The 144,179-nt window shown below is 42.3% G+C and overlaps 4 protein-coding genes across 4 annotated transcripts in view; 1 reads left to right on the top strand and 3 right to left on the bottom strand.

Annotated features, from left to right (window-relative positions):
- The window catches only part of kif4 (kinesin family member 4), a 12,139-nt gene extending 654 nt beyond the window's left edge, over positions 1 to 11,485 (bottom strand). Inside the window, exons 1-31 of the mRNA XM_034550259.1 lie at positions 11,258 to 11,485; positions 10,252 to 10,391; positions 9,962 to 10,076; positions 9,475 to 9,665; positions 9,260 to 9,349; positions 8,910 to 9,076; positions 8,310 to 8,404; positions 8,034 to 8,153; positions 7,488 to 7,663; positions 7,266 to 7,327; positions 6,907 to 7,039; positions 6,652 to 6,710; positions 6,442 to 6,547; positions 6,254 to 6,349; positions 5,777 to 5,956; positions 5,076 to 5,179; positions 4,775 to 4,919; positions 4,239 to 4,349; positions 4,029 to 4,112; positions 3,823 to 3,924; positions 3,549 to 3,704; positions 3,331 to 3,428; positions 3,001 to 3,130; positions 2,717 to 2,887; positions 2,497 to 2,616; positions 2,301 to 2,378; positions 1,700 to 1,801; positions 1,255 to 1,422; positions 859 to 984; positions 368 to 484; positions 1 to 243 (exon numbers count right to left, since the gene is read on the bottom strand). The exon at positions 1 to 243 is cut by the window's left edge and continues 654 nt beyond it. Coding sequence (XP_034406150.1) covers positions 40 to 243; positions 368 to 484; positions 859 to 984; positions 1,255 to 1,422; positions 1,700 to 1,801; positions 2,301 to 2,378; positions 2,497 to 2,616; positions 2,717 to 2,887; positions 3,001 to 3,130; positions 3,331 to 3,428; positions 3,549 to 3,704; positions 3,823 to 3,924; positions 4,029 to 4,112; positions 4,239 to 4,349; positions 4,775 to 4,919; positions 5,076 to 5,179; positions 5,777 to 5,956; positions 6,254 to 6,349; positions 6,442 to 6,547; positions 6,652 to 6,710; positions 6,907 to 7,039; positions 7,266 to 7,327; positions 7,488 to 7,663; positions 8,034 to 8,153; positions 8,310 to 8,404; positions 8,910 to 9,076; positions 9,260 to 9,349; positions 9,475 to 9,665; positions 9,962 to 10,076; positions 10,252 to 10,374 — 3,729 coding nt within the window. The 5' untranslated portion in view covers positions 10,375 to 10,391; positions 11,258 to 11,485 and the 3' untranslated portion in view covers positions 1 to 39. The remainder of the gene's footprint in view (positions 244 to 367; positions 485 to 858; positions 985 to 1,254; positions 1,423 to 1,699; positions 1,802 to 2,300; positions 2,379 to 2,496; positions 2,617 to 2,716; positions 2,888 to 3,000; positions 3,131 to 3,330; positions 3,429 to 3,548; positions 3,705 to 3,822; positions 3,925 to 4,028; positions 4,113 to 4,238; positions 4,350 to 4,774; positions 4,920 to 5,075; positions 5,180 to 5,776; positions 5,957 to 6,253; positions 6,350 to 6,441; positions 6,548 to 6,651; positions 6,711 to 6,906; positions 7,040 to 7,265; positions 7,328 to 7,487; positions 7,664 to 8,033; positions 8,154 to 8,309; positions 8,405 to 8,909; positions 9,077 to 9,259; positions 9,350 to 9,474; positions 9,666 to 9,961; positions 10,077 to 10,251; positions 10,392 to 11,257) is intronic.
- A 3,985-nt stretch (positions 11,486 to 15,470) lies between these two features.
- Positions 15,471 to 29,462, top strand: ammecr1 (AMMECR nuclear protein 1). The gene is made up of 6 exons (XM_034549374.1): positions 15,471 to 17,112; positions 22,116 to 22,226; positions 23,388 to 23,502; positions 23,772 to 23,862; positions 23,994 to 24,090; positions 24,921 to 29,462. The coding sequence occupies exons 1-6, from the start codon at positions 16,634 to 16,636 to the stop codon at positions 25,033 to 25,035; spliced, it is 1,008 nt and encodes a 335-aa protein (XP_034405265.1). The 5' UTR covers positions 15,471 to 16,633; the 3' UTR covers positions 25,036 to 29,462.
- A 3,582-nt stretch (positions 29,463 to 33,044) lies between these two features.
- Positions 33,045 to 47,171, bottom strand: LOC117742453 (transmembrane protein 164). The gene is made up of 6 exons (XM_034549829.1): positions 46,734 to 47,171; positions 40,071 to 40,120; positions 38,339 to 38,405; positions 37,047 to 37,125; positions 36,615 to 36,715; positions 33,045 to 35,668 (listed from the first exon to the last, which is right to left on the bottom strand). The coding sequence occupies exons 1-6, from the start codon at positions 47,169 to 47,171 to the stop codon at positions 35,462 to 35,464; spliced, it is 942 nt and encodes a 313-aa protein (XP_034405720.1). The 3' UTR covers positions 33,045 to 35,461.
- Positions 47,172 to 64,059: 16,888 nt separating this feature from the next.
- gabra3 (gamma-aminobutyric acid type A receptor subunit alpha3) lies at positions 64,060 to 137,396 on the bottom strand. The gene is made up of 11 exons (XM_034550101.1): positions 137,357 to 137,396; positions 113,450 to 113,556; positions 96,865 to 96,986; positions 93,684 to 93,751; positions 80,804 to 81,024; positions 75,646 to 75,728; positions 75,055 to 75,198; positions 72,800 to 72,952; positions 70,255 to 70,460; positions 64,524 to 64,562; positions 64,060 to 64,380 (listed from the first exon to the last, which is right to left on the bottom strand). The coding sequence occupies exons 2-11, from the start codon at positions 113,533 to 113,535 to the stop codon at positions 64,060 to 64,062; spliced, it is 1,443 nt and encodes a 480-aa protein (XP_034405992.1). The 5' UTR covers positions 113,536 to 113,556; positions 137,357 to 137,396.
- Between the last annotated feature and the right edge of the window lie 6,783 nt (positions 137,397 to 144,179).

Genomic DNA, 144,179 nt, shown 5'->3' with positions numbered 1-144,179 from the left:
TTTAAACATACATATGGACACCTACGGTAAAAAGCAGGACTAAGATTCCTCTTTGATTGGAGTGCATCCGGAGAAAAAGCTGTTCTGAAAACTGGTCAGGAGTCTTTTCTTCTTCCTGAGGAAGCTGATTGTTGTTCTGTCCTTCTCATCGTCATCCTCCTCTTCCTCCTCTGGCAAGATCGGTTTCCTGACCAACTTCAGGTCAGCAGTGGCATGCCCCAAGTCTCCGATGTCTTTTAGCGCCTGAAATAGTGCACATTAGTAAACCATTAGTCTGTACTGATTACACCCTGGAACGTTCCCGTGGCAACAAGCATTACAGACAAGATACTAATATATAAATATTCTTCAGAAGGAGCCGGCTCACCTTCTTCGTGGGTGTACAGGACGGCGGCTTAAAGAACGTGGTGTTGTCCGGGCTGTCGAAGGCGGGATCTTCAAGACACGCCGAGTCTCTGGAGGCGCTTTCCGTCTGACTCGCATCCTGAAAGGAATAAAAAGTCAAAATAATTAGGACATTGCGTATGGTTCTTTATTGTATCGTCATAAAAGCCTCCAATAACTTCAGGGTACTCAAGTCAAAACTGTCTAGAAAGAAGAAGCTGATGTAATAAATTACACATTAGTCTGTTCAACTAGTACTACGTTATTACAGTTTATTAATGATTCATTTCTAATGACGGCAACATATCTAATATTTCTACTCTGGTGATGAAATAAATTAGTAATTACAAATAGTCCAATAATAACGTTGGTTTTGAGGGTTATTCTCATGCGTGCCTGACAAAACTATGACATGTCAAAAAGTCTGTGCCACACACACACACACACACACACACACACACGTAGATGACTTACCTCAGCAAGTACCTGGTTATCCATATTTCGACATTTCTCGTGATCACACTGGCAGTTCTCCCCGCACGTCATCTTTCCTTTGCGGCATCGGCACTGCTTGTTGCCGCAGCGACCTTTACACGCACACTAGAGAGAGAAATCATGAACATCTCTTTGCAACATAAGTAAACAAACTATCTTGATCCTCAAAATACAAATAAAGACGTTTACAGCTCGGCACCGGAGGAAATGTGTGCTTTTTAATAACTTATCGAGTGCGTGTTGAGTATGGAGAAATGAGAAGACATTTCATTAGCAGGCTGATTTAATATCCGGGACATAATTTGTTCTTACCCTTCATGATCTGTCTGTTGACAGACGGCGCCTACGCACACACAATCCTAATCTCAGGCTTACCCCGGTTGCTTTTGGTTTCTTTGAGGTCCTGCGTATCTTTTCAGGTTTCTTAGGGCACCACTCGGCCGGTTCCCCCTCATTCTCGTCCTCGCTGGGAGACATCAGCTCTTCGATGTCGATCGTCGTATCCAGCGGCGCTTTAGCTGTGGTGAAGCGCTTTGCTTTAGGCTGGTTGGGCCGAAACACCAAGAAAGTTAAAACACACTTTGGACTTTAAAATGAATATCCCTAAAGCTCTCAGAATTTCACATCTCATCTTCTTGAAAAGAAAAGAGATTTTCCACAGAATAATTCACATTAGGCGCTCTTTCAGTTAAACTCTGGTCCTGACTAAATCATGTTCAAAGACTATGACATTGGAAATAATAATCAGCCCACATCCTTTAGAAACCGAAGTAACCTTGTATGAAAACAACAAACAGGAAGGTAGAATATGTGCAATTACTTTTGGAGGAACATAATCATACGAGTCATTCAGGCTCTTATCATTGTTGGTCGTCGGCGCAAGGACTTTCTTTCCACTTGTCAGGCGGAGCAATGAGAGTTTCTGTGGAGGAAAGAACATGGTTGTATTTGAGGTACACACACACGCGCACGCACACTGTGCCGCTCCACGGTTCGCGTTTCTTGCCCGAAGCCGTGCTCGATGTAATTCAGTTATGGCTGTTGCAAATGATTTGTCATCTGATCTTTACAATCAACTGAAAGTCAGTTTATTTTCAACAGCTGACCTGAAGTCAGTTCACTCATCAGTGTGGTAGACGCCATTGCAGTGGTTCTCAACCTTTTTCAGTGTTATATAAGTACCCCTTGACCAGTGCAAAGCATTGTTGGTTGAAAAGATGCAATACACAGCACTGTGCTATTAGTGTCTCATTTAATATAGAAGATATACAATTCAGTTGTATATCTTTATTATTATATTATTTATTAAATAAGGATTGTGAGTACCTTCACATGCCCACATTTGAAAACCACTGCATGTTATTAATCTCATATAAGTAACCTTTACATTAAACAAGATTGGACTAAATTATAAAGCGTACCTCTCTATATTGCTCATTCTGCTCCACCAGCGTCTGGTTCTGCTCACTTAATTCTTGGAGCTTTTCAAGCTCTTCTTCCTGAAATGATGTGACAAATAACCACTATTAACTTTTTTGTTTCTCCTACAAAACGAGGGAAAGAAATGTAGTCAAATTGTTGATTGAACACTTTTCTTTTTAGCTGGTTGAGACAAACCTGAAATTTGAGGCGCTGGAGAAGTTCCTTCTCCTTTGAACTCTCCTCGTCCTTCTGCTTCGCCTCATCGGACTTCTCACATATGGGATTGCTCTGTAGCTGATTAAGGAGGTAATGGACCTGTAAAAAAAAAGAAAGAAAGAAAAAAAGCTTTTAAAGAAAAGAACATAGGTCTTTAAAGAGATATGCCCATTGGTATCCTAGTAAACGTGATGCACACCTTCTCCTGATGCCCCTGCTCTAGTTCCACCAGCTGCTGCTGGTGCTCCATGTCCATGGTGGACATCACGTTTCTTTCATCATTCAACATCTTCTTTAAATCTTGTACATTCCCCGCCTCCTGTTTGAGCTCGCTCTCCAGCTTTCCACTGGCTGTTTTCGCAGACACCAGCTAAATAAAAAAAAAGGGAAATATTTATTTTTGGAAACACAAACAGCAACAAATGAATGGACGTTTACTAATTTAACAGCTGTGAAATTAAAAAGGTGAGAGCATTTGCTGACCTCGGACATGAGGACCTTGACGGCATACTTGGCATCGACTATGCTTGGGATGCTGTCGAGGCGCTGTTTCAAACGCCCCTCGCCGTCAGCCACAAGAACTTTCTGCTGAAGGTCGGCTATCTGGGCATTCCTGTTGGGATACAAATCACTCTTCAAATCTTAACAATTCCTGCAACCAGGTACAAAATCAGTTCAGCGTTTCCTGTCGATACTTCGGTTGAAATCCTGCGAGCGCATTTAATGCTGTGTAGATGAGGAGCACCTATTAGAAAGTAGAGATTTTCGTTCAAGCAGTTCAATGCAGTGGCTGCGTCGCCTTGTCGGACTCACCTGAGGCCGATCTCCGTCTCCAGGTTCTCCACCTGTTTGGTCAAAGGCGTCTCCAGCGCCCCCTGGGTCTCCAGCTCGGAGATGATCAGTGTCCGACGCTGCACGGAAGGACACCACGGAGAAAAGGATTGATTCTTCTACTTCGCTGCTGCACTGGATGTCTCAATTATTCTCAAACGAAATGCTGGTGCGTGCTCAACCGTAAACAATTTACTCACCCTTATTTTGGCGGCAGGTCGGTCCCCTGCCTCGATCTGCTGTTTGAGGTGGTGGATGTCCTGAGCCAAGACCTTCCTGTCCTCCAGCAGATCGTTGAGGTGGCGCCGGGCCTCCTCTGTGCTCACCATCACCTCCACTTCATTAAGAAGCCATGTCTGATCACATAAAGGCAATCACAGAGTTACTCGAGCAACATCCTCGTCGTCTAATCTGGATCCCTTTGGGTTATACATTTACACAATAATACTGTTCCCTCGAACCAAGTTGTACTACCTTCAGTCTCGCAGCAGTTCCCTCCATTCCTCTGTTGCGTTTATCCGATGCCTCGCTTCGCTTCTGTAGCGCATCTTTCAACCGCTTGTTTGCAGCTGCAGCCTGTGGGGGGGGAAAATGATTTCCAGTTACATTTAATTCTAAAGGGTCAGACATTTTCTGCATAGTCAAACTGGCGAGAAAGACAACAGACCAGGAGGCCTCACCTCCTCAGTTTTACGACGCAAAACATTGGCTTGTTTCTGGAAATCCCGCTCAAGTTTAAGCAACTCATACTGGCGTTTACGATCCTGTGAAACAGATTCAACAAATAAAACGCTGAGGTTTATGAAACCAAGTAATACAAGATTTAGCAGCAAGATATAATGATTTGAGGAAAATGTTGATTAAAGAAAATGCGCTGGAACTCGACGCACCTTCTCCTTCAGCTGCAGCACCTCTCGGTCCTTCTTGCTCTTCCAGTTTCTGAATTTCTCAGAGTCGTCCCTCATCTGCCTCATCAGCTGTGTCCGCTGGCTCTTCATGGACTGTGGGAACAAAGAGTTACTGTGCTTCGATTTGGCAACTAAAAATCAGCAATGCTCTTTGCCAACTCAGTTGCCATGATGAAGCCAAGTGGCATTAGTAGAATATTTTTCACATTTCATTTTACCGCCTCACGATGTTCTAGATACTCAAATTATTGCATCCAAGTACAACGATATATTGTCATTGCTATTTGGTTTAAATGTTACATTAACAAAAAAAAACTAAGTGCATTTTTGTATTATTGAAATGGCTTTTCGACCCAAGAATGGTCTACTTAGTTCTAACATCTCAGTAACAATATCTTTGGTATGAGCACAATCATACAGATATTAGAGAAGCATCCATCGAGAAAGGTTTACACTTCACGTACACAATGCGCCCTTCCCTATCAAAGGAACTACGTGTAAAGAAAAACACTGGGCACCTGTATCTCGTGCATGAGGTTGCCAACTTTCTTAACGGAGGACTCCTTGAGTTTCAGCAGTTTGGACTGCTCAAGAAGCTTCTTCTTCATGTCCACCAGCTGGCACTCGAGCTCCTGCAGTCTCTTCCTCCGCTGCTCACTCAGCCTGAAAGAAGGTGATGCACGTCAGATGAAGCAGCAAGTAAAAAAAGTGAAGGCTGGTACTGATGGTACTGTATTTTTTTGGTCAAAACAAAATCAGTAATACTTTTACCAAATTATGAAGCTACAGACACCAAAAACTAAATCAAAGTGTTCATACTTAGCCTGGTTAGAGTCTTTCTTTACAGACTGAAGTTCCAAAACGAGACCCTCTTTCTCCTTCAGCAGAGAGTCCACCGCGGTTTGGAGAGACTGTACATTTTTCTGTAAGACATTGTGTCAAGAAGATTAAAAACCTCTATTTCAGAACCAATAAAAAAAATATATGTCTCATTGTTAGTATAATCAAAGATAAAGTGCTTTAAACTAATTACAACTCTCATGGGAACCCAGCCCCACAGGTTATACCTTGGGTGTCGCACTTCACCGCTTATTCTGACTAATGCGTGGTACAGCATCACGCGGTGAAATCAAATGTGTAGTTTGCAGTGCTAACTGTACATTCATCTCTGTTTAAATATGAGTCAGGAAAAAATTTTCCCTCTAAAAAGATCACGTCACCACAGCCAAGGATGCTCGAGCTTTTATTTCATGGTAACTTTAAAAAACATTATAATAAGCAGAATCCTCAGGGTGTCCCAGCTCTTCCGCTGACATCTGATACCATAGCACCCCTTAACATTCATAATAAAAAGCGTTGGTATTTGACGTCCAACTGGTTTACTGAAATTGCTGTTTTTAATGTGCTTCAGTGTTTCCCCTGCTCTTCGTCTCTCTCCTCTGCACCATAACTGCATCGCAAAATTAATGACTTAATAACACAAAATGCATCAAATTAAATTAAATTGAGAGAGTGCCTACCTGCTGCTCCGATTGCATCGGCTCCAACTGGGTGTCATTCTGGCACATTTTCCTCACAAAAGCTTCCTTCAAGCTCAACACTTTGTTAAGCTCGATCAGTTCCTTGGAGAGCTGAGCCTGTCGCAGTGCATGATGGGTAGTCCCCTCTGGGAAGTCCTTCCCAACAATGCCGGTGACATCCTGTTTAATGTGTTAGAAGTGGGAAACATCTTAATATACATCCATTTCAGAGATAAAGTAAAAAGCTAAACAGACAGACTTTATTATTTAAACAATAAGTGTGTTCAAGGATAGAAATGCCTTACTACGGTAAATTTCATAAATAAAAAAACACATGATCATTATCCGTACATTTACAAAATGTGCACGTTCAGAGTAATGGGAAGGACAGCACTGCAGAGTTCTTAATTTTGTAAAGTATATTTGATATGAATCAACATTCAATGCGAACACCAATGAACAAAAGCGTCAACGTACTGCGTCGTCATTTTTACTGCCATTGCCGGACAGCTCCGGTCCATCCTCTCCTGCAGCCATAGCGTCGATGGAGGCGGTGATGCCATCACTCTCATTCTTAGGGAAAACAATAAATAGTAAACCATATTATTCAGTATTACAAACGTTCAATCAACGATGCTGGATTCATAATGAGATGATTTCTGTACCTTGAGCTCTAAGACGATGTCTTGCAGGTTCCTCATCACCTCAATGTTCTCCTTCAACTCCTGGTCCTCCAGTGTCTCCAACACCTTCTCGAGATCCACAGTACAGCTGAAATAACGGTTAATAAAGAGCGCGGCTCAATATGATCATTGTGGAATTGGTCAACAACAAAAAAATCATCATAAAAACCAACCAAAGCCTTATAAACTCACGCTGCATGGTCCCTCAGTTGCTCCATTCTGCTTTGTAGTTTCTCATTTGTATGCTCCGTCTATAGAATTAAGCAAACGCAATGTGAGAAACGTGATGCATGACATTGCAAAACGGTGAAATGTGAGAGAAACGTTAAAGATAAACCACAGACTAGAAATTTTTTTTTCCTTTTTATTATTATACATTATATATATATTTTTTTTAACAGCGACTTTGGATGAAGTATTAGGAAATGTTGGTGCAGTGTTGCTCACCATAATTATCTTCTCAAACATGAAGGCAGTCTGTCCCACTGCCTCGCTCAGCTCCCGGCTTAGTTTATTGTTCTCTTCCTGCAGCGTGCGATTCCTTTCCAACAGCTTAGTCACCTTTACCGTTGACTCTGGTCTGGGACAGAGGAGGGGGGGGGGGGTGACCTCATCACACCTTTCACTCAGTGAGGAAGAGAAGACCGAATGCAAATGATCCTGCAGCATCGTTATTATTCCCCCTTCAGCTCCTTGGAAAGGCCATTAGTCAGCCCCCCCCCAAACTGGGCTTTGCTGTGGGTGATACTTTCTCTGGGTGCATTCATCGCACATCCTGGTTTATTGGAAAAATTGTTATGTCTTACCCAGAGAGCACTGGAGCGACTCCTCCACGGGCATGAAGTAACATCACCTGCAGCTCCTGAACCTAAACAAGTAAATAAATCAAGACATTTATAAAATGTATGGTGTGTATCATTTATTTATTAATTATCATCACCACTGTTTGTCCTATCAATCTTCTACAAAGAATTTGAACTTGTAAACAAGTAACTGAAGTGCATTTAACTTCAGTTATCTCACAGTACCTGTTGTTTTAAGCGGTTTGTTTCTGCAACTCTTGGGTCAACGTTGACGACAGGTTTGTTTTTAATCTTGCGAGCTCGGTCAGCGTAGCGCAGCGTGTTGATGGTTTCTTCCATGTTCGAGTCTGCAGGACTGATGCATGCGATCATCAACGTGTGACTATTGCCTCCCAGAGAGTCTGATGACAAACAAGAAAGCAATTCACCAAAGTGCTGAGTAAAATCATTCTGCCGTCATTTACCCTGTTGAATCGTTGGTAATTTGAACAAGCTGATGGTTTTTATGTGTATTAACCAGTAATTGTGTCATATTTGCCTGAGATAAATACAAAAGCAAAGTTATACACAGATCCCGTTCAGCATTTACCAACATTACACGTTGCCAGTAAACAAAGCCATCAGTAAAGCAGAGTGAAAGACTTTCCACGAGACAATAAAAGCCAAGAGAAGCAGCCTTGATTTGCTCGTGCTTGAAGGTCCAGAAAGGAAAGATGGCATCGGAGAATAATGACCACCGAGTACCTTTTGAACATGTAAACCAAAGCTTACCTTGTAGCAGGCGGGTGAGCTTGGAGTCTCTGTAAGGAACAAAGCTACTTTTCTTGCTTTCATCCCCCAAGGCACTGATCACATTACCCAAAGACAAAAGGCCACGATTGATGCTGATGCCTGAAGAGGAAAATGAGCAGCATCAAAAACAGAAACGCTGTTATTAAGGTCACTTTGGCAAAAACAAAAGAGCCAACACAGAGATACCACACTACACCATATAGCTTTGGGAGAACCATACATTGAGAGTTGACAACTTTTAGATATTTAGTTTACCTTCTTTTAAACGATCTCCCTCCGCTTTGGTTTTCTTTTGCCTTTCTGAACCAGCCAGATCCACTAGGTGCAATTTTGAAACAACCGAGTCGGCTCTGCAAATACAAGATTACACAAATATTCAAACAATCCTTCCCCACCATTCCAGTTTAAAATAATGTATTTGTACTTCACCCTAATAACATCAAACCCTTCCTCTGGGCTTCACTATTTAATGAGGAAGAGGACAGAAAACATAAGCTGGTTCCAATAAATCAAAATCTGATAATAGAACAAAAAAGACTTTATAAAGAATGAATGCAACATTAAAATATTAGGTCTAGAATAAAGTAACAGCCCAAATAGAATATTTACAGAGAATGTATATGTAGTGTTGATCCATATACCTTCCAATAAATCAGACACCCTGTATTTTTGAGAGAGAGCTTTACAATTTTAGGTTCCTCGTCAAAGCGATCCAGATGTCCCTTTCTACTTCTCTCATCACTAAATATATACATGTGAATCAAAAGTGATCCACCTAAAGCTATGCAGATGTATTCGATTGTTTAACCGAATGCATTACAATGCGATTGTGTGAGAAGACACCACCACACTGACTTGTCTGTCCCCCTGCGCTGCTCCAGCGTGATGGTGAAGATGGCATGCGAGCGCGAGGAAGCAGCGTTCATCGCCGTGGAGGCCACGGTGCGAGCTGAATTTCCAACCTCCAGACAACCCACCATCTCTTGGGCAGTGGACACCTGCCTCTCAGTTAAACCCACAATCTGGGGAACAGGATATTTTCAGGTGAAACGAAAGCTTACACACCATTATTATTCTACACGACTATACTGATTTAAAAAGGTGTCACCAAGGAATAGAATGGGGTTTATCTTTCCATCTATTCTTAGCTTCAAAGAATTGTGACAGTATGTGCATTCATTCTTGTAAACATGTCAGTCACTTACCTTAATGCCTTCTTTAGGGTCTTCCCTGATGCAGAGGCCTGCTTTATCTTTAGATGGACACAGCAAGTCCAATATATCTTCATTATAGATCTACAATTGAAAAGGAAAAAGGCATGTGTAAATTACTTAAAGAAAAAAGTATCTGCTGAAAGCCAAAGAACCCAATACATTTCTAAAAGACATGAAAACAAAGTGTAAACAACATTTCCACCAACCTCCAGGTAAGATACTGCCAGACAGAATTCACAGGCTGTCCTCTTATCCTTCTCCTCAAAGATCCTTCTGATAACTCGTGGAATAACTCCGACTGAAGGATCATTTTCTTGAGCTGATGTGTATGTACCTCCCATGGAGAAGGTCTTCCCTGATCCCGTCTGCCCGTATGCAAGAACTGTGGCATGGTAGCCTACAAAATAGACAAATTAGTGAGAATGAAAAAATTATTAAAAAGAAATACGAAAAATAAATAAATATCTCTATACCTATCTAAAAAAAAAACTTTACATTTTTTAATTATGTTTTTCATTTGTGTGCCGCCTATGGTCAGGCAAGTCCCCACTGAAGTGTCCGAGTAAAACCACAAATTATATGCTCCACAATCGGTTATGTTACGGGGGTAAAAACAAGAAGATAATTTTCTCCCTGAATTCAATGAATCGTTGTGTTGAAAAAAAAGAAAAAAAGAAAGAAGGTACGAATTACCTTTGAAAAGTCCACACAACAAGGGGGACACAGTTGAATTGAAGACCTCTTCTTGTTCAGCAGTGGGATCGAATACATAATCATAAGTGAACGCCTTCTCTGTGCCAACGATCACCTGAAAACAAGAATTTGGTTATTGTTACAGACAACATAGTGTAGATTCATGGCCCTTAAAGAAAAGAAAACACTGTATATACACACACACACATATGGCTATAATAGAGGTGGTTCTAAACATTACACTGAAACACACTGAAAAACGATATGTCCCTAAGATGTTGAGCACAGACCTGCGGCTGTCCAGGCACAAAAGTCAGACAGCACTGACAGCCCTCGTTGTTTTCTTTAGGGACCAACGGGCGGCACCGCAAGGCGACCCTCACTGGGATCCCCTTATCATCCTCATTCGTCATGATGCAAATCAATATACCTAGGAATAAAAGAAACAGAAACGGTTATCATGAAACCAAGCAATGGCTGTCCGGTCATGTGACGGAAAATATTGAAACGTCCTTCCTTGTCAATTTCGTGACACCACCCAAATTTAACAGTGTCAAGACGGACTGCAATGGCAGATGTGGAGATACTGTAGAAATGAATTGCAGAAAAGATCTAAATGACAATAGTTGCTACTGACCTCATTTGTAAAGACACCGAAACCTGATATGCTTAAAAGTTATAAACCACTATGTTGAATGATACTGTCATGAACTTACTACACTATAGCTGAAAAGTTAAGTGATACATGCATATGTACATTACTTAACATTGCCTTACAATAACAAGAATCACCAGGAAGAACATTGCACAGACAACACACTGAATAAAAAAACAATGTATTGTGTGCTTCAGTGGTTGCAATTAGTTAGGGCAAGGTTAACTGACAAATAACCACACTGGACAGGATTTTCCAATAAATAACGACGCCTAAAGACCATCCTCCGTTCAGACAGATCAAAACCGAGCTGTGTAATAAGCAGGAGTTGTTATGGAAATGTACTTTTACTCAATCGTATCCAAAAGCCCCTTAGCGAACTGTTAACTGTCACGTTAATGTACCTCACGTTACCGTTGAGGGGAAACAAGCTACCAGCTAACTAAATAGTTAGTGGCCGTTAAAGTGCTTGTTTATTGAATTTAAAACAGGGCCGGTGGGCAAATGAAGTCTTCAACCCCGCTGACATGTTGTGGTAAAGTTTAGTTTGTCGTCGGTCCGCCGTTACCGTTAACCTAGCTAGGCTAGCGTTAACGTTAGTTACGAGCGACACGACGACTTCAACGTTGACGTAACGTTACCTTCACGTCTCCTCCAGGGCCGAAGTTTAGATATCACACAAACTGCATTCAGTGGTTCTAGTTGACAAAGTTCAGCATTAATACAAAACACTTCGTGCGAGTTTCGGCCGACTTGATGGAGTGCGGTCCTTCGCCCGTCCAAGTGCTTTGAGACGGGTGTTGATACTGCCCGCCACTTTCAAACACAGGCTCCTCCTCCTCCTTCTTCTTCTACTGGTGGTTTTATTGCAGCGTCAACGCAACTGCGCAGCGTTACTGCCCTCAACAGGAAAAAAGAAAAAAACACACTATTTGTACAATACTGCAACAAAGATTAACATATAAAAAAATCCTGGTTTAATCTTTCACCTTGATTATTTTTACTATACAGTACACACATGCATTCAGCTTCTAATGTCTTTATTTGTCACCCATTTCCCTTCACGGTTGTTGAACCTGTGTCTTCTCAGAGAGATTCCTGTTTTTTGTGTTGGCGCATTCAGTCAACTGATAGAAAGGAGGGTGGTTTTAGAATAAAAATCATGGAGATTTTGAGCACCAAAAACTCAAAAGGGTTCGGTTAATTCCGACTGTGGAAATAAATAATCTTGTCTTAAATGATTCAGCATTCACATGTTTGTAACAATTAGCGGAGCACATATCAGATTACTGATTCAGCCGTGAGAATGATAACATTTAAATGCATTCTATTAATCAAGTGGACTAAATGAATACCCAAGTTTGCAGGGTTAACATACGTCACTGAAGCCTCTGACTTCAAGGCAGGAGGTGAATCAGTGACTGTATTTTCTACTGCTAAATTCAGAGGATCATGATTGCAATTCAAAATTAGGGTGTGGACCGAGAGAACAAGCGTCAACACATTGTGCAAGAACCAGCATGCATGGGACCCAGTAATTGTGTATAAGATAGACATGCTATGATAAGAAAAAAAAGGCTCAGGAGAGGGTTTTTTATTCGAATAATTGCTTGAAGAGGAGGACAATACGGCAGAAGGGAAGCCGATGAGATGAGTGTTCAGCCCGCTGATGGAAAATAGGGAGTGACTCTCCGTTCTGGATGAAAGAGAAAGGCCATTACGCTGAGAGCCAGAGGGAATGACAACATCTGAGTCCAGATAAAGTGATAAGGGTATCTGCAGAGAAGAGAGAGCTACAGCAGGCAATACACTGCCAGAAGACAGAGCACGGACTTGTGTCACATTTCTGTGCTGCTGATAAGCTGCGTTAGTTGTTTCCAGAAAATCCACCAAAAGATGATTTTCACAATGCTGCGTCACACAAATGGTTCTTCATCCACTGTTTGCTTTAAACCACACATCAGAGGATTCATTAAATGTATGAGATAACGGCGCATCGCGGCGCTCTTGTATATAATCCATGACTTTTATCAACCATGTCACCGCAGGGAGCTGCGACAACATTGATAAAGCTTATCCTCTCCGACAGAGATGTCCAATTCAGCCTCCACCCTTCCTGTGACAGGTGCTGCCCCCCCACACACACACACACACACACACAAACAACAACGTCACGTTTTCACGGTATGGACAGATTATGGGAGTTTACATTTTGACATGTCTTGTTGCAAATTCAAAATGTCTTTTGATGCTGGTTGCTGGCTTGAATATCTATCATACAGATTATTTATTGAAACTGCAGAGGTCATATTATTACACACGGTAGAGGGGGAATTCACAAGGCCTTGAAACTCCAGTAAATGGAGAGATTTTCTGCTGAAATATTATTATGCAGTAAATGATTATCCCAGCAGGAGACTGGAGAAGTAATCATTGGGTCATTGAAATCGATATATAGTACAGCCAGTATGTGCCACATGGAAGTAAAACATCAATTATATTCCTCCTGCACCTCTGAAGTTTTACTGAACATCCTGTTTATTTGAATCATCATGAGTATCCCTCTGTCTTCAGCTAGACTCAGAGGCCAGTGAGTCCTGTTGTTACGGGAAATTTCACCACAAGGCCCAATAGCAACATGCAAGATTATCTCTGCTCCCATAGAACGGAAAGCGAATGAATGGAACAAACCTCATAAATGATTGTGCATGTGGGCACTTTTTCCTAAATGGAAGATTAAAATGACAAGAATAATGCGCTCTCAGCTGAGCCTATTTGGATCATAAAGTCCCCTTGACCTTGAACGGCAGTGCCCCCTCAGATGCTGTAGCTGGAATGGAGGAAGAGCAGCCTGCTCCCCTCTTTCCTGTTGTACTTTCAAAAGACACTCTGCACGGGGTGGATCACATTGCAATCACCCATGCCTGAAATCCAATGAGTGCATGAGTGCTGTTTTAAAGAGAATTCACTCTGCTCAGCTGCACTAAGCCATGTGTACATACCAGCGTCACGGTCCACTAAGCTAAACGCTGTATGATGGGGTTCCATTAACTGTGGGAAATGTAATGTAAAAGAACCGCAATTTATGTAAAGTAGCTTGAATAATTAAGTCTGCTGAGTATCAGCTAATTTATCAGCGAATTTAAGTATTTTTGGTGTCCAACTTAGTGACTTAGAAGTCTGCATTGCTCAATTACCACATCAGAGCTAATACAGTAAATCGACGTGCCTACTTTTCAGTGCTGAATGTGACCACAAAGCTATCGTATTGTTTTGCTTCACGTCACGTTTGAATATAAATGGGAAAGACGTGACGCAAGGATTTCCAAGGGCTTTGCTGTCATTTGTCCGGAAGAGCAAATGCCTCATTTGCAACACAAATGTAATGACAATTTGTCTAAAACCAGTAAATCCAATCCATCAATTATTACATCAGTTGTCTGTATAGATTTACATGTTTTCTTGATTCTACAAACAGGAAACATCCAGGGAAGTCAATCATGCAGGAGAATGATAGTTGCTTCAGCTAAATATAGCCAACTATGTATGTACTTTAGTCTGCCCAAGGAGGCCTGTTACCCTGCAGATGCTCAGTCAATATCCACAAGAGCTAACCATAATTATCGGTACATTTTAAAACAGGCCTGAAGCCTCACGCTGAGTCAGCCATGAGGCTCATGGGAGGGGAGTCTGGGTTGCTGTTTACAGCTCTGGCCTATGATAAACTCAACCATGCACTTGACATTAAGTGGGAATAAAGTTAAAGCAAATGGACACTGAAGGAACATAAACATATGATTAACATTAAGCACAAGCACTAGTTTGGCTCTGCAAAATTGCAGTTTGATTGCCTCTGGTTCTGTTATGAGAATCAACACCACACATGAAGCAAAAAACAGGCTTCTCTCAGCATTACCATACCCACCAGGTCGTCTTGTCAGTGGGGTTTTAAAGGCTGAGCCACAGGGAGCAACTTCCTCTGACCTCATTTAGTCAGAGAGGTTGGAATTCTGAGGATTGTTTGGACACTAGATACACTGTCTTGGTTTAATTTGTGTTCCTCCAAAGTACGCAGCACCTAAGCCTTAAAATCAATTTGCCCCATGAACCTCGAGGAAGGATGAGTTATGATCAAATGTACTTCTCCTGACAAATGTCTCATTAATTCAAAAACCACTGGCAAATGAACTTGTGCCTTGAATCCTTAGAACAGGATGAACGTGTTTCTGTGGAAGTCGTGCTTCTAACCTCACTCAACTTAAGCGTCGGGATAACTGTTTACTGTTCTTAGTGAGGAAAACACACCCTGAGGGGAGTTTTACAATTTCAATGTCTGATGACTGATGATTTTACGCATCATCATGAGTCAGGGAAACGGTCATCATCCGCTGATACATGTATTATTCACTGACAGATAACTGATTTGTTGATACATTTATTTCAGACTAGAGGAAAGGCTGCAGCATGAAGGAGGGGGGTGGGGGTGGGGGATTTGAGAATGATTACAGTTGTCATATTAATGTACTGTTTCGGGGTGCCAAGAAAGCTGTGTCTATGAGACCCAGAATTTATACCGGCTGCACTGAAAACAGGCCAATTTAATATGTACAAGAGTCGATGCAGTCCATCCAGAATGAACCCAAAATGACAAATTACTTTAACAGGAACAATTTAAAAAGAAAGTGCCTTAGTCTGTAACCTGTATTTGAACCCAGAGAGACTCGTATAAAAGGAATTGATACATCTTCTTACTGAAATGAAAACCAATCCCCTTTACAGGACTAACGTAGATAATCTAAAAGAATAGGCCCAGAGCAGCCTGCGTGCCTTTAACAGCTCGGGGATTCTGACACCTCCCCGTGCACGCGTATGGACGTCGGGAGCGCGCGTGCTAACACGGCACCGTACATTTCTTCTAAATTGCACATTTGATACCCCAGAAGCTACGCAGGATGTGTAGCAACCGGGCGCAACGCACTTTCTGAATCCGCTTCCGGCGTACCGACGACACCGACGCCTGTGCCCACAGACTGATCACAGGGTTTCTCCCCGTACAGCGCTGAATGGTAGCAGCTGAGAGGCGGGTGCGGAGCGAGGGTTGCCAAACCCGCAGGATTTCTCACGGCTCGCGGACTAGAATGCTCTTCTATATGTATCCCCATGAACGGATGACAACCTCCAAAAAAAACCAACACTGACAACTTTCAGTTCTACATTTGACGCGGAGCTAGCTGGCTTTGAGATTTTTATTTAATTTAATTTTTTTTGTAAACCAGGTCCAAGAACAGGCATCATGCAGGTGCAAACTGTGGGCTAACGTTACTGAAATGACTCGCTCGGCGCTGACGCGTTTCATTGTGCCACACAGCCCCGCATTGTCAGATGCCATTTTACTCTCCGTTATCCCAGCGCCTGGGACTCCAACACACTGGGCCTGTTGTGCAATTAGAAGTTCGTGAGGCAAACAAGCTGATGCAATGAGAAGCTACGCTGCCCAAGACATTGTGCGCAATTTGTGCTGAAGCTTATGGGTCCTGCGTACTCCAGCTCCCGGCTTCCACTTGGAGAGGCGTGCGGCTGGGCTACAGCGCACTGGCTGTCGGCTTCACATCTGGACCGCCCGACTACTGTCTTCTGCGGCCTGTTCCGACTGTGCACTCCCTGAACTTGTATGTATAAGAGAGACTGACGGCGATCGCCTCGGATGGTGTCGTGCTAGGGGGAAAGGGGTGCGTATTTGGCTGGGACTTGACGCTATCGGTGATCGACTGGAATACCGTAGCTGACTACCCAAGGAAAACACGCTTATCCAGCAAGTTATGGATTTTGCGTAGCAAAGTCACGTATCGTTAAAGCTAACGCTAGGGTGACATTGCAGTCTTCTCACCACATCGGTTATTTCGTCGTCCGACAAAAAAAAGAGTGAAAGTGGACTATTGTCCATCATACGTATCCGCGCAGTGGGATTTCTACGTCTAGTCGGCGTTCCCCCCCCCACCCTTCCCGCGGTGACGGTTATGGGTCGGAAGCGGTGTGTCGGTGCAGATTGTTCCAAGATGGCGGCCGGGTGCTGCGGGGTGAAGAAGCAGAAACTGTCGGGATCGCCCGGGTCGGGGGGTCCCGGCGGGGTGGGGGCGGGAAGCGGGATGGCAGGAACCGGACACTGTGGCTCGGAGTTGGGGATTGGCTCCTCAGCCACCGTTGCAGCAGCGGCGAACGTGAGCAGAGCCAACGGCCTGGGGGGACCCGGGGGTAACGTTAGCAGCAGCGGTAGTAGTAGTAGTGGTAGCAGCGGCACAAACGCTCTGTCCCCGTCCCCGGCCGGTTACTCTTCATCCGGCCTCTCCCCGAATCTCAGCTCGGGACCGGGTTCGGGAAGTGGAGGCAGAAAAATGGTCGTCTCAGCGGAGATGTGCTGCTTCTGTTTTGACGTGCTTTATTGCCATCTGTACGGATACCAACCTCCGAGAACACCCAGGTTTACAAACGATCCCTAGTGAGTATTTTGGTCTTTTGTTGTTTTGTTGCATGTCAAAGCTGCTTGCTGTAATCTCTAAAAGAGTGTATTTTGTGGCACAGTTGACGGGATTGCCTCCGGATGCCGCTTTGGCGTTCGGGGCAAGAACTGTCACACCGAAATAACATTTTACTTATAATGAATTTGACGTGAAACGCTCGCGATCATAGCTTAATTTGGCCAAGTTGGAATGTGGGGCCCTGTCGAACAGACTGTCGGCACTGGCCCGCAGCGGGACTGTCCCAACGTTACAATGAATGATATATATATATGACATTACGATGCTCTGGGGCCGAAGTGAACAACTCTGGTGTACTTTAACATGTTTTTGTCGCCCAGGTTACTTGGCGAAAAAAAACCCATTTGGCGGTTTGTTTGTCCAACTCTGAAAACCCAGTTAGCTAACGTTAAGCCTGTTTGCCGCTAATGTTAGCTCCACTAGCGAGCCACTAACACTTAAGCTAAAAGAAACGAGGAACGAGACAGATAACAAACACCGTTTTTGGTTTCACTGAAGCGGTTTTGCTCGTTAAGACATGACACTTAAACCACTAAAATGCCAAACATCAAAAGTTAACGTAATAATTCTTAATATTTTCTGTTGCCCTCAATGAACTCTGGATTGCCACATACCTGGGCTTAGCTTTGTTAGCTACAAGCTACATTAGCGTAGCAACGGAGCACCGATGGGTTTGCGATAACGTTAATTAATTCATTTAAAAGTATATGTCTTCAAAGTCTCTCTGGCATCACGGGCAGATAACCGGCCATACTACCCGCGCGGCTGCCAGCCGGTTTGGTATCAGTGTGGTGTCGAATGAAGAGACGCTAACGTGAACCGAGTTTAGCGCAAACCAACAAAGAAAATGTGGCTCTTGCTAAGTAATAAGCAGTCCTAAGCATTCCCTCTGCCCACTGTTTACCGAAAGGACCAACTTCACTGTTAAATCTAACAAAAAAAACGTATAGTGTTTAATAATTTTAAGCATTCACTGATAGTTTTTTCGTGTGTGTTATGAACAAATTAACATTAAGATGAATACATGTATGTTTCCTGCGCCCTCCACTGAAACATGTTGACCCCACCTTAGGAGATTGTTGTAATGTGATAGCAAATTACTTTGCGGGCGTTTTTACTTTCATTATGAGCGACTGAAGGGATCGCAACTAAAGTTCACTAATCCCGTGTATTGACCTGAAATGGGGGGGGGGGGGGAAGACACTTTGATTTGACACACACGTTTAAATACACCAGTACAATCTAAACAGTTAAAGGAGTTCCTTTTACTGTGTTTTTAAATGTGTCTTTATACTGGCATGTAAGGCATGTAAGTGAGGCACTATTTCACTTCACCATGCGGACCTTAAAGGGTAATGTTTCATACATTTCAGATGCTTATGATGGGTTGGGAACGGTGTGTATTTATGGAAAGGGTTCCAACACTCCTTAGGGGGTTTGCAGGTAATCATGATCTATTATGGGCAACAATCCCTCATACACACTCTATGGAGGTACTATAACCATCTCAGAAAACGCTAAAGTTTTACAATAACATTATTATCTCAATGATCCTTACAGGATTGAAAACATTTCTTTATATATAACTGACATATGTTAGTTTACATGTTAATGGTCAATTATCTACCAAACCAGCTGTGAGCTTTTAAAATGATGACGAAAAAAAAAAAAGTGCAGCCATAAATCTCTGTCATTTGTTCAATAACAAAGATAAGGAAATGTACACAGTCTGATAATGTACACAGTCTGATAACCTTCTTGCTTACCCTTTGAGGTATCTTCATAAACTATCACACTAACATCTCTATCTTGAAGTCACCTCAGCAAATTCCAGGCAAATGTCTTTACAAATTCAAATATGAGAACCCGTCAATACTGAGAATGATGTGGAAACACCGAACCATGAATTGACATGTCCAAGACAGACTGGATTAAGCTCCACTGCACCGTAGCCGTCACAATATAGAAACCAAGGTCTAAAGCCAGCTGTGACTAAGAATGTAGTAGGCAATGTCAAAATTCCCATAAGTTTGAGAAACTCTCAAATTCTGGTCTGGTGTCCTCAACATGTCCTTCACTTGGGGGCTTTGTCAGATTGAATTATTGAAACGCTCAGAACAACCACAACAGTTGACACAGACACAGTGCCCTGCAAAGTTAGCCTGTGAATAATTCAGGGCCTCAAATCAGGAACATTTTGTGATCTTTTTAGGAGCTCTAGCTTCTTCTAAACAGGCTCTTTATTTTAAATCATAATGGTAAACCCATCGCAATTGTGTATCACCTTGAGCAGTGTTTATGTGTTTCAAGGAGCACCAACACAGCAGACATTTTAAAACTTTTTGCTTCGAGAAGACCAACGGACCACGCTAGCCAGCTAGCGCTGCTGCAGGTACGTTGGCATATCTAGTCAGCAAATTTAGCTAGCTTATTTTGTGACTGGTTGTATAGCTTAATAAGGCAAATGTAGTATCTTGTGGCTTAGTATTAATTGATATCTATATCATGTTATGTTTGCTAACATATAGATATAGTGAGATACTTACATTGTGTAGCTTTAGTAAGCTAAACAAAGTTAAAGATTTCAATTCAAAAGCTAAACTATTAAGCAATCATGCTATCTTGTTAATGCATGTTATTTTGTCCATTGTGCTACCAATTGGTGAACACTAGCAATCTTCCCTTTTTCTACTTCGACTGTTGCCTCTGTTGGCACCCCCCTTTTGACGACAACACCAGAAGACGCCAACCTTTCCTTACTGGGGAGAGGGGGAAATGTCCCAGGAAAGGTATAATGAAGCCACAGCACAGTTACCATGCACAGGTTTTCTGAGGAGCTGCTGGGTGAAACTCCTGTAAGACAAAGTCTACAGCGGTGTCCATTAGACACGGCATCGTTTTTCATGAGACTATTTGCACCGATGGCCTGCCTGTAGCTGTAATTTTTTTTTCCTTTGTAATTTTCTTTTTTTTTTTATTACTGGAACTTTGAGTCAGCAATCGAAATTTTGTTTTTGTAAAACAGTTGTTTCAAATGTGAAGAAGCTAAAAATAAAATTTAAAATATGTTCAAAGAGAAAATGTCTCATGTATGTTTCTTTTTGTAAAATTGGACTTTCACAGCCTTTTTTTTAACAGTATAGGAGTTCTAGCTCAAGATTTAATGGATAAAACCCAAAACATAATATAGGAGCCATCGTTACAGTTGAAATATTAGTTCTGGTATTGAAAATGTCTTCACGAGGGAAACACTCTTAAGCTCCTTTCTTCCCCCCTTTTCTCCTTTCTCTTTACAAGGTTTCATTTTCATTAATAAAGGAAGAGGGAGAGAAACGGATGTCACCAAGTAGCTGTATCAGTAGTCCCACCTACAAAAAACGCAGATGCTCCGTATTGGTCCATTGAGAGAAAAAATAGAGAGATTCAAACACGTAATGCCAATATCTCTGCGCTTGTCATGCGTGTCTTAATTTGGAAGAAAACACTTGCGTCCGTTAAATAATCTGTTCACAATTCATTACCAAAGAAGCAATCGGTGACTCAAGTAATTATGGTGAAATATGAGGGGGCGCCATGCTGAATTTAAGTTTAACTGATGCTTTCTAAATCAGACTCATTTTTAACGGGATGGGGGAGAAGAGTGGAGCCCTGCAGTGATGTGTGAAGCCAAGTTTACACTACACGACTTTCAAAGTCGTCCCGATTGCTTTTCTGTCCACACAACTTGCTGCTCTGTAATCTAGAAGTCATTGTAGGTTTCACACTACATGACTGAGCACGCAACACACACTTCAAGATCCTCCATCTTGAGTCCCAGATGAGGTCTCCAAACTACATTTTTCTTGACATTGTATGCAATACGTGAGACGAGCGCAGCGTAGTTATTATCCATATATAGATCAGACGGTAACAACTTTGGTCCACATTGCGTATGTAAAACATGCGTCGCGTGTCTTAGCCTCTCATTGGCTCTAGCTCCTTGACGGACTCTGGCAGATCCAGATATTTATGCTGGATATGTGGAAGGTGTCTGTGATGCACCGGCGATCCTCTCGGCTCACATCTTTCAACACTTCACACGTGATGTGCGAGTGCCCAGGAAGACCGGTTTGCCTCTGATCTGGGGCTTTCATCCCACAGCAAGTGGAAAAAGTCGTGTAGTGTGAACGAGGAATTACTTGGCATCAGAGAAAAAGACCTTCGTTGGGCAAGTGTCAGTGAATCAGTGGGATTAACTTTCCGCAGTGAAGATCAAAATGAGATCTTCCGTTTACTGTTGAGCCAGTCGGAGTCACAGTGGATCTCAAGCATCTTGTCAACACATCACAAAATACATTATCATTTGTAGTGTTGTGGCAGAAAGTACACTGAAACATAAAAAGACCCTGTCGGTTGCATTGAAGCAGGACTGTTATAATGGGTAAAACTGCATTTGCTCCACCAGACATGTATGCAATGAACATTACTCGTGCAAAAACCCAAACTAGATACCTTCGACCTGTTATCATCGTATGCTCTGCGGTTGGGTTCTGTTATGCTTTATCTATTGGGTTATTCATTGTCATTAACTCCTTTTTTTGTTGATGGAAACAAGTGATGCATTGTTATATCTGATCATGTAAATAAATGATTAACGTGATCAATATGCAATGCTAATTTAGATGCTTGTGTAGACGCAGGGTAGAAAGTGACTGTTGTAAGAAAAAAAAAAAGGTTATCAAGTCATGGGTGGACAGATGGCCCAACTCGATGAACAAAAGCCTCCAGTCTTTGATTTAAAGCTGATCTATCACTGTGTAGAAGACAATTGTGCATATCCTACCAAATTGTGAACAGCAGCTGTGACATCAGAATGAACCGATACGTGCTACTAACCAACTTTTGTATCCTACAGGAATGTACAAAGGATGTGCACATTATTAATAGTTCAATTGCTTAAACATGGTCCCTTGTTGTTTTTCAGCCCGCTGTTTGTCACATGGAAAATAGGCAGAGACAAGCGGTTGAGGGGTTGTATAGGTACATTTTCTGCCATGAATCTGCACTCAGGACTCAGGGAGTACACCCTTACCAGGTAAGAAACAATGCAAAGTCCCTTTTTTATGTTTCAAAGCTGTAGACAATTGCTGCAACAGTACCAAAGTGAAGTAGTCGTAGATTAACAACAAGCATATTAGATTCTAGACCCCCTAACAAGGGTGACTTTGTACCAATAGTAGTAGTAAATAACCCCCATAACTGATAGTTTGCCTGTGCATGAGTGCAACAAACCCCACAATTTCTGTTTCTTATAGTATTTACTTTTGTTCTGTTTCATTCATGTAGCTCGCTGTGTGGAGCGCGTATCTCCATTGATCCCAGGTCCTGGGGCTTCAAAAACATATTCAAAAGTTATTAATGTCTTTTAAAGTAGGTTTTGCCATTAACCGTTGAAATATTTATTTAGACAAATGGATACAGTTTACTGTATATGTGTCAGCCCTTTAATCTGTTAAAAAACTCATGTGATGTAGAAGATGCCAACAATAATTTAGTCTCCATGACCTGGCACTCATGAGATCAAAAGGACAGACAGTGACCCAAATGAAATGTATCGACAACTCGACTAACTGTAATGTATGGACTGTTGTAATTCTGTTTTTTAATTCAAAAAGTGTAACGCTGTGATAATAAAGAGCCCTTGTGTAGTTGTATTTGGGAAGTCCAGACGAACACAGAGACACGGGTTAAACCCACATTGGTGGTTCATCCGGCTGGTGGGTTAAACGCCGGTTGGGCACTGCTTGGCTTTGGCGGTCAAGTGTTTCAATTATAAATCTACTTACTGATATTCACACGAATGAGCGAAAATGAGTGTCTTCAGTGTACACACGGCCATATCGGTAAATGCCTGGTGTCGAATTGCTCCACCGGCGTTTTTGACCTGAGGGCAGACACAGCTGACGTGTCGAATGCATGTAAACACACAGTCTCCTACTGGTGCTGTGTACAAATATACACATTACAGGCACAGCTGCTGCCAGCTCAACAGCCATGGTCAGAGTCCATGCTTGGAACACGCTGGCCTCTATATATCCATAGGTCAATCTATAGTGGAGAAAAGCCATTGGTGATCCATCGTCACATTTACCCTCCAGTATTAAAATAATGAAAAAAAGGTTATGAGTGCATTGCATGTTCAAACCGTTGGACCGCTTATGTAATGGTGCTTTCTTTGTGCTTGTTATGCCTGCAGTGCCCTTAAAGACAGCCGCTTCCCCCCTATGACAAGGGATGAGCTGCCTCGACTCTTCTGCTCAGTGTCTCTTCTCACCAACTTTGAAGACGTTGGTGATTACCTTGACTGGGAGGTAAGACACATGGTTTGTAAAAAAAGAAAAGAAAAAAAAAAGGTCTTTCTGCAATTAATACACAATAATTCCTCTGAATTTTGAGGTTCATTTTCTTCCCATTTAAAGCTAAGGCTAAATTAAATGCCTATCATGCTGTGACCTATTTGATCATTGCGTTTGGTCGCAAAAACAGTAGTCCGTCGGATTGAAGCTTGTTCTTTTTACAACTTTGTTTGACAGAGCAGTGTGTGGGGTTAACAATACACTGTTTCCTCCTTGAATTCTAGGTGGGTGTTCACGGTATTAGGATAGAGTTTTTCAATGAAAAAGGATCAAAGCGCACCGCCACCTACCTACCAGAGGTTGCAAAGGAGCAAGGTAAGCTCTATTTGTGCGCCCTAACATTTCAGCCTCATCTGCTTTTTGAAAAGACGGTGTATGTTGTGCCTGATATCGCTTTTTAGGAATGTGTAAAGATATTTCAAGTCTTTAATTTTGTTTTTACAAAGGTTGGGACCACATTCAAACCATAGATTCCTTACTACGAAAGGGAGGTTACAAAGCTCCCATCACAAACGACTTCAGGAAGACCATTAAGTTAACCAGGTAAGACTGCACTCATTGTGTTCCCCTATTGTGTCACTGACGTCCACTTTGTTTTCCACATACATTCATTTAGATCCATGTCTCCGAAAATACGTTGGGTAATGTCCTAACATTTTACCTGAGGGGACCAACGTCATAAGGGTTTTGCCAGACAATCAGAATTGATTGAACTGAACATAAGACTATATATTATATCCTTTTCCCCCTTAAAGGGGAACACCATAGATTTTACACATCAAAGTCTTGGGGATTAGTACAGCATATGTGAAATGCTAAGCAATTTAAGGCTTTTTATGGCTCCAGAGGCAGCCGTGTGAAATCTGATTTAAATTGCCTTAAGTGATGTCACTTGAGGCTCGGTGGGGGCTAAAGAAAAGTTTGAAAATGAAAGAAATTGTGTGGTTGCAAAGTTGGAAAGAAGTGAGCTTACCAGACCCCTGTAGCCCGCAAGACTAACTCATCCAAATCTCCATACGAACTGTGTACGGTTGAGTTGCACTATGGGTAATGTAGGAGCTGGGTTTTGACAAGGAAGAAGAATGCATGGAATTAAAAAGACGATACCTGTGCTGCATCAATTTGCTACTGTCCAATGTGAGACCCAACGATGCTGAATGTATGCAGTACTGATAAGGAGAAGAAAGGAAAAAATAATAAAGCTTCGAGAAATTTGTTGTTTTGACCGAGATGTCCTCACCCCAGTGTTGTCTGGTCAACGGGGTCCCAGCAGGTCCTGCATTTCGGTGCGGACCAAGGCTGATCCCAGCCGATCCTAGCTCCTAACATCAAGGTCAGCAAGCTTTCACCAACGCATCTTGTCTCATCCCCAGGTACCGTAGCGAGAAGATGACAATGGGTTATGCAGAGTACATCGCCCACCGCCAGCACCATCACTACCAGAATGGCATTGGGCACCCTCTACCACCCTACAACCATTATTCCTGACAGCGAGCCGCATGACCAATCATTGGACCTCTCCGCGGACCTTTTCCCAGGAGAGCCAGCCCCCTCCTGGTCTAGCTATTTCTACTACTGTACCATTTTATGATGATAGTTTCCGTTGCCATGCTGGCTGTCTCCCAGACGTTGACATGGCAACGGGTGGCAACAAAGCATCATTTGATGATGGTCTGTGGTTAAGTTTTTGCAGCATATGTATACCAATATCTATAACCCCCCATATCCAATAATACTTTTGAAAATTAAACAACTACTAGATTCTTTTCAGCAAACCTAATCAGGTGTTTGATTCTGTGGATGGAAGGAAGTCTTTTTTTCCGGTGGATTAGTCTCTCGCTTATATTGTTTAGGCTTTGCTACAATTTTACATTATCTAAAAAAAAAAAAGAAAAGAAAAAAATCTTATTTTTTCCGTTTCTTTAACTTACTATCCAGACACGTGTGCCATGTAGCAAGGCAACTGCAGTTCTCAAAGGCTGTGTCTCTATTCTGACTCCCCAAAAATACAAACAAACAAAAAACAAAACAACAGATTGACTGTTGAGCCTTGTAAACTCTTGTAGTGTTGTAGTTGGAACTATATATCGGGATCTGTATACTCCAAAGTCTAGATGGTAGGATTGTGATGCCCTTTGCTGGTAGTGTGTATTGTTTGAGGTCACAATCGTGTGTGTGCGTGTGTATTTCTGTGTGGATATAGATATTGGTCTGCCACAAGATGGGAACCAGTTCAGTAAATTGGATCTTGCCGAGAGATCCCCCACAGATATCTTTTGAAAATCCCCTGTTAGTATTTGTTGTGTTTTATGGTGGAACCAGTTACACACATAACTGAGTTTGTTTGGCTAGAGCTTTCAGCCACGTTCCCCTCTTTTTAATTTTTTTTCTTAACGTTTTTGAAATGTAAGATAATTTGCGGAGGAAGCCATTTTGTCTGAGGATAATCACTTCTTGGCAGAGGATTTCTTATTGTAAAATGGGCTACAAGTGGGTCTGATTGCCCCACATTGAACAGGGGGAGCAGGCACCACGACAGGTCCCAAGAAAAAAAGAGGAAAAAAAATGTGCATGAGCAGTGCTTTCATTTGAATTGACTGTCTGTGTTGGTTTCTGAGTTTACTGGCATGTGACAGGGCCATGCGATAACTACTTAAAGCCATATTCTCTTTTTATCCCACACTTTGTAAGAGTAATCTGTTGTTTGGCTTGAAGTGTTTTGCATTGGGCACCACGTAGTGGGTCACCTCTAGTATGTAGGGTCTTCAATCTCTCACCAGCCAGCCTCCGGCGAGGCGGCATCACTGAATACTAGTCAAACCCGGCGGTTTCAGTCGGATCGCCCCGTGTCGTAATCGTTTTGTCTTGCCTCTTCAGATTATAGCTAACCATTTGTCACTCGTTCACAGAGTGTGATGCGTTCATAGGGAGGGCTGTAATGAACACGTTTTTGTCATTTTGGGAATGCATGCCATTGTGCTCGTCAGATTCTGAAGCGGTTGCATCGAGTTGATTTTAGTTGCTGAAGCCGCACCGCCGCTTCTTCTCCCTCCAACACTTTGCTGTTCAGCGAGATACCCGTTGGTGTGTGCGTGTGTGTGTGTGTCCACGGCGTTTAGATTTGCAAGCCTGTTTGGCAGCACGGCGAAACGCAGTCAAGTGAGTTTGAGTTCGCTGTGCGGGGCCCGGCGGCTTGCAGTTAAAGTCTACAAATAAAAAGCCAGGGCTTTGTTGGGACTCAAGAAGCCATTTCTCACCCAACACTTACTTGTTGTGAGTCACATCCACACACACTCTCTCTCTCTCTCTCTCTCTCTCTCTCACTCACTCACTCACTCACTCACTCACACACACACACACACACACACACACACACACACACACACACACACACACACACACACTAGGCTAGTTGGATCACCGCGGTCCGCCTGCTTTGGGTTCGGCTTTAGTTCCACTGGCTGGGAGGATTTAAGAGGTTCTGTCCGTAACATCTTTCTTCGTAACAGCCTTTACTAACTGACAGGTTATTTTTCTTTATGCAAAAATGTCAAGGGCTTTTGGCACTCCATCCACAGTAACCCGAAATGACCCAGATTTAAGTTGTGTTGCCTTAAATGAATGATCTAGTAGGTGATGGACCGATAGATGACGCTCCGGCTGCTCCTCTGTCCCGTGGTACGCTCGCCACCCCCACCCCCCACATCTTCACACCACAGTGTAGGAAAGGGCCTCAGATGTCGTTTTGTCACTCGAACGCTAATCCCTTCGTGGACATACGGGGGCTCCTGTATGCCTGCGGTCCCCTCTTTTTCCTTCACGTCTTACCCAGCTGCTGGTCCTCAATTCTTTCATTTTTGAAAGCCCCACATGAACACATTCTCTTAAAAACAATGTTGGGCACTGTGGTGTCGTAACCCCTAAATGTTTAAAACCGGCGGGCAGGCGGCTTCGCGCCTCGTCAAATGTAAAGCCCGACAGAGGAGCAGAGAGGCGTTCATTTCCTGGTCCATTCAACACAGCACAGCCTGAATTCTTCTGCTGCAAAACCAAATTGACCATGCTCTTTTACATATATGTCTTTGTATACACATGCAATGTATTTAGTTGCATGTATGTATGAGTATGAGACCTATGGTTTTATCCATGATATGCTTGATCTATGGCTTAGACGCTCTTATTAACCATGAAGAGATTTAAAAGACAAATATGGTGCTATCGGACCTCATATTGGGGTGGTCATGCGGACTCATTGATCATATCATCCATAAAGATGCCGCATGTAAGATTTTCTCCTTGGTGTGTCGCTGTGACTTGAGTTATGACGGCACATTTGTATTACAGAAGGATGTGACTGTCACTGATACAAGCAGTAGCCCCCGAGCATCTTCGCTTTTCATTAACCAATGCGGGCGACTTTGGGATCAATTCCCTATGGGAAAAAACAGACTGATATTATAACACTCATAACGAAGAAAGACAAGGTCCCTGCAGCAAACACCTCAGAGGGGCTCTGGAAATGTACTGTCAATGGTCGTCATTGCATTTTTAACAGGGCCACATTTTTGAGAAAATCCTACATGTGTTACCTTTTACTATCCTTGATATATGCAGATCTGTTCAACAGGTGTTTTTTTTTCTTTTTTTTCTCCTTGTTTTTGTTTTCCTACCAGTGCAAGTCAACACCCGTGCAGGTTTGAAAGGACACGAAGTCACACGTAGCCTCCCACCCCTCGATCGCACCCCACACTGTGGCCCCACCTCACGGCCGGGTCGGTCAACGTGTGCCGCGTGCCGTTCACTAGATAGCGGCGGCAGTAGTGACCGGTGCCTCTCCGGGAAGATTGGATGCTGCTTTTGCAGAAGCACGTCCTCCGGTTTCCTTTAGCTGCTCAATCGTTCCGACCTCTGTAAAGACAAAGTTTGACTTGTTGACTAGCGAACGGTCCTGGAACTACGTTGAAGGTGAGCATCTCCTTTTAACGGGTCGCAGAGCTAATGTTTTACGTAGAACACGCAGAAAATAGTCCTGCTCCTGTACTGAATTTAACTGTTTAAAGCATTGATACCTCATGGGATATTGTGGAGCGACATTTGTAGTTTGTTGTAGCAGATTGAGTTTTGGTTCCATACCAGGGTGAGAGTTCAGCCTCAGCATTCCTTGTGTGGTCATTCTCATATTTCGTGGAATGCTCAAGCTTACCTTCGTATGTTTGACTGAACCAAAGATGCCAGCGGCCGTGCCCAAATGCTGCTCTTCAGGCCTGGCTTCCTGTCCTTTCAAAAGACACCCCTGCAAATGACAAATGTTTTTTTTTCTCTTTTTTGTGTATGTGTGTGTGTGTGTGTGTGTGTGTGTGTGTGTGTGTGCGCGCGCGATTTCTCAATTGTCTTGACTTATTGAGCAACCCAATTTTTCAATGAATTTTCATTGGAGTCTATCTCTGAAGCCGTACATGGCATCAATGATGGTTAAAAAGATGGTTGCAAATTGTGGTTACAGTACTTGTTTTGTTTATTGTTATTATTATTATTATTGAGTAGAATTATTATTATTACTATAATTTACAAAAATGAAAATCCCATGGTGTGCCTCCTAGCTTTATGGGTTTATAAATGTTTTTTCCCTAAAGACCAGCAGTTATACTTTGTATAAAAGATGGATTCCTTATTTTTTATGCCATTAAAGATGAAAAAGCCTGTTTTCGTTACTCTGGACCCAGTAGCTGCACTGGTATACAATCGCACTGATAGATGAATAAAAAAAGAATAGATGAATTATTAATAATAATAATAATGACAAATGAAATTAGAACTACAATAAACTTGTGTTTGAAGCTTTTATAAAAAATAAAAGAAAGTAAAAAAATAAAATGACTGTTTTTGTACATCAAAATAAATTCTTTTCAAAAGAATATTTTGGATCTAGTTTCAAAATGATTTTACTGGTTTTCTATGTTCAGAAATTTTGAGACACTTGACTTCTAAGATGTGTCGCTGTACAAAATTACTTTTTTCTGTTGCAGTGGCCTGATGGGCTGGGAGGGTTGCCTGGTGTAACTCCTCATACCAATTTTAATTTCTTTTCCTTTTGATTTTTGGATCTTTTTCTTTCTTTAACTTGAAAAATGGTTGATGGAATAATATAAACTGGGAATTTCAAATCCATCCCCTGTAGAGCTTAGACCCTTTCTCCTTTCCTATTGAATTGCTGTTAGTGTGACAATATTTGAAATGGGAATTTATTAAGATAGTATGAAAAAAACTAAAATAATCACACACAAAAAAAAGTAGAAAAAAAAGATGTAAGCAAAAAAACAAACAAGTGTTGGGAGGGTTGAAAGAATATATATATATATATATATATATATATATATATATATATATATATATATATATATATATATATATATGGGTTATCTGAGTAAGCAATGGCTGTGAAGATAATGTAGTTTTAAACATTGTTATTACCTTTTTAAATCATTTATTTAATAAAAAATCAACTGAAAAGAGAACACATGTCTGTTTTCTTTCAACACACGCCTACAGATATACCTACAGTATTTCTGTATTTAAAACAATTTGAACCTATGATGCGAGCGGGTCACCTTTTTAGATCCATAATTTTGAACACCAAATCAATGTGTTCCGTTGATTAGTGATTCGTGGAATATGTAATTTGGTTAGTTACAGTTCACACTTCCTTTTTTCATGCTCAGATCCTGGGGGCCTTGTTCAGCTTGTTAGCGGTCGATGCTGAATCACGTGATCACAGCGGGGCGGGGCCTGATCGGGTCCGCGTGGACCGGCAGCCTCTTTTCATAGAGATGGTTTCTTTAGTGGAAAATAGTTCCAATGGAAACTTATGGGGTCAGATCAGTCTCAATAATTGCAAATGCACACAGAGAGACTTACAAATGCAAACACAAAGATTTACAGATGCGCACAGAACAATTTACAAATATGTTTGATTTACAAATGCACACAGAAGGATTTACAAATAAATTAGACTCACAAATGCACGCAGAACGACGTGTCTGTGTTTATTTATTTGTCAATCGCACTGCATTTGTTTGTGGATTGCTTCACATGTGTGTGCGGATTTATGAGACTCCCCTGCCGTGGCTAGATTCGCAAATGCATTTTTTTTTAAAAACGGACCTATCTGTAGCCAATCAGATGTCGCCCTCATTTTCAACCAATCACATGAGCGTCATTCGCTTTATTTGCGCCTTAGAGGGGGCGTGGCTATATATATATATATATATATATATATATATATATATACATATATATATATATATACATATATACATATATATATATATACATATATATATATGTATATATATATGTGTATATATATATATATGTGTATATATATATATATATATATATATATGTGTATATATATATAGCCGTATATATATATATATATATGTATACATATATATATATATATATGTATATGTATATATATATATGTGTATATATATATATATATATATATATATATATATATATATATATATATATGTGTATGTATATATATATATATATATATATATATATATATATATATATGTGTATGTATATATATATATATATATATATATATATATATTTATACATATATATATGTATATATTTATACATAACATCACAGCTCGGTGACTTTCACCGACGACGTCTGAATGACAGCGGGCGAACTTTTCGCTTCGCTCTATTCGCGTCATTCGTGCCGCGCCAAGATTTTCTACAAGATTTACAAGATTAAACCGAATTTTCAATGACTTACAACTCCCTTGTTGTCATGGCTTACAACAATGGGGGTGGGGGAGTGTAAATTTGCGGATCTAGCCACCGCAGGAGTCTCATAAATCCGCACACACGTGAAGAATCCACAAACAAATGCAGTGCGATTGACAAATAAATAAACAGACACGTCGTTCTGCGTGCATTTGTGAGTCTAATTTATTTGTAAATCCTTCTGTGTGCATTTGTAAATCAAACATATTTGTAAATTGTTTTGTGCGCATTTGTAAGTCTCTTTGTGCATTTGCAATTATTGAGACTGATCTGACCCCATAGAAACTTTAAATTCAACATTATTTTACAAACCCGGTGCATAAACTGAACAACGGTAGTTTGACCTTTTCACGAGGAAGACCATGCGATGTGATCGAAAGCTCTGCTACCAAATGGAGCTCGAAGGGGAAGGGGAGTTCAGTGGAAACGGGCTGTTACAGTGACCTCACGCTGTCCCGTCCTATGGGCGTGGTCAAACCAACTCCCATCAGCCCCAGCTGCGCTTCGTGTTCATTCGCTAATGAGCTAATTGCTAGCTAGCTAAACCAATATGGCGTCACCGGCCTGCATTGTGAGCGTGTTCGCGTTTAGCTCCAGCTGTTTCGTCAATGCCAAGTTTTAAAATATATGTGGAAATGACTCTTTATTGTCGCACTACTGGATAGACAACTGTTGGGAGATTTAGAGTAATAACCAGTAAAACAAATGGGTACAAGCCAGTCGTTGCAATCTTGTTATGAATTACATTTGGCATCTATTGTGTCAAATCAATTTTTGTGAGTGCGTCATCTCTCTAAATGTAACATTTTAGAATATATTTTCGCTTTTTAGATTTTCATACTGCTTCTCGGACCGTTTTTACTTTTCATACTTTAAGATAAGATAAGATAAGATAATCCTTTATTAGTCCCTCAGTGGGGAAATTACAGCTGCTGTCCAGTTATGTCCATGTGGAGCTGAGGCTGCAAGAAGGGAGAAGGATCCCATGCCTGCTCGGCCGGCCTCTGCTCAGCACCAAGTCAGGAGAAGTCTGAAAATACATCGCTGCCGGTTACATGATATTCAGGGCTCGGCGCTCAGAGATTGTTGACTGGTTCAGACTGCTTGCCTGCATGAAACCATACCTGCAACCACACCAGATCAAAATCCAGCCCCTGCCCAGATCTTTTCATTTGTGCTACAACATGTCAGCTTGATCATTTCCATGACCTGCTGTTGCCCGAAGCAGCGGTTTGCATCTGCGTTCACACCCGTCTCGAATAACAATGGAACCGTGTGAGGTCAAGTTCCTTTTTTTCACGCCTCATGTTTCCTCTCATCTACCACAACCGCTTTAGGAGAAGAGCAGCATCTTTGAACTCATTTCCAGTCCTAATCCTCCCTCACCTTGAGACCTCTTTGCGGCCGCTGTGGTGGTTTTAGATCGACCGTGTTTGGGGCTCCGGGGCCTCTGTGCAAACGGTCTGCAGCTCACGTCAGTCAACACGCTGCTTTTAAACAGAATCCGTCTGGCCTCAGAGGACAGTGTGTCCAAACACACATGGCGAAAGCTGGACAGCAACTATGCTTCAGTTTAGTTATGTGGTGCGCGGACAGAGGACATGCGCGCGCGTGTGTGTGTGGAAAAATACATCTTGAACGTGGTTAGATTTAAAAAAAGAAAAAAGTTAAACATCCACAATGAGAACTTTGGTTAACTGAAAACACTTTTATTGTCAATACAGCACATACACTGGAACCAATAGAAATACAAAAGTTTGTTTTATCCCTTTTTAAAAAAGATTTACAGTAAAATACAGTATATGCTGCAGTAATACACACTTTAAATGATATATACCATGACCTAAATATTCCAATTGCCAATGCTGGTTAATACTTAATTTCGAGTGGGTTGTCAATCAGTGACCCCAAAGTGACCTCATGCAGATCATCCGATGCACTTCGTAGTTCTTTTTGGATACTAAACTGAGCCCGTGACTCGCCGTCACAGTCATTGTGGTGGATTGAATTCAGGATGCCTTGTAAGATCAAGCAACAAATTCAAGTCAAGCCCAGATACATATTTTGTCAAGATCCTCTCCATCTTGGCAAATGTCACATTCATCTCGACGACTGAAGTTTATACCCAACTAAATATGTTCCAATATCAAAATAACAGACAAAAACACGACTTCCCTTGGCAGAGTTAAAAAAGAAAAAGAAAAGAATGACACCCCAGTGTAGATCCGTGAAACGTACTACATCCTCGTGTCCCCTGATTATCTCAACTGGAATGATCCGAACAGGCCGAGACAGAAACGCACAGGAAGCCGCTATAAAATTGCTTTCATACCCTGAACATGTGTGAGGTCAAAGGGGAACAGGGGGACGCCATAAATACCGTTGTATTTTCAGTCATGACAGACATGACAAATAAAAAAGCTCTCAGACTATAAACAGGCGATAACTTTTACAACAGCTCGCACATTCACAATCCGTTTCAAAACGCACTTGAGACAAAAATGGCAGCTTTACCCACAAACATTTGACTGAGTATAACTACTACGTACAGAACTAAAAGTGTAACAACTGCAGATCAGTATCGACATTTGGGTGTCTCCTTTTTCCCCGTCTTTAAAACTTTACATTTACAAAAAGGCAGCTGGATAAGTCTTTCCTAAATTGACTTAAGTTGTTTCTGTAAATTGTATAAAACATAAGGAAAAGAAGAAAAGAGGCTAAATCCGCCCAACTCCACAATGCTAACCACCAGCCTTAAAAGCTCCCCCCGCCCCGCATATGTGTGCAATGCACGCACAGCGGGTACAATAAGTATTGAACACGTCCCCATTCTGCTCAGTTAATATATTTCTAAAGGAGCTACTGACATGCCTGGTAACGTTGGTAACGACAGCTTCAAGTCAAACTAGTCCCATGATGCATTGCTCAGGTGGGAGTTCTTTCCATAGATTTTTCTATTGGATTCAAGTCAGGTGGTTGGCGGGGCCATTGCAGCAGCTTTATGTTCTTTCTCTGAAACCAGCCAAGAGTTTCCTTGGCTGTGTTTGTTTCATCTTCATCATCATGGCAGCAGATTTGTTATCAAGAATGTCTCGCCACATTTTTACATTCAGCCTTACGGTCCCACCTCCAAACTCCACTGGCCTGGTGTTTTTGGGGTGCTGTGCAGTACCATTTGACCTCCACACATGGTGTGTATAATGGCATCCAAAGAGTTCCGTTGTGGTCTAGATGTTCTGCAGCTAACTTTAACACGCTTTTCCTTCCACAGTGGTGTCTTGGTGGTGAGCGTGCATACGGGCCACGTGTTGAGCGCATTACTTATTGTTTTCTTTGAAACAATTGTACCTGCTACTTCCAGGTCTTTCTGAAGCGCTCCACAAGTGCTCCTTGGCTCTTGGACGACTCTTCTGATAATTCGTCAGAAATCTGGTCGTTGACGGTTTACGGTGAAATTATTTTCTTTCCACTTCTGGATTGTGGCCGCAACAACGCTCACTGGAACATTCAGAAATCCTTCTGTATCCAATGCCATCAGTATGTCTTGCAACAATAAATTTGAATCCAATAGAAAATCTATGGAAAGAACTAAAGATTAGAGTTCATAGAAGATTTAAAGAATGGGCCAAAATCACACCTGAGCAATGCATCATGTAACTAGTTTCTTCGTACAGGACGTTACCAACAAAAGGCTTTGGTACCAAGTATTACATTATATATAGTATACATTTCAGTCAGCGTGTTCAATACTTTCCCCTGTGTTATTCCATTTCATTACACGTAACTTCATTTCATAACGTATTTGTTTGGCTTTGTATTTATGGATTATTCGGGTTGTTACCGACATCCGGTGAACATTTGCTGAGCAAAATGGTGACGTGTTCAATACTTATTTCACCCGCTGTACGTCTGCAGTCAAATAATGACGAGTCACCGGCCCCTCGAATGTGCACTTCTTTCAGGAAAACAGATGATAAGTCTGAAAAGATGCAATAAAATGTTGTTTTTATAAAAAGGTAATAATAAAAAAAATAATCAAAAGATTCTCCATAAGAGCAGGCATTAAGAATGAAAGGCTAGGTCTGTGCGGCGTCCTCGTGGACCTTCAGTCGACTTTCTTGCTGCGCGGTCGGAGCACGTCCAGCATGCAGCGGCATGCCGAGCCCGTGTGCTGCGAGAGGAGCGTGAGGACCTTCCCGTGGACGAGGGTCAGCAGGGTCTGGTGGCCCGTCGCCCACACCCGGTACCAGGGCCCGTAGAAGGGGTCGGACACGGCCGGGCACAGCATGTTGTTCAGGTTGACCTCCGTCGCCTGGAAGGGGAACGGACAAAGACAGGCTGAGCGAGAGGAAGCCTTAATGCAACGCTAATGGGAATAATAAGTCAAGCCCGGTTGGATAATGAGGTTCTGAGAAATTGACATGGTGGATTTCATCATTGATTTCTGCTCCAACTATCATAACATGTAGTTCATGGCCTGTAAAGCCTCCACAGCTCATTATCGGACTGCATAGTTTGCTTTGAATGCTGATCAAATTTATTCGGACTTCTATGGATTTTCCGTGGGTTTCATCATAGTTTGATATCTGCAGAGGGCGGAGGAAAACAAATGAAAATGCAAACCACTGCAGTAAATACTGCCGCTGTGATGCTGTTCTGCTGTTCTGATTTAGAGTTTGGTCTCCGCTGACATGATAGCGAAGATCTGTGTGTACTACCACAAATGCTTTTGCAATCAGGCAGACACGTTTTGGTGTCTGGTGTTTAGACATAACCAGCCGCAGAAATTAGTTATTTTAATTTTTATTCTGTTTGAGTTGTTAGCAATGGTCAACAAAGAGTAATTTTGTAGGTGAAGTCGGTTTATGTTTATCCTTGTATACAGAAGTATAAATGAGACTACCTGTTTAAATTAAGTCTATGCAAATTAATATGCAAGCACGTGTGTCTGTATGTATATGTGCACATGCACATTAATGAATGTATATGTATTTATACGTCTAATCATGTGTATGCATCAACAATATTAACTATTTACTTTAATATTGTCAGATGGATAATATCACCTTTTCATAATGCGCTTCTACCATTTATTGAAGCTCAACTGTATTGCATTATATTTCAATGTGTACCTGTTGAATGTCTATGTTTGAAGAAATGATGATGACATTATCGGTCTTCCTACACATGTAACGAGGCTGCTACATGCACTGTGCACTGAAGTACCACGTAACGGCCAGCAGAGGGCTCAATCTTACCAAGCCGAGGACCTGCAAGAAGAGGAAGTGGTAGAGGAACAGGATGCCGGTGGAGAGCAGCGCCCACCACATGTCCCCCAGAGGCTCAGGCTTGTACACACCTGCAGAGAGAAGCGGCTCGTGAGACACGTCTCGCCACATAAAACTGTTCACTTCCCCTTGCAGCAGCAGGTGGAACGGCCTGCAGCCGCAGCACAGGATGTGTAGTCAAACAGGCTTTTCCCGTTTCCCCACCGCTGGCATTTGCTAAGAGCACGACCGGGGTTAAGACATTTAATGTGCACCGATTAGTCAGCTCAACTTGAATAATGAAGAACACCCAGCATGCAGAAGTTTGATGAGGTAAACAAAGAAAGGGAACCCATCTGGTGTCGGTTGGCAGGTGAGTGCTATTTCACCCTGGGTGTCATGTGGGTGGAGAGCAACACCTACCTCCTTTTCTGAAAAGGTAAAGCGGCACCAGGTACAGCATGGAGTGCTGGATGTAGTAGATCTCCTTCTCAAACGGAAGCTGAGGAGAGAACAAACAATTTAGACTTTTTTTTTTTTTTTTTAAACCTACATTAGTCTGATACTTCATTCATTCTTTGCCCCCTTGTAGCAGTGCTGCTTGGATGTTGTCGTTTAGTTTGAGTTTTTTGACGCGGAGATACAGAGGTATCTGAACATTTGAGGAGGGATATTTGCTGATAGTCTGTAGACCTAAAATTCAAGCAGACACTTCTGAACAGGACCCTGATGTACTGACCTCAGACCAGCATTAATAACCGGAGCTGGCTGTAGTCGGAACGGTGGTCTGTTTGCATGAGCTGCTTTGAAAAGACTCCGACAGCAGAAGAGGCGAAGCCAGGGATGTTTGGACTCACTGTAGTCCATTATTAGTTGTTAGTCATTAGGGGGCGGGACAAAAGTACAGTGCTTAAAGTACAGCTGGGATCAGCACCTCAGCCTCAGAAGAAGATGATGAGAACGTGAACAATGTGAATCACAAAATGAAAACAGGAAGTGATTCCTCTACACAGACCTGAGATACCTGGACATATTATTCATGGTATAATGAATAAAATTAATTATTCAGATATTTATTTTCCACAATTAGGTCAATCTGAATTGTATTCAATCAGTAAACATATTTAATAGTTCTCTGTAAATGTGTACATATTGAAAACTTTCATAAAAAGGGCTCCACCATTACACACCTCCACTGTTGTGTGAAGGCTTACTTCCCTTTCCTTGACAGGGAAATGGAGTGATGGCAGAAAAGCTTTGCTTTGGTTGTTCTGGAGAACTTCACAGTGATCACGTGAGAACTGGACAAAGTTCTAACTGTCAACAAGTGGTTTAATTCATTTAAAGTTTGTGCGCTGCCTCTGGCATCTGGTCCTCGTCTGCAGCCCTTCAAGCAGCCAGTGTTGCCGGATCTGAACTGATTCCACTAACATTTCTGACACAAAACCCCCCAAAAAGCAGCTTTCAAATCATTAATGAAGTCCGTACTTTCTGACACAATTTATTGTTCAGATTCCGGCTCCAGCAGAGGAACTACACTCTGTTAAACGTTCATATGAACATATGAGGAGGAAAAACTATTTCATAAAGCAGTCATGCTGAACATGACCTGCTAAGTAATAAAACAAAAAATGAAATATATGAATTATCAGCAAGACGCCTATCCGTGCCAACTCCAGATCAGAGCAGAGGACTTCCCAGTCCTGTTTACTCACCAGTCTAGTGTTGACTACTGGGAACATCAAAGCCAGTAACGCACCGTTCAGCATATGGACCTGCAGCCTGTAAACACACAGGGGGAGATAAAGAAACAACAACAACATAATAATCAAAAAGCTTTGATAAACGTCCTCCATCACTTCTGCCCGAGGAACCATTTTAACGACAATTTCCACGTTGCACAGGTTGGTGCATCATTGACATATCAGTGTGGACTAGAGCTGATATCAGCGCAGGGGAACAGCTGGAGGACGGCGTGGATTACGTTCCGTGTTGCTGAAAGCCAATCAGAGTGCTCCCTGATGCCGTTAGTGGCAGCTGTCTCTCAGTCTTTGGCAGGGCCCGGTTCTGGTGGGAGTGTTGACTGTGAGAAGTCGGGTCAATCAGTGTGTGTACGCAGTCGGTTGTAGGGACGCGTGGTTTGATTGGCCTCCTCGCATTTCTTTTAACCAACAATTATTCCAAAGAGCCACAACCCACCGGGAGCTTACGGGGCCGACGCTGTGTGTCAAACCAGCCGGAGGAACGCTTGTGACAGCCGAGGTCACCGGGAAAACAGCGGCGCTGTCGGAATGTCAGTTCCAGTGAGTCCGACCGTCACTCTCGGGGCCTTCGGACCTTTCAGGGAAGACGAGCCGCTTCACTCCGATTACAAGTCACCAGGATTATTGATCATGGACAACCTTGTTTTAAAAAGGACTTGTCCATAAAGAAGCTTTGGTATGGTTCTAGACCGTTATGTGTTAAAATAGGGATTTATCTTGACCACGACACAATCGTTATTACACTATGATTACTGCCGTTTCAGCCTCCCTCTGAAAGTCGGTCCCATTTACTGTCACCGCTTCAGGTTCTGCTGAAATCAAACCTAATATTCATTCTACTTGTAGCCAGTGGTTCTTCTCCTGTAGCCGTTGATGGTATTTACATGATGCATGTGGCTCCTTATGAAGTTGGTTTTATTGTTACTGCCGTGATTAAAACCAGAGTTTGTGAACAGACGCACTAGTTGCTCTTCTGTTGGATTTCTGCTCAAGGAGTGGTTGCTCCCGTATTAAACCACCCTTGCCGTTGCTAAGGTAACCACAGTTGTTCATATTGGGTTTTTTTTCATAGGTTCACGCTACAAATACGATGCACTTTGCATTTTTCTTCTCCAGGTGCAGATAAAATGCCATGTTTGCACAAACTACAATTGCTAATCTCCTGAACCAGCATAGAAGCCATGACGGTATTCCTCATGGGAAAAACGCCCGGTGAGCCGATACCGTCTTCATATTCATCCATCAGGTCAAGATGTTCTTTCTTTCCTCTTTCTGAATTGGACTTACCGAAGCATTTTGCTCTCCAAAGACGAAAGTCTCGTTGAAAGTTGCTTCACGAAGCTCCCAATTGAATTTGTTTTAGTGGCCTACTTCGTGGTCATTTCAGGTGAAACTCGGTTGCAGCGCCTCCATAAAACGCATTGCAGCTGCTCGCCGTGCGACTCCCATGAGCCAACGTAACACAAAGTATATTTGTATATTGTATTTATTTCACAGTAAATCAGACTGTGTTCCCACTGGCAAAAACACAGTCATGAATAATTAACTGCCCGGACCAGAGCTGTTGTGGAGAGGAGAAGACCATGAACCCCAACAAGGCCATTACAATGAAACTGTAATGACAATCAACGGCCATACGATCTCACATCAAAGACGATCATGAGCCAGGTGCGAATATACTCACCGAAATACAACCATTGCTGTTTTACATGGCGGGCAGGCCAGCAGGAAGATCTGTAGAGGAAAGCAGAGAAAGAGAGAGAGAGACACACATTATCACATTAAACTCAGTCATTGTGGAACAGCTTGAACGCTCAAAAGAGCTTCGAGCATTCGGTGCTGTAAGTAAAGAAAATGAACAAATTGCTTTAACAAGTTTTTATTAATATAATAAGAGCAGGAGGCTTGAGCAGAGCACCCCACTGGCGACTGCAGAGAGCCTCTTGCTTCCAAGGAGGAAAGAAGGCAGAGTTCAGATGGGACCCAGGAAGTTGGTCAAACAGTTATGGCGACTTGAATGCATTCAAATAAAAATCAACCGATCGAAGAAACTGCGATTACTTGTGGCTTTGAAGGGAGAATAGATAACGGCTCCAGTCAGATTCATGTTTTTAGGTGGCTAAATTACATTTTGCTGCCGGTACTTCCGTCTGTTTCTTCAAACTGGGACCATCATCTCATACCCGGACTGTACCTCATACATCCCACGTCCCAACAATGCAAACAATCCCTTTAATGTATTTTATTGCCAGATTCCAATCAGGGCTGTCGATTGAAACAGTCTACAACTCATTGCTTGTGGAAAATAATACATTTCTGTTAAGGACAGCATGGCCATGAACATTTATGAATCCTGCACTGATGCTGCCGGGGTCCACAGCTGTGACTCCGCCCACTCCCACCGAGTTCAGGTTGAGTCTGTCTGATATCGGGAAAGGGCCGAGGCATTTTGGTGAGGCTTTGGGAACTTTATGGGAATAACTAACACATTCAAACCACATGACGGCTGCTGATATTTAATTTAACATTTGTATATATATTTGAGAACAAAGGGCGGTTTCTTTTTCCTTAATTTCCTCTTTCAAAAAGCATTCATATCATCAACATTGTTGGCTTTCTAATCGAAAAAGAATGCAGGCTACAATGTGGATCGTCATCCTCGTCATACATCTCATCTATCTCAGCGGCTGTGCTGTTGGGGGCCTGGAGGAAACTGCACACACCATCTGACACAAGAAAGAGTTGGTCTGCTGGAAACAGAATTACAAGAAAGCAATTTAGTTGAGATCGGTTGTACAACTACCCACTGGCCAAGGGATCGTATGTCTCATTGATTGATCTGCAGCACGCCTATCAACTCATATTAACCTGCGCCGGGAACTGAAGTGAAGTTGGTTTTGCAGACACCATCTGTTACGAACAGAAGCTCGTGGCACGAGGCCGGATTCATTAGATGAATAATCAGCCACGTGAAAATACATGTAGTTTTTGCAGAGATTAAGCATTTTTTCCCCCCCATACACATCATAAATATTCACATGTCATTTCATCTTGTGAGAAACACTTATTAGGATTAATAGGTGTTCTTTAAATGTTCATACTTATTTCACAGGAATTAAACAAGACAGGTGCGCATACTGGGTCCTTGCAAACTCCCAAAGAGGACGGTTATTGTCACCCACTATTGTTTACTCTGTGTGTGTGTGTGTGTGTGTGCTGCCTGTGGTAAAACGGTAAAATGTCAGAGGCATCAAACCAATTACAAACCGCCCCCTCACATGGAACCTCAATGTTATAACTTACAAAAATGTGTAAAAAATATAAATGATCAATTTATGAAATAATTTAATTAAAGCAAGTGTAGTTTTTATTCCTATGGAGTTACGACTTTTCTCTTCCAGCTGCGACAACGCACCAGCTGGGAGACGCACCGTTTCAAATGATGACCATAACAGGACATCGAAAAGGCCCGGGAAGTGGTGTGAGTGGTGCAGGGTGTGTGTGTGTGTGTGTGTGTGTGTGTGTGTGTGTGTGACAGTTGCAAAGTGCATACAATGAACAAAAGAGAACAGAGGAGGAACTAATGTGCCACATAACCAGAGGTGGGAAGTAACAGAGCCTGACTTTTAGAGGCTGGGAGCACCGGGTCCAGGAGTTACCAAAAAGGCACTGATGACTGACCAGAGAACACATTATTGTGAATTATAAGAACAGGAAACAACAACAACAGCTTGTATTGGATTCTCTCTCTTTTTTTTCTTTTTTTTTTTACTGCAGTATAGGAATACCCTTGTTCAAAAGTCTGGGTTTTTTCTTCCCATAATGGCATTTTAATCGCATGGCCACTTTGACTTTGTTCAGCTAAATAAATAAAAGCAGATGTTGAGTCGGTGTTTAGATTCAGGACCACTTTGATGTTGTGTGAACTTGCTCAACCTGGTAGCCGTTAGAGCCAGATAGCTGCAGAGCATGCCACGTAACACCCCGCCTGCATGGCGGGGTGTTTACGTGGCCTTTGTTAAATATTTATTTACATGTACTTTGTGTATGACAGCAATGCAACGCCGTGACATGATCTCTGCTGCAGTTTCCCCGTACACAAGGAAATGGAAGTTGTGCAAAATAATGAGCAAGTTGTTTCCGTCAATAAAAAGAGTTGTCTGTTGTCCCTGACTAACTAACATTCCTTCATGAAATTGGTCAAATTCGTTTTGAGACTATGCCAAATCTAAGTCTCAACCCAAAACTGGGAAAGCCAATTGGATTTAATCCGATTCAAAAGGCCACGTCAGTCTAGAAGAAGGGTTAAACCCCGTCTGTGATGCTGTCCCAACAATCATAACCTGATTCATAGGTGAGAGGCACTCGCAGTTTACACTCATAGTTTAACTGCCAAGCGGGGCAAAGCTGTGGTACGTGTTGGTACAAAGCGAGAGCCTCAGTCCTTTAATGCTTCCTGTTGTGTGCGTTTAGACTCACCGTTGCCAAACACAACGAGTCTGCTCCATTCTGAACACATTTAACCTTCACTTTAAAATCAGCAACAAATTAAAAGGTCTAAAAAACTAAAATTGTGACTTTGTAAGTAATTATGTGTTAATCAGGTTTGTGGTCTTCCCTCTCTTAGAAATGCCATCGACAAATGTGAAAGTGGTTCTTGTTTCTACAGTACCATTCATGTGATTATCCTTTTTGTTTGTTTGTTTGTTGAACAGTACAAATACAGGTATATATATATATATATATATATATATATATATATATATATATATATATATATATATATATATATATATATATATATATATATATATATATATATAGTAATAAGTAAACGACTCACCACCGAGTCACCGTTTCAAGGATCAGACAAATTCTTCAGTATTTTTTGCAGCAAGCTTCTGCAGCTCCAAAAGACTGAAAGTATTTTAACATATAGTGCAAATATAAGACCATTTAAATTGAACAAAAACATTTCCTGCAGTGTTGCGGAACTATTTTAAAGTAGAAGCTCAGCTGTGACTGGATCTTTTTCAAGAAGAAATAAAAAACAACTCTTAAAAAAAAGATACTGTGACAGCGTGTGTGTTGCACAGCGCGGTACTTCAAATGGACAAGAAGACAAGACAAAGCACAAAGTCTTCATGTCCATTGCTGCAGTGTGCTAACTAGCAGCATTTTAAACTCCGTTCCAACACATTCGCTGAACACATTCCAACAGCTGCTGCTGAACTGCCTGGAGGGATGAGTTATTTCTTTTCCTGGAACCTGAAGCAGTATTCATCATCAGCCCACCTCGAATCTATCGTTGTTTATATGATCAGTCACACTGGAGCCCTGGCGAGATCTACAAGGGGGAAGAAAGTTCACGTGTCTGGTTTAAAATAAACTTCCAGCCGAGGTGGAGAACCCTGCTGGAGCCCTGACATCACCACGTTACACGACTTTCATGTCGGACCTCAAAACAGGGTTCTTAGCATCTTGTTGTACGAGTCCAGTGTCCACCAAAATAGTTTGCAAAGCAAGTCGAGTCTGAACTGAAACTGAATCAAACCCACACAAAGCAACGCTAAGCCCACCGTGTCTCAAATCGGCGACTTTGATTTGTTTGTTTGTGGACCCCCGGTCAAATCCAGTCAGCAACCAGACCAACGACTGTCGGCGTGGCAACGTGACTGCTCCAGTTTCACGTGGAGGAAAAACACAACAGACATCGCAGTTGTCAGACGTGTGAGGCATCAACTCATCGCGCATCAGACACTGAACTCGCCAACCCAAAGTGTGAGATTCCTTCCCATTCAATATTCATATCTTTAGCAGTAGCACACTGTGGAAGTATTTTGTAATAATATTGACACTACTGAACGTGTAGAATTGAGCCAATGCTGATGAAGCGACGCAGACAAGTGGTTATATTCTCAACACTCGGGTGGAGTACATGCCTTGATTACTCAAGGACTGTGGTTGTGACGACCCCTCCCTTCCACTAGGGGTCTGGGTCCTGTTTCCTTGTTTTGTCTTTCTGGCTGTTCATCAACTGGTGAGCCACACCTGAGCCTGGGGGCTGCTATAAAAAGGAGACACCTGAAGACAAAGGTGGCTCCCTTGATTGGCTGGCTGCTCTACTGTGGCAGACACTACAGATTGTTTTGTTTTTTGTTTAAGTTAGTTGTGTTATTCTTTAAATGAATGACTATCATTTTTAACTCGTCTGGTCTGCCATCCATGTTGCAGTCTTTTGAGCCGGGTTGTGACATATGACGGCTCGTCCTCTTTGATTGACCAGGGTTCGATTTGTAGTGAAGTTTGATCTGCAGTCTGTAATTGGTTTGATGTGCAGAGATCAGCAGTAGCCTAGTGGGCAGGTGCACCTCGTTTAGTGAGGTGGTAGGAAATCTGGTTGTTTGGGAGACATGGACGAGTGTGGGGAGTAGGCGGTTTCCTGTTAGTGAATTTGAGCAGCTATATGTTTGAGCTGTATTATGCTTGTGGTCCTCTGTACATGGCGAGTACATTTCTGTTGGGCTGTCCCTGTTAGGCTGAAGAGCAGATTCTCTTTGGAGTCTGTTGGGTTTTTTTTTGCTAGCGTGGTGAGAAATGGTTGGAGCAGTTTTCTCCGGGTCACGTCCGAGGCTGCAGGTGGGCTGCCTGTCTATGGTGGTGGCTTTACCGGGCCTGCAGGTTTTAGTGCATAAGTACCCACCACAAGTAACACCTGAAGCCTAGGCTGTTCATCAGCTGATGAGCCACACCTGAGCCTGGGGGCTGCTATAAAAAGGTGACACGTGAAGACTGAGGTGGCTCCCTGCTCTACTGTTTAAGCTAGTTGTGTTATTCTTTAAATAAATGACTATCGTTTTTAACTCGTCTGGTCTCCCATCCATGTTGCAGTCTTTGAGCCAGATTGTAAGAGTGGTGACTTCAGATACAGCAACACTCGACTCAGCACATCTCCCCGGGTAACAGGAGAATTTTACGAGCGCCTACTTTTTTTTAAGCCTGTAAAATGTACACACAATTCTTGACTTCTTGCTCTCATTTCCAGACACATTGCTTTTATGCACTTTTGCTATATCAAAGAGCTCAAAGGAGACATGGAAAAATAGCCGACTGAGGATCTTTACACTCCTCCTGATGTTTTTATTTAGGAATAAAACAATACCACACCCATATACTGTTAATCCACCAACTGTAATGTGAACCTGGTGGGTGGAGTCCCCCTTCAATAAAAGGAAGAACCCATAACACACTTCATGTTCCACCCGTTTTTCCCTGATACTAAAAAAACAATCTCCAGCTCGCCTCTGGGCCAATTCCCTCACAAATAAACTCAGAGTGGCAAGGCCTGCAGAGCCGTCCCGTTGATAGACAACTCTTCCTTTCTGTTACCCTGTTTCAAAAGTTTCATTTCCTCTTTGGATTACACTCTCCTCAACAAGCATGAGGGATAGCAACTGAAGGATATCTTAACCGTGGTCCCCTATACTCAAAGGCCATTTAGCTACCATGGGTCATTTCATCACATAAAGTTATTAATCAATGTCCACTGGCTATCACCCCCACCAACACCAATGTAATGCCAAATAATCAGTAAGATGCATCACTATTACTCTGTTCGCCATAAGTCATGTGTGTGACAACAACTATTCATTCGAAACACATTTGGCGGTGACCGTGACCGGCAATCAAGTCCCACGAAGGTCAGCCAAACAGGTGCAGGTGTTGTGTATTCTCACGGCAGCAATCAGCATATCAGATTCATATCAACAAAAACATATCGACAAAAATAAATTAAACTTGCTTCCTGTGCAGTGACTTCCTGTGCAGTGACACACAAAAAAAGCCAGGGCACAAATAAATCACACGGTTTTTCAAATCACCGGCTCTTGTTGCATACATCAAGGGGTTAAACTCCAGAGACAACTGGGGGTCTTGTTTTTTGAGGCAGCACCTTTGTCTTGACCAACTTATTGGGGTAATTGCTAATGTTTACACACATCAGATTATCAGAAAAAAAAAAACTGTTAAGCATTTTGTTTCCAAGTGCTGTGAGGTTGAAACAAAAAGCATGTTGAAGGGCATCTTCAGGAAGTAAAAAGCACTTAGGGAACACTGACTGTAAAATGTCAACCAGTGTTTCCCCACACTCTCGATGGGTGAGGCCAGCCCAACAAAGCAGTTGTTTGGTGCCAAAGTCCAACAACATAATGCAATATAAATTATAAATCGCTCTTTTTGTAAAAAAAAAAAAAAAGAAAAAAAAAAAATTTTTTTAAAAGAACCCCCCCCCCCCCCCCCACACACACACACACACACACACACACACACACTCACAGCTCATCCTTACCTGAACCATTGTCATGACATGGCAGGGGTTCAGCAGATAGATCACTGTCTTGGTCGCGAATTTGAACCCAACCTCCACTCCAAAAGTCATGCAAAGGGCCACCAGCAACAGGTTCTTGCCCAGACTGTCCTCCTTCGCCCGCGTGCAGTCTTTGCCCACCACTCTGTGCTCTTTGGAGAGGTGTATCTTCCTGAGCGCCACAAATATCTCCACCACCGAGACGAGGACGATGACCAGACTTTCGCTGACGCGCTGCTGGGGCGCGATGAAGGCGGCGCACTCGGGGCCCCCGTTGCCCTCGAACTTCGGGTCCACCCCGCCGTAGATCCAGTCCAACAGGCTGTAAATGTTATATCTGGACATATTCCTCTTCTCGTGTTGGAAAAGATACGAACAAGATGGAATAAAAGACGTCACACCAACTTCTTGGCGAAACATGAACTGCAATATTTCCCTTTCGTAGCTCGTCTCGTGGTTGAGAGGTAGACATGTATATCCACCGCCTCGGCGTGTTTTAAGCTAGCTAATTCGCCAAACTACTGGACCGACGGACAGAGGAGGAACTTCTGCTAGCTGCGGGAGGCAGGACTGAGGGCGACACTACCCGGAGCTGCTGTTGCTGCTGCTGCTGGTGGTGGTACCGTTACCCGGCTCCGTCTTCTTCCGCGCCCCTCACACAGTCTAACGCGGACTACCAGATAGGCATCGGCATCATGCGAAACAAGCGGTGGCGCTCACGACGTGCTCTCGGTCGTATCAGGCGGGACAGCGGTTCAGTTAGCGTGCGTTAGCAACAGCTTGGACACCGGATAGGCGCTAGCTTAGCTACCGATCCCACCTTGCTGAACTGAAACAGGGGTTAGATTTTACCCCGAGTTTAGCCTCTCAGGCTTAGCACACATCTCACCCAGGAACCACAATAGGAGGCTCGCTGATTTGCATCCCTGATTATTCGCTGAGGTATACTGTTGCAACCACGTGCACACGTAACACAATTGAGATATTGATGTTAACTGTACGATTATGCAGGTTCATTGAAATACACATTCGTAAACGTGAGTGATCAACAATACTGATATTCACGACTTTTATCATATGTCGAAATGCATTTTTATGATAGTGAACTTTTATCTGTACTTCATGGATCACTACTCTGCCTGAAAGACCAATCTGAGGGCAAACATAGTATCTGAAAAAACTACGGAGGACTCCCCACACACGTGATGCTTCGGATGGTGTGTTCATGAAATATCCGGACACTTCTAATATTCTTCCTTCTGAGAAGTAAATTGCCGTTGAATGCAGAGGCGGTAATGTTTCTATTCTACACCTCCTTTGCTCCATCAGCATAACGGCTCCTCAGCCGACTGAGAATTACTTTAATTTCAACTGCGTTTGGGTGATGAGAAACTGTATCATAGTCATTATTTTGTTCATGGGGTAACATCAATGATGAATACGGTAATTAAATCCCAAGTTATGCATGAAAATCATAATTCCTACCTGCATTTATAAAGTGAACTAATTAATGTGAACCAGTTACACTTATTCCAGAGCAATATTCATGACCGGATGTTGCCACTACATAGTAAGGACACACATAAACCTTTTTTCTCACTAAGTTTCTCACAGCAATATGTGTTATCCCATTCCCTCTATAGCTCCTGTTGGTCAATGTTTCAGGGATTCATAGAAGTTAGACTTTGATAGTGACCTCTCATTTTTTGGAACCATTTCTTTAAATTCTGTTATGTACGTGGTAGCTGAATGACACAATAAAGTTACTCTCAGTTTTTAAATAGTTTTTATCAGCTCCACCACTGATGAAGTGTGACCGTCTTCATCGGTCTGTTTGACTGTGGCTGGTTTACCTTGAAAACAAACGAAAGGATACGCATGACATGTTCTGTGCTGGAGGACATTTATTCTCCTATGAGCAGGACACCTTTTAATTGTACCACCCCGTTTGCCTTTCTCCAAGCACTGCCACTTTTAAATCTATGTATCCACTGGCACATTAGTCATAAACACTTTTTGGCCCCCCGGAACATTTATTCTTTATTTGGAAAAAATAAAGAAAAACTGAATAATTTTTGTGAACTTAAAGTCCCAAGCAGGACACACTTGTTAAGTATTGTAGTTTTACAGTTGATGATTAGCCCTGATTTTGTCAGAAGAAATCAAATCTATAGCCACTGTCACTTCATGGCGAGATGTCTCACTAAATGAGGAGTATTCTTTTTAATATGCAGTTGGTAATAAAAGGACTGGCAACTGTTGGGGGAAAAGCAACCATCGCCATGGCGATCCATTGACACGTCACACTGTTGATTAGTCTTTTCAACCATCCTTACAAATGCACGACACCAACATCATTTGTATCCTCCTAACTAGGGACACACATGATCAAGGGCCACAGTAATAGGAAGGTTGCATGATTTCCATTATAACGGGATCCTTAAATTTCCTTTGAAACCACATCATTAAAGAACAACCAAGTCTGATTGAAGTGAATTTCAAAATACATAACTTGCCAGTATGAAAGTGCACAAATAAGTCATTTGCAAGCTGGTGACCTCCATGCTTGTTTGGCGTTGCGTTTCCATCATAGTAGGGGGTAGTGACGTACTTTGCACACTAATTGGTTTGGGATTTGCTTCAATATGGCAAATATCTTTCACAAACATGCCAGGGGAGATAGAGTGGAATGAATGAGGGTGCGGGTAATGAACTGACATGGAGAGGAGAAGAGATACATCTTTGGGAGGCATCTAATGTCTCCCACAGTGCCTGCTTTGGTTGGCCGATGCTCGTTTTTTAAAATAACCACATGCTGACATAGTTCCATTAGTGTGAGGCTGTGTGTGTGTGTGTGTGTGTGTGTGTCAGCACTCAGAGTAGGGCAGGGCCTGTTTGAAAGCAGGTCCACCAAATGACTCTGTGTTGAAATGTTGTAATTGTGGCCAAAAGTGTTTTACTATGCACAGTAAGGGAATACGTGGAATATCTGGTTTGGTTGGTGGTTGAAACTGAGCCTGAATGGGAAATGAGTTCCTGCTCTTGAATATGATGCATGAATAAGGTGAGTTTTTAATCAAAAGATTATTTAAAAAGGACAGGTGTTTCTGATGAATGCACAAAGAGGACTCACAAGGAGGAAAACAGGTGGGTTATATACGGGTCAATCTTCTTATGCTGCAACATTTCTTTCCCCATGAATAAATCATCAAATCCATCCATCCCATCAAATATTTCTAACTAATGTCTCAAATGATAGATTACGGTCTTATTTATCACATAAACTCAGAGTAATGCACATATTTCTTTTTTCTACTTTACGTTACCTTTTTGCTATACATGTGCTAGTATAGACTAATATACATCAGTCCACCAATAAGGAAACAAAACATGCATGAGAGTGAATGCTATTCCAGTAGACTTCAATACATGTCATGTTTATGTGAGGGAAAAGATCCCATTAGTCAACGACAAATTATTGGAATTCAAGGTTCATGTGACTCATGTTACCATTGATTTCTATTTAAGGCACAGGTGGACCAGTGTTCCCATAGATCAAGGTGCCTTGACTGGATCTGACCGATAAAGTTGTGTTTCCTAAGGCACATATTTGTAGAAAGGGGATATTATAAGGCGAGAGAAAGGCACCTGAAGACTCCAAACCGGGTGATTCAGGCCTCCATTCAGGAGCTTGAGGGCCTGTTGTCATGTGATGAGGAAACCGTCTCATCAGCAGACCTTTTCCCATGACTTTCATGCCCAGAAAAATAAAACGGCCTCCATTTCAACATTCTTAAAAGGGTAAATACACTGTGTTTGCTCGGTCCCATAAGGGAAGATACTGACTCAGTTCATAATCCAATGGGGGCTATAAAGTCCAGGCCTCGCTTCAGGATGTGGAGAGGAGCGGAGAGAAGGCTAAAAGGTCAACTGGCTTCCCAGCACTCGATCCTGAGGGATAAAGAGCGAGTCGGTTTCCCGGCTCGAGATGCGGAACTCCTCAAGAAATAAACTGCCAGACTGGAGCAATTTAGTGAAATCAAGACCCTTTAGGACTTGTGGAAAAAGTCCAATTAGTTGGAGATTGAGGAGACTGGGGAAGAGAAACAGCAGCACAGCATCAGTTACACAATATGTTTTTCAACTTACTGTGTTTGTTCATATCGGTTCAGTTGGTCAGGAAGCAGAGAAAGCAGAAGAATACTCCCTATAGAGAAATGCTATATTTCTTACCAACAGCTCTTCCCACCTAAAATATGTCAGTTTTCTGCAGTGATGGACACATCATTTTGTTAGTGCAACGGTAACCAATGTGTCAGAAACATTTGATGGGATTTGCTTGATTTTTGCTGCAGCAGGCACCTGCAGTGCAGCGTTAAGTTTGAATTTTCCATTTTTTGCTACTTTGGTTGCTTTGTTAGATTCATTAGATTTATTTGGCAATGTTAACCAAGACAATTTGGCCTTGAAAAAGGAGTCCGTTTCTGAGCTGCATGTCGGTTTTTAAGCTCTGAGTAAACCCAAAAGCATTAGGATTCAAAGCTGGTTTGACACTCCAGCTCTCCATACGGCACAAATGATGAGCCAAATGTTGTCGCAACTGAATCAACTCTTCGTTCAAATATAAAATGGATTATGTCTGATTAAAAAATGCACAAAGAGATGCACACGATCCTGTATCACACTTGCCAGTGCTGCTTGTAATGTTGTACTTTTCCACTGGAAGCTAATGCCTGGACTTGGGATGAAACAGAACACCAAATAAACAATCTCCACAAAATTCATTTGAATTTATTTAGAGTTTGAATCTTACCGAAATGCAGTTTAATTAAACCTCTTTCAAAAGCTTTTCTTTTGCTGTCTTATTGGTGTCACCAGGGGGCGATATTACCATCTTCCTCGGTGGAGTTCAACATTTGCCACTTGAGGCTTTTTGGATGATTTTTTGAAAAAAACATTGTGAATCTGAACCTTTTAAAATACAGTCCAGTTACAGAAGTGATGTGGTTTTAGCTCTTTAGTGGCTTAATGTGCACTCATCATATTAATGATTGCAAACAGCATTTTATTCTAATACAATCATTTTCACAATTGCTAATACTAAAGAGTCAGAAGCCACGTCAACACTGGGCAGCTGCCGGACCACATTTAGTCCCATTGTACACGAGTCAATGCAAGTAATCAGAGTTCAACACCAATGTTCATGTTGATTTAGTTTGTTTTGTCTCCCTTTACATTATGCAGTTTATTGCCTTGTCTGAGGTGTTAAGTTATATAGTTTGTTCATTAAATATTGATGAAATCCTTTTACTGTGTGGACTGTAAGGAGATTATAAGTGCTTTAGAAGAAGCTATATAAAACAAGCAAATAAATAAATAAACAACTGTTTGGAGCAATCGGATTTTGTACTTGTGTCTGTTCACATTCAGCATGCACATATCACATACTGTACATCTAAATAAACACTTCCTGAGTGTATCATCTAGGAAGCAGACTCTATTTTGCAAACACTGGCGAGATAAAACCCAACAACCACAACCGACAAACAGAGCTGCTTAAAAAACAAAACAAAAGCAGATGTGGACAGCTGGGCCCGAGGAAATGGCATCTGGATGGACAACAAATAAAGTATTTTGTGGGTCTGGAAGGTTTATGTTTGTCAGAATGGTGTGAAAATCAATGGACTCCTGAGGGGGCGGCTGTGCTCTGATAGGCCTACTCCTCTCTTCACCGCAGAGCAGGAATCAGTCAAGGATATTAATCTAAACATCAGTCATGCATGGGGAACACCCCACAAGGAGAATAAGCTTGCTCATCCATGCATCTCCTGGGGGAGCTAGAGGGGGCTTTGAGGAAGGGAGTTCAAGTTTGTCAGGGTATCATCTCAGGAGATGTAACGGGGGCTGACTTTAGGCACACTGGCAATAAAAAAACCTAAATTGAAGAGGTTGCCACCATCAGAACTGGTAGCTGTGCTGGACCACGTTGTAATCCGATAAATGCATTAAACAAATGCGTCAGACAGAGTGGAGAACGCCACAGTCCAAACCAGCAAAGACCAAGACAAGTCCCCCCTGTGTGGGTGGAAAAAAGGGAAAGCTTTGGAGTTATATGTTAATGAGATTCATCTCAGGGCAATCTAATCCTCCAGCCGTTCCAATAAGCCACACAAGTAGCGGCCTCGAAATATTAAAATTCAAGACCAGTTCCTTTTCTTATTACCTACGATATGCAGCATTTCCTCCTCTGCCCCCACTGTTCCAACTGCCCGTACTGGATTACCTTCCCAAGGACGAGTGCAGATGTGGAGTTGCTCCTCCATGAGGGCACCGCACACACTGACTGCAGCTCTAGTCTAATGTACCACCACCGTCAACAGCTCCAGTGACACTCCAGTGTAGTCAATCTCAACTTGCTAATCGATGGCATAACCTCAGCGTTGCGTCATGGGTGGAATTTAAAATGAAACTCCTCTGGAGTTGCAGTCGGGCTGAAAAGAGGCCGATTTCGAATCAATGCCATGTTCAGCTGTACCGCTACGACTGGATCTGTTCAAACCCGGTGATGCTGAGAAAATGTTAAATAATTGCAGAGTTTTCAGCACAGTCAAGTCACATCTCCCAGTCCTGCAGTTCACCAATGCAGACTGTATACTGGTAACAGAGATCTGTGGCTGTGACAACGATCATGTGACGTTCCACTGATGTCCATGCAATGAGATGTCCTGTTCAAGCTCCATGTATGTGTGTGTGTGTATCCAGTATCTCCTCCTCATCGGAGGCAAGTGAGTAACCGCAAAGCTTTCTCCATGTAAAGTTGTCATCGGGATCATAACATATTCATTTCCAAAACCCATGTGTTTGTCCTCCTGGAGCCGTCGGGGTCTGTGCTTGTCCCGGCAGCAGAGTGCAGCGTCACAACTGAAAGAGATGAATGGCCTCATCCTAATGTTTAGACCAGGCAGTCTGCTGCAGTCTGCTTGAGAAATCAATAAAGATTATGAGGCATTCTCCTCCCGGGCAGATGAAATGACAAACCATCAAACACCCTCTTTTGCCAGAGCAATAGTTTCCTTTAAAAAGATTATTTTGGAAGTTTTTCTTTTGGCTAAGTGTACAGTGAAAAGAGACATGGCAATGACATGTGACAAAAAATAAATAAAAACTACTATTCCACTAGAGGGCACTTCACACTAATCGTTTGTGCGAGTGGTCTATAAGGCACACATTAATTATTTTCCAGAATAACTATTATATGGAGTAATCGAAAAAAAACACAAAATGAATGGAGACAATTCCAGCATTATTTTTCCACGAGTAAACAAAACCAGCATCCTAATTAACAACAAAGCCACAAAAGCTGCCGACACGCCCCGAAGGCAGAGGATCTGTCTGCGGAGCTCCAGTACCTGAACAAATCGCTGAAAAGCAGCGTACACCTGGGCCCAGCGGTATCTTGTTCGGCGAGAGCCGCCGAGCCGAGGCTCAGTGAACGAGGTGTCGTCAAAGTAGAAGAGGGGCCCTAGAGGGGCCCTAGAGGGGGAACCAAATCAAAGGAGACGCATGCTGGTTAGTCCAGCTTTAGCTCACACATTAGTGGGATACGTTGACTTCCATGGGAAAAGGACACCATGAATCACAATGGCTTTCACTTCTATTATACTGACCTCATGATAATAACTGTATTATCACTGTACTGTAGAGTGTGCATTGCACATAGTGAGTTCATTTGCAGGATCGTTAAAATGTTTGAGATAGACATAATACCAAAAGTAAGAAACTATGTTAATTACTTGTAGTACCAACAATGACCTCATAATTACATGGTAAACAGTATAAGTTGTCTGTGATGTGTTTGTTATGTTTCATACAGACCTTATCGTTGGGGTAGCACTACGAGGGACAGTATAACCTGAAAGACATATTTTCCTCTGATGATAAGAAAAAGGTTTGTCCAAATGACAAGTGGCTGAAAGAATAACGTCAAGTCTTGCTGTGCGTTGTGCTCACACGGGACCCGTACACATGTGATTACATTTGTATTCGGCTGGAATAAGTCCACCAGAATGAGACCGAGCAGCGGAAAGAGGCCGGCTGCAGTGACAGTTGGAGTTGGCGGGGAGGAGAAAGTGCTCCAAAGGCTTCAAGATGGCGAGGCAGTGCAATCGCTCGCTTCATATGATAATGTGGTCGCCGGAGGCGTCAGTGGGAGGAAAGGTCAGGCTCTTAGAAGTTGAAAGAAGTTGAAGGATAGATTGAAAATGATTGAATCATCAAATGTCACTTCACCTGCGCTGTGTCTTATTTACACCTCCACTTGCATTTCTAAACTATCCCCAAGCTGCCAGAGAGATTAGTACTTTCATAAATTAGTCATTTAAAAAAACAAAATGAAGAAGCAGGACATGGTTTCTACATTCAGAGGTTTTGGTCAGTGTCAATAAACTCATTCATTCAACATGACTTCTTTTTTCTTATTTAGATCCTGTGGTAGTGATAGTTATGCCCGAGATACATTTTGTATTTGTAGAAATGTCAGCAACTGTAATTCTTGGGAGTGTCTTTGTTGAAAACATTTACAGTTTCACCTCGGTTGACACATTTTGTAGGATAATAAGAGCATTAAACATAAAACATTTTGATGAGTACTTTAATGGCTTGGACTAATTTGAGGGTGGTTGGTGCAACGGTGTGCTGTGAAATGGGAGGTCATATTAGTCCAATTAGACGTCGTTAAGATTTGCCTTTGAAGACAAATGATGATCCTTTCTAAAAGTAAAAGTAGCAATGCCACAACTACTTCACAAAAAGAAATGCTCAATTATAATTCAGTTTATGGAACTCAAAATGGTATTCAAGTAAAAATACACAACTGTTAACAGCTGTTCTCCCAAGATAAAAAAAAGTATTCACTAGCGGTCTTAAAAGGATGGGATTCAAAAGAATGATGCAACCACGACCACAATAAACCTCGGCAACTAGAGTGAAAAGAAATAAAAGCATTTCCCACTGAAATATAATACTATTATATTACTCAATATAATACTATTCCATTAGTTATGTCTTACTGGGACAATCAAATAGAACAGATAAATCTTTAATGTTCAGACCACAGACCGTATATATAAGAAGCTTCAGACAACTCGCTGCTGCGACACGTGACTCACTGACAGTTGAAGATATCAAACGCACCCTTAGAAACTGCAGCCCATTTGAGCTAAATACACAGTCTATGCATAACTGCCCCCCCCCACTTCTGATATATATATATATATATATATATATATATATATATATATATATATATATATAGCCATATAGTGCTGCTATCCGTGTGAAGTATATGCATTGTTTTAAAAAAAATGTTTTATTCATTTTAAGTGAAGTTCTATAGTCATGGCTTTCTTTCTTCTTTTGGGGTTATGTGGTCCGTGCAATAGAATGCTTTCATGCCGTCTTGTATAGTAAATATTGGGGAGTCATGATTTCTCTTTGACCCCAACAACGACTCAAATGTCACTCATATTATGAGCTGAATTGATTTTGCGGCTATTCCCCCCCATGCCCAAGCCTGTTGTTGTTGTTGTTGTTGTTGTTGTTGTTTTGTGGGGACTTTAGTCTCTAGTGGTGGATAACATTGTGAGCAATTTGTCTTTCAGGATGTAAATGTGACCGTTGTCTTGCGTGCATAACATTGCCTCACGATATTGGCTTCACAGAAAACTCTTTTGTGACACACAAGTAGGCCGTCACACTTTCTCCCCTGACTGCAGCTCGGCATTAGATAAATATTGCAGCTCAAAGTAATGGCTCACAATTAAGTGCTTAGCTTCATTCTTTTTCTTTTCCTTTTCCCAATGCTGCCGCTACACTCAGCTGCACTTATTGCCAGCCTAAACTCATATTCACGTACTTAAGGTCATCTGCTGCTGCACAGCACTGCATCACACCAAAAGTAGAGATTGTCTGCTTCAAAGCCGTGCATCTTTGTGAGTTTAATATGCTTTAGTTCAAAAGAATGCGCTGCACAGATGACATCTGTTGCTGCCTATCAGCTGGATGTCTGGGTTCAGAGTTTTCCTCCTCGGTTTATTTCATAGTTTATTCTCTGCAATGTTTGCAGGTGCTTTGCTGGATGACGGCCACATGGCGGTGGGTGTCCTCACGGAGTGTTTTTTTTTTACATCGTCTGGCGCCAGGTTGTCTCATATGATTGTGGCGGAGTGGAGTTTATCCGCGTCACTGTGACACCAGGTGCTGATCCTGGTGCGTTCTTGCTAGCGGGGGAATGACAAGGCCAGGGCATGCACGCAAAAAAACATCAACCTTGTGCAGGTCTGCCTCCACATAAATCTGTTCCATCGTCGTGATCGTCGGCCGACTGACATGTTAAGATTGTTTCTGCACCTTTGAACTACTACCCCCCCCCCCCCCCCCCCCCCCCCCCCCCCTCCCCCCCAACCCCCCCAGCTGTCTGTAAAGCCTAATGGTGTCACCCCACTGTGCAGAACCGAACGTCTATGAGATTGAAGACTCCCCCGAGTGGCTTTGAGTCCACCAGACAATTACTGGTGGATCCTTTGGGCTGCGGTGTTCTCTGTAATGTCTTTCATTAACTGAAACCTGTCGCGTTTTCCCACCAAACACTCAGTCACAGCAACAGACACGTGAGCGCTCTTCATCTTTATTCATTGTAAGGAACAGCAATTCCTAGACTAAAGGATGGGGAGCCGTTTCTCAGGAGCCCGCGTGCATAAAACCTGGGTAATAAAAAGGTAGACACTTTTAGGACGACGGTTAGCAGAGGTTGAAAGCAAGGGGGAAGTATATTTTATGTGTGAGGAGATTGCCACTCATCGCCCCGGCCAGCCGATAACTTCCTTCTCATCCTGGTTTTCAATTCCTTTCTCCACGTTGAGGACTCCACCCCACAGACAGAAGCTCATTAGCCCCATTCGCATGTTCATCGCTCAATGTTTATTGGCTAACCATAATAGCTGAGGTCATCGGTACACGATTGCACTCTACTATACTTTGTCTTGCAGGAATGACTGATATACGACTCCTAACTCGGCATCTTTGTGGAAGTGACAGCAGACGTCAGTTCCCTGCTTTTGTGTTTTGTTCATTTATGGTTAATATTATACACCTGTGCCTTTTGTGATTGATTGTTTCGCCCAGTTCTTTCATTTTACGCAGACTATATTATTTGGTTTGTGACAATACCTCTCGTATTATTATTCACTCCTGGTAATATGTATGTTTCTGGTTTACGAATATGCGTAAATTACCGTCTGCTGCACAAAAGTTCAACGGTTCGTATTGAAGATGAAGACGTACTCTCTCCATCCTGCCCGGCATGCAAATAGAGCTGTTACCCAAGTTGAGTTCGGCCTTCGCCTTCATTAAAAATGATAAAAATGCGCCTTACTCTTTCTGTGTTTGAGATCCGGGTACGAACAACCGCCACTTACATCTGTGATGGCTCGTTTGATTTATCATGGCAAGAATAAGCAAGCAACCTTCCCTTTTCCATGCGGGGTGGGGGGGCTTCAGAGAGGACATTTCACCCGGCGTGCTGAGAAATTAGGTGCTTCAGCTTGAAACATAATGCCGTACCTGTGCGGTTAGTTGAAGGCACCGACAGGGCAGCGAGGACTGGACCGCAGCCAGACAGCAGCGGTAACCTTCAAAGTGTGCTCAGCAAAGTGTCCATGAAAGGCCCTCTGCGTTGTCGAGCGCTCTGCATGGACTCAGGTAGATTTACTTTTTAAGGACTATTTTTATAACTCTTGTCTATTCCATCGCAGTTTGTAAATCTCCGGGTTAGATGTTAATATTGTTGTTATTATTGATGCATACGAAAAAACAAAGCTTGTTGGGCATTTGTCTCTCGGAGAGGGGCTTTGAGGATTTGCAGTTTTTACTTTATAGTGTTTTCATTATTACTCTGTGTTCCAGCTTTTTATGGCGTTCCCACCAGCAGTTTTCATAGGAAAATTCAATTTGCTCCAAAAACGGCCCATTAACATGCATTTTGGGGCAAACATGTTCACCACCATTTCAGAAACCGATTTGGACAATGAATTATGGGCAGGAACCAAATGTTGGAAACTGTAACGCAGAGGCACAGCATTAGTGATATAATGAGCTTCTGAAAATGCATCCTGAGCTGTCCCTGACCTGTTTTGCGTTTTATATATAATAGTCCTTCTCGATATTATTATGAGAAACTTCCACAGAAATATCAAGTGACATTTGATTTGAATGTTTTCTTCCCCTGTAGAATATCCTCACCCTGCACAGCTGTATACATTTTTGTTCAAAACACTTTTCCAACGAGCATCGCGTTCACCAAGAAGGGTCTTACAGCTCCGAGACAAAATACAACGTCCTTTTTAATCCCCCAATTTCCATTTGCTACATGTCATACAGTAAGAACATGAAGGAGGAGAGGGCAACATACAGAGTCCAGTCACTGAGCATATGAAGAGCGACTTCCCAACAGAAACACACGGCCCCACGATGTTCCCGGAGCGCTCTTCGTGGAGGAAGTCTTTGATCTCTCAATGCGTCGGGACATGCAGTGAAATTGCTGGAGAGAGAACACAGTGTGTGCAACTCTGCTTGCAGACGGCTGCTAATTCACAGTTAGGTTTGAAAAGTGCACACAAGGTCAGGGATCTGGTAAGGAGCTCGATGATGAACATTGTCTCTACTGTACGTCTTTTAAGATGCCGTAACACGTCGTGTTACAGAGCTCAATGTAAGACAGCGGTACCTGTCGGATGTAAAAAATAAATGACGTGACATATCCATATTCACAAATACTATTGGAATTGATTTCACAATATCTACAAATTCACAACTTGGTGACACGATTCTGAGCAATTAGAATTGTTGCCATTTAGTTTATAATACGTTGTTTAGTTAATCTATTTGCCTACGGCTTTCTACCCATCGAGAGATGTGCATCAATGTCGAGGTTATGTTGCATAAAACATTATATTTAATGCTGACTAGAGATATATATATATATATTTATATATAGTAATACACTCTTAATAGACTGTATCTCATAGGATGACATGATTCTGCTGAAGTTAACACTGGCCCTTTGAGGAAAGGATTTATCATTTTGAAGGTTTCTTCCCTTTTTTCCCTGTCAAAGGATATTTTTGGGGAGTTTTTCCTGATCCGATGTGAGGTCCTGGGACAGGGATGTCGTATGTGTACAGATTGTAAAGCCCTCTGAGGCAAATTTGGAATTTGTGATATTGGGCTATACAAAATAAACTGAATTGAATCACATGAAAAACTAAATCATAACCAAACCTAAATGGCAACAATACAGCAGAGCCCTGTCTATCAAAACCACTCAGGTACGATGTTAAAATAATTCCTGAAATAGCACAAGCTCTTGACTTACAATGCTAGTTGTACATGCATGCTTATAATACTTCTTTTATTAATTTCCTCCTTTTTAAAAGTTGATCAGTCGTCTCTAACCTTTGACCTACTCCATGTTCTGTTGGCCGTTCAGTTGTCTGAGCAGTTTGAATGACGGAGGTTCTGCTGCAGGTTCTGAAAGTGTTTTTTCCCCCTTTCTCTGCTGCCCACAGTACACAATGTGCATAAATAAGGTAATCCTGCATATTGTGCCAAGCTAAAACATGTCATTTGGGACAAATGTTGACATATGTTTATATACTGAAGCGGAGGCTTCAGTATATAAAGTATAACGATAAGATGAAGAAGAAGTATAGATTACATTCAAGGGTGACAACTCACACGCAATGCACCAAACTCTGATCAGATCTCCTGGGAAAGCATTCATGGTCACTTGTCAGTGTGAAGACACAGGATTGTTGTCATTGTTGTTATGTGGCACAATGCCATCATGTCGAGAATATAAATATAATGTCGATTTAATGAGTTACCCGGAAAACCCTTTTCACAATGTGGACCTAATTAAATTGTATTCCTTTCCACTGCTGAACAGCTGTGACACACATGAAATTGCCATGCGAGTTATCTTTGGTCCACACATTATACGACATAATGATCACGCCAACTGGCTGCATGCTGATATTTAGGAACGAGGAGACTGTCACTCGGAGGACGACGACTGTCTTTGAGGCTCACAAAGGACCATTAAATATTCGGCGGCTGCTTCTTCTCATAACTGCTAACACCTTGATCACATTACTCAGTTGATCATGCATAAACATAACGCCATGTCATCAGATCCGGAATTAGCGGGAGCCGGCCGGCTTTAAATGAACTCGGCGGATGTGCATCGCTTTGTTTGAGACGGGAATCCATTTGCCAAAATGATAAAAATCACGTGTCAGACAGACCTGGCGCCTCACAGCGACAGTGTATCAATTCCTTCAATATCCTTTGGTTCTAAAAGCCATACCATGTCAACTGCTTGATGTCTGATTGTTGTTAACTATTACAGAAAAAATGCTATTAAACAGGGGCACGTTCACCTGGTTTGTCATGATGAAAGTTAATGGGATTTATTGGGACTATTAAAATGTTATGAGCTCCACACAAATCTCATCAAGAGTTTATGGTGTCGTCATTTTATCATGTCGGTCCGGTCATTGTTTGAGTGTGTGTGTGTGTTGTTTGAATATGAAAATGGTTTACCAGGAGATGTTCATGCTTAAATATGAAACCTTTTGACATGTGTTTCGATTGGTTCAAAGATCCTCTCCAGTGTTGAATGTTTAAAATCAGGAGATGTTGAGACTGATGCCACCCGGACAACATTTACTCATTATGAATTGAATAAGAAATAAATATCTGCTTTATTATTCCGTTTTTTGTTGTTGAAGATTAATGCAAAACAAAGCAGAATCGTTCTCCTCCATTTTGTGGCGTCTCCGCTGAACCTGCCTGTTACTAGTTTAACATGAGGCCTTAATGCGTTTTCCAAGTGGCACATAAATAAAGAAGTGATGGTGGTCGTGCATCTCCATACTCGTGGAGCGACTTCCTCACTTTGTATTTTTGACGTTTGTAACTGAGATGGGTTGAACTGACAAAACCTCTGCGCTACCAAATGAGGGTAAAACACTTTCAGAGCTCTGTGCCAGCTGTAAATTATTAGCATGACATCAATATGCACACATGATCGCAGTTTTAAGCGCCTATGCAGATGTTGCTGAGGTTACGAGTATGTAAATGATGACTAACTGGGATGAATCACAGAAACACTGATACTAAGCCCTATTTTAGTGTGACAAACACCGTTATTGGAGGTTGCAGACATACACGTGTACAGATTGTCATGCATTAACCTATGACTGATACATTGTACATGGTTTGTGTTATTAACACACCTTTTTAAAAGTGGCCACAACACAGTTCACTCATTCTCCTACGCTCACTGTACCGCTGAAGGGACAGTTTGAATCCACTGGATGTAGCTCGTGGTCATCAAAGAGTCTATAATTAAGACAATGCAAAAGTGCATTCGGCAAAAAAGGAACAACAGTTGCTTTAGAATCATATAACATCTGTGTAAACACGTACCAAAACAGAAATACAGATGTCACTGAATAAACAGAAAACCGAAGTTGGAGACATTTAGCCACAGCTGGAGACACGTTTCATATACAATTTTGAAATCAACACCAAAAGAAATAAAAAATGTAATTATATTATTATTTTGCTCTTCAGCGTGATCACAACAATCCCACTTAGTTCGTTATTTTACTTTATTATACAGCGAAATGCTGTGAAACAAAAAAAATAGTCTCCAGTGATGATAGTGTCTCCGAAAGTTGTTGAGAAATACCGCACGACTGTGACATATCGGCCTTGGTTGTCTACTTCAAAACACAAAAACAGTACAGCATATGTAGACAATCAAATCCACACTAATATTCTGTACACAATCAAGTATAAAAGGGCAAAAGTACAACATGAATCAAAATCTTGCTTTATGACAAGGCAGAAATGCAAAAAGAAAACAACAACAAAAAACACTGATGCAGAGAAAACAAAGAAATAAAGGCACCGGTGTGCCTGCCCACATAGACTTAAAGAAGAGAGAGTGTCTGGTATGATTTAATGTATAAAACATCTAATGGTATTTGCATTTCCATGGAAAACATATAATAAACGATTCAGAATTCGACTTCAGTCTGAGGTAATGGTGGTAGTTTGTTATGACTGCTCGCACCACGAGCCAAAACATAAATGCTCATGATAATTGTTCTGGACTACGCTGGATGCTTTTAATCTCTTTGCTTCATCTTTTCACAGGCAGAGGTCTGTTAACCTTCCACACTAATGGGCAATTTTACACTCGGTGCCCATGGGCCGTGGGGGTGGGGGGTTGGGCGAGGGCGGGGGGGGGGGGGGGGGGCAGCAGCCACATACTGCGGTGCACGGAGCCTGTGGACACCAGTATATGTTTGCATGTAATATACACACAGGCCACTGTGCACATGAGTGCTGCAAATGCAAATGTGAGTGTGTCAAAGCCTTTTTCTTTTATTATGTGTGTATTCACCAAGGCACATAGCTTCTCTGTCGTTGAGCATACTCAGCCAGTTAAAACAATAAGAGCTACTGGACTATAAAATGTACAGGCAGCCCCACGGGATGCGATGGCAATTCCAGACGATGCTGCATTGGGTCAGTTGCGATTCAGCGTTCGCTGAAGGCCAGACACTGACGATTATTAACGATGTTCCTATGGAACTATACAGGCTGCCCCCGGCTAACGGAGCACGGTAAAGGAACAGACAAATGGCTTTTCTGGCGCTTTCTGATGCTTCGCTGTGTGGCTGTGTGCGTGCGTGCATGCATGTTGTTAACTTGATGGACGTGTCAAAACCTTATCATTCGTAATGAGCTACAATGAAAACTTCCAACGCATGCTTGCTCTAACTTATTATAAGCAAAGCGCAAACATGTAAAAACATAGTGAAAACACAGTTTGACTACCCTAGAAAACGGCAAGCAATCAAGCTACAGCAAAGGGACACTTGGTTACTCACAACAGGGGACGGAGCCAAGTGGGGAGGGGACACAGTCTGAGGTGAGAATGTGGTCCCTCCAAGGTACACGACTATATGTGAATCTACTGTATGTTAAAATGTGCCTTCCACCTATACAGACGTGCAACATATCAAACTCTTAAGAAAAAACGGAGACACTAAACACGCCCGCCCACGCGCACACACACACACAGACACACACACACTCACACACATAATAAGATGTGATGGACGTGGCCTCCTGCAAACCTGTCTACCTCCGGATCAAGCCTAGCATTTGGTCAAATTCAGTTTAGGTTGTTAGCCTTCATGATAGCGGGCTTTCTGTTGACATACGTGGCCCAGTAGCCTAAGTTGAAGATGAAGAACAGAACTGGGAAAATTATGCGTGAGATCTTGTCCACTTTGCTGACACGGTTGTAGGACTTCTTGGCCTCCGTGTAGGGGTCATCCATTTTATGGAGGTATTGGTGTTTGGCCGCCGCTGCATTGGCACTCTTGGCAATGGTCGTTAAACCCTGGTCTTTGGCCACGTTGATAGCGTAGGTGCTTCCAACAATGTTGAAGGAGTTGTTTGTCTTTTTGGACAAAGTCGCCGATTCTCTTCTCTGAAAAGGAAGAAGGCAGTAAAGGTAAAGGTTGTCAGGGGCGAAGCACCAGACTGAACAATACTTCCATTTGAACTCATAAAGAGGAAATAGAAGCAACACCACGAGACACGACACACACAAGAACAAAACAAAAGCCTAACCATATCGTTAATCCTGGCCATGTTAGCCTGAAACGGTTCCTGAAAAGAAAAGTAGAAAAGAAAAAAAGTTTACCAATTATATTAAAATTACCCAACTTACATACTCTATTCATCAGTATCTAGCTGGAAGAACTTTTTTAACATGTTACACTATTAATATAGTGAATTAAAATCTGCATAATACAAATCTGGATTGCAGAAAAAAAGGTTGTGATAAAAATTCCAGACCAAATTAAGAGTGTGGAAATATTAATATTAATAATAATAGAGTGCCGCAGGAACGAGTCCTAAAACGAAGTAATTAGTCTGCGTTTTTGCACCTCCAGTTCCCTCGTTTAAAAGGCAATGTTTTTTTTGAATGGGTTTTTGGTTAGATGACTGAAATAAGGTCTACGGTTATCAAACACTGAAGTAATTTTAACGTTTTGTTCTACGACATAAAATACGTCAGGAAATACCCCTCTTGTGAATTTTAAAGCGTTTATATGTCTTTAAAAAAGGGTTGCTAAGAAGTGGCTAAACGAGACCACAAAATGTCCTTCTTTAGCTTCGTGGTGGTGACGGGAAGCCATGCGACCAGAGTGTAGTTTGTTTATAGCATAGGATAAGCTTTTTAATTTTGGCAATTGCATCCACGCAAGTCACAAAAGTGAAGTTCATTTGTGAAGATCATCTTGCTTCACAAAACGCATGTGAGCATCAAAAACGTTTGTTGGCCACAGAGCTTATTGTTTTGCCATAATCCAAAATCCAATTGAAAAATCCCGTTCATGTCACGGGGTCCAGTGCAATGCTAACTTCCGGGTTGGCCTACAACTTGCGTCATCCCTGCGGCGCTCTATAGTTTGCAACTAGGCTGGCGTAGCATCTGATACGGCTAACATTAGCATTAGCAGTACCGATAGCAGCTTGAAAACCTTTCTGACATACTGCATGAAGAGGCCTGGCTGCTCTAGTTCATACAAACAGCTTGCGATACAACAAACACGACAAAGGCTGTGTGTGATAAAGCTGGCTGGAGAAACGGGGGAGGCATAATTTGATTGGCTAACTTGGTAGGCCTACACTCAGATAGCTAAACTAGCATCACCAGAGGATCCTGTCAGCCTGAAAGAGTGCACTCTGTAAATGTGGGGGAACAAATGAGGCACAGCTTTCGTTTCCTGCAGTGTGTGAGCCTGGACTCGGGTCATTTTCTTCACACCACTCAACCCCACTGTGACCACTTTAAGTTAACACCACAGCACTGTGTTTCACGTAACCGAGTGTTTCACTTTCAGTGCTTCCTGTTTTCGCTCTCACTTTGAGCCCAGCTTTCATTTTTGCTCTACTTTTTCGGCTTCATTTAATTTTCCTTCCTTTTCCTTTGACTCCATCTCTCAAATTAGCATAACTAATGTCCCCTCTTCTCCCCGTCACGCTGCATCTCATCACCAAATGTTTTGTTTGGTCTTTATCCTCAACATTCACCCTCCCTCATGAATGGAGGCAGAAAAAAGGGCTTTACGCGAGACGTGCGCTGCAGTATGTTTGTTGGGCCACTTGGTGATGCATCAACAAGCAGCGGAATAGTATTAGCAGTAAGCACCACAGTAACGTTATGCTCTGTCTGAGGCGATGGAGGCAGCAGGATTGAGGAGGAAGCGCGTTCAGTGTGATCGATGTTTCCTCCTCAAGTGAGCAGGAGAACAGGAGGAGGATGATCCTTCAAGCTGCTCTGCGAAAACAATAAGTCTGGTGTAGGACCTAACAAAGCTCGCAGACAGTTGATTGCATTAAGCAGGGGAATGGTGAGACGCTGCCTGAAGGGGTCTATCTGAAGTCAATTAGTACGGAGAGAGAAAGAGTCGCTCTAATGACCCCTGGGTAACAAGACGCTCTCCCAGATTATAGATTCCTCCACGCTCACCACCACTATGAGCCTCCTCTATCACAGCCACGGCTTACATCAGCAGGAAAAGTGGCTGGCTACGATATCGTGTCCTGTGACCTTAATCGTAGCCCCCTAAACTCTTCAGTCCTTGGCAGCAGAGATGCTCTTTGCACTGGAACCTGACACACGAGCCGAGAAAAGCCATTTTCTGTCGCTATTTAACTGAGCTGTCTTCCGCAGTAATTTATATGCTCTAATTATTGGGGAAACCACATGTGGCATTGGGCAGTGTGTGTGTGTGCGTGTGCGCGTGCGTTATGAACCTAATGTGACGCAGGACATAATTTACCTCCGGCCAAAGATTCTTGCGCACTATCCAAAGTCATTTGGCTAGCTGCAGGCACAAATTATACCCCAGAATACAATGCATCTATTGACCTTGTCTTTGTTACTTCTGCAAATTGTTGCATCATAATTCATGAGTGTGGGTGTCCCGGGGGTGATTGTGCCTCGCTGTGTCCTGCTGTTTGGAGCTCAGTGTGTGCATGTGTGTGTGTAACTGAACCGCGTGTGACAGTCTGTCCCTGTCTTAGATTGGAGATGAGGCGTTGGCATATTTGATAGCCTCAAGTATGTGAGCATGCACACTGTGTCTTAGGGAGCCGTAACTCCGTGTGTGCTATTTAAGTGGCACATGCGCTTGTCAAAGAATATATGTAAATGTGGCCGTGGCCTGATCCAGGTTGTGTGTTACAGGTTAACTAATCCCGCGTTCAGGATTGGTGGTCAGATATGACCACCTCATATTGCTATATTACAAAAGTTATTCCCAGTCACAGCAGTCAGTGGAAGCTTGCCAAGAAGCAAATAATCAAGCGTAACAACACCTCCAGCTCAAAGAGAAATGGCGTGGAAAACGTATAAAAAAAGGCAATAATAAAAGGCCTCCAGCAATGGCAGCTCAGTTTATTGTTTTTATTTTCCACCTGAGCACACTGGATTTCCGTTCATAAACTACATAAAAGTTTGGTTAAACTTAGCTGTAGCAACTCCCCCGCTGCTCAGAAGAATGATTTGAGGTGTCACGCTGAAAAGTGACTGCCAGGAGTAATGATGACAGGCCGTGCCTCCAATTGTATCACAACTATTGTTGAAAAATCTGTCGGCGTTTGTGCTGCAGGTGTGAGCCATACTGTTCCCGTCTCATGGTGATCTCTCCTCGGCGCCAGCAGTGACGCCCACCGCACAATGAGCCGGTGCTCATGCGTCTGCTGATGAAAACCAGCAAATAATATCGAACACAGTCGAGTCCAATCATGTGTCACGGCGTGCCGAGAATACGCAGGCACGCCGTGCCAGCCCAACTCCCCACACCTTCGCTAATTGGGCAGCTGGCTTGTCAAACAGAACGTTAGCTCACAAAAGAGAAAGAAAATGGCATAGAAACTCCATAACCAGCCAAGTAAATGAGTGCACATTGATTCTGCGGCTCACCATTTCGTTCCTAAAATAAGAAGGAGCCTGAGGGCGATGAAGTCATCGTTTGGCTCCGGTAAGGGGGACGACTGGGGACGGTATTTTCAAAAGGACTTACTGAGTTAAAACGTCTCTCCTGAAAAAAGCACTCCAGCCTTATAGGTTCTCCTCCTCCTCCTCCTCCTCCTCCTCCTCCTCCTATAGGTTCAGTTTATTTTATTGCAAATATGTCATGAAGGGGAAAAAAAAACATGTGTAGCCTGATCCCTTTGCTTTCCAGTAGCTGGTTCTAGGAGTGTGATGGCAGTGCCACGTCTCCCTCTGTGACCCCATTCTTTTTTATCTATCATGACAACTGCATGCTCAGCACAGCCCCCGAGAACGCAGCCCAAGCTGTTGCCTTTAAGACGAGGCATCAAAAGGGGAAAAAAGGAAAAAGAAAAAAAACCTCCACTCTGCTGCAATGTAAGTCTGCAAATGATCCTCACGACTGAACAGTTCCATGGCAGCAATATGCATTTCTGCCAATCACTCAGAGGACCAAATGTCAAACTATAAAAAACACTAGAGAGAATGTACTGATTGTGTCAAATGTTTGTACATTAGTAGCAGAAAATAGATTTGTGGCAATGTCTGTCGCAGTAGAAGAAATACAATGTGTCTGTGGCTGTTAGAAGTATTCCTGCAGCTTTTTACTAGGCCACTATTTACAATGTAGGACATATTTCATAATGTTTCCAATGTGACTTTTGACACCAAACCCAGAAGGCCATCATTTCAATGTACTTTTACTTATTTTGTATATTGCCACTGTTCATATGTGCCGATCCATTTTGCATATGAAATCCCTCAGGAATAAATCCATTATGATTTGTTTAGTTGTACAGTAATATTATTTTACATAACCCCCGTTTATGTTTTCTGCACCTCGTTTTAACATCATGGCCAGGTTTTCTCCTAAAAAGCAGGGTTCAAGCTAAATGAAATATGTTATCTGCGTAAAAAATCTAAAAGTTAAAGAAATGAATTTAATATAAAGCAAAGTAATGAAGTTATACATTTTCTTGCACTTCAGTTTCTAACATTACAGATGTTGGTGTTTGCCAGCTCTCTTGCTGTTAGTCATAAGTGTGCCTTTGTATAAACCCCATCGGTTCTACAAATTATACACAAAATACAATTGTATGGTATTCTTTCTTTCTTTGGTATTCATGCGAGGACCTTTCTAAGGTAACTGACCTCAAAAGACATCTGGGCAAACCATTCCTTATTAGTTATTTTATACATACAGGCTATTTTTGAGAGGAGAAAAACACATTTTATAGTCTACTTCTCAGCACTGTCAATCAAACCACAGGGCTTCCAATGCCCGATTCGGTCCGTACCAAAATATGATAATAATTCATTTATTTATTTCATTACTGGAGCAAAGCTACGGAGAAGCTTTAAGCTAAGGAGAATTTCATACATGACCATCAGTTTTACTCGTTACTTCTCAGTGGCCGCTTTGATATTATCTCATGCCTCTAATATATTTCATTTGATGTGATCACTTACAAAAACATCATAGAAATAATGTTGCATTCAAGCACTGAGGTTACCAAGTTGCACTTAGAAGGTTTTATTTATGGGACTTCGTCACAGCTTCAGGGAACAGCATCTTGTTTGGACCGCCAAAAAACTCACCGTCACTCAGCGTCCTCATAAACGACACACAAACAGCCTGGACTATTGACAAATGAAAAATCCACAAGCTGTGATTTATTAGATTTCGTGGATAAAAGTGTCTGCCTCAGGTGATTCATTTTAGAGGATGCACACTCACTTTTTACTCAGGGTGTTCAGACTACAAGGGGGCCATCTTTTGTGTGGAGGGGAGGGGGGGGGGGGGGGGGGGGGGGGGGGAAGGAGCTTACACTGACTTTAGGAGGAGACATATGCTGCCATCGTAAATCAGGGCCAGCGTCTTTGGGAGTTTACTTCTGTTTCGGCTCCCACAGTTCCGCCCCTCTGTCCCTGTTCCATTTGGCTGTTAATGAATAAATAAAAGCTCTCTTTATAGAGTACTCAGGGCTGCTTAAAGGAGGGAACTTTCTATCAATGTTTCCAAAGTGCAATTTGCTCACATCGCTCCGCGTGGAGTAGATGAGGACTTACTGAGCAAGTTGGAGCATTTTTAACAAGCTTAACAAATCAAAAGATGGGAAACAATGGCAATCATCTGCAACTGAACTCCTCTCTGAAAAACCTTTGCGTTTAGTTTTTTCCCCCGCTTGACGCATTTGTGATTATTTATTCTAGTTCAGCGCGGAAGTGTGGCCGTGTCATATCTATTATTAAACAATAAAACATACAATATATATAGAAATAAGAATCACTCACCCTCATCTCCATGCCCTCTTTTTTCCCATCCCATGCCCAGCTGCGTTTGGTGAAGTAGTTGACTGTGGCAAACTCAATCAGGGCAGAGAAGACAAAGGCATAGCACACTGCCATGAACCAGTCCATGGCAGTGGCATAGGCCACCTTAGGGAGGGAGTTTCTAGCACTGATGCTCAGGGTGGTCATGGTTAGGACAGTGGTGACCCCTGAGGACAAAAGGAAAACATCAGCAAATTCAAAATCTGTTTTTATTGCACAAACACTTTAATGGAAAGTTCCGTTTTTTTACAACCTGGGTCAAATCTTGCCGAGGTTTCTTTCTACATTTTCTTTTTGTTGATATTTTGGAAACCAGGACGGTATGTCGATGCAAGACAAACGTTTGGACAGGGTTGAATTTTAATTTAGCTCAATCATCTCAATTACTTTTTTGGGAGAAACAGGTACAAAAGTAAAAGATATAAATGAATTAAAAGGTGGTCCATTGCACTGCAGAGCTTCACCTTTACATAATCTACTGTGTGAAATCAGAAAGTAGAGATAAATGCCGCAAACAAAATTCAACAAACATATACATTTGAAGTCTGCTGGGTCAAAATAAAAGGAACTAGCTTCTGATTTTCAGGCTGTTTTTTTAGTTCAAACAAGTCTGATGGATGCATTTTCTGACATCAATAGATGCCATGAGAAAGCCACATATTCCTAATAATGAATATACATCCTTTAAAATCCACGTTAACGGGATCCAAGTTGGAAAAAATGCTACATTTCCTTTACCGTATACACAAACTGAGACACACATGCTATTGTCCCGCGTATATATAGTGAAAGCCACCTCAAGTGCACGACTATTGTGCAAAGGTTGGCTACCATGAACAACACATGTAAAAGTGAAAAGGGAAACGGACTCCGTCTCCACACATCATTTTGCATCCTGGCCTTTAAATTCAGTGCTGCAGGGGATGAAATGTGGGTCGGACAATGGTCGCCCATCCAACCACATAAAAGCAATCACTTCATCTGTTCCAGCCTATCTCATCTGATGGAAAAATACACACACAGTAGGCTCTAAAAATAAATATTGTGTTGCAGAACCGGGAGGTCAACCAATTTCACTGAGTCATAGATGAGAAATTTAAATTTGTGACAAAAAGATTGATGGGTAACTATTCACTTTCTCCAAGGACAGAGATTGATTTGTTGTCTGCTACTGCATTTTGCATGACTTTGACTTTCAGAAGGTAGTCCTTATACGGACATATACGGTGTTAAAAAAAGGTTGCCGATAAAGCTGCTGTTGGATAGGGTGATCATTTTCTGGAAAGGTAACTGAGGGTAAAAGACCTGAATAAATCAGTCATTGAATCTCTGAAACGTGATCGCGGCATGAACCAACGGAGAAAAGCCCAGATGCTTATTTGAGCTGATCAATGTGACTGTGTGAACAAGAAAAACAGATGTGAAGACTGCAGGGAACTGTGTCCCTCACGGATAATGCCTCAATCAATCCACTGAGAAAATGACACTTACAGCGTCTCTAAAACTCCTCGTGCGACTGAAGTTATTTTCCAAGTTTCAATGGAAACTGTTTGTGTGGAGAACTGAAGGACCTTTTTGGTTTACTCAGAAAAAACACATGGGGATAAGCAGGCAGCTGTAATGGGCTTCTATTCCTCGCTCACGTGATGAAGACGGCCCCTTGCCTTGCATACTATTCAACATCTACATTGTACGCCGTGCGCTACTTCCTGCTCGCGTGTGCTTCACTTCCAAATCACTGTGCTAATTATTCAACAAGCACCGGTTGAGGGGGGCACTTCCATAGAGAATGCAGCACAACAACAACAATTGAAAGAAGAAGGGCACATTACATCTCATCTTTGAGCATAGGGTGATCTAAGCAGACACAATGTTCTCATTGTGAATGGTGCCGCGTGGACAAATTGAATATATTAATCACAGTACAAAAGGATGCGTCACACATGCAGCTCGCTACTTTCTGAATAATAACATATTAACATATTATTTGCACAATATAAGATACTCGCACAAGCGTCTCATTGTCCCCTTCATTAACACTGACACTGCTGTCTTAATGGCGAGGATCTGATCCTGAGCCATTCCCTTGAAACCTTCATTTAGTTCCACAACGTGTGATGTGACTCTTCCGTGAGGGGTCCACGGTACCTTTGGTGGGGTTGTTACAAACTGGTGCAACTGGATCTGTATCACAAAGAGCCCAGTGAGTAATAACACATTTGGAAATAATATAAAAGCTAAAAACCACTCCTTCACTCACGTCCACGTGCACCTCAGCTACCAGCGATGTTGGTCCACTGTTATGTTAATTAGAACTTTTCAAGGGGAACATTTTGTAAGCCCTCCAACGGTTTTGTAGTTAGCTGAATCATCTGATGACATGAACAACCTGCATGTCTGCACATTTGGTTTGTCTCACCCCGCAATTTAAACCAGATGCTCTAACCTGTCCAACGGATTGTTAATGCACGTCTTAGTTACATCATAAACACAAGATGGAACTCACCAAATACAGTGCGAGCAGGAACCGATTCTCTGTTTAGCCAGAAGGAGACCTGAGACAGTATGACAGTCATGATGCACGGGAGGTAGGTTTGAATCACAAAATAGCCAATTTTCCTTTTCAAATGGAAATATGTTGTCATCACTACATATTCTCCTGAGGGGGAGGGGAGAAACATAGAAAGAGATGGAGAGAGAGACACAGAGAGTCATAATTATTAATACAGCGGTGCCCAGTCGGGAGATACATAAAACTGAAATATTCAATGTAAGATGTATTCAAGTTGGAGCCATCATCAAAGTAGCTCATAGGATTGTCTTCAGCCTCTTAAAGGGGCCAGTAAAGCAGAGCAACGATATAGAAAATGCTGCATCAGGGGATTTTCGAGAGCTTGTGATGTACACTTTGTTTCAAAAAGTCACGTGACTGACCTCGCTTCAGTTTGAACTAGGATCCGAACAGACGAGCATAAAAGGTGTAATTTGGGTGGTGAAAAAAGACGACGTTACTGATTTCAATGTTTTGGTTCAGATTTGATGGTTCACTTAGCAGCACTTGCGTTATTCGCATACTAGAAACCTAAAGGACAGTGGCACGTCGAGGTAAACCTTGAGACATTAAGAAAAAATGTACGGGTTGTCTAAAAAAATAAGCTTGTATAAAGTTGCCCAAATGTGTGGTTACGCACATTTAGTCACGCTGAGCAACAATCTTCCCTCCTCACTTGAATTTTGAACATTCAGCCTTTTTTAAAAGGAATACTCCCCCCAAAAATGTAGGTCGTAACGATGCCTCTGAATCATTTGTTGCTGCTTCTTTCGAGTACTGCTTTCGATGCACATGTACATTTCATCACAGCTCTCTTAGCTGTAGATGTGAAGATCACCAGCCTGCGTCATTCTAACCCTTGATATTAAACATTTCCAACAGCTCCGATTTTTGTCACTGACGGCAGCAAATGTTCCCCTCAGCACCGGCTCTCATTGCCATGTCTGTAATCTGTGTTGCAAAGATATGAGAAAAAAAAAACATAGTTCCCCGCGGTGTCTTTTCTGAGCAGACTAACCAGAGCCGAACTGGCCCAAATCCTCCCGGTCGCTTGGCTCGCTGTCATCCATTAGGTTGAAAGAAATTACTTTTTTCACCTCTACAAGCTGAACAAGTTTATGAAAGCAATCATGTTGAGTCCACCTTGAATCTTTGTATTTTTAGCCGGACTCGTTGTGTGCACTGAAGGTTAAACTACCAAACGGCGCTACAATGACGACGGGCTCAAAGAAGGTGTCCTCTGTAGAGTTACACAAGTGCTGTTATCTCTACAACTTTCAATATCCTTTTTGCTTCCCGAGGAAAACTGGCTGAGAGCCATTCGACAAAGCGGTTCCATGATGGTTCAGACTCTAAACACAATATCTCTGGGACTCAATAGTTCACCTCTTGAGAGCTGCATGAGCAAACCGCTTCACTGCAGAGGTTAAATCTCTCAAAATGGAAAGCCAGTGTTACTCTGTCGGTAATTACCAACCGCCCCTCCGAAGCAACCTTTCAATAGCTTTGCAGTAATCAGTACTTCATCAAGTCCTCTGCACTGTTCCCTGAAGCTGGAGGCTGAAGTTGAAAATGTTGCCTGTTAGATCTATCAAAGAAGGAGGGGTCGACTTATAATTTCTTATTTCTTTCTCAAATGAGTATGTTTTTGTTTTTGCTTTTAATGCTTCGCTTACTGAAGTTGACTCTGGGCTGCAGCCCCACACAGAGTGGGAATAAGACCTTCACCTGTGGCACACCTCCTCATATTATCTTTGTAAAATATGCTGAATAGTTTCCCCAAAGCGGAGTCATTTTCTCGACGGACCCAAATAACGCAAGCCGAATCCAAAATGACAGAAAGAAACCGGAGAAAAGTGCAGACTGTTACTTTATGAAAAACAAACAAAATAGTGCCAGTGTATGTCAATATAAAGGACGGAAGGCAATTTCATTTACTGCATGAATAATGCAGAAAAAGCAATAAGAGATTTTATTTGAAAGGACGGGGTTTCCATCACATGACACACACACTCATTTTTCTTTCACCGCTTGCAGTTTCCTCCATCAAAATAGAACTCGGTGTGTCCGCACAAGCTGTCAAGCTGCTGTAAAATGTTGCTTGCTCCAGCCCGTTTGCACGAGAGCCATAGGAGCTTAATACGGTGCGTCGTTTGGGTCAGGACCTCACTGTGCGCTGCTCACTGAGCTGAGGATGGCATATATTGTACCTGTGCTGGAACTGATGGTTTCTTTGCCAATAACATGTCCCAGTAAGTCATACTGGTTCAGCCTGGAGCCATCCTCTGCCACAGCAACAGAGCGTTCGTCTCCCTGGGTCCACAGGTAGATCACCTCGTTGTTGGTGTATGCATCTGGGCCACACAGAGAACGGTAATTAGCACAAAATAGCTGCAAAACTAATGACATTCCCATCAGCTCTTGCTGTATTTAGAGCTACTAATTAGCAAATGGTAGCATGTTAACACGCGACACTAAGATGGTAAACACTACCTGCTAAATATCAGTAGTACAAGTACAGCCTCACAGAGTCAGCAGCGTGGCTGGAGACTCTTGGGAAAGAATTGATCAAGGAAACTCTCCCTTCAAGCCGGTGGTTGACTATTTTTGCTCTGTTGCTAAATGAAACACTTCTCATGAAAGTATCCCATAGTGTCATATTCCTAGTGGTGAATGCAGTTTGAGTCCTCTGAAGTTTTTCCAGGAAAAGAAAGGCGCCTGTAGAGAACAATCACCACGTTTGTTTTCCCCTCTCTATCCTATTAAAGTCTGTGTTGTTGTGGCCAACTGGACTGACTTACAACTTCCGAATTTCAGAGGACAGGCGTGTGCATCCATCGGGAAATCCTCCAGGTGCATGGGGCACTCGGCATGAATGGTCAACCTGAGGGGGAGAGACAACACTCCACCGGTCAGGCTGCAGTGTGGTTACAAACACATCGTGACATACTGTACGGCGCCAGAAACAAAACAAAGCATTTTCATACACCACAGTTCTATTGTCAGACATGAGACATTTTCTGAGAAGACAGAGGCACAAGGACAGAAATAACTCTGGAGAATAAATATATAATAATAAATATATAAATATACTGTATATATAGTAATGGTAGTATATACTATAGTAAAAATAGAAACTTTACAAGAGCAATTACACTCTAGATTACAAGGCAAGCAGTAAACATAGTACTATACATACATAAGAATCCGTTTTGTATATAAACTAATATTTGTCGCACCGTGGTGAAGTTGTTGGGTTTGTTTTATTTTGTTGGGTCTTTTTGTCTTGTCATTTCCTGTTTTATTTTGAAGTAGTAACTCTCCTCTCGTTTCAGGTCCCTTGTCCTTCCTCATGTGTCACCTGTCTGATTGTCTTCCCTGATTCCTGATTGTGTCCACCTGTCTCCACTTCCCTCATGTGTACTGATAGTCGGAGTCTTCCCTTGTCCTGTGCCAGTGGGTTCGTTTCTGTCCTTGCGTCCCCTCTAGTCCTGCCTTTGTACCAAGTCTTGAATACCAAGCCATCGTTTTCCGTTTTCATTGGATTCCTCCCAGAGAGTGATTTTGATTTTGTAAGTTTTTGTGTCTTAGATTTAGGTTGTTTGTTAAAGTTTTCATAGTCTTTTGTTTCCTCCGTAAGGAGTGATTTTGGTTTGGATAATCTTTCGTAGTGCCTCCAGTTTTTAAGGAGTGTTTTTGTTTTCCTCCAAGAGTGGAGTGATCTTTGTTTTTTGATAATCTTTTATAGCCCTGCTTTTTCCTTTTTGGATAGTGAGTCTTACAAATAAAGACGACTTTACCTGGAAGACCCTGCATTTGTGTCCTGTGTTCTGCCCGGACGTGACAATATTGCAGTACTGCACTGAAGTGACATGCTAGATAATGTAATGTAGTCTAACAGTAATAACAGCCACAATAATTTATATATGAGTATGTAATGATAATTGGTGTTTGTCGGTTTTAAAATATAAATATAGAACATAATATAGTAAAACAGTAACAAATTGACATATTATAGTATGGGATATGAAAATACAATATAAGATGGCGTGTAGTAATGTCGTGTAGTATATCATGTAATATTTAGTATAGTACATTTACCATTGAATATGAACATACATTTGGTACATACATATATATATACATATATATATTTGGTGTGTTGGAGGAAGAACAGACATGGCTCAGCTGACTGACAGCAAAGAAAAAAGTCTCCGGAGAACACCAGAGTTTATTTTGTTTTGTCAGATGGCCACACAGCGCACTCTGGGAAGTAATTAGGGAATCGGTGCATATTATCTCACTCATACACAGCCACCCTGCAGTGGACGGAGGTACTCATGAACCGGGTCCTCCTCACTGGACGACAACATTCAGTCATCAATTAAAATCTGGTCTATCTGAGCAACCGGGATAGGAACAGAATATCTGAGCAAGTAAATGTAGTAGTTGTATATGTGTAATTAGTTATTGTACTGTTTGTATTGTAGGCCTTAGTAACCTCTATGAAGAACATGATGAAAGGAGTAATGTATACTCACCCTTGTAAACAGTTTCATGTTTATTGCAGCCCGAGTACTAAAACTAACGTCACAGACCACTTCTTCAGACCAACTTACTGTTTCCAGTTAGCTGCTTGCGTTGCCCTTGCAACAACCCGTGACCCTTTTTACATCCTGTTGGCTGCGGCCTCATTACTGATAAGTGGCTCAGTAACCACCCAAATTGACGCAATACAGCTTGAATCAAAGTGGAGCAATGCGCGGCTGCATATCATCAACAGCACTTTAACCAGCAACTAAATGATGGAATTCATCTCATTCCTCTCGGCTGTACTGATGTTTTTATACAAACCAAGGCAAACTGAATAACAGAAACAGATAACAACATGAAATGACTTTGATTAAATACAACAAAGCGGGCTGTCCTTGTGCAATCACAATACATACAAAATACATAAAGTATGAAGGGGACAAGTCTTGTGAGGCTTTACGTGCTAACATGCTCACCATGGCACTGTTAACCCAGTGTAATGTTATCCATGTTCTCCATCTTAGTGTAGCATGTTAGCGTGCTAAAATTACCTAATTAACTCTGAACATACAGTCCAACTGAGACTGATGGGAATTAAGTTTTATAGGCGTTTGGTCATAAACCAAAGTATTGAAAGAAATTCAGACCTAATGGGGACGCTAGATGAAAAGTAATGGATCAGTAAATTACTACAATTCATCCCCAGGGGAACACGGATGGCATCCATCCAAGAGGGGTTTATGTATCTCAGTTGTGAGCGATGTGGTGGACCGACCAACATCGACGTCACCACAGCCGCAACTAACGTGGTTACAAAGCAAGCTTGAAGGAAGAATATGAAGCACAAATTGAATATATAATGTTCTAGAACATATGCTCAAAATTCAACTATATATATATATATATATATATATATATATATATATATATATATATATATATATATATATATATTGTAACATATATTTTAAGTCTCTGCTTTAAGGCATTATTGCACCAACTGATTCACATTTATATTTGTTTCTGCTGGTTCATGAGCCGTTTAATCCAATTAGGGGATTTACGAAATAAATCAATTCTGGCAAAAAAGTTGAAACCAAAAATATAGAGCGCTTCCTTTTGAGGAGTACAACATTTAAACATTTCATGAATTGATATTTTCTATAAATGTGAACATAATTGCTTTAGTAACCAGTTAGAGGTGAACGGAGAGGGAGTGATACATGTTTTCATACACAAACAAGACTGCAGCAGCACTGGCAAACAATATAAGTGCCTTTCAAAGCAAAAATAATGACGCAATCCTGCAGAGCGAAGGCCTTCACAGAATTTGTCAGTTCAGATGCTGCAGACGGGCTTATTAAATGGATTTAGGCGGTTGTTTTGGGCAGAGTGTGAATCAACACAAGGAGCCATGGTGATGCACTTGTGACTAAACTTCCTATAAATAGATGGATTTATATTCTAAAACCTAATACCTATGACGTGTGTTTAGGCAAATTTAAGTTATCAGTCTCTCCTTTTGGAGTGACACCCAGTGCCTCTAACAATAAAGTAAAATTATGAAACCTCTTCAAATATTCAGCCAATGCTCCATTATGATGGCAAGGTAGTCCATGAATTGAACACTTACAACATTATTTTAAATACAAACTTTTCATATTGGCCTTAGGATTTTTATTTTATATTTATATGCAAAATGTAATTTAAAAAAAATAATTTGTCGTTTTTAATACCACACATAAACCACAGGGTCTGAACAAATCCCATTGCAACACAAAAGATAGCCACTCCAGAACCGAAGGTTTGAATGGGGGCTTGAAACTGAATAGAAATGTAGCTTTAAACTGGATATGTGATGGCCAATAATCTGCTTCCAGAACAAACTTTTATCACACTTCATGTATACACAACAGTCCTTGTAATACTCCATTCTTGGCCTTGGAAGAACTGCCGACACACCACAAATCTAGTCTTTTGAGAATTCACAATGGTTTTTCTTTTTTCATTATTTAATTTTCAGCCTTGAAAATCAATACTGACCTTGTGGCCGACATATACTGTATGTGTGTGTATATGTATATATATATATATATTGATATAGTTTCAAGTTTCTGATGAAAAGGCTGATTTACAGAGTCAAGGATTAGATGGGTTGAAAACCAATTATTTCAGTGTTACTCACTGACTGTGAGTATCTTGGTAGCTGATAGTACTTACAGTGTGTTTATTAAGTGATTATTCACCAAGTTTTCTGTATCGGAAACATTTGTGGCCGAGACTGGCTGCAGGTCAGAAATGATCCAGATAGCCCTGGATTTGAAGTGAAACATCTACATTTTAACATCTATTTGACTAATTGCCATTAAAGTTCGGTACAGATATTCATGTCTCACTGAGGATAATAATAACAGATATAATATATAATAATAAATCCGTATAAACTGATATCTGCATGTGAATACAGAATCTGTAGGCGAAGGGACAAGATTTTGCTATCGGAGTTGTTCTGGTTTGTGATTGTAGTTTTGTAGTCTGAGGAGTATTGACCAACCACGTTTCAGAGCGATCTGGTTGCATGCCGGTAAACAGTCCTTGGAACTCATCATTGCTTTTTATTAACCTTTCCAATTGGCTACTTGTGAAACAATCCTGTCTCTCAACTCCAACTCCATTTTGTGACCTTTGCGTAGTCCCTGGCCCAGATACCTGGATATCAGCCGGCTCCACCAGAACCCCATAAATACTGTCCAGTGACCCCAGAGGGTAAATGAGTTCTTTATTCTCCTCTCAGGGACAAGCTGCTCATTCACTTACTCAACTTAAAATACAAAATCTAATTTAATATTATTTTAACTGTTTATCCGATAACATGAATTGGTTAATTAAAGAAGTTACATGGTTAATTATTAACACCCCTACCACCAGCAGGTGAACAATTTATCATGTCCATTACTTTTGTTCATTAACTGCAAAACGAATTACATTCCCACTGGAGGTTAAAATTACACATGCCTTTGCTGATTTGAATCATTTGGTTTATTGGTTTGTTTTTCCATCCATCCCTTTTCTGTCAGGACTATCTGTTATGCACCAAACCGATTTCAATACCTGGGCTTTGGGTATCAGTCAATACAGAGTACCGATACCAGTGTTTCATCCATTAGCTGTGTGGAGGGGACTGGGACCATTCCTTTATGTGTAAGGCGACATCAGGCCAGATTCCCAGCTCTACTTTATGTTGAGTAGTAAATGCTAAGGTCAGCATGCTAACACGCTAAACTAAGATGGTGAACACGGCTCCCATACCTGCAAGCTAGTGTGCTAACGTTAGCATTTAGCTCAAAGCATGACTGTGGTTGAGTACATCCTCACGGAGCCGACTCTTCGCCTTGATGAAGTCAAAATGTGTCCAAAGTGGCTCACCTCATCGTGTAGAGAAGCGTGCCGTTGTCGACCAGCCGTAGCAGTTTGTTAGGAGTCGTCATGTTGTGGGCCACCGATTTCTTTCCGTTGTGGAAAAATGTATCGGGAGTCCAGATTTTACTGGCCAGGAGGTTGTTGAGGGGTAAAACTTGCATGGGCCCGTCAAACTTCAGCCGCTCGTCCCTCCAACTCTGACGGAAGAAGACGTCGATGGTGTACTCCTGAGGGGAGGAGAGTGCAAAAGATTAGTTTGACAAATAACACAAAATAGGTTATTCTTTTGTGTGGAATCATCTCTTCAAATCTGTATGTCTTTGTTTTTAATAAGATACAGTGTGCCATGCTTTACCATCACACAGCACACCGCTTCAACAGAAGGAAAAACGTCCTGGCAGCACGCGTGTCCTCTATTCAACAGGATACATGTGCACACACAAATATACACGTTTCATACACATACACATTGTGCTTTTTAAAGTCATGTAGTCCTGCATCATGTAGTGACTACTCTGTTTACCTTTTAGGACCGAGGCACAAATTAGCCTCATGTAGAAACCTTGTTACACATCTTTTTCATGTTTTATTAATACGCAACAAAGTCTTCCTGTGTTGTCACCAACACACGGACAACAAAAAACTAAACTAAAAAATGACTGCAGGAAGCAGCCCCTCAAAAGGAATTTATTTCACATCGTTCATTCAATGGGACTTGGTGTCCTAGCAACAGACTTCCCTCATCGGCTGCATACAGTGGCTTTGCAGACTGAAGGCAGCTGTCTTAACAGAGTGAGATGGAAATAAGCTGCGTCTCGCACAACAGTACTGGTGATCAATACGAGCACGCCGTATGTGTTTCTCTCCCATTTGCTCTGGGCTTGCGTGGTGCACCGCTCACCAGTGAGCTGTGACCGGTTTCTCCTCCCCGAGTGAAAAACTGATGAAGTCATTTCTCAGTGGCCTTAACAACAGGAAGCCATCATCCCCAGCAGGAGAGGTGCACAGCTTCCACTCAACCCATCAACAGAGCCCCTCTAAATAGCGCAGGGTGGACGCCTGTTAATTGATGTGATTGGCCTCCTGCCGGCCGGCATACAGAACCATAAAACAATTACGCTGCATTTGTCCATGCGGCAGTGTTCTTAAAGTCCACAGAAAGCTTCACAGCCCCCCCCCCCCCCCGCCTTTACACACACGCATATTGAGTTATGCTCCTCTCATTTGATTATTTTCCATTCAGAAATGTCTGATGTGTCTTCAAATATAATACAAAATCAGTCATGGAAAGAGGGCTAGAATAGTCATTACAATAAATACATTTTATTCAAGTAGAGGGTTTACTTGTGCTATATAATGATACTTGGTACAACTATTAAATTAAAGAAAACCTTCAAGACTACAAAATAATGTGCATTAGCATGCCAACTTATACAAACTAGTGGAACGACACCACACCTTAGAATTAACCAGAAAGGACAAAACTCAACATATTTAAATTAAACAAATATTACAACAATAAATAGATGAAAAGAGATTTGGACACCGTGGCGGGTGCAACAAGCATTTCAGGCTACTAAGACTAGTTATGGATATTATATTCAATTTCTGCCAATAAATCCTCCTAAATCCTACACACTGTTCCTTTTGAGTACCAGAGCCGCAAGTAACACATTATATTTACTGTCTGACTAAGTTTAAAAAGTAATTCATCTTCTTTCACACCAATTACTCCACATTGAGTTTGATGATGAATTCAATGCCCAGTGCAGACCACAAAAGACTCTCCGGGTCACAAGAAAGACTGATGAGAACACGTCGAGGCACGAGGACGCGCACGACGTGGTGATTTATTGCTCTTTGTCCAGTGTGTCTTCGACCAAAACTTTCTGGCAACACAACAAGAAAGTTTGCTTTCTCCTGGCACAGAAAAACCGAGCATTTAAATCTCCATTACCAGTTAAACTCTTGAATGCACTTCACTATTCTGGCCTTTTCTGAATGAGATCCAACAACAATGCCAGACGCCAGACCTCATCCCAATCAGTGTAAAACATCCCGTGATGAATAAACAGACAGTGGTGGGCTTGGCTCGGCCGGGCGGAGCACTCATTTGTTTGTTTGCTTTGGACAGGAATCTCCTGTAAACAGTGAATTCATTTGAAGATTGAAAGACAGGAATGGGGAAAAGCAGAGTCGATCTCCACACTGGGCCAAATGGCACAATCAGTTCAAATGCCAGCTGGTGTTCCTCCAGGGACTGAGTGATTGATTTCTCCTTGAGAGACGAGACAGAGCGGAGCCTCGATCCAACAGTAGTTTTCAAATGTCTATTTTTTATAGCAACAAGGATCATGAATGGATTTACTGTAGCAAGCAACTGTAATTTAAATCGCATTTATGGCACCGGTTACAAAAAGATTCATGAATATTGAATCACCCACATAAAATACGGATGCCTTTTTATGGCCCCTGCGTGTAAATATGAATACATATATATTTATATATATATCGTCTCTATTTTGGCATCCCACCTGTACTAGAAAGCAAAGAGGAGGAGGGGGACGGCATGCCACGACCGCCCCAGGATGGATTACAGCGGGACCTTAAGGTGGAAAACATTTTTTTTTGTTACTAACAATGGATCAAATGCCTTCGAGCTTTTTGAAAGGGGTCACTTGTTGTGACAAACCCACAGATAATGAACACTGACGCTGCAGTTCATCACAGTTCTGCGGAGCGTTTCAGCGTCTTCCGGCTCATTGTTTTATGTCTCTGGCCGACAGTAGTGCTGTTGAGGTTTCTCTCTTATCAGCACCGTTTCCAGACACAGCCGGCAGCTGTTTCCAGCGACGCAGCTCTGATTAACCCAGAGCACACGTCCGGCCCCAACTGGCAACCGTAGCGACTAGCTGGGGAACATAGTGTTCAGCAACCAAAGAGCACTTTTTATTTTATTTTTAAAGGAGAGTGAATGTGAGACTTACAGTAAATTCATCAGGTGAACATAATCAGCATCGTTCTGTAAAATAAGCAACTTCCGCCTCGTGAAATGTAGGATGGAGGCTCAGTATGCTTTCACATTCTTTAAGGTTCAAAGTACTCAGTAAAGACTTTAATAAGACATTCAATGGAATCACTTGAGTTGCTGCGTATAAACAACATATATAAAACATTGTTGTGGAATTTGGCTTTTCTGCCTCATGCAGAGTCAATACATTTAAATGAATCAGGCAAAACTATCCCCCTGTTTATTTGCATGATTCATAATGATGTAGAAATGACTGTGATTGTCCTATATGCCATAACTAAATGGGTCTCTGATGTTTTCAAGTCAAGGTCAATTACTGAACACTCTTAGTAAATACTGCAGAATTGTGCTGAAAAGAACACACAAATAGGGATTAGGACACGAGGGAGAGAACAAGCTTGTTATGTGCACATGTCTCCTCTGCGCACATGTGAGCGTTAAGAGGAGCGGTGGAGCCAGAGAGGGAACGAAAGGAAATGAGGAAAAGGATATGAAAGGCTGATAAGGTGGCAGTTAAGGTAGGATGTACACTAGACGGGGCTAAATGAGTCCAGACGTTAAAAAGACGACAGTGTCTGGTTCTCTGATAATGGCAGGAAGGTTGTGTCTAATATCTGATAGAATATTAATGCAGCCTTTTAGCTTCAATTAATAGGTTCATTAAATTCGAAACATTTAGATATTAGATCCCATTTTAATAATGTCATTATGTTTTCGTTTTAATTTGGTTTTACTCAAGAGAGCTGGACATTTTAGTCTCTTGTTCCGGTCATTTGATCTCTCGTGGTTTTCCAGCGGATATGCAAGCTTATTATTTGTCTTTTCATTGAATTATCTGGTTGATGGAACTACATACCTGCCATTTGACATGAAACATCTCTGTCCTTTTCCAAATATATTACAAAAACACAAATAATGTCATATCCTGAAGACGGTGAGTAGCTGAGTACCGGAAATTGAAGTCTCAGATTATTTCTGCACAGTAATGTATCCTCCGATGGTCCGACTCGATCAGCTGACTGCTTCGAAGGGTTTGATTTTATTTTGCTGCCCAGATATTCCGTGCTAGAGAGCCGTTTCCCCAATTTATTATGCATAAATGTTGCATACAATGTCTTGCTTTTTTGGCGGTAAACAGCAGACAGATAATACCTGACTAGCAGGTGTGGTGATGATGCAGGCGGCTTCCTGGAGGCAGTGCATTCATGCGACTTGGCTCTTCTGAACTTCTCAGTCAAAGACTTGATTAATGTCTAGTCTAATTACAGGTCCTTCTGGCTCTCGGGTTGTCAATTATTCTCTCTTGCTTCGCTTCTTGTGTGCTGTTCACCTTTTCCCTGCTGGGAGTGTAACCTGTGTGAGACTTTCCAATGAGCTGTGAATCCCAAACCAAATGGAGCTCTAGCGCAAGTTCAGACAGGAAGACCGAACCCCTCAGCCCGCATCTATTCCTCACATTCCTGCCAATCATCCCTCACGCATGCTCACACATTGTTTACTTGCTGTCATCGTTCTGCACCGTCAATCATGACACCAGCTGCGCAGATCAGCTGATCCCCTCTATCCAATAAGCACACGGAAACAATGACACGGCTAGCCAATCATCTTGCTGCTGTCTCATTTAAATACGACTGTCTCTCTACCTTCAGTTCTTTCATGTTACGCACCCCTCCACCTCCGCCCAGTCTCCATCAGCTCATCAGCCACCACCAGGTCCGGACTCCACGGGGGGATCAGAGAGTGGTAAACACAGGAAGGAAGTGTTGCAGTGAACACAACAGAACGGTTTCAAAACAGAAACATGATGCATTTTTTAAAATCTGCGGGACATTATTAAATCATTGTTATTTCGAGCTGCGTTCAGGGAAATGAACACAAGTTGCTCCCATTTATATGAGAGTGAAAAGAAATGTTGGTCAACATGTAGAAGAGCAATGGCGCAAACCCTGCGCTTCATAATCTTTTTAAATGTAAGTGCAGGGTTTGTTTTATTCATTGGCAACGTCCACAAAGTGCTCAGCTCTTATAACGCGGGGAAGTCGTAGCTCGGTGATCGGGTGGATAATGGGTTGACAAAGACTTTAGACTTTGATACCAGACACAGATGTCGTGTAACTTCTCGGCTCTGCGATGCGAAGTCTATTTATTTTTCAGCTTTACGCACACAACTAGAGTGGTTGTATGTTAGGCTTTGAGTACTGTCAAATCGTGGATGAACTACACTCAATATTGTGCTTGAACGCATCATGTGTCACTATTGACTTTTTCAATATTTAACAAAGACCGTGTCAGCTCTAGGGCTGACAGTGGGCGTTTATCATTTGACGATGGGAAGTTTTATTCAAACAAGATGGCTGTGTCATCAAAATGTTGAATGGGAAACAAGAAAAAATAAAAATTTAGTGCTGTAAATGGCGGAGGATCCGATCACTCTGTTCTGCGGAAAGGTTCCACAGCACAGTCAACACTGTGTAGCCACCACATGTTTATTAATGCTCCGATAATGTTAATGTTAGCTCTCTAAAGTTCACAACGCCTCTTTTGGCAGGAGGTGTTGGAAACTCCAAGACAGCCAAACAAAATATTCAACATGCCATTGATTGTTTGGGCAATTAATGAGGAGTCAATTCCGTCCTCAAGCGGTCGATAGATCAATGTCTAACAATCACTGATCGACCAGATTCTAAAATGATTCTTGGGCAATCAATGAGGGGTTCAAATTGGGCGTTATCCACACTGCAGTCTTTGAGTTGCCTAAATATCGCCAGAATAAACACAAGTTTCTTTTCATTATTGGGAAAACAAATGAACTACAAATGCGGATACACTCATTAAAATGTTTCCTCCCCATGTTGCAGTCTTTTAGATCGGGTCATACGAATGATCATAACACAATGAAAGTAGGAGTGATATTGAATCTGTTCGCCATTAGAAACTTGCGTAAAAATTGAAAAATCAACACGTATTTTGAAGATGCATTTCACATCGAGGCCGTGCCACTGTAGAAGAGGATACATTATAAATACACATCATAACAGATATGACTGATGAAGTCAAATGAAACAATGATTAAAATGAGAATTAAAGCAATAATTGATACAGTGAATACAAATAATCAAAGAGCATGTCTTGAGGAGGGAGACCTGTTTTTCCCTATAACACAACACATATTTGTGTACACGCAACGCATCAGTCCAACAACACGTGCTTCACAACAACAGGCTGGCAACAGACAAGAATAGTCCATCCTACACCATTTGTTCCAACGTTGTTGTCGTCACCGATATGATTGCAGTTTGGTAATCTTCTCGACGCTCAGAAAATGAACACGTTGAAACTAGGGCAATTACAATGGGTTGCTCTTAATCCCAAAGAAATCACATCCTGCCATGTGCTAGTAATATGATTGCAGGGTTATGAAGTCTTCAGTTTATTGTGGCTCCCATTTTCACAAACTAAAAGGTCGTTAATAGACGATGCTTGCTCGGCTTTCCTATCATATTGTGACGCTAGGGAACATAATGACATGAATGGTGACTGAACAAAATTAAGCTCTATTTCTTTTTCTTTCTGAAAGGTGCTGAGAATCTATCAGACAAATTAAAAGTTCTCGTGAAAAGGGGCTAAATTGGGCTAGCAACTCTTTGAACAAGGTCAACATGATTGATACAGAATGCAGGAGTTCACTTACAATCTTGAGTAACACAAAGCTCCATCTGTGCTATTCGGAAGGCCTCGAACTGCTCAGGCAGTTTGAGTTTCCAGAGATCGTGAAACCATGGTGAGATGTGGCCATCACTGACATCTTTGTCAAAGTAGGCTTCAGCTCAGTACCTGTGACAGCCTCAATCGCTTCCCATTTCATCAGAGCAGCCCTGTCAAATCCCGACATGAAACGGCTAAATGTGCCGCGACACTGCATGAATGAGTTGCGACTCATGCAGGAGGGGGGAGGGACAGAAAAAAAGACAGAAGAAAGATTAGCAAGAGTAAGTAAGAAATGGGAGGCTTGAGGTAGAGAAGTGCATCCACCTACTTACCAGGGATCAGCATCAAGATTGTAACCCACATTCTGGGTCTTAGTGTGACACACTGCAGAAATCAGACACGACTCTGAACAACGTTCCCTGTTATCGGCCTAATACTCGAGTTTCACTCCGATTATGCAGTTAGCTTCCCTCCTGTTGCGATAGTGGGACACTGAAGGCAGATGCGGCGTATTGGGGTCCAAGTGAAAGCTGAACGAGTGGCCCGCAGGGTGAGCGAGAAGCAGACATTTCTGGGACACTTGATGTAACAGAGATGGGTAATTGGACGACTGGATGTTCACGACATAAAGTATGAGATGCCTAGGGCATAGAGTGTGCTCTGTCTAGCAGCATCGTTTTATAAGTTACTCCAAGGGTGTTTGCTTCACATTGTTGGAGGGCAATGGCAGTCGGTCAGTCCGTCACTTTGGTCCAGACTGAAAGATCAACAATGGATGGATGGATTGAATTCTAACTTTGGGGATCCTCATTTAACGCCACGGAAGCAGGTCAGAATTTCCCCAAATCCAGAGAAATATCTGTACCTGTACACAATGCATTGCACAACATTTTGCACACCTTCATGGTCCCCAGGCGATGTATCATACCGAGTGTGCTGATTGCTTGACTTTTCCTACAGCGCCACCAGCTGGTTGACATTTGTGTTTTTGAGTTTAGTCTCTCAACAACTATTTGATGGCTTTCCATTAGCAACGACCTGTAATGCTAGCATGCTAGCACTGTCATTGTGAACACGTACTATGAGCTGAGTGCTAAGTAAAGCCTCACAACTGCTAGCGTGGCTGTTGGTCACTTATCAATAATCCATTCTATGAAGTTAACAAAGTACTTCAACATTATTCTAACAGATGGTGTATTCAAGGTCGCCTGCAGTAAACGTGGTGGATCAACCAAACTATTTAGAAAATAAAACATTTTTCAAAAGACTAGTACAGTAACAAGAGCATTTACAGAATGTGCAGTAGTGTTCCCTGATTGAAGTGATTTGTTATTAAATGCAGAGCACAATCCAGCGCTGTCTCAGTGTCCCATGGCTTCCTCGAGCCTCCCCCTCACACAAAACAATAGGCTGATCTCCATCCTCTAATCCTAAATGTTGGTCCATTCAATCTAAAACACTGGCCATGAATACAGTCCTTTATGTCTTTTAACAGTGTCAAGGTTACTAATTAATGCCAAAAATTGCCACAGATAACCTGTTATTCACTTTTATTTCCACATTGAAATAGAAGCTGATGTTTTTACCTTTTCGAGTGTGTTATACTGACATATATTCAAGCAGCGGGGGTCAGTCTGGATTCACTTGTATTGCATCAATAGCAACGGTGGCATTTATGGAGTGGTATTTTAGTTTATTGTGAGCAGCCCACTTTCAATTTAAAGCTTATTAAACAGTTAACAAGTTTTTATCAAATGACCCATAAATGGAATCTGGAGAGAAACAACTAATGCAGTAACAACAAGATAACAAGAAGTAGATGTCCTTGGCAGCATACAGCTGATTTCCCTCTTTATTTTAATGACTAGATAGCTGCCCAAAATGAATGAGTTAAACTCTGGCGAATTGTCTCCAATACAGAATATTTTCCTTTGGGGAACACATCAAGGAAAGATCTTAAAAAGCTTCTCTACACCTCTGAAATACCTCCAGGATTAGTCATATCCTCTCTTTTAACTGACCTAGAAAACTGGCCCATGCTTTTGTTTCCCAGAACCGTGTACTGCAATGCCCAATGCTCCACGCTCTAACACATCCGACTCATTCTCAAACTCACGAACCAGAAAACACGATCGCACAACCCTGACCTACTGTAGGGGTGCCTTCATTAGCTCGAAATGCCAGAACTCTTGTGTTTTCAAAGCCTCAATATGCTGTTTAAAAATCAGGAAAACAAGGCGCCACTCACAGTACATCACACGTTTACCTGATCTGTAAACCGGGTGCAGCTCATGGCTGACGCAACAGTACTTGTTATTCTCCAAACTCAAAAGACAAACCGAGCCACCCACTTCCTCCCGGAGGGTGCCCTGCCTTTTGGAAATGGGCGCACATTTCAGCAAATCAGACCACTCATTATTGAAGTCCACAGTCAAGACCGACTTATTTAGTGCAGCCAACTATCCACATTTGCTCACTGTACTGTATAATCGTCGGTCTTGTCCTCCCCTGCTCAGAGGGCCTCGGAGCTCCGAGAGCTGATCTGTGACCAACGGTTTATTCCTGTGGATATCATGCAACCCCATTCAGTGGCTCTGCAACAAATTATACCAATGTGAAGGTAGAATTTAGGAGACGCAGGAGGAGGACTGTTTTGAATGCAAAGTTAAGAAACACTTTTTCTCACTACAATGTTGTAAAACCAAAAGATCAAAATGGACCAAAATGCCCAAAATGTAGACTCATTCATTGTAATACCATGTTAAAGTATCTGGCTGGACCTTCTCAGTGTTCCCACAACAATGTCAACACAGACATTATTATACGCCACATATCTCACAGATGTAAACATAAGTAATCCACATTGCAATGTACATTTACAGACTTGCAACGCGTTGTACAAGATGATACTAAGTCGTCTGTTTTGTAGTGCGATGCTTCCTGAGGGTTGATTAGCATGACATTTTTTTGAGGCTGGAGTGTGGAAAATCTTGAAAGGCAATGCTTGAAGTCTTTATGCAGTGTTCATGTGCAGACGGAGACAGATTACGCAGCGTAGCCTGGGGCCAGAGCCTTGCCTGGGTAATGATCAGTGAAATCCTGACATCACCTACAACTGCCAAAGCAATGCAGAAATTTAAGAAATTTGATATGTTGACGCTTTCTGTGGAAGCCTTGGCAGCGACAGGCCACATTGATTGCATGACAAAAGCATAAGCGTGCATGGACTACAGGTATGTTTGCCTTTGACAGCAGACAGAAAACACCTGATCCTCACTCACAAAACATGACCACAAGTGGGTTGCCACGTCCTGTGCAGCCGTCATGTGAGCCACCGACTGTCCTCTGTGCCGTTGATTCATGATGTTGCCGAGTGGAGAATGAGGAGAAGAGAATAAAAAATTGGGTCTAGAATTGAGTCCTGAGAGACCCCAAAGGTGATATCTGCTGAACGAGATAAAGCACTGTCTTTTGTAATAACTCTTTCATGAAGCAAGTTCAACACACTATGGTCAGCGTCTTCAAAATGTCAGGAAGGGTCTATTTTTAATATATATTTTGACTGTGGCACAGTTTTAAAGGATGGGGACCGTTGTAAAATAATGTGTTAAGACTAAAGTATAAATCCTGGGTTCATGGCAATCATACATTCTATTAATAGTAATTGTTTGCTCAGTGTGCCAAATGAACAGTGTGGCAGAGGGGTGTGGTTAGGCTCAGCTGCGGAGGGGAGAGAGCGGGGGTGTGGTTCAGGGAACAGTGCCGTGATGTGTAATCCGCCTCAGCTGGGGCCAATTGAATGTTTGTCTCTCCAATATAAGAGCAGCTAATAGCTGGAGAACGAGAGAGAGAGAGAGAGAGAGCGGTGAGCAGACGCTGTCCGAGCGTTCGGAAGTAGAACCTGGAAACAATAAAGCCGGTTACCTGTGAAATATCCTGTGTTGCCCTTTTTTATGCTTTGCCGGAACTCACACGTGTTACAAACAGCCTTTAATATTCTAATCTGAAATAACATCAATACATATCTGCTGTTTTGTAACTCCAAAGCCAGACTGACATGGACAGATTATGAGATAACTGGCCTCTGGACATTTCTTTTCCTCATAAATGTAGAGTTTGTTTTGTTGTTGCTTTGCAATTCGTAGTGGATCTGCATCTGTTTTTAGTCACCTTGTCGGCTTTGTTCAGTAATCGAACCAGCCAAGCTCCAGCAACACTGATGGATACATCCTGAAGCTAAACAAATCTCTGATAAGGACTAAATATGAATTATTCTAAAAAAAGAAACTGCAATTTTACAATATATGCCCTGAGGGGAAAAGAGATCACAACAGTGTTAGATGCTTATTGTATGAAAATTCAGCAAAATGAGTTTCGTGCTAAATTTAAACCTCATCATCCTTCTTTGTATGTGTCCACATCATATTTCCTTTTCACAATCGGCCACATGTCAGCCAGAGCTGTGATGACTATGTATAATATATGTTTGTGGGCTTCAAAATCAATCACTCAGGAACTTCATTGTAGTTAATATGCTAATGTTGATGCAATCAAGTTTTTAATTATCTCTGAATAATGTAAGCTACCTACTTTGTGTGTGTGGGAATAGTGATGGTGCAAGCTCATTGATCACAATAACACAGCCATAAGTTTACATTGACAAAATGTTGAAAATGGTCTCTGCATCTGGAGATCGGTCCAATAAAGGCAAAAATGCCCAAACAATCTTGAATAGAAATAAATAGAGGCAGACATGTTAACATTAAGTCGTTTGAAGGGTTTTGTTCTATTACTGTAATAAAATGTCTATTCCTTTTTGTCACATATCTATTATTAAGCTAAAGTACAATAGCGTCAAATCTTAATTACACAAAAGGTGATAAAAAACGGAAACCCAAAGCTTATGGTTAGTATTGGGCCCAGCCAAGTGCAACTTAATCCATCCAGAAGAACTCATCAGAAATTAAGGGCATTTTACTTAATAATTGTAGCCCGTAAATCATCGTGTAATGAGCAATAAAACATGAAATTGACTCAATGCCACGCCACAAACAAAGCATTTTCCAGAGACGATCATGTGCAGAGATTTGTTACAAAAGCCCCCTGGTGGGAGCACAAAAACTCAAAGTTTATAAAACCACTAATCTTGTAATGTCATACAGGCTGTCGAGCCAGCTCAGTGAGAGCCGGAGAACCAACCCGGTGCTCAAGGCGGTCAATTAGAGCTGCATGATCAAATATGTCAAATGCTGCATAAGGTCCCAAGACAAAGCATGAACCATCTCCGGCATCTGCTGTTGAAAGGAGGTCATCGGGGGCCCAACATGGAATTAATCCAGAATAGTGCAATAGTACAGGCAACATTGGTTGTCGTAATACAATGTCATTATATTCATGTCATCGTTTCCTTTTGATTAAAACTGCACTGCTTTTATGGCTGAGTAGTGCAATGACCTTTGTAAGGCCTAATGGCTTATACCTGCAAGACAATCAGCTGCAAATCACATTGGTAATGATTGTTCAATGTGATTATAATATTTAGCACTGTTGGGCTCAAGTATTACCCTTTTTATTAGACAATATTGCCATATGAGATCATTTAAATATGGTAGAAGCTCAATAGGCGATCGGTACTTGTCTGTCCTGTAAGGGACGGTTATCTTCTTTAACCGGCATTTCTAGAGAGAGACACTGCTGTAGTTTCTTTTTAAAACATATATTTTGGTGCTTCGAGCACAACAAGTCGAGTGCCATGAAGTCCCATTATATTTGAGGGGAGGCGAGCATTGCTACGACTGATATCTCCAAAACTAGGCAACTCATGGCAAAACAATCTAGATTGTTAAATGGCACTACAGGCAAGAGGGAAAATATACAATATATGTTGGGATGAACTGCCCCCTGAAACAAGACTGGAGCTGGTCAGAAGTGTTGTAATGCATGACTTACTTTTAAAATGTCGGAAAAGCAAAGAAAATCAGAGACGCTAGCAGGAAGTACATTCTATTATTCTGCAGAGAAGGTTCACACAAATGCTCTGCAAGTACGTCTGCCACAGCAAGTGAACGCCGATAACCTGCGTAGACGTGATGACTCATGGGGAGGATTTAGGAGTTAGGAAGAAGTAGAAACATGAAACACGCTCACCATGTCTGTGTCCGACACCGGCCCAAAACTCGTCACGTAGATGTTTGTCCTCACTTCTGTGATGCTCTCTGGGGAAACAAGAGACAACAAGAACAAAAAGAAAGGAAGAAAAAAGAAAACATTAGAGTAAAGTCAGTGTACAAAAAGCTTTGCCGCAGCTCCGTCTTTGTTAAGCTGATTGTTTGTGTCGGTGAAGTCTGCCGGTTGGCATTCAACTAAGCCGCTTCGCACAGAAAGTCTCCTGTAATCAAGGGTTAGAGGAACACTTCAAACCGAGGAAAAAACAGATTTATGTATTAGTGAATAATTCATGCCCCTGTTGGACGGCTTAATATCTGGATTCATGCCGTCTTTGTGCATCATTTTGTCAAACTTTGTCAACTCTGCTGTGGCACAGATTGCAGGTTTCAGAACATAATGCCGGACGAATAGTACAAGACATTTCCCCAAAACGCTTTGCTCGACAGCATTGGGAATAGTACTTGGCCCAGGAGGGTTTCTTCAACCTCAATTCCCAGATGCTTGCGAAAGTCTTTTCGTTGAGTAAAACTACCATTTGTTTGGCTAAAACTAGTTTTGTCCACTACAGCATAAATTCTGCTCTGGGCCAGAACCCCAGTCTGTGTCTTAGGAGAAAAGACATCCCTTTTGACCTAAAATAAATTTAGTTAGCCTGCCCCAAAAAACATTTAACAGTCCCTCAGGGACTACTGGCCCAGGAATAATATGCAGCAGTCAGCGTTAAGGATGCAGCGCTATGTGTGTTCTTTATACAAATAATGGGCACACTTTACTGCTATTACACAATTCTATACACATTATAATCACATTAGGCATGTTGTAGTCTATTGTAGTGTGAATCTGGCATGACGGTTACAAGACTTGTCTGCTCTGTATGTTCCTAGAGGGCCCCTGTAGTTCTTTATTCATAATCACATGTAGCGTTGCATGTTACGTTGCATTACAAGCTCCATCGCTGCTTTTGTTCCGTCACAACAGCGATTAATGAATCACGATTGATCATTACGCAGCAAATTAGCCAGGACTTTATTAATCGTGAGCTGTGAAATAATTGTTTGCAAATACTTCACAAATGAGCATTAAATAGGGCATGATGTGATTGTCGTGACGGGTCTAAATTTGCCCTCTTTAGTGTGGGATGAATCAGCTCCTCGGGGCCAAATGTGTGAAGTGGGCTTTTGGGCCGTCGGTGAGACAAATAGCTGCTCCCAGTGGTGCAACAAGGAGAGAGGGACGAGGCCTTTCTCCAAAAGTGAATAGATCTTTGGCTCCAACTGTGTCCTGGATCTAACTGACCACCCACAGGTGAAGACTCAAGCCCTCTGGCAGAGGGCCCCCTTGAGGGAGGGGATCCACTTCCACATTAATCATTCCTGTGACACAAATAGCTCTCGCAAATGCGTGATCATCACAACACCCAGTCAGCAGTTTGCATGGCGGGGGGAACGGAATGAGTTGCCCTGTTTCTGTTTACAACAAAGCACCAGAGCATAGGGCAGAGCTAATAGATGGCGCTGGAAATGAAATCAAATGGGTTTTCTCCAGTTTCTTTCCGGTCTGTTTTGTCTGAGATGGTCCCACATGACTGTTTCTTACTAGGATGGTGGGTGGGGGTGCACCAGGAGGAGGAAGATTGGTAGCCTTGTTCATGTACACGTTGAAGCGTGTTGACTTTGACTGAGTGTCCGTGCTGAAGAGGAAACCCAACGGGTGTGTCTGTCTGCAGGTAGATGGTTGGACTATCGAAGTCTAAACCAGAGGTCTTTCAATGGTAATGTCGCAATATATTTTTGATAAATGAGATGAAAAAAGATCTATCTGCAACACAAAAAGGACATATTCCATGCTGTTTGGCTATTACAGAGAATAGCGCGTACAATATCAACTCGATTTACACCAGAATATTCCATAGTGTTAAGTACTGCTTGCATTGCATCGTCTCTGTTGGTTGTTATCTGAAGTAAAAGAGACACAAGGAGTTTTCCTGCAATACGCTGGTTTCTTTCAAACACAAGGCAAGATTAATGTTCTATAAAATATAGACATAAGATGATAATTCATGTTTTTAATGAATAAAATAACCATAAAGAATAAATTATTTAAACATGGCCATCTTGCTGCGTAATAAAAAACAAACAAATAGGTCTACAAAATAAGCCTCCATAGAAATAATGGGAAATTGCTCATAGAGTGTGTGTAACTACATACATTCAAGTGAACACACTACATGGCTCAGCATATGTTCATCTTTCAAAGCAACGACGCTCTACTGGCCTGTGAGCGAAGTGTAATATGTCAACCAATCGGAAATGCTTTAGTCGTTCCAGTGCTTGTGGCTCATGCGGTTGCAGTGGTTGTTCTTGTGCTTCCTCTGGCCTGCAATGGTCTCTCGGGCCTGGTGGGAAAGCCGGTTATGTTTCGCTGCACCGCACAGGTCTGAACATTCGGTCTCTGCACCACAAAGGGAAACCGTCCTGCTCTCACTCTCCATGCACGTGAAGATGTGATCCCCGGGACAGAGGCAGAATATGACATTAAAGGCTTTCGTCCGGTTCCTTTCTGTAAGCTTGTTGTCGTGGAGACCAGGTCATCCAGCCTGGTGGGTCTGCAGCCTGATAGCCACGCTCGTGGCTTCAGCAGCGAGCAGTAGAGCAGAAAGGACCATTCCAGTTGGCTGGTTGAGAAATGGCAAAGCCTGCTTGAGCATGTGGACTTGCTGTTATGCAGCACCTTGGGGTGAGCATATTTGGATGGAATGGCATCAATTAGAGGGATTTTCACTGACATGTGCTTATTTGCCATTTGGGCATTTTAGAGCAAAGACTTCCGCCCAAGGGAAAGCAGCTTTCCTGCACTAAGCGACCTGACTTCAGTGTGATCCCTTTCCTTCCTTAAACACTAGAGCCTAGTCAGGAATTATACAGTATATTCTATCCATTAAATCAGATAGAGAAATACTTTGTGACCCGTTTGGTCAACAAAAGCCTGAATTTATAGATTATACTGCTTAGATTTGCACATAAAAACAATTAATATTCTCCTGTATGTGTATTGTATTGTTTACAGCAGTGTGTCGTCTTGCAGTGACTGATGGATATGTTCCTGTATCCCAATCATCCATATTATTTTTATGATCTATCGCATATATAGTGTTGCTCACCTCCCAGTCCAGGACGTAGCCTGTTGTCATATCCATCCAACAGCCTGTCGAGAATTCGGGTGAAAATGGTGATATTGTCTTTACTATCATCAGGCAACGGCTCTCTGTGTCCAACGACTGCCCTGCAGGAAGAAACGGGGACAGAAAGGTGGGGTCAAAAGATGGAGATGATATAAAATGGAATAAAAACTTCATATATATATATATATAATATTTCGCTGCACTGAAGCACTGAGAATTCAGTGTCCAGATGTGTGAAAGTCTGCGGCATTGAAAAGTCCCTTTTACAATACATTGTTTTACGGATTGAAATACAAAGATATCTCAATGATTTATTAATGAACACATTATAAATACCAACTTTCAACATTAATGGATGTTATGAGAATTTTTAAATTTTAAATGTTGACCAATATTTGGAAATTTAAACACATTTTGATCACAATTTGAAATTTCAATATAATCCAATAGTGTAAATATCTCCTGTTCACTAATTAAGTCTACAATCACCTGCCTGTTTCAATATTTCTCTTGCAGTCAAAATCCCATGCAATTGATCAGCCTCAGGCTTCAATCAATATTTGGATAATAGCTTCTGGTTGTTTTTGCTTTTGTTGTATTTGTCTTAACAGGCTGGAACCTCCATATTTACAAAAAACACTACATTTATGGTAATAAATTCTTTCCCAGGAAGAAAGACTCTGCAGCATTTTGTTAGAGGGTTCCTCGTATGCTATCAGACCCTGGTTATTAATTTACATGGACCCCAATCCCCTGCAGAACAATATTGTGGTGAGATGAAAAGGCCACTCTCCTGTAGGTGGAACACTGATGAGTTAATGAGTAGCGTCTTTTAATTAAACTTAAATCCCCTGAGGAGCTGACCTATAATATCCAAATAAACCCCATCAACAAGCGGTCCTGGTGCTGATGCACAGCATTGTGCTTCTCGGCAAAGACGGAGCTTTAAGGAATTTAGTGCTTGAAGTGTAACCCGAGTTTTCCCTGAATGTTGCTTAAAGGGAAGCTCTCAACCGCAAATCTGTTTTTGCTAGGCCTCTTAGAAGGGCTTTCTGAAACGTAATCTGTCCCATAATAACCACTCAACATAAGAGTCCACTAACTAACTGGGCGAAGGTCACTTCTTAAAGCCTATGCAATTGTAGTTATTTCCAGTTTAGGGGGTTTGCTGTTCAGAGCACAAATGTAACATAATTCTGAGGTATTTGGGAAAATTACATGGGCATATGTGGGCAATAAATATCAATTAATCATCACGGCTCCCTCGTGTTAACTGGACGAGCATTTCTATTCTATTTCTATTCTTTCAACCACACAAAGTGCTTTAACTACATGTTCATGACCCATTCATTCACCACAGGCGCAGCCTACGGGAGCTAATTGTCTGGCCCGGGACACTGAACCCGAAGCCGAGTATCGAACCGCCGATCCTCTGATTGAAGGACGACCCGCTGAACTCTAATCAAATTACCCATATTTTAAAACTATTTTGGGGTTTTACTAGTTAAATTTATAATCCTCAGCAGAAATGAAAACCCCAAAGACTGATTGCTGTAGTATTAAACCCGGCGTGCTGTTACCATGGTGGCTTCGGCTTTTGCCAATTCAACCAGGACTGAAATCTTAAGAATTACAACTTTAAGAAGAAAGTACTAATGATACAGATGATGTCAGATATTTGAGGCTCCATATCTCCACTGAGACTAAGCATTTCAACACTAAGCTCACGATTTGCACCCCATTGAGTGGGGCACAGTTTGATATATTCTGGTTGTCAAGAGTATAATTAAGCTCCACCAAAAGAGTTAGAATATGACAGTATAACAGTATAACTATATATAGAAATATACATTTCTGGTTTTTCATTCACAAACCTTATCAAAAAGGGACTGGCATGCGTGTTCGAGGCAGCTCAGACACCAAAAACACCGAATACAAAAAGCTTCAGAAACGGCTGGGACGAGCTAAAATGCAATAAGTATCATCTCACTCAAAACGAATCATATACCAAGACGGCATCAGTGGAGACCGGAAAAATGAATGAGAAACCTTTAGCCCCCGTGAAACCACTAAGTGTGTAGCATCCGTGTGCTTTACTGAGGCACACACACTCTCTCTGACTCACGCACTGAAACACACACACACATGCTAACGTCTTCCATATCCGCCAGCTGTTCAAATTCCCTGATGAAGGCAAAGCAATGGCACATTCCCTCTGAATGTGATATCATGTTTAAATACACTGGCTTTCTAATCAAGCCAGCCGCTTCTTTTACTTCCTCAGTCATTATTCTCATTGTTTTACACCTAATAAGAAAAGAAAATGCAAACATAGTCATTATCCACACAAAAAGAAAAACATTTAATGAAAACAAACTGACGTTGTTAAATGAATGTGTCTGAATTTTGCCTGAAGGAGAACCACAGAAGGTAAAGGGGCTGTCGGTGTAAACACTGGAGATGTAAAGGCAGACTTGCACTGTTGTGTATCTACTTTCATTTCAATGTGATGCTAAATTTGACATTCTGCATTCATGAATTATATATATATATATATATATATATATATTAGTCATGGGTTTAGCTAATGTATAACATTCATTTTTATAACTGCCTTGCTGTCTGATGGCAATAACATTGTAAGAAATGATTCACTACAAAACTGCACATGTGGTGGTAAAGAGGTATAGCAAGGAGATATTTACTGTTAGTGTTGCCGCACCAGTCAAGGTGAGGGAATCTAACGCCTTCACGATTCTTTTAGAGGCTGTTTTCACAGCACACATTTAAGCACATTTGTCGCTAATACCGCACCAACTAGAGATGACAATTTTCTGAAGGAATTGCAGCTGAAACTAACCTGGTTTGCTTTGGCCTTAGAAGTCGAATAATACCCATAATGTATGAAAGATGTTTCATATTGTGAGGTTTGAATGGGGAATCTAGCTGAAAGTAGTAAGAAAGGCTTTAAAAAAGTGTGAACATGTCTCTCTCTCTCTCTCTATGCTAATTATTTAATCTCAATCAGATGTGTGTCTCCTGCTGCAATCAAGCACTGCTCAGTGGCATCTGAGGTCGGGCCGTTTAATTTAATAGAGCACCACTCAACCCCGTTGCTTCTTGGACAAAGATGTGGATCCAGTCGCCGTGAATGTCATCACCACGAGCGAAAGAACCGACTCCGCAGATCGCCATCGTACCGATTTAATGCTTGTCAATAACGGGAGAATGGGAGTAGGATAAAGATCGAGCACGGTCTGCTCTTCTCCGGACATTTCTGGTCTCAGCTTCCGCGGGCAAACCCCTGGGCACTCCTGTCGCTTTCAGGCTCACACTGAGACACCTTTTCGACACTCAGCAACCGAATGAGCACAAAGCAAAAAACGGTGACACATCCAACAACACCGTCGTCTTCAACGAGCAGTGACTAGTTCACAGCTTTGACTCAGTTTTTTTTTTGGGGGGGTTATGTGAAATTCAAACAAGCCTTTTGCATTTTATCCCTCATACCAGAATGATAATATGTGCAGCCAGACCTTTCTTCAGCGATGCCGCAGCATTGTGGAGATAGGGCCGGCCATGCGCGACTGCACTCGTGGTACAGCAGCATCGAGCTTGATTTATGTCTGCCGCATCCACCTTGGTTCTCGAGGGTCCGCGCGGCCAAAGTGACATCACGCCATCAAACACGGCCCTTCGCGGTTGTTCCGTGCAGCAGGTTTTTTGCCTCTCTGTGCACATCCACTGCTGGAGAAGTGTGAGAGGAGCTTTGAGAGTGTTGTTTTGCTGCTGGGAGAAACGTGCAAGGAGTATAAAAGATCCACAACGTTTTCTTCCTGGCGATTCTGCGTCAGCTCGTGGCATCATTAGACGGGACAAATACCAAATCAAGGGTATTACATGTCCTGGAGCGTATGGACAGTGAAAGCACTTCATAAAGTGTGTGCAACAGACTGAGTTTTGCTGGAAGTTTATTCTCTCAGAAGAAGAGACACGGCGTTGAAATGTTACTCTGCAAATATAGTTTGTTAATTGGCTGCGTTCGGTAGAAGTCTTCACTTAAATTATTGCTCAGTTCCACTCTGCACCGGATTTGTAACGTTCTTCAGCTGAGATGAAAAGGGACAGAACATATTTGAGTGATCGCAAAAATGGAAAACTTGTGTTTGTTAATAAATGTTGCATATTTGCACAAGTTTACAGGGTCCTTCAATGAATACCTCTCAATGCTTTCATGTCATCAGTGTCCACTTCAACTGTTATTGATTATTGATGTGATTGATTAAAGGTTCTCCATACGATACTCAGAGCATTAATGAAGCATCAAATAACCATAGAGTAATGTATATTGAGCCAAACATTAAATCAATCTCCCAGTGTGCCTGTTGCAATTTAAAGCGTCTATGTGCCCCACTGGCTCGCTCACGGCCGGCTCTCGGCACTGCTCAATACGCCGTCGTCGTCATGGAAGCTTGGCACCGGGCCTCCGGTTCCTCCATGGGCTGACACTCTGTTACTGCTCTTGCTGCTGTTAGCACTGTTAACGCTGTTAGCACTGTTGACACTGTTAGGAGTGTTGACGCTGTGATTGGTAGGCGCGGTCGTCGCCCTGTTGAGAGCCGTGTGGAGGGAATGGATATGCTTTGAATTTCATATTGAGCGCCTTAAAGTTCATGGATGTTGCAGATCACAAAGAAGCCAGTTTTCTTTTTTTTACTGTGGAGGTAACCGGCAACGTGAGGTAGAGAAGGCGGCGCAGACTTTGTAGGCTGGTGAGATCAAATGCGTGCGTGGGCCTAGAAGTCTGAGTTAGTGGATCGGGCATGAATTGAGTGAGTGGACTGGATTTGATCCAAGGTAAGTGCACTGAACCAGTCTGACAGGTGAAGGATTGCAGGCTTTGCCAGGGAAGAGATGTACTGGTGGTCTCCCAGGGCACCCGGGGTGCTGCTGCCAGCCAGGAGGCGTGTGGAGTGGAGGGTGGAGGGCGGGGTGTAAGTGGGGAAGCAGGAGCCAAGTAAGCAGGAACGAGAGCCGTTCGGTGGGCAGTGTGAAATGAAGGTGCTTCATGAGCTGACAGTGATGGCAAATAGATTAGTGGAGGAGAGCCAGCTGAAGTCTGCACATGTCTGTTCCTTCCATTGACTCATTTGACGCGTTTCAGGACGGCAGTTATTTCCCCCCGCTGCCTCTGGATGTTGAGTATTTGAAGCAGTTTGAAACCAAATCGCTGGGCTCCAGTTTTGTTCCCAACTGTGTACACAACAAACATTTGGCTGCTGCTCATCCGTCTGGAATTCAAAGTGGACACCTCAGCATCCTCCCAGCAAACTGCCTCATCTCTCTCAAAGTGTCTCTCTAAAAATCCTGATACCCATCCACCACCAACGTGCCCAGACGATGCACCCGCTGAACTGTCTTGCTACTCAGAGCTGGGGGCGACCAAAAATCAAATGGAGGGGATTAGAGGCTGCTTGGAGCTTTGTGGAGAAGATATATTGGAAGCTGATGACTTTTCCTGACTGTGGTAATGGGGGCACTGGTTTACTTATTATATGTGGCAACACATATTTTAATTCCATCTTCCTGTCATCTAAATCCCACAATGGGGGAGACCAGGCACAGGGGAGGAGATTTCTAATTAGCACATTCTTGATTAATAAATAGTAAATTCCAAGCTTGAATTCATGCATGCGTTAACCTTTACGACATAACTAATCTTCCTCACCAGGTCCTCCCACTCATATTCTCTCCTAGTCTACCAACAATATATTGATAATGTTTTGCAGCAGCGCATTATGCAGCATATTGTCTCTTAGCATGTCTTGTAACGTTCAAAGCCTTTGCAATATGACTGATTTTTCTTTGTTTGCATCTTTCCTCTGTTTTCCACTTGCCTGTTTTGTGCAGATAATATGCACACGGGGGGAAACTGTGATCGTTGCTAATCTGCAGTAGCTTTGGCTGACTCCGGGGACAACTGTCACATCTCCATTTGTTCACAGGACAAACTTTCTCATGTTACTTCTTTCAGCTTCACATCTACACATTTTTTTTTAAGGAAGCGCTGGCCTCAGAACTTATTAGAAACTGTAGCTTGTGTAATAAAATGTGATACGGATAAACAGAGTGATATTTAACATCTTCGAAGGAAGACTGTGATTTCTTTAAAGAATGTAAATGTCCTAGCAGTGTGGCTCTGGATATGTCCATGTGGGTCTTTCCACCAAGTTGGTCCGGACTGAAATGTCATGATATCTACATCTATTCAGGATGACATGTAATCAGTTCATGGATTCTTTAGTTAATGACAAAATACCTGCACAATGAATAACCCATTAGCTAAACTTTGAGTTTAATGCTAATTAGCAAAGGATAGCATGCTAACATGCTGAACTAAGATTGTGAGCATGGTGAACATTACACCTGGTTGGCATTAGCATGTTAGCATTGTTATTGTGAGCATGCTAGCAACAATGCGTACCGGGACGGGGTACTCACAACAGTCACAAAGGTAAGGGTGGAATCATAGACACTTCCTACCCTCAATGGCCGCAATCTTGGCTACGTTGTGGAAGGGTAAGTTCCACCCAACTTAGCGAAGATGGTGGCGTAAACATGGGCCACACATTCAAGTCAGTTTTCATGCAATTGTCAAGTAATAGAACAAGCCAGCAGATATTTTGGCAAGGGTGACAATCATGGCCAAATGTTGCCGGTATTTCGATATTCCGGTACTGTAGGTGCAAAACAGCAATGTTAGATTTGAGACAACAATACCTGTCGAAATTCACTCACTACAAATGTACACAGTGTACTACATGGACGTGTAATTAGGGAAGTATCTGAAATGAGACACAGCATTAGCCTTGTTAAATATACAATTACCAAGCTGTTTACACAATATCCATTGTCGAGCTGTAGCTGAACAAAGTCCGCCCGTCTTTCCCCAGTAACCACCTCCAGCTCTTCCTGCGGGATGCCCACGAGCTCCCCTGCCAGCTGGGCTGGAATCCATGCAGCATGTTCTGGGTTGGCCCTTGGGCCTTATCCCAGTTGGCCGTGCCTGGCACAGGCTGGCACCTGAGGGACATTTTCAGCAAATGCTCAAACCACCTCCACTGGACACACTTTGTAACATATGTTTTGAAGTCAATGCCAAGTTAGGGAACATTTCTTTTGAGCGCCGACTTCTTTTAAAGAAGTTTATAGAAAAATCTTGCAAATTTCAGACTGTGCCAAAAGATTAGCACTGATTGGAAAAGGTTTTCAATAGTTGCTCAGCAGTGATGGCAGCCACGGCAAGCACTTCCTCCCCAGCATCTGTTTAACACTCCCAGTTAAAGGAAGAGGTGGAGGCCAATGGCGGCCTTCTTGGACCATTGATCACCATTAGACGCCAAAAGTTGGAGAATGTGTTTTAACGGGCACAATTTGTTTAGACAGTGGAACAAGAGGAGGAAAATAAAATCAATTGGAAAATGTTAATTTCCAGCTGGTATCTACAAATAGTCACACCACTGCTGTTCTTTACTAGATGGTGTAGACGGTGATGACTGTTTGTGGATGTTGGCTCAATAATTCCTTCTAGCACTTTGCAGTCTCAGCTCTGCAGCTGTGCGTAGAAGTTGTGTTTACTGTGGGATTTAATGTCATCCACTGAGAAATCACACACATTTAAGTATTGGCTTATAACTCAGATGAATCTCAAATGTCAAGCTGTTTTTAAATACACAGTATTATTTGTGGTACATATTCTTGTTTTTAGCTAAACAACGCTGTTCTCTCTTTTCTCGAACTGTGTTCCTCTCTACATTCAACACGCATTCATCCTGTCTTTGCATCCCACACACAGTCTCAATTCCCCAATCCATCGCTGTAAAAGCCTCCGCCGTATTTGATCTTGGATTTGAACAGTTTTCGCCTCTCGTGTTGTCCTTGATCTCTAACTAGCTTGAATACACTGCCATGACAACCAAGGTCAGAGAGAGGGCAGGGAAATGTCTTTCCGGTGTCTGTTCAAGCTGCAAAACGAAAGCTGACCCGTCATCTGGAAGTCTCTGTGTACACAGCAAACGGAAAACTGGAGAAATGTTATTTGACAAATAATGAGAGCTAGGTCGGCTAAGTTCAGTACTCCCATCAAAACATAGCAAACGTAATCAGAAAATGCAGTGCAGACTCAGTGGGGTGAAACAGAGCAAGGTTTTACTGCCATGGAAATTAACATTTCATTTAAAGGAACAAATGTATTATTTTTTTATTTTATTTTTTATCACGTAACTGTGATTAAAGGACATACATTTTGCAAGAGGAAACTGATATTTTTGGAAACATAGCACCATCAAATGAAATAGGCTGAATAGGACAACAGCCTCCCTACAGCAGCAGGAAATTATCTAACATAAGATAGGATCTGAAACGCGTGATATCAACGTTTGTGACACCAACCTACTCTCCGAGGCGTTTTAGAAGAAAGCCCCGGCTCGCGCTGTCACACGCAGCGTTGATATCTACAGGGATTACAAAAGCGCAATCACCTGCATCAGCAGCAATGAAGAGATCATTTATAACTGTACGCATGCTCCATAGCACCCCAATGCTATGAAGTACAACCTTCTCAGAGATAGATCAAAAACAACTCCAGAGTTGGTGATGTGGAAGCTGTCAATCCCCCTTTTTTAAAACTCAAAATCACTTTACAATGTGCAAGGAATATAGCGTCAGTGAGAGAAGGTGGGACAAACACAATCCAATACAGCAAACAGGACCGTTTTCACACAGAGGCCATACTGCACTTCATGTCCTTCCCAGCCAGGGTGTGTGCGTATATTTCCTTTATACCGCCAACATTGCCTTGATTTAATGATGTCGGAGCCACAGGTAAAGGACACTTACAGACGGTTTTACAGCCAACATATGCATCCCCATCTGGCGGGGCAGCGTATGTCACAGAGTTTGGTCCTCTGTGAAACAGGAGGCTGCAAACATCGGAGCTCTTCTCAGTGATTACTCGCGTCCTTGACAGCAGTGTTATGCTTTCATCATTTTCCATCTCAGTAACACGTGTTCTCTGTCCTCATCTCCGAGGTCCTTTTAACTCCAGCGTAAATGTCTCAATTTTCAAGCCCATTTGCCGATGTAAATGATACTTATTCTATTGAACTAGTGCACATTGCTCACAGGTGTGCTGCTTTGGAATAAATATGTGGCAGTGTTTTTGTCGATGTATGGATAGGAGGTTGAGGAGGCACCTTTTCATAGTAAACATTTACCAGTTGAAGTGAACACATTTCACACGGACGATTTCATCCTTCATTCTTCGAGGGGGTTGCCAGAATGGCCTCTGCGGTAAAAGCTTGTGCGCGGCAACCTGTCACAGCAGCATGCCCAACCACTCTGCGGCATCAAGGACATCTGCATGACCTTCCCTACACACAGACACACCACTCCACTCAAACATAGTGGAATCTTACTTTAATTAAAGGAAAAGAAATTTGGTAATGTTTGCTAAAGATCTGGAAATGTGTGATGAGATGACATTTGATATTTGGTGGGAGGAAGTGATTAGCAGATGATATTGGAGTGACCTACTCATGTGATGGAACTGCAGTAAAGAAATTAGGGCTGCAGCTAGCATATTTCCATTATTCAATAAGCTGCCAATATTCTTTTCCTCCTCTATAGTATGTCCTAATTTTCCTAAGATGATTTTTCTTGAAAGATTTATTTTGACTAATCAGTTATTGAAAGAGTTGGCAATTAAAGATGAGTTTATTACCATAATAACCATTAATTCATACAAAACCTATTAGGTTAGTTGTCTGAATGTCCAATTTTAGCATTACACTAACATTCTTATATTCAATTAAATTAAATTGTGTAGCCCAAAATCACAACTAACAAATCTGCCTCAGAGGGTTTTACAATCTCTACAGCATACGACATCTTCTGTCCTCCACGCAACAGAAAAAGCCCCCCCAAAAAAATGTTTTAAAGGTAAAAAAAAGGAAGAAGCCTCAGGGAGGGATCCCTCTGCTAGGATGGTCAATATATTCCATGTTTACAGATTGAACACCATAGTAGAATTACAACAAAGTCAATCCATGTGATATAAATTATACATATGAGTATAGCAGTAGTAGACCCAATAATAATAATAATAATAGAGTAATAATAGACAATTAAAAGACAAAAGTATCTAAATTGACACAGCAGGAATAGAGATATCATTTTTTTTCATTACACACATTCTTTTCCTTGTCAAAACCTGCCACCGACATTACCCACAATGCAACTCCAGGCAACATGTTAAGACATCCGATACGACACACATTGCGTCACCTCAGAGGAAGGTGGTCGAGCTACAGGTACAACAAAAACTGTGGGAAGTGCCAGCACGATGCACTCTAACAGCAGCACCGCTGGTATCTATTAGTCCCTGGTCGTCTTTATTAGTACACCTAAGGAACAATGGCTTCCTACTCTGCAGCGTGAAGATTTAAGTGTATACAAACACACTTGAGAAAATGTTGAGCTCATACTGGAGATAGAACAACAGTGAGTAATTTAAAAAGTAATCCGTAAATGCCGAGTAGTCACCCGTAGCTAATAACTGGACTGCACCTAGCACCAGAACAGAAGTGGCCCAAGCTCCCAGATGTCATGCCTGCTGCATCAGCTCTTGTCCTTGTCTCCGTCTCAACACCTGTGCAATTAATCTCTTCTTGCTAGTGTGCTACCATGATGACAACATGACATTAATGTGTTACTGTCTGCCACTGACAATTGAACATTCATGCACGTTGTTTGCTTCTTGTTGAGAGCAAGAAGGGATAAATACCTCGATATTTCTCTTTTTCCTCAAAGACTCTCCTGACGTTCTGAAGAATGGATTTAACAATGATACAAAAAGAAGAGTAATGCCTAACACATTGCACTTTGCTTCCAATTAATGCTTTGCTTTTACGCTTAGGTGCACTGGAAAGGAAGCAACATTATTCATAATGCGTCAAGTTAGTTTCAATATACGATCAGAGACATTATATCTTAAAGGCTGAACAGTAATTGTCTCTTTTTCTCTCTGCATTGTGAATGCACATTCAAACACACTGCAGAAACGGACAAAATAACTACACAGGAACTTGCATATTTAATCAGTTATAACGAAAATGAATAAGTTTGTCCAGCCATCTGCCAAAAACATATTTGCATACTCAGACCAAGTTCCCCAAAGTCTCAGACACCATCTGACTGCGTTGACTAATATGTCCAGTGCGTTCCAAACCCCACTGTGGATACAATGTGGAGTTATCACAGGGCTCCACTTCATAGGGCCGACAGTACTTATATTACTATAATACTTTAAACCTTGAGCCCCAAATCAAACATTTGTGAGTAGTTAGTGGAAATACCAAGCCTTAAAACAACAGTAACATGAATAAAAATAATTAAGGGTAATTATTAGCAGTTAAACATCATTGATACTGTATGTTCTTCTGTGAGCAAATCCACAGCTATGATCTATTAAACAATCACAATATTTAAAGGATGCGCTCGCTGATAAACAATTGCAGATAAGATAGTTTTCAGCAAAACTAGTGGCAATTATTATTAGTTTTATGTGCACAGATATTGTGGTTATTTTCATTCTGTGATTTAGTTTCCTACAAAGAACCATTTTTCAAAACGCTCGGGCTGGATAATCACAGCCATCCACCCTACAGGGATTATTAAATGGCCTGTTCCCCAAAGAGCTATTTGAAAGCCAAAGAACTCTAACACATTTTTTTTCAAGTTGTTAAAATATGCAGCGCAGCTGCTTTGTGTGACCTTACATTTCTTTTATGCTTGCAAAGTTTCTGTCTTTAGATTTTATGATTGAATTTTTGGCAAACATTGGTTTTCAGTCCGTGCCAGGGAGGAATCTTATAACCAGAAAACCATCCGCGTAACCTTGAGCAGCAGCAAATGTTCCTGCAGCAGAATATAAACTGCTCACCTGCTTTGAGTTCACATGAACAGGGGAGACGTGTGCGGTATGTAATTAATTATGATTTCAACCAAATTAATTTGTTTTGCTCACAGCTACACAATTGTTTTGTTCGTATGAACCGATGCTATTTAAAACTCGGATGCTTACATAAATAGGACGGAAAGTAGACCTCTTTCCTTGCACAACTACAGCTATTACAAACTCATCATTTTCAAAAGGCACTGTTAGGTGTTTGAATCTGCGTTGAATGGACTTTCTATTTGTAACGTTTCCTCAGACAGACTTCAGGAGGAGTCGGGTGGATGCTGCTAGTGGCGAATGATATGGGATGTAAAGAAATGATTGGGTTTCATAGACGATGCTCCACGGAAACGAACGACATGAATACGACATGCAAAAAAAATACGGCTTCAACGATGGCAGGGGAATAACAACATGATTCAATCTCACGAGTGCCAATATCTTGAGGGTCCACTCTGACACGTTCCAGGCATTTGGTTTGGCCGTGGTGTATTTCCTGGACCGAGTGTTCAATACTGTGCAGAAACCTTCTCTGGGAAATCCAATCCAGCTTCAGTTCGATTCATGCCTGTTGAGGTTGTTCGCTAATTGGTTACTTTGAAGATCATTGGCCAGATGCTCACTATATCAATAGGAAATTGACTGAAACTCAAAAGCAATTAGCGAAAGAATAATGACATTTTTGTCAATGAATTTGGGACATCAGAAGCACACTGGCTTCACATGGCTCTACTGTTGCTTCTAGCACCAGTTCTCTAATTGCTTACGGCTAGTCTGCACATTCTCTAAGACATCCGGCTTTTCTTTGTCACTTACTTGGCTTTTCAGTTGCCCTGTGAATAGAATATTAACAGGAACTCAAGGTAATCGCAAAACAGATCAATACAACTTCAAAAGAATGAACAACAAGGGTATTTACACTTAAAGAACAACATGTGTTTTTTTATAATTCCTTTTTTTAATGAATCGTAGGTTTTGGCCGTCATTCCCATCACTGGATGTCACAGTCACAAGACGCAGGGTCTCAGGCACATATTCACTCATCGCTTCTGACTTAACATGAGCTACAGCGAGTCAACCTTTGACTTTCTTTTCTTTTGAAGTAGTTGCCTGGTCATTCAATCAGCAAAGTGGCTCAGCCATGAATACATTACCTTTGTCCAGACCCGTGTGACACATTAACCTTGACAACCCGACCGAAACAGAATGTTATCTGTTGACCAGGTCACATCTCAAAGTGATGCCCCTCTCTGCCATGACGTGAATAATTCATGTGAGATGGGGCGAGAACGCAAGTCGAAGCTGGGCAACTTCCCTCCAATGCATAGGCAAAGTGTACATATAGCACTCTCATCCTTATAGCTATTGATTATGTGCCACGTTAGCCAGCAGCTTGACAATAGATTAGAGACAAAATAGACAACAAAACACCCTGACTGTCCACACTAGTTAAGTATAGACTGTGGGAAGGCTCTGGGTTGGGGAGCGAGGCGAGCTGGAGGATTGCGAGACCTTCGTGAATAGAAACGAACACAGCGTTCTCATTCATATGTAATACATGGATTGCTGGGAATGATAGCTTAATCAGCTACGTCTCTCAGTGTGCGGAAAATGAGGAAATTTGGTGATGTGCACAAGGACGGACCCCCATCTGTAGGATTTGTCTGTTACACCTTAATCCATTAGGAAAGTCTCCTGCCTCAACTGTCGTAAAGCCGATTTGGAGCCCGCTGATAGCATCAGTGGGCATCAGGGAGGTGGCGGTTCTCGGCGAGAAGCAGCTCTGCTGATACGCAGATATTCTGCGAGCATGAGCACGCTGACATGCTGAGGATTAGTTCCCAACTCCGGCTACTTGAACTTTGATGCACAATTAATATACACTTTCATTTTCAGATGCAAATTTCCAGGAGAAATTCTATTTTAGTTGCAGGTTTGGATTTCTCTGGAGGCCGCCTAATGTCTTCCCTCAAATGAACCCAGGCAGAGCCTCATTTATTACAGGTTAAAATGAATAATGTGTTAAATAAAGACTGCTGTGCAAGGGCTTTGCATATGTGGTCGACATCGTGTCTCAAGTAATTTCAGTGAGATTAGCATTTGTGAAAATCATTGTCACATGCTGTGTTAGGTCCATGCATAATGAATTGCATTGGCTACTTGGGCCCTTTTGGAAAGGGTGTGATGACAATTTCCTACCCCTGAATATGTCAACACATACATTTCCAATTATTAACCTGCTGCTCTAAACACATCTAATGGTTTCCCATATTGTTTATTACCATCCTGAATACTAATGCCAATAAGTCTCTCCTCAATCAATCTTCTTTTTTGGCCTCCTTCTGCATGATCAAACCCAAGCCAAGGCCAGGCTCCCAGTTACCAACAATTTGAACGATGTAAATATGAATGATCTGTTCACTAATATTTGTTGTAGTTGCCAACGTGAAAGTAAAAGTTTGGACAGTAGTTTGAGGAGAAACAAAATGCTTGAACAGACTTTGAGCTATATTTTATAGCACTTACTCTCCATTTATCTAAACTGCTTTTCAGAGCCTGACATCACTCCACGGACCAAATTCAGAAAGCTTTACTACAACTGTTTTAAAGCCTATACTTGTCTACATTTTGGCAAATTGGCACCATTGAAGGACGCAGAATAACCTTCTAGCGTCTCCTGTTTGCAATGTACCCATGGATGTAGAGACACCTCTCACTGGAATACTTTGAGACTGAAGAAATCTTACAAACGGATCCATTCTCAAGCAAGTGCTGGAGTTTTAGTGATAATAATGATATCAGAAAGTGTACGTCGCACTGAATCTAAGGATTTGTATATCATGTCTGCATGTTTAGATTTCCGGTATGACTCTGAGCTGTAGGACTAATTTTGACACAAATTGCGACTCAGCGTCTCTCATCCCCTCAGCTGGCCCGAGCCCCCTTGCAGAGGTGTGCGCCTCACAGTTCGAAAACCTCTGATCGAGATAGATGTGGACACCAGGACATTACGTCTCAATGCAAAAAACCATGAGCATTAATATGCTACTATACAACACCCTCCGCTCCTCTGGGAAAGCTCTCCACAATTTGTTTTTCAGGGAGAATCCCTGCAGCCCCAAAAGCAACAGTGAGGTCCGGCCAGTGATGTCGGAATCAGTGCTCATCCCAAATGTGTGGGATGCTGCCAGACGCTCGACGTGGGGACAGTTTTTCCACACCAGAATGGGAAAACCATTTCTTTGTGCAAGGGGACATTGTCATGTTGGACCAAAAAAAGGTTTCCTGAAAACACCTTCTTAAACATGTGGCTCACTGGACGCTGTATACTGCATAATGTATATAGCATTAATATTTCTGTGGGGTTTAGCACAAGCCATGAAAAGGCTTTAGCCCCAGACCAACGGTACCCAAGATGCAAGCTTGTCCCAATGTTGCTCAGGTAAACCACCATGTCCTTGAATGGGAAAAAGGGTACAATCACACAAACAACATATTCTTGTAAAAGATCTCCTGCCAGTTTTTGCCAGCACCTTTTTTCCCGGCCACACATTTCTATTTAATATATGTAATTACAAACTTGGAGCGCTCCTAATAAGCGCAGAGAGCCAAGTGGCACAATGACAAAAGCAAACTTGACTAATCCATTTGCACAGCGTTCCGATTTCTCCCCTCCAAGCCCGCTTTCTTCCCGGTTCGATGAGCCTTTTCCTGGCGTGCAAAATGTTAAAGTGATTTACTCTCCGCGCCATAACATCCTACTTTATCAACAATGCTAACATGGCAACCTGTGCAATCTCTTCATTTGAAATTACAAGGAGTGTAATGTGAATTATTTCTAGACATGCTGAAGCTTTATTTTGTATTTATTTTTTGCTGACTCTCGCACACAAACCGAAAAATGTGCACAGGAAGAGTGAAAATGCTGGGAATGGACACTCATGGCTGTGGTGTGCCGCACAATGCAAATTAATTCACCAGTCAGTGAAATCAGGACCGCTGCATACAGGAGGCGAGCACAAGATACTTTTCCTGTAGCTCGGAGGATGAGCTCACTTGTTGTTTGCTCTTTTTAGGCCTAATTTAGGACAAAATGTTAAAGTCACAGTGTCCTGGAAGTCCTTGAGTGATGAACTCAGAGTGCAGGAGAAAAGAAGGAAGAATATTCGTACCTCGATCATTCAATGATAAAAATGTTCTCAGGGAGCCTTGCTTTCTTTCTTTTTTTGTCAACACCATTATAGAGGTCTGGTTATTTAATTTACCAAACTGACAGTCACAGCTGAGACCTTCTCACTGTGTAATAACAAAACACATTTCTTGCCGTTTCTCTGCTTACAATATAGATTAACTTGTGCTTCTAATGGTGTTGGCTAGATAAGAATGTCTGCTGCAGCAGCGGGCCTGATTAATAAAGGTATTATTCAAAACACATCGCCCGAACATTGACCGCGGGTACGGAGTCGGGGAAATGAAATGGGTGGAGAGTAAGGCAAATGGCAAACGGAGGGGAGACTGAGAGGTGAGAATACGGTATGCTTTTTGTACCTGGCTTCAGGAAGGAGGCTGAGGAGCAGGAGGAAGATCCACAAGGCCAAGTCCAGTGGTTTAGGCTTCCAAAGTGCAGCAGCCATATCAGTTCAAAAAGAGGACTCCTGTAGAAAAGACAGAGGAGGTAGACGGAGATGATGTCATACAGTGTTTACTGACAAACATGACCTTGTAACGAGAAATGATGTAACGTTTTTTATAACTTAAGAGGTAAATGCAGATGTGATGAACATCATATCATTGACAAATATATACTTTATTTCTAATCCTTATTTAAACCTCAATTGTGGTGAACCACCCTACTTCACCTGCCTGCTCTGCTCTGTGTTACATTACCAGCTCTGACAGCGTGTGGCTGGTGTTGTTTTCAACGTGTGTGTGTGTGTGTGTGTGTGTGTGTGTATGTGTGTGCGTGTGTCTGTGTGTGTCTGTCAGTCATCATGGCAAAATATGGTCATGTAGCGAGAACTACTGTTTGCAAGGCCTTTATGCTTATGTCTGTCTCTCTGTGGACAGATTTCATGACCGTGATGGGATCACAACCATAGACTGTATATAAGAGGTGGACGTAGTCGGCGTCACGTGAGCCACTGATTTGTCCTTTGGAAGCCTCGAGCTTTGCATTTTTCATTGGATTTTGGCCGTCGCCATCTGTTTTTTTCGCAACCTGCAAATTCTATTTTGGCTGCGAAGGAATGACGTAGGGATGCCGTTCACGGCTCTGGTAGCAGTAGTGAACTGTCCATCCCAAGGTAGATACACCCTAAAGCATACCCTGCTTTATGGTCCATTGGCCTCTAAATGGGAGCATCATTTATTAAATGAGCATCATGCCGTATTGAAGAAGACTTGACACTACAGCGATTAAGACCTTAGACTCATGTCGACATTGTTTACTGAGGTAGTGACAAGTAGAGCCACGATCTGACTTCTTTTTGCAACCAGAGAAGTCGCCCCCTGATGGCCAGTAGAGAGAATGAACGTTTAAGGCACTTCCACAGTGGCTTTCCTTATCAGAACCGGAGGCTGTCACAACCGTGCAAGATGCAGTCGAGAAACTTCATAGTTGTGTAGACGAGATCAAAACTGAAGGCCGAGTTCAAAGGTGGGTGTGAAGGGCGCCGGCAGTAGAGGGGTAGGAAGTACGCTCCTGGCCCGTTTGGCATCCTGGCTTTTGTGATCCCATCTCTAGTGGATTTATCTGAGTTACTGTATATGTCTGTTTGGTCTTAAACTGATTATGCCATTTTTATACCTAACCAACATGTTGCTGCAGAGTCTTTTTTTTAATAAACTGACACTAATCAAAAAAGGGTATAAGACAAAATCTATGTGTTGAGTTTACAAGACCCTCAGAATAGGGATGGGGGTGCATCAGATGTTCACAACTAGCCTACACATCATAAAATATGAAAAGATAGATTGTTTCAGGTTAAAATGTGACTCCTATGATCTGTTACGCACACACGTATTCTCTAGTCCATAAATGTCTCTGAGCAGTGGAAGTTTTCCAACAGTTCTTTGCTGTTTGTTGTTTGTTCTGGACGTCTCCTCCGAGTCTCTAGCGGCTGATTACTTGAGATGAATATTAGCCAAGACATCAGCTCTAATTTGTGTTTAGTTGTATTATTTGGCTCCTCAGTGGGATGAAAATATCATGATGCTCAAGCCCGTCAGCAGCCATGGAGCTGGTGCCTGCTTCACTCAATCAGCTCAAAGATACAGACCGTTTTATCATGTTTGCCATATAGTTTGCAATTGATATTTTCCATTTTTAATAGCACTTAAAGATAATAAGTGTTTACTTTGTGGTAGATCATCTTATATTCTTCATGATTTTGTTCTTTATGCTTTTTGTCCTTTAGTTTTTGGGTAAAAGGACTTACATATTCAATTATTTTGAGGTAAAAAAAAACACATTAAATATTAAAAAACCCACCTAAATATTCTCGAACCAAATTACACTGCTTATTATACTGCATTAATTGTGAGTGCGTGCATCTGCGCTCAAGCCCACATGACCCCCAGTAATCATGAGAGATGACGCAGTTTACAAGCTCCGAGATTAAGAGCGGCACACAATTCGACTAAACACTTCCCGGATAAAACCCTGGAATAAACACAATATACACACACAGTCTCCTTCTTTCTAATGTCCCCACTCTGTGAGACGTTGCACAGCGGCTGCTTTGCTCACACTCTGATCATTGGTAATTATTACACGTATTGCAGTCTGACAATTTACAGAAAGATGAAATGACCTCTCATGACAAGTACACGAGTGCCGCCTGAAAGACACCAGGGAGATGGGAGGGAAGGGGGGGGGGGGGAGCTAAATGTCTGCAGCGGTTACACACACACACACGCACACACATGCGCACACGCACGCACACACACACACACACACACACACGCACGTGTAGCAGCTGCGAACGTACTTGAAAGGCGTTCATTGTGCTTTTGTCAGAATCAGCCCACCTTTATTGACACTGTACGGGGAGAGGAGATCAAACAGCGTCCTCTGGGACTGCGGTGCTCTGGGTTTCCACTGTGAGGCACCGATCATTTACAGGGAGAGTAAACAAATGAGGACACACTTCGGGTTAGCGTTCAAACAACAAAATGCTGCAACCTGTGACCATCCTTCTGCACTGCGTTTGCGATGCCTCCGAGTGAAACTGCTTTTTAAAGAGCTGTCTTGATATTGATTGTGGCAGAGCACCAAGTGAAAGATCCTCATCTAATAAGTCTTTACTCTGGCAGTGATGCTTGTGAGCCAAAAAACTCTGACTTATCAGCCAATTATTTAAAAATGAAGTTGTGAATGTGTGGTTGGAGCTGTTTGTGACCCAACAATATTTCTAGAAGAGCCAGTTGGAAGAACTTTGCTCTGACAAATGAAGTGATACTTTGACGCCGCTGCTTAATTTCCTGCAGTTTCAATCCATGCGCTTACTCAGGGATTTGACAGTATCCAATATACATTGGCGTACTGCTTCATAAACCCAAGGGCCAGGAGGTGTTATTGATGTAAACATATTTACAGTCATCGTTATTAACCTGCACGTGAGTGTCCTCGTTGTCATAAATAAAGCAGCCATCCATCTATTTTGTTCTCATTTGGCTGAGAAATACTAAAGTGGGTTATTTCTGCAACATGGGACACTCATGATGGTCCCAGTGAGAAAAATTAGCAAACATTGTTAAGTAAGCCATGCAATCTTAGCTATAACCTCAATATATATATATATATATATATATATATATATATATATATATATATATATATATATATATATATATATATATATATATATATATATATATTGTTTACCATGCTTTCACCCTAAACTGAGTTACTTGAGTGGCCACTTTAAAAAAACTAATTGTAAATGTTGCCAATTAAACGGAGTACAGTTCATGCAAATGAGCTTATATTTCCTAATTTCAGCCCTCATCTCCCTTTCAGCAGAGGACACGCTCAAGGGCAAGCCAAGTCCCAGACTGTGTCAAATATAAACCACTCCTGTGTTGCCCGACAAACGCTGGTAAACAGCAGACAGCTGACTTCCTAGATTTCTTTTCTTTGAGAATATAATATTAGGCGTTATCAACCTCCGTTCTCCCCCTCTTTCCTTTCTCTCTGTACATTTTACAAAGCGGGTATACGAGTTAAAACCAATTCTGAATCGTTATCCATTAAACATTTTACGTTCCCCATTAGATGCCCTCTGGCGTCAGAGGTGTAATTTCCTTGTCTTGATGTCTGCGGTGCTAATTTCCTGACATATTGCCACGTATTGAAGCCACTTCCACTCACATGAGGACATCGACTCCCGATGTCCAGTCCCAACACAGGGTTTCAACACTGATAGTCTTTATTGAGTGGTAGGGCGAGCTCTCGTTAACGAGACGTGTCGACTCTAATAACGTGCTCAGTAAACAAGAAAAGTAAAGTTTCAAAGGACAAAAAAAAATAATAGCAAAGATTAAAATGATTCTCGTTAGTCAGTCCATATTTCTATAGGATCTCCGTTCTGTTCTGTTTATTCTGTACATGTCTCCTTAAGCACCAATTAGAGCAGCAGTAAAATACAAGCTTACGAGACAGCACTCTTACAAGTGTCAACAAATTAATTCCATAACAAAAAAAAAGAAAGGACAAACGGGCATTCAAAGACTGGCTGCCGGCCGCCGTCTACAATTCTGCGTCCGATTTACAAATACCTGTCATGCAAATGAGGGGCTCAGTGCGTCAGCGGTCCCTGCAGCTCAGATTGCGCTTGAAACTGAATATGAAAGAAAAGGAAAAAAGGCACGGTGCTTTTGTTGGCAAATTAAAAATAGCTTGCCTCAGGTGACAGTAAAACACTTTACATGTCCCACTCTTCTAACATTTGTTTTCAATTCTGTGCCTTTTAAAAAAAAAAAAAAAATGTTATGCAATGAGTAATGTAATCACATTTGACAGAATTAAAAGGCTGCACATGTTTTTGATGCAAATAAGCTGAATAATCCGACTGGAAGTCTACGCTCAGTGGTTTGTGAAACAATACAGATAATAAGTGGTACAATAATAAGTGGCAGGGTCTAGTTTGCTCTTATGTCAGTCGGGGCCAATTTGGTTCACTTATTTTTTTTATAGTTATAGCAGTCAGTCATGATCTAAAGGGAACTGAAATGTCATATTGTTCATGGTACGTTGTTGATGCAAATAACAGCGGTGCAGTTACTGCACAGGAAGTCAAGGAGCAGCTAAAGACCTCATCAGCCAATAAACACTGACTGCAGTAATTGTTGGATTTAGGACACGGCTCTATAGTCACGTAATCCAACTGGCTGTTCACTAAAAATAGAAATCCTGTCACATTTGGTTTGATGTGACAGTCTAGTGCCAAGAATCTACCAGTGATCTTTGTGGTCTGAACCATATTAAAACTGCAACTACTGTAAGTCATTTCTGCACTTCTATAACTTTTTCAGCCGACGTCTGTATTTACCTGCTGTTTTGAAGGAAAAGGCTAAATGTACGCCCGTACATAGACTATATTAGTACTAGTCATTCATTTTAAACATTGTTCTTCATACAACAACCTATGTGTTTATTTAAAACACCATACCAATTGGCTAAATGAGACAACAAAAACATCATCAGGCCAGCTTCCACCCTCACAGCCACGTCGTGTAGACTCGCGTCCACGTTATCGTAGTCTGGCCCGTTTTTAGTCCCTTTACTTGTGCTGATTGCATTCGCGCTTAAAAAAAAAATCAAAATGGTGTTCATTTGTGAAAATGATCTCGTTGAACAAAACGTGTCAGTGTCATAAACTTTGTCTGCCACAGAGCTTATTTCCTACGATAGTCCAACAAATCCAATGGAAATATACCGTTGGCTTTTTACCACCTCGGAGTGTTAGATAACATGTCATCCTCAATTCAGTTCAAATGGCCGCATTTGAAACATGGAGGATGGTGTCAATGGTAACAGAAGAACACAAGGTGGACCTAATGAGCGAGGACAATGTTTCTGTTTCTCTTTTGGGACTACGGGCATGAGCGTTATTATGATCATAAGGCCCCATCGTTGCCAAATGATCAATGTATCGGGGCTGCCGGGGAGAAAAAAAACTGTCTCTACTCGGGTGAATAACTTGTCAAGATATAGGTTTGTTCCCTCAGAGACATGCAATGAGAGTACAGTGGCGACATTATGAGCACAGCACGGCATGAAAATTTGCCTCTCTTGTTGTTTTTAGGGCAGGAGAAAGATACATTTCATGCTGTCATTTTCATCCTGCTGAGCCAAGGTTTGGCTGACTAATGTTCAGCATAAGCGTCCTGTTCACAGGTGCTGTAATGCACTTTAAAGCTGTAGCATAAAACAGCCCAAGTGGCCCTGGTGGTCCAGTTTAATCAAAGCAAAACACATTTTATCTCCTCTGAATTTAAGGAGAAGTGACTTGATATACCTTTTCATTAGTGCTGAACTTGGCAGGAATCTAAAGAATAAAGTCTCTCTCTGTTTTTGCCAAGCCTTCTTGGAAAAAGCTTACGCTTCCTCGACTGCACATTTATGAGTCTGGAATACTGTACGGCGTCCTGAAAACTCGCCGTTGTTCTTCATTAGCATAAAGAAATGAATAACAAAATATACCAGATGGAGCTATTTTCTTTTTAACAGCAATAGATTTGGACTTGACATGCCGTGTGCGTGAACTTACCCCAAAGTAGAGAGGGAATAACAGAAATCTGGTTTCCATAATTAAGCGAGAGTGCTTAAAAGCAAAACGCTGTTACAGCCTTTAAACATTTTGCAATTTGGTGTTCAGAAGGAGCTCAGAGTTTTTTTTTTTTCCGAAAATAAAATGTAAACCGCTGGCACAAGAATGTGGCGGTGACAATACAGCGCATGTGACAGTGAATCTGACTTGATACTTGACGAGGTTTTCGGGGGCTTAAGATCCCTTCAAGAGACGACCAGAGAAATGAAAATTCCTGTAAGCACTTTCGGGTACAGTAATGTTTAAACCCACTGACGTGCCACTTTGGTTTCCATAAAATCATGATGGCTTGCTGCTCTGGGAATGGCCTCATATAACACTGCTCCCTGGCCTCCCTGATGTGTTTCAACCTATTTTTCCTACCCTTTCACATGTAAAAGTGAGGTTGGAGCTAACAGCTCCCTCTGTGTCCGTATGAAGCTGAGATGGCTAACACCTTGTTTAATATTTCTATAAGCTGTCAACCGTTCCCACCTGTCAAGTCGCTAATGGTTAAGATCTATAATGCTTACCCCAGTTGAGCATGTTTGCACACGCTGAGGCCAGCTGGGTAATTTGCTGTACATACTGCTGACTCTACAATATTTGATATCCATTTATCAAATCTACAATCTAGATATGACTAGTACCATTTGAGCTCAATGAACGGTGTTAACTCAATAACCCTGATGATTTCCTGCCATTACCGCCACAATAATTTACAGGTCACAATCAGTTATTCTTAAATGGACTCCAGTTGGAATAGCGTAACTGGGAATATACTTCTGCTATATTACTGAAATCACATGTGATTATAAAGGAGCCGTAATGGGGGGCATTTCCCCCGCAGTAACATTCATTATACTGTTGGGAGAAGGAGATCCGTCATGTAAATCAGTGTGACTTTAACAATTAGAGACACGAAACGCCAAACTAATGGCGATCTGCTTTCTAGTCACGACAGCCATAAAGGAAAGAAAAAAAGAGAAACTTGTGGAAAGCAGCTGTTAAACCGCGGACAGGGCGCCTGCCTGCCTTGTAGGTGAAATCTGTCACAGTTCATCAAGATTCCCAGTGAAGAGCAATACCTTCCCAAGCACTCGCCTCTCGTGCACATGCAGTACCTCCGGGCCCTGTTACGCTCTTTGCAACTCAATGCCCGCGCAATTCAGATGGCAGGACTTCACTGTTGATAGTTTTACATTCTGTTAATCTTTTTAATGGCTAACGTTGTTACTGGTTTGTATTTACATTTCACAGAGTAGCATTTCACGGACCGTAATGGGGAATTAGTATGAAGTATAAGCGCTCGTTTGGGCTGTTGAAAGAGCAAATGCCAGATGGGGGGGAAAAAAATTTTGAATCGAGGAAACACTGTCTGGCTCGAGTAATTCTCCGCTAATGCCGTTTCAACATCATCATTAAATAAACAGGGAGAAAAGGAACAATAACATCATTAGCAGTGGTTCTACTGCGAAGATACGTTTCAAGCTTTAGGGCCTGAGAGCAAGAACAAGAAAGCCACTGTTTGTTAAAGACAAGAGAATGAGAAGACAAAATATTACAAAAACATAACTCCAACACAATTAATGTTGCTTTCCCAGTGGATACTGGAAAAGCAACAGCAGGATAGTTTCCTCTGGGTTTAAAATTCAATCGTAATACAAACAAAAATACTGCTGTTTTCCTTTAGTTTCCCTCAAAAAGAAAAACATATTAAGTGTTCAAATCTGTGACTCATTGACTATATAATATTAACATGCACCATTATGCAGGTCATTTATAGCCATGACCATGACAACTATTTGTCTGGACATCATGACACCTATTTTCTTACCAAAATATTTGATGTTCAATACAGTTGGGATGATAAATAATGTCAAATGTACCAATTCTTAATTTCATTAGAAAGTAACCCACACATTTCACATGGTGACACTACCATCTAAACTAAAGACATGCAATCTATCGACAGCAATGCTTTTATTCTGAAAAGCAATTTTCAATTTTCCTCAGCGAAATTAAATTCTAATAAAATGGATGTCAAACAGAACGTTTGTGAACGGCTTAACCAGACGAGATTCCTTCAGAGCTGATAGCATTACATGGCCAGCAGAGCGGGGACCCACATGGAGGGGAAATTAATATCTCAGTCCAGACTGTGACAAGTTCTGCATCCCCTCGATGGATTATGATTACAGCTGGAACAAAGTCTTTGCCCATTAGGAGGGCGAGCTGAACTGGCTTACAATGACAAGAAGTGGGCACCAGAAGGAAGGGTTTGAGAAGTACAGTGCAATTTACAACTTCTGAAATATGCTGTCCGATCTTAAAAATTGGCCCGGTGGGTGGTGGGGTCAACTCGCGGTATTATTAATATATTTGTTGAATAATCAATTTATTTAAATATTTGTTTAAAAAAAGAAATATGTTGTTTTGTTTTGTCATATTCTTATACCTACAATTGACATGGACTGTTTGTATACCAAGTATGGATTAGGGTTCTTGGTACTCCCCTCTGGGAACAACATTGTAAGTGGATGTTATGTAATGAAGAGGCTCCATCAGTCATAGAACGTATCGATTGACTCACTCTTATTTTAAGATACTCAATAACAAACAAGGAAAGTATATAAAAAAAAAAGGCATCGTTCATTTGGAGATTTGCATGAATAAATAAGCAACTGTTTGAGAAACCACTTTTACTTATGGTGCATCTTCCTCTTCCTCATTCCTTGCAACTTTTCAAACTAATCCACTCTCAAAAATGAAGCGACCGGTTGTATTATGACACATCTGTTCCTGTTAATATTTCTGAAGGCTAAGGAGAGACAAAAAAGAAAGATGGATGTTGGATGTTAGAGTGCACTTCACATGACAGTGACTCAACAAATGGCAACGAAAGACGGATCCCGGTGAGACTTTTCCTCTGCGGCTGTCCGTGTGGACGCGGACGTGCTCAGCCAGTGAGATCGCAGCTCCGGTGTGTGCCGGGAATGATATTGCAGGTCAGCTCAGTAACCTACCGCTGTGCGGCTGCTTTGGGAATACAAATGAGTGTGGCATGGCGAAGCATGCAAGACAGCATGCCATACCGTGTCAGTGGAGGGAGAACAAAGGAATTCGCTGTGGACTATACGGTGCTCCAGAGCGCACGGAGAAAAAAAAAAGAAGGGTGGACCAGGTGTACGAGATAATGCAGTACTTGAACCAGCAGACGTAAATGAACTTGAAAGCCTGATGGAGCCGCGCCACACTGGACGTTGTGCAAAACCGCATTATCCCCCCCCGCGGGTTTTGTCAGTATCAGGCATGGCGGTGTTTAAGTTATCACCTGAGAAATCTTATTTGAAATGATGATGCGCCCCCACTAATTGGCCCTGGGGGTGCCTGCATTATTCATGGCAAACAGCATGTTCCACTTATTTGCATGGCAGTAATTGTTTTATGATTAACCTCCTGAATGCTTACTTAGTTCATTTTTTTTTAAATCCTTTTTTATCCATCTCACTGGTGTCTGACAATACAGTTTTTGAGGTCCTTAAGGGGGGTGCTGGGGGGCTACTTTAGGCCAAGAGGGTCTGCTGGCCCCACACAGCTCTTTGTTGTCGAGTTGGAGGAGTTAGCCCTTGACACATCACCTTCAGAATATAATGTATTTAAAATAAGTAACCACCCAAAACAATTAGCTTTAAATATGCAGTGAGAACTCTCATTGACCTGTAGTCTAATTACAACCACACCACGCTGTATTTCACCACAGCATCCCCAACACCTGCAGCTATGAGCTTTCTAAAATGGAAAAAATATGGAAAAACTTTCATAAAATATTGCATTTCAAATGAAAAAAACATCTTTAGAACTTGGAATAAAAAAAAGGAATATACTAACAAGTACAATGTAAATGATCATTATAAATCATTAAAAAAATATAGACATTGTGTGCTCAAACTAATTATGCGTAAAGTCATTATATGAGAGAAAACATATCCATCACTTGACTACCGAACACACCGTTGTCCACACTGCGAGACGCTGACTCACCGCTCAATCAAATATGTCTCCCAAAGAAACGGCGGCTTCAAGCCAGGAAGAAATAAATAATGACACTTTTTTGCACAGGTTACATACTTCTTCATTTTTTTATGTTAAATATCCAATAAAGTATATTGCTAACGAGACATTTCAAGACGAACCCAGAAGCAACAGTGTCTCGACTATTGAAACTTTCACACTGTCTAGTTTTGGTAATGAGCTGACCTCCATGTCACATTGGGGTTTTCGGGCGCTATGCAAAATATCTTTTCTGAAGTACTGTTTTCCTGCTGCTCCTCTGAACCACTCTGAAATCAGCTTCTTATACTAATGAACCGTTCATTTAATGTACTGCTCAGACTTAAACTTCAGAGGTCTCAGATCGTTATCCTTTACATAGCCAACAGGTGGGCCTCACTAATTGCCGAACGACTAAAAAATAACAATGGTTTTCACAATATCCCAAAACCAACATTTGATATATTGTGCCACATTGATAGTTAATAACATCGCACGCATTATTAATAGTTTCTGTCCATTAAGCTAGTCCACCCTGACTTAAATTGCAGCTTTCTAGATCAAAAAGTAAGTCTGTCAAATATTTAAAAAACTTAAGAAACGGCAATGATATGACAATGCGATCCTTTTTCAGTGGCAGATAGTCCTCCAAAGTCATCCGATGAACAGGGTACGACATGGTGAGAGGCCGCAGGGCAAATGTCCGTCTTAACTTCATCTTGCCCTTTCAGTCTTGTGGTTTCACAAAGATTTAAGACGCACTCGAGCGAGATCACGAGATGGGCTGCTCTTCGATCGATGGGCTGCTCTTCGATCGATGGGACTTCCATGCCATCGCCATCAATCATATGCCCCGTATATCACTTCGTATCACTACTGTAACAAAATGCTCTGAGCATTAACATGGCAGGTGTTGTCCAGACCTTCACTCCTCTTGACTTTTCCGCTCACACGCTGAAATATCGGTTTGATGGACGGTCCCCAGACAATGAACCCTAATGACTTTGGCGATGCCCCAACATTTTGCTGTATGAGGGTGACATTCGTGATTTTGAGTGAAATGTATTGACAACTATTGGATGGGTTGCCATGGAATGAAAATGGCATCCCTTGACTTCTCCTCTCGAGCCGTCCACAGCATCTGCATGGCTGTCGAGATTGCCATCCGTGAGTGTCTTGTTAATAAAAAAGAGGTTATTGATATCTTAACGGACCGTCGGCGCGTGTCAAAGTAGTGTCGTGGAAATTAAGACAGAGACCGCTGGAGCCATGATCCATCAAGCAATGACATTGTCTCAAAAGAGTCCATCAAATATTTTAGAAACCCTAAAAACATTCATGCAAAGCGACACATTACATCATGCTTATTTTTTTTTCATTGCGTGAGAGTCAAGAGGGCTTTTAACGTCACTGAATCCATCCAACTTAAGGGTGCGTCCGTGAAGTGGCTTGATCAGTAGCTATCGATCACACTAAGGTATCGTATTCACGGGCAGGTTGGCGATTCAGTGTAAGTAGAAGCTATTGCCTTTGCTCACATGAATGACAGCGCTATAGCCCGACTGTAATTGAAATGCAATGTTTCACTTTCTGGTAATGGCCATACAAAGAGAAGGAGAGTTCAGCAGACGCGATAGACCGGCCCAACGGAATAATTTAAGCAGTAAATCAAATATCCATGCCGTGGTTCACCTTGAAGCTGTGTTGGCTCATCTTTGCCACTTAGATGCAACTTGTTGTGTTGAATTTTGATCTTGTTTTCTCATCAAATCCAAACAAGAATCTACTGGAAGAATTCTATTGAGTACACTACTGCTTTAAGATAAATGAGGCGGCTTTCAAAAGCAACAAGCTTATTGTATTTCTGGAAATACATTCAGTGTAGATCTGCTGCTATAGTAAAGCTCAAATGCACGTGTCTAACCTTACAAGGAAAAGGATAGTTTTATATGGGACTTCTCAGCATTTCACTGATGCTGCATGCACAATTAATGACTAGGAAATATAATAAACCAGCGAAAAGCTGGATTTTCACCTTACCAGCTTCTTATACAACACTTGTATGATTCATAAGTCTGCAGTATTTCATTTTGAAGGAGTATGCAATCTGTTGGAAACTTGTAATGAAAGTTTTTTCCTGAAATACAGAGAATCAGGATAATCTGATACTGTTGACGTCATGTGTGTTATTAGAAATGTCCGTGCATTGAACAAATACCGCCCTTTGACTGAATTTTAAATAGGCAATTCATAATTTAACTTATCGTCATTCAGCCAGATATGAAGGCGTGTATGCCACAGGCAAGAGTTGGCCACCCATTTCCCCCGTATGACACAGAGGGATATTACTGATGGTGTTCTTCCCTGAAATACATTAGGCTTGCAAGAAATATTTCATCTTATCTCAAGAGCAGATACTGTGCCTCAAAAAAAAAAAAAGACCTTACGCTGCAAATGTGATTCCCACAAATCAAGGCACGCGCACACATCATATTTAATGCCTTCTTATTACACCACACAAATGGGTAGAAGACATATTTAAATTTGATCCATGAATGTTGGTCCATAATTCAATTCATAGCTTTTTTTCCGGTATCCTCCAACATTGCGAGTTACTCTCTCCCCAGGTCTAGATGAAACTCAGCTTTCCCTCCAGTGTGAACGAGGGGAGTGGGACTCTGAACTGGGCTGTGATCAGCTTTTGGTCCTGATGTGAGCCTCCGTGGACGAGATGTTTACTGGGGGCTTGTGTGTGGCCAGTAGGATCCCACTTAGTGTGAATGATGGCAGCTGTGAGGGTTGCCTCTGGCAAGTGCGACTCCGACTATGGCTGCTTGGTCTCATGTAGCGTACGGCGCCAGCTGCTCAGGCTTTGTAGCACTCCAGCGAGTCTGACTGATTGAGGCGGAGGTAAGCACGTCTCTGGCGAGAGCGATGCTGAGTGCTGAGTGCAACTGTGGCAGATCGCGTCAAACACCGTGCAGCTGGCTACTCGGGCTGTGTCTACGCTCGCCCGACGGTGTGACTGAGTATCTGTGGCGGCCATGATTCTGGGTGCTCCGTGTGGGCTGCCCGCCGCTCGGCCTGACACTCTGTGGTGAGAGTGATTCTGGAGATCAAAGCAGCTTTGACTGCTGGTGCAGCAAGTTATCACTCTGGTGGAGTTTTACTGGTTGGGCGGAGGCCGAGATGCACACAACTGCGAGTGCGACTGACTGCAGCGGGGTGAGCCGGACTCAGTTAGGCACTGAAGTGTGAGGCTCCAGAACTCCTGCACACGGTGGGGGAGGGGGGGGGGGGGACACATAAGGTTTTGCAGTGTTGCATGATTGATCCTCATGAACGTCACAACTGAAAGATTGTATTAAAATTCCCAATTGAAATAACAATCAAAAGACGTTTCTCATATCATATTTCAATATTTTACTCAATCGACTCTAAAACACTAATGACAAGATAGTACACCCTTTTTGACAGATGCCTGATCAGAAAATGACGGGTCATGAAATTCAAAAGGACTGCTGTAACAAATGGATTCATTTAATCTCTTTACGTCATAGCAACGATTCACTGAACTAAAAAGTGTGTATTTTGCTTTAGTATTTGAGGTTAAGGATCATAAAATGTCGTAGTTTTCCGGTATTATTATGATTAAAACAATTTCTTCAACAGTGCGGGTCAAGGGCAATAATTAAGATTACTGTCACGTTAGTGGAAGCCATTTACGTATGACATGGCCGTGAAAGTAAAAAAGAGCGTAACGGCAGAATACCGACATCCAACATCAGCTGATGCGCGGTGTAAACCGACGTAACCACAACAGCTGCAGTACAGGAAGGACTTTTTACACAAAGAAACATTAGGAAATCAATTGTAAGTGACGACGACCACCAGGAACACGTTCCACGTGGTGATAATCCTAATAGCTCATGGTTGGGTGGGGACGAAAAGTAAACAGAGCGCTGCTGTCTCGCTGCAGATGCCGACTTGACAAAGTGCTCCGGGATGCTTTCGCTTTCCGGAGGTGTTCGTGCATAACGGTTGGACTGCTGTGATAAGCCACTTCCAGTTTGCAGAGTTTACAGAGCACCGTGCCGTCAGAAATCCTTAAGAGGGCCCGCGGACGAGACGTTTACGCTGCAGCTTCTCTTCGGGCCGGCCGCGTGCTTTGGCCCGGGACGCTATTGCGACGCGCCGACCCACAGCTTTTGAAATAGATGTCGATGAATAGCCCAGGTGCTAACACTGTAAGCAGTACCTTTAAGTATAGCGTGTCGGTGACTTGAAATAAAAGGAACCATAATGGGAAGTACTTTATTGGGGTCAAACATATACACACAAGGAATAATGGTGCTTCAGTACTGGTGAGGGTTTGTGAAATTGAACTAAATAGACAGTTTTATGTTACCTGCCCGAAGTAAGTCGTTATAATACAAAGTCAGCCTTAACTGATTATTTTACACATATAATCTTTTGTAAAGTCTTTTGCCTGCGCAGAATTCATCACCGCCTGATGTTTTTCTTTCTTCCGCCTCTGAAAGGCGAAGCAGCTTTTATTTATTTTGGTACCACTTAGATACAGCAAACTAGTAAGATCACAGTCTGGTCTCAAAATAAACGGCAGGCGATACTCCCAACAAAGCGGCGAGTACTTTCAATTTCCATAAGCACTTCTCCCAATAACACACTCGTATTATATATTCCAAGTTCTGTGTTTCAAGAGAAAAGAACAACACGAGTGCTGCCAGCATCCACTCAGTGGTATAATGGTAGTAGGAGACTTCTGACAACACGCCCTTAAATTCCCAGACGAAGCCATGGTAACTACACGTACCAGAGTATTTAATTATTAATAACAGCGAGCAGACTCATGGCGGATCAATAAAGCTATCGTGAAGAAGCAGGTGTCTTGGTGCTTTTTCAGGATCCTCTGCAGTCCTTCATGGCCTATTGGCCTGTATCATTGTTGCAACTGAAACTTACTGCAGCGTCTCCTGCTAATGTCAGGCCTCAGTGCTTTCATCCTTTCAAACCCGCTATTATACTCGTCGCCAATCTATAGACGACTCAAGAGTCTGATGAGAGTAGTGCATTAATCAATTACACGATCAAGTGAAAGTAATTGATTGCCGTTCAAAAAACTGATTCATTGTTTTGGCCATTTTGTTTCTTACCGCCCGTTATCAGCGTGGACTCTGGCTTTCAATGGACGGGTCGCTTGGGTGCAAACAATTTATTTCCGAGCACTTCCTTTGGTAAGGCTACAAGGTCAGCGAGAGTCAGTCCAACAGCAGATTCCTTGGCGTTTGTGTTCACTGGCGTGTTTTTGCTATCCTTCCTCATCTATAATTGAAAACTTGCAAACGTACATCTTGAAAGCTCCGACCGGTACCGAACACACAGCACGAAACACAAAGCACGGGGTCGCTCCACGTTAGTGTCTGTGCACCTGTTGGGTCGTTTTCAAGTCTGTTACATTGGAAATAGGAGCGACCGCAGCGAGATGCAATATTAATACAGAAAATAGCTGCACATTTGAATTCACTTTTATATGGTAATCAAGCTTTATGTCCTTCTTGGTACTGAATCTTTAATGGTCCATTACAGTTACTGAATCTGAATACACAAACCTCCCTTGTCATTCAAATACTTTTAGCACCCCAAGATACAGGAATGTGAACAACACAACTACAGCACATTAATAATTCATTGGAAATTTTGAAGGCGAAATAAACAATCTGAATTTAGGGATTCAGGATGTATAAACATACACATATTGTGCATTGCTTTGATATACATCAAGTCAAATCAACCTGCAGAGCAGACATCCTGTTGTTTTTTTTATCTCTTTGTTCTCATGGGGTTTTGTTGCTTAAACAAACAAGGATTTAAATGATGTCATCTGGTGCTCTGGGATATTGAGATTAGCATTTCTCACTTTTGTTTTTGTTTTGGTAGATCAAGTTTAATCGCAAAAAATAATGAGAAAATTAATCGATAATGGAGAAGAAAAAAGCTCCTGCATCACAATATCATCCCGACATGATTCCACGGACAACAAAAGTCCTCCTAATGTTGCATCGCTCTCCGTCCCTCCGATTCCACGCAGGAGACGCGGCACTGGAAGAGGCCCCGTTGGTTTTAGAGGAGGACGGAGTCATCCCGTCCTCACCGAGCGGTCACTGTCTTGGCATCGTGTCAAACTCATTCAAGGTGGGTGTCAAAGTTGTCCCTTTGCCTGTGTGCGATGTTCATGGATATGCATTGAGGCAAAGCCACGGTCTGACTGCCAGGGACATTAGGATGCCATCCTCGCTGATTGCAGACAAATGTCATCCCTTCTGCCTTTTGTCTGACTTTTTTTTTAAAAATTTAAAAAAAAAATTTTAATACATATGTGCACATTAAATTACAGAGGATGTAGTTACGCATTCTGCTTAATAAAAATATGAACTTGCATTCTTGTGCAGCTAGAAGTGACCCTGCAATGGCATTTATTCATTTCTTTTTATTTGAGGAGATGAGAAAGTCTTTGCTTTCAGATTACCTAAGTATTGAATCAGTATTCATAGGAATGCCCCCGTAGCTGTTGTAAAAGTCTTATGCAGGTGCTGTAAGGCTCTTAGAAGCTGCAGTTCATGAAGATAGTGAACATTTTCATGCAGGATAAAAAGCTGATAAAAGCTCACTGCTAGGCTGGTTCCAACCAGGTTAACCTTTAGATGTACAAATGATATTTTGTTGAGGTATATTGTGTCTACAATTCACTTTCATGGTCTGTCAAATGTAATAAAGTTGCACTGTCTCTTGATGAAAGTGCTTGCTGGGTCAGGACATTTGAGAAAACAATGTTTTATTACATCTCCCTTAGTTGTTTTTTTTGAGTTTGTAAATAAATCTGTCGCTTCCAGTATTGTTTATGTTTTCAAATTAAAGTTTTGGTCCAAGTATATATGTATGTCAAAATGCTATTCTCCCCAATTCTAAGAACGTTTTCCAATATATATATATATATTATACACATATGTGTATATATATATATATATTTTTTTTGTATATATATATATATATATATATATATATATATATATATATATATATATTTTCTATATCAATTAAATATACACAGATATATCCTAACCCATAGTCGGTGTACTACTACAGTAACTTAGATGGCAGTCTACATGCTCCCAGTTTGAAGAAGCTAACAAATGTACTGCTGTGTGAACGCTAAGGCTCCAAAAGTCACACAATAACACAATAACACAAGTAAACAAGCGCTATTTCCGCAGTACCTCGTGTCCTGTGAGGTAAAATGTTGACTGTTTTTATCAAGGGATTCTTGTGGCTTTGAAGACAGTAAAATATTGGCTTATATTCCCTTTTAGAAAGGTGCCATCTGGCCACTTAAAGCCGTTCAAATATTCTAAAGACAATGTACACGTAGATTGATTTATTTAGATTTAGATTATTTTTTGAGGGGGATAAAATATGTTTCTGACTCAGATAGTGTTGTTCACAACCTAATTGTTCTCACTCTGCTTTTTTTGCAACAACTGAGTGGTAGTTTCAATGTGAAAAAGAGCGCAGATGCACCAGCCCTTTAATGGCATTTGCTCTCACAATGACTCCAACACGGCGATGCCTTCGCTGTCCGTCGTAACCGTGACGCCGCTGCAAAGCTGCAGCGAGGCTTTTAACTAAAGCAACAAGACAGAACCACATCTGCCCGGTTTCTAGCATCTTGTCGCTGGATGCCTGTTTCTCATTGATTTTTTTTTAGAACTGCTAATGTGCTTTTTAGTCTTTGAAAGACTTGGCAGCAAGTTGTCTCTGAACTTAAGGTCCCCCTTGACAGAAAATCCTCAAGCCAGATCCTGCTGACAGTTTCTTTGTCAAGGTTGTGTACTAAAGGTGACCATGCTGTTGCTGTCAGGGCTCCTTAGCTTAAGAGCGAGCTTCCAGCAAAGTGGCATCGCAATTAAGGCCTTTTTATCATCTTTGATGTTTACTCTTGTTGCATCCCTGCAGCCTTGTCTGATCTCGGTATTTTGCCTGAGCTATACCCACGACTCCCTCGGTTTATTGAGGCATATTTCGTTAGTCAGTCATTATAACCTTGACTAACAGATTTCCTGTGGCAAATGCCGAAAATCTGATAGTTATTGTTCTTGACAGGAACCATTTATGGTACAATTTAAACTGTAAAATCCCCTTGTGCATTTAAAATACATTTCAGCATCCATCATCACACCTACACAGTGTTGCACAGCAATGCGATGGTGATGTAAAATAATCTCTGTGAAGGAAATTTCTCTATGCCATACCTGGTGCAATAAAGAGTAGGCTGAGACAGCATGAGGGTGGCCAAACGCTACGCACATTAAAAAAAGCAACAATCATCTGGCAGCCTGGGATAAAAAAATAATACTATGGTTCTCGATGGTGAGCTTACTTATAAGGAAGGGAGCTGTTGGTTGCTGTGCAGAAATGTGCTTTGAGTTAAATTGAGTTACATAAGAACATTGCAGTCCTCTGCATAGGATGTCCATTCAACTCGCCATAAAATGTGATGAAGAGTTCTAAACATGGCTTCAACTAGGACCCTCCCTCTGCTCAGCCACTCACTTCACTGTTCACGAAAGCTGCAATGATTCTTTATTCATATGCAGATTTCTCTCTCCCGATTGTTTGCTCTATAAAAGGTCAAACATTACAGAAACATCGGCTTCGTAATTTCCGAAAGCCCAATATGACATATTCAAATTGCTTGTTCCGTCCGAACATCAGTCCGGAAAATGAACAAATTAGTAAAGGCAGAGGCAGATACCGGGGAGTGCTCGACAGCCTCTCATTCTATTTGACATGACAAGGTTTTTTCGAATGAGGCCCATGTGTTTTCTTATCTCTTGTGAATTCGCACTGGGATGGGAGCAGACGCTCACTCAGTCAGGAATATGTCAAAAAATTGCGATTGAATCTGGATCAAGATTCATTGCGCCCTGCCAAAGTGGGATCACACACGCCACATTCACAGTTTTTTTCTCCCGTTACACATTGTGCTGCGCGCAGAATCACCACAAAAAAAAACGTCTTCCCTCGTCTCGCTGGTCGGTTTATATCTCGACAGAAATGATGATCGGTGTTAAAGTTGGTGTCACCCCTGGGACACTCGGGACACAATCAATTTAATCGGGGTCCATTAAAAAAGAAGAAGAAGAAGAAGAAAAAAGACAATTAAAGCTTCTCACCCCTCTTAACATCACAGAAAAGCCCTCAGGACCATCGGTTCCCAATAATCCCCCTTCTCCATATCTCAAGCCGAAAACACTGGGTTACCGAGGCAACAGCTGTATGTGTGTGACAACAGTGGTACACAGGAAAAGGTTTAATTGTCTATAACTGTGTGCCTGAAGCCTCAAAAGAACACCAGAAGTGCTCCACCACTCCCCCTGCACACATCACACCTGACTGCAGTCTGTGCACGCACCTCGGATCACATGCACAGTGCATGTGATACAAGCTCCACTGTATTCCTCAACTCACCTGGACCAGGATCAGAATCTGACCGCCCATCGGGACCTCTCAGTCCTCGGTCCACTGCGATCCAAAGACCGATATTTATCGCTTCGCTTCCCGTCCTTGTGCCGGTTGATCAAATCAATGCAGTTTTGGATTAAGCAATAAGCCACGAGAGGCATTGATTTAGAGTTATTTCATAACAGCTGAGGGGCGTTGTTAGGCTCCATTTCAGGTCTTCGATGTGTGTAATAATACAGCGTCAGACATTTTAGGAGTTTTCTCAGGGTCTGCAGGCATCATGTCAAAACAGCCGGTCCTGATATGAAGCTTTAGGCTGCTGGATAATTATGACATTTCAGAGATTTTGACTGTCAACCTTCAAAAGGTCAGCGTAAACCATGGAAGGCGTTTAAAGGGGGAATGACATCTAAATGAAGAATTCCTACATATTATTTCCAGGGCTTTGGAAAGTACAATCAATATTTCATCTCAAATGTACAATGTCATTTTGAGAATGTACCCCTGGGTTCATTCCTCTGGGTGCTCATCTCAAACATATTTCATAGTGGCTCCAATCTTGAAAAATTGAAATGACCTTTTGATCTGTGATTGCTTTCTATTTGTGTTTGTAGAACACGGCTGTGTGACGGCGATTTCCTCTTCACCTTCCTTGTGAGGAACACAAGTTAACTAAATTACACAAAACGTTGCTCAAACTCCTTCAAAAAAGAAGAAGGAAAAAAAAACTGACGAGCTTTCTACAGATAAATACTTAAAAATAACAAATCTATTAACGATAATCTAACGAGAACAATTTCAACGGCGTAACTCGGCAAACCGTGGCAGCTCCAATAGTCGATGACTTGCTCTGCACATATACTTGTTGAAGATGTTTTATGGCGTTTTGGCGAGCAGTTCCTGTCCCTATATCACGGAAACGTGCGTTCACACGAGCTCGTTCTCGTCTCTGCCAGAAGTAAAGTAACGCGACTCATTTGTTTTGTGTTTTTTTTTTTTTCACGTATCAAATGGAAGCCGTGGGAGCGGAGTCACGTGCAGGATTAAGATCGGTGACAATCACGGTAACGATCATGAATCAAGAATCGGAATCAGAAGCTCCGGTGATTCATCTCACTGCACATGAATGGGGAAATGATGGGCGCTCACCAAGCCACAGAGTGAGTGAGGTAAGTGAAAATGATTTGGAAGCAGTGAACATGTTGGGAAATTACAACTAATGCAAAAGCACTCCACAGCCTTCAAATATTCAATCTCTTCACTTCAGCCTACGAATGATGCTTTTGGTTGGGCTAAATAAGTGCGTCCTCTGTTTACGGTATTAACCCGGCGTGGCCTCCTCATTGTCCTCCACTCCTCCACGCCACGCTGTAAAGGTCCTCCTCAAAAGCTCCTCGGTCACCACTGACATGATCGTGGTCGAGGCTTCAGCATCCTCGTGATTACTGCCTGTCAGCTGTGATCATTATCATTAATGGATGCCAACCGTCGTGGCGGGTAACCATAGTATTTAGCATATACCAGGTCATTCACAAACATGTAAACATTAACATTCATTTGTGGGCAGAATATGCCTCCTGCAAAAGAAGAAGAAGAAGAAGAAGATGTTTTCCCTTAACACTCTGGAAGACATTACCCTCGTTTATATTTTGTAATCACCGGAGATACTTTCCATTTTACCGCATCACGCCTCACTCTGCCTCCAGAAACAATATGGAAATGCTAATCCTCGCAACAATCTGCCTCTATCTCCGCCACCCGATTTGTTTGACTGCATCCGCATGCAGCATCCAAATAATGGCAATTACAAAACAGATCCTCCAATCACGGCACTTCAGATGTAGCAGGGTTCACAACAGTGGAAGCCGCGGAAGCGCAACATATCCGTCTGTATCTCTCTGAAAGGGACGACACCTCCCTCAACAACAATCTGCTCTCCCTAACACATTCCCTGCTGGACAATTCATCTGAGTTTTGCTTCCCTTCCACCACGCAGACATTTGCTGTGAAAGAGAGTGTGTGTGTGTGTGTGTGTGTGTGGGAGGGGGCTCTCTCTGCTGTGTGCGTCTCAACAGATGAAGAAACTGGCTGAGAAAAGTAATTTACTTGCGGTCACTCCTGAGTCCAGGGAGTCATGGCATTAGGGCAGCAGGGCAAAGGCGGCGAGGAGCTCCAGATGACTGTGCATTACATCAAATGAGTGACAGGTGTGGTAAACACATGGGTGTGTGGTGTGCTGGGGGGGGGGGGGGGGGGGGGGGGGTGGAGAGGGAAACTCCTGGAAATGTGGCAGGCGAAGGACGGAGAGGGAGAGAGTGGGGAAACGACCCACCGAGTGAGAGACTTCCCACAAAGCCCTCATGCGAAAGTGTCCGCATGCGTGTCAGGCCGGCGTTGGAACCTTGTCAGCGTGCACGACCAACAGGTTGGTTTGTTATGTGCAGCTCGTCTGGATAAGTGCCAATTAGCAGGTTGTGCACATAGAGAGATGCGGCACAAATGCTTTTTAAGAGCAATGGGCGCACAGTCAGGGGCTTTCACTACTCCACGGTGTGTGTGTGTGTGTGTGTGTGTGTGTGTGTGTGTGGGGGGGGGAAATCACGTGTTGCTCGTTGACTTCTTGGGCAGCAAACAAACAACAGAGCAGTAATTGTGAAAGCGTGTCTTGTTTGTGTCGTCTGCATGCGACCCCATTTTACCAGATTATTCGTATCATTTAAAAAAAAAAAAAAAAGTTTTCATTTTTGGTGGGCAGAGGGTTGGGTTGCATGTGCTTTTGCAACGGCAATATTTGAATTATTAAAACTGTCGGGTTTGATTTCAGGAGAGACGTCTTTGCTCATAATGTGGCTGTCAACACACTACATGGCATGCATGGTCCCAGGCAGAGAGGAGGGGTGAGGGGATGGAGAGGGAGAAAGTGGCAGGCGGAAACACACACACACACACACACACACACGCACACACACACACACACACACACACACACAGAACCAGATTTCTCAAGAAGGTATTATGTGTGTTTTTTTTTTTAATGAGGCCGGTTTATGCTTCCTCAGCCAAACACACAACATTGAGTTTGAATCATTCGGAGAAACAATGTGTATCTCTCAAGTGAAAAACGCGTGGCCGCATGTCAATGTTGTTTTTTCTGTCGACATAATAAAGAGAAGATCAGTTGTTCTTCTTCTTCTATTAAACTTATCAATACAGCCACACAGACGGGGTTCCACCGGCACACATTGGATGTCGTTAGCCAGTGTTGTGTGGGCGTGCGGGGGGGGGGGGGGGGGGGGGCTCCAAGGTTAAGTTAGCCTCTGCTCAACACGTCTTGTCACTGGTTGCGGGTGCTTGTTTCCGACCGGATTTTCCCCCGCACGCGGGCGTCACGAGCGCGAGTCCGGCTGCAGGTGCGGCTTTGCGAAGAGGAGAAACGTCGCGCGCGCCGTCCTCTAATTGCCCATTAAAGGAAAAGTAACAACTGCCGTATAGTGTCGCATTGTGATGCCATTTGACTGTCCTGAGAAGTCAAGCTGGAGAAAGCCCGTGTAACACCGCCATTGTCTTGTTGCATTCCCACACAAAGAATAAAACAAAAACAACAAAAACAACAACAACAACCCACATTAGTTGCTGTCCACTGCCTAAACGACACTTGAATCCGCGACCGACTCTGGTCCATGCCCATCAGACTAACGCATGCAGCGCCGCATCCTCTCAGCAGCAGCAGCAGCAGCAGCAGCATGTCCTCTAAGCCATGCGAGGGGGAGACCTGTTAAACCGTCAATTATACTGCGGTAGCTGCGCACACACACACACACACACACACACACACACACACACACACACACACACACACACACACACACACACACACACACACACACACACACACACACAGCAGTTGTTGCATGTGAATGAAACATTGCCACGGAGCACATCTTCAATCATCTCCGGCTATTATCCGGCCAGCGACACGTGCGAAACCCAATAAATGACGTTACATGAAACACACAATAATGACAAGCATTAAAAGAAATAATAATCTCACCAGCAGCAATAAGGGATGTGCTCTCCTTGCTGTTTCTTCTCTCTCTCTCTCTTTCTCTTTCTCGCTCTCTCTCTCTCTCTCTCTCGCTCTCTCTCTCTCTCTCTCCCTCTCTCTCTCCCTCCCTCTCTCTCTCTCTCTCTCTCTCTCTCCCTCTCTCTCTCTCTCTCTCCACACTGGGTTTCCTTGGAGTTAATGAGGTTCTTCTGACGTTTGGTCCGACTGATTTCTTTCTCCCTCAGCTGTTATTTGTCCACTGGGCTCGGCTTCTTTTTTTTTTTTTTTTTTTTCTTCTCCAGCGGTGAAAATCAAAGGGAAATCGGCGTCCTCCCACAAAGCTTTGCTCTCTTCAAACTAACCTCCCCCGCCCCCCTCCTTCTAGCCCTCTCAGATCGGCGCCGGCCAGGAGGGGCAAACCCTGAACCCGAAGGGGTCTGCTTTACAGGCGGGGGTCTGTCACGCGGATCAATGCCCACATGGACATGCGGTGGTCGTTTGCGGGAGGGTTCACTGTTAAGCGACCAGCTTGTCACTGATGCTCTCGGCAGCTGGAAGGGACTCTCTCTCTCTCTCTCTCTCTCTCTCTCTCCTCCTCCTCCTCCTCCTCCTGGTGCGTTATTCAGCGGGCTCCTCGCGGTTGACGCAGGTGCCCGAGGTCCAACCGCGGCGGACAGAGATGCCGAGCCGGCGGGCGGCTGCTGACAGTGATATAGCAATCTCATCTGAGTCATGGCAGTAGGGATGGGGGGAGCGGATGATTCCCCCTCCGTGACCTTGGGTTGGTGTAGTCTAATCACAGGAGTGTGGGGCGGGGAGCATGTGGGGGGGGGGGGGGGGGGGACAAAGAAAAGATGTCTCTCCATCAACTCAAAATATGCACAAGATGCCCTTATGCAAGGCATGTAATGTCACCTCTAACCCCTGCTCATGCAGAGGTAAATAGTACAAGACTTCTGTGTGCACTGTGCCCGGCTCCCCGGTGTGTGTGTGTGTGTGTGTGTGTGTGTGTGTGTGTGTGTGTGTGTGTGTGTGTGTGTGTGTGTGAGCAGCAGGGAGCCTCTGACCTGATTGTGTTACAAGATCAAATATATTACAACTGGCAGAGAGATTGTGCAAAAACTGAAACGGGTGACCTGCCAGTCATATTTCCACTCACACGTAATTGAAATGTTACGGCTCCGTGCTTTGATAATTGCAGAAGTCAATTTGAACTCCAATCCTTTGGAGTGAAAGCGAAACCCTTTTCTGAAACAAGACTCCTGTTCCAGTTAAAAGCCTGCTGGGATAATTTCACATGTTACTTTCATGTTTTTGTTTTTGTTTTTTTTGTCGAATAGTTCTTAGACAAACATGAACATCTAAGATAGTGGTTGACTATTTGGTTCAGCTTTGGATAACAACATGACAATGTTCCACAACACGATGGTGTTCAACCTGCCCTCACATAATGTTACTGAATGTTACGCAGTGTCTGTGCTGTATGAAGTATTCATGTGAATAAAGCCACGCCGGTTATGTTCCTCGAAAACACATTCTGTCATATCTGTTTGATTTATCTTAACATGCCTAAAGGCAATTAAAAATGTCCAAATGCTCTGATAAAAAAAAAAAAAAAAAAAAAAAAGGGAAAATAAATCTACTATCTGTGTCTGTCAATCATTCTATTTTGCTGAATGACATAATTTGATTTCACAACTTTTTGGGCAAGAGTTGGCAACACTGGGTGTTTTTTTTCAGTTGGATAATTAGTTAAATGTAGCATGGTCTCGCTGGTTTTCTCAACGTTACCAACCGTATCGCTTTAACGTTCATGAATAATAAATGAGCGACTTTTGATCACCTCAAACCTTTTGGTGACTTTAGTAAAACTGCAGCCGCTGGTCTTGAACACATTTACCACGATGGACAATACAAGAATAAAGGATGGATTACTTTCTTTTCAAACAGATTCTATTTTAAGTCTGTTTCCTGTCCTTTATAACAGTCCCAATAGGGTGACATTGAAAACCCTTTGAGCCCCTGTGATGCAGCACTTTAACCTCTTTGTTCGCTCATTGCATGACTTTCCTTGGAGGGGACGCGGGATTCCTCTCTGCGAGGTCCTCCACAAGGTTTCTTGCATCCTTGTTCCTAATTAAGTTGCTGTGAACGGTCCCCCTTCCCCCCACCCCCCACCCCCCCATTCACTCTCACTGAGTGTATAAGGTTGTTGGTGCCATTTTCATTTATCATTTTCATTTATTGTTTCATTGTGACGCCCTTTGAGACTTTAATTGTAATTAGAGGCTGTAATAAACTTGATTTGTAGTGAGCTCCTGTGGGCGAGGAGAGGAAGAGGCGCCGGCCGGCTCTGCCAAGGAGCCTGCGAGCCACCAATAGAGACACAGTTTGGGTGTCTGACTTTAGGTCCTGCGTGCTAATTTTAGGGGGAAACTCATCCACGCTCCCCAAAGCTAAATGTTCCCCATGACTAAATCAATACCACCTGCTGTGCGCGCTGCCTTCTGGCTCATTTCTTTAATCTCTCATCTTATTTGTTTTTATGTGTCACCTCCCAGCAGGTAAGACTCCACTTGGAAGCACGGCCAGCTGAAAGCAAGACACTTTCACATTTGTCTTACCTCCTTTAATAAATGGGGCAGAGCAGGAGCAGTACAACGAATCAACCTCAATGGGCCATTTCCATGCTTTCCCCAGTTACCAGGGGCCTTACAGTTTGCTCCCATTCAATAAATCCTTGAGCCTGCATAATCATGTCCTGCAGCTCATAATTATAAACTCTGAAAAACTGACACTGAGATATGTGTATATGTCTTGGCTGCTTTTGTTAATTAGTCCCAGCTTGGGGACAAAGATGTGTTGGCTTTTGGGAAAGAAAAGAAGAAAAAACTGTATGCGGGAAAAGTGCAATATTTTATTCAACAATGCACTTGATAAATATTGTGTAACATAGAGGAACAAAATATCAGTGTTCAACTGACTATATGAGAAGGATTTGGTGGCTGAAGTAATCTCATACACATCCACTGATGCATTTATCATATCCGACCATTACATCATCTCTGAATCTGCCTTTTTGTTGTTGTTGAACACATTCCAGATTCCAGATCCAAACTCTGTAATCGCTGTACTCGCATTGGTCGAGAAGCAGACTCGGGCGAGACGGCGATATCATCTACTTCCGGGAGGGTCACTTGAGCCTCAAGAGCTGCTGCCGGATGAAAAGGTTGCACCCAGCGGCTCCGAGGCATGAACACATGGACCTGAATGTCACGCTGGCGAGCAATCTCACACTTGCATCCGACGTCTGGCTCTTCTTCTTCTTCTTCTTTTTTCTCCCTGCGACTAATGCGTGTGACCTTTTTTTTCTTTCCGCGGCCCGTATTCCGGAAAACGAGGCTGCTGTTTCTCCTACATTCATTCTCGCAGATTTATGGACACCTCGACCGAGGGGCCCCCGCGCTCTGGGTGCTGCTGTGTTTGCGTGGGCCAGGTATGAGCCACAGGTGCGAGGCTTGTCGGGACCGATGAGTAGATGCAAGACGCCTCACGTGACACTTTGTCTTTCATGAAGACGAAGCGCCGCGCTAGGACTCGTGCGGATGGGTCCGTCATGTCGTCAGATGAGATCAATCAGTTAATATTACCCACCGTGGAGCCCCCGCGTGACAGCTCTAAAGAGCTGCTTAAATTAATAAGCAACCAGCACCACCGCGATGCGTAAAACAATGTCATGTCGGCGATGTGCTGAACGTACATATATTTGCAGGCAAAGCTCTCGTTAAGGCAGGAAACACAAGTTATGCACGCCACATCAGCTGGCCATCAGCTTATTCTAATTAGAGCTAATTACTGTCAGCATTTAATGCCAGGCAGTTCACTGAAGCTGTCAGCTCTTCATTTAAGCCATCAGCTCGTCTGTCATTCAGTGGCTCAGCCACACTGCTCATTGTGTGGATCCACCATCCAGCTCTCTTCCCGTTCGGGTTCCCTCCCGATCCAATACGCTGTTTTTCGAGCCCCGTCCTCACAAGAACTTGCATCCCGCATCTCGGCGATATGCGCTTTCAGGGCTCTGCTCTCTCTGAAATGTTTCTGATTGAAATGGGCACATGCACATATCGCTTGAGGAGGAGTTGCAGCGAACAAAGGAAGTGCTGCAATCATCACATCGAGATCAAGCGTCACACATCATCGCCAGCCCCATAATTAATCGGCAAGTGCTTTGGGATTCGGCACATAAACACTGTTAGCTTGATGCTAATTGCTTTTGAAAGATATTGTTGCTTGTTAACAAGTCCTCAGTCCGTGCATCAATCTGTCCGCTCTCCGTAAGCGCTCGGCCCGTCTCCTGCAGCAGCAGCAAGTGCGGCGATGAAATAGGTCACTTGGCAGTATGTGCTCGGAGATGACCCGAGTTGGTTCGGGTTATGTATAGATCACCGACGTTTCAATTTAAATGTATAACGACGTCACGCCTGCCACTTTGTTTCAGGCCCTGCAAATGAATCTCCCCCCCCCTCCCCCCCTCCCCTGAAGACATCTGAATTCAGATGATATTAGCTCCAAATAATCCCAGATGGGACTCTGGCATTTTCCACACAAGACGTGTGGTTGCTCTGAGGACAGGAGGTGCCAAACACGTCGCTCTACAGTGAGGCTTCTCAATCCCGCTTCTTGGCACTCGTGGTCCTGATGATTTTCTATCCCATCGACTCGCTAATTGAAGCTCGTTGCATTCCCCGTCAGTCCTTAATCAGCCCTTGATGAGAAGAGCACACTGGGACTGAAAGGCCCTCCACAGCCGTCCCTGCATGTATATACACAGCTGGCCCCGTGAGACTAGATGAGCACTGCTGGTCCCAGAGCCGTGTTGTGTTCTATTTGGCTGTCGAGCACACGTCTACTTTTGTTCTCGAAAAGTAGTTCTCCGGAGAGTGCAGAGGTTCGTGCCGCTGCATCCGGCCGACTTAAGTTACAGGTTTTGTATTTGTGCTGTTTATTTCACAAGGGACAACTTTTCTAACTTGGCAAACTCAGCAAGGCCGCTTTAAGGTACCATAGGCCCCGGGGCGACGACTTTTCTTTGGCCTTTTCAAGCTTGTCTAATATAGCACCTTTCACAAAAGATACATACACACCTTTTTATGTATATATGTACAGTATTTAATGTGTATACATTTGATGAGGTAGTTATTTCCTAATTTAAAGACAAAATAGGAATTATTCAGAACAACCAGACACCCACATTCAGAAGCTGTACAATATCATTAGCATTAGCATTAAAATAGCGTAAATTACTTAATCTATTGACTTTTATAGATGTTGAACAGGAATGTCTTTTCTCACATTTTATTACGGTAGCAGACCCATTTTAATAACATATAGAAGCTGTGTCACTCCAACCATAGCTGAACACCATCATTATCAGCAAACAGCCATCTGCCTTCAATAAAAAAAGAAATACTGATATTTAATCCGTGAGCTGTAAGTAAGAGAATCTGCTCATTTAAGAACTGGCATATGGATGAAGCTTCCTGTTTCATCTTCACATCTATCAGAAAACCTTTCAAGTAATTTAATTCCATATCAAGTAGACATTAATTATAACCCTACAACTGAAGGTTTAATGAACTTAGCTCGTTTCTGTCTGTAGATCAGCCTCCTCAGTTCCACTGTGGTTGACTTGGCAACCTCCCATCTCAGGAGACTTCTATTATGACAAAAGGATAATTTAGAAAAATCGTTTAGTGTTAGTTGTATTCAATTAAATAAAGATAAAACAGAAGTAATTTTTTTTGGTCATAAGGACGAACGATCGAAAGTCAGCGTTCCGCTTCAATCACTGATGTTAAAAACCACAAAGCAAGCCAGAAATCTAGGTATAGTTATGGATTCAGACCGTAACCTGAACTGCCATATCAAGACAATTACAACATCAGCCGACTATCACCTGAAGAATATATCAAGGATTAGAGGACTTATGTCTCAACAGGATTTGGAGAAACTCGTCCATACGTTTATCTTCAGTAGACTTGAAGACTGTAACGGTGCGTTCACAGGTCTCTGTAAAAAGTCAATCAGAAAGAAAGCTGCAGCTTGAGTCCTCACTAAGACCAGGAAAGTGGATCACATCACTCCAGTTCTGAGGTCTTTGCTCATGGCTTTTAAAATCCTGCTGCTGGTTTATAAAGCACTGAATGGTTTGGGGCCTAAATACATTTGTGATCTGCTGCGACCTTATGAACCATCCCGATCCCTCAGGTCGACTGGGACGGGTCTACTTCCTGTTCCAAGAGTCAGAACTAAACACGGTGAAGCAGCGTTCAGGTCTTCTTCTCCACACATCTGGAACAAGGTCCCTGAAAACTGCAGGTCTGCTGAGACCCTCACAGACCCTCAGAGACCCTCAGAGACCCTCAGCTCCTTTAGATACAGATTGAAGACTTTTCTGTTTGCTGTTGCCTTTAATTGAACAAGATTCAAGGATATCAATCAATTTCTGCATCTCACTACTGCATTTTATTTCTCTAACTGCACTGCCACTTTTATTATATTTCTTGCTTTTTTACAGTTTTGAATGTTTTAATGAATTGTTTTTAAATCTTGTTTTCTTTTGATGCTTTTTTAATGGTTTTATGTGAAGCACTTTGAATTGCCTTGTTGTTGAAATGTGCTATACAAATAAACTTGCCTTGTCTTAGCTGTCAATAAGGAGCACTTTATGCTAATGAAATTGTTTGAAACTGGAATATGCGCAACACAGACAGTGTTTTTACACCAATGTCAGACTTCTTCTGACAAAACTGAAATAGATTCCATTTGT

Source organism: Cyclopterus lumpus, chromosome 14, assembly GCF_009769545.1.
Source record: "Cyclopterus lumpus isolate fCycLum1 chromosome 14, fCycLum1.pri, whole genome shotgun sequence".
Taxonomy (NCBI): domain Eukaryota; kingdom Metazoa; phylum Chordata; class Actinopteri; order Perciformes; family Cyclopteridae; genus Cyclopterus; species Cyclopterus lumpus.
This window is presented reverse-complemented; position numbering and strand designations above follow the sequence as displayed.

What these genes read in the sequence shown, in the direction of transcription:
- ammecr1 (XM_034549374.1), top strand. Translation starts at nt 16,634, where the DNA reads ATGGGTCGGAAGCGGTGTGTCGGTGCAGATTGTTCCAAGATGGCGGCC. An exon ending in AGGGAGTACACCCTTACCAG is followed by an intron (nt 22,227 to 23,387) that starts GTAAGAAACAAT and finishes TTATGCCTGCAG; the next exon opens with TGCCCTTAAAGACAGCCGCT. An exon ending in GTGATTACCTTGACTGGGAG is followed by an intron (nt 23,503 to 23,771) that starts GTAAGACACATG and finishes CTTGAATTCTAG; the next exon opens with GTGGGTGTTCACGGTATTAG.
- LOC117742453 (XM_034549829.1), bottom strand. Translation starts at nt 47,171, where the DNA reads ATGTTTCGCCAAGAAGTTGGTGTGACGTCTTTTATTCCATCTTGTTCG. An exon ending in CAGTAGTCAACACTAGACTG is followed by an intron (nt 37,126 to 38,338) that starts GTGAGTAAACAG and finishes TTCTCTCCTCAG; the next exon opens with CTTCCGTTTGAGAAGGAGAT. An exon ending in TTACCTTTTCAGAAAAGGAG is followed by an intron (nt 36,716 to 37,046) that starts GTAGGTGTTGCT and finishes TTCTCTCTGCAG; the next exon opens with GTGTGTACAAGCCTGAGCCT.
- gabra3 (XM_034550101.1), bottom strand. Translation starts at nt 113,535, where the DNA reads ATGGCTGCTGCACTTTGGAAGCCTAAACCACTGGACTTGGCCTTGTGG. An exon ending in AGCCTCCTTCCTGAAGCCAG is followed by an intron (nt 96,987 to 113,449) that starts GTACAAAAAGCA and finishes TTCTTCCTGCAG; the next exon opens with GGCAGTCGTTGGACACAGAG. An exon ending in GCTACGTCCTGGACTGGGAG is followed by an intron (nt 93,752 to 96,864) that starts GTGAGCAACACT and finishes TTGTTTCCCCAG; the next exon opens with AGAGCATCACAGAAGTGAGG.